Below are 112123 nucleotides of genomic sequence, written 5' to 3'. Positions count from 1 at the left end.
CTCTTCTTTCCATGCATCTCTGTGCTCATTCTTGCATAGGAACCACCAGGGGCTTTGGCACGTGTTTTAGCAACTTTCTGTCTGATAGATGAAGTTGTCTCTCTTTGCTCTTACTTTCAAACCTGAGAGCTATTTGGGGATTTTATTCTTCTATATCAATTTTACATTATATTTTTAAATTCCTTATTCTGCCCAGAGCTAGATACTATTATATCCTTGATATACAGCTGCCCTAACACTAAGTACCAAAATTACAAATGAAGGTTCCATTTCTAAAACCTCATTTCATAAAAACTCAAAATTTATCTTGCAAATAGACAGATTAAAGCAAATATTTGTGAAGTGATTGTGAATCTCTCTTCACAAGTTCAGATGTGCAAGGAAGAACACCTTTTCTAATTTCTCAAAACCGAATTGAATTTACTTTTCGAGTCTGTAGTCTGTTGGGTTATCAGAAACTTAACTTCAATTAATTTGGGGACTCTTCCCACTTTCTCTGGTGTGATATGAGTTCCAAAAGACTTACAGAGAACCAAGGCTTCAAGGGGGATGGAGCTGGGAATCTATTAAACCCTCAATATCATTGAAACAGGTAAGTATCATTAGATGACCATTGTCCCATCTAGTCCTCAGACGATGGTCCCCAAGGGTCTCTCCCTACTTCTGTTTCTCTCTTGGGCTTCTGGTAATCATATTGTGGTTGCATAAAGGGGATTGAGAAATACTGTGAGACCCCATCTGCTTAGCTGCTCCATGCACCCATTAGTTCTCAGTGTGTGTGTATGTATGTATGTATGCATGCATGTGTGTACGTATGTATGTATTATAAAGAATTGGCTCACATAATTATGGAGGCTGGCAAGTCCGAAATCTGCTGAGTGGGCCAGCTGGTTGGAGACCCAAGATAGCTGATGTTCCAGGTTCGGTCTGAAGGCAGTCTGCTATAGAACCAGGGAGAGGTGTTACAGATGAAATCCTAAGGCAATCTACTGGAGAATTCTCTCTTGCTTGGAGAGACTGCTCTTTTTATTGTAGTCGGGTCTTCAATTGATTGGATGAAACCTATTCACATTATGGAGGGTGATCTGCTTTACTCACAGTACACCAATTTAAAAGTTCAGCGCTTCCAAAACACCCTCACAGGAACACTCAGAAAAATGTCTGACAAAATATCTGGGCACTGTGGCCCAGCCAAGCTGACACATAAAATTAATCACCACTCTCTCCTTGATTAATGCTTTATCAATCAGGACCCAGTCAAATAATTCAACATTAATGAGGTATAATTCACATATCATTAAATTCACCCTTTTAAAGTGTACAATTCAGCGGTTTTTTGAATATGCACAAGGTGGTCCAACCATCACTGCCATCTAATTCCCGAACATTTTCATCACCCTATAAAGAAAACTCATCCCCATTAGTCAACAAGGAGATTTAATACAAGGAATTGGCCAGACAGGTATCAAAGGATTGAAAAGGCAGAAAAGGAACACTAATGTTATACAAACGTGTAATTACAGAAAACAGCTGACCTCCTAGGACTGGGAGAGCAAAGAGAAGAAGCTGGGGTTATCAGAATCCAGGAGCCTGGAGGAAGGGTCTCACAGAGGTGGGATTCAGATCTCTGAGGAGGGGGCAAGAGCTAAATGCTATTCTACCACAGGCGCTCGAAAGAAAGGTCTCTCCAAGCTCCCCTGATAGGGTGTGATGGGCTAGTGGATTGTGAGAACATAAAGAAATTCTGCTGGCAGAATAACACTTATAGCACCAGCAGGCACACAGAAGGAGTATGTCCCTTCTTCATCCTCTAGTCTCCTTTTAACACTCCCTATAAGCAGGACCTCACAGGAAACTACTGGCAACTAGGAAATTCAGTTGCAAAGTTACAGCCTCACCATCGTGGGGCAGAGTATAGAAGAGTTATTAGAAGCTGAAAGATGATAGCTTTATAACACCACATCTCCCAGCCCAGGGGAAAATTTTTTTATCTGGAGGTTGGAGGACAGGGGTAGTAGAAGTCTTTCTTTTTCCCATGCATGATGTTTCTTTTAACTTAATTTGTCTCTGTTGCAAGTATTTTTGTAGTATGCCCTCTACCTGGCCCTAGGGTGATTCCCAGAGACAACTGGGCATGGAGACTGGGCTGTTGCGGGGAGGTAAAGGAAGCAAAAGAGGACTGTGTTTGTGCTTCAGTGGACTTAATCGCACTGCACGCTCTTCGTTGCCGCAATATATATTGTGCAACCCTGAGACTGACTAGGGCCTCTGGCTCAGATGAGGTGGTCCCTGGGGCATAATCACACTCACCTACCTGCGAAACTGCACCAGTGTTAAACCCAGAAGTACCTTCCTTGAATGAGTAGATAAAGACCACAGCAACAGGCTTAGTAGATAGGACTACACTCATCTTCAGTATATAATGCTGGCATGGATGAGGGCAGTAAAGCTATAAAAGGGTCTATTCGTCAATTGTGTGGGCACCTTACCTGTCCCAAATAGTGTTGCTCGTCTCTCTGCCCCGTATCCTAACTGTATAACCTCCTTCTGCTTACTTTAGGTAAGTAAAAAGTTTCTGCTTTACCCAAATAATGTCTGTCTGGGTTTTCCTTTAATCCAAGTCCAATATTGACATTTGTCTGTATAGTATAGTGGTCATGCAGTTTTCCATTACCTAAAGGACTTAAATTTAGAAATGAGAAAGCCAGGGGAGGTGGAGGGGGGGTGGTAATGCTTCTGCTCTCTAGGAAGTATCAGCACAGAATGGCCTAGTTGCTCCAAAGTAGAAGGTGGAGTGTGAAGAGAGATGTATCACAGCTGCTTTTTTCAATAAACATTTTGAATTTGTAATATTACATACATTTAGTTCACAAAACAAAGATGTGCAGCTACAAAGTGAGAATCTGTGTAGCCACAACCCAGGGCAAGAAATAGAATGTTGCCAGTTCTTCAGAAGTCTCCATGTGACTTGCCATGTCACTAACATCGACCTGCCCTGCAAATGTCACCACTCTGCTGACTGTGGGGTTTACACTGTTTCAACTTAGCTGAGCCAGAATTAGGCTTCCCAGGTTCTCTGAGTTACATGTAGAGTAATTCAGAGTTGTCTCCCTCCCTTTCGTTATTTTTTTCTTGTGCCAAATTTGGAAGGCAAAAGTAAAACAGAAAAGCAATGACTTTTTGAAGGTCTTCACAGTTGTGATGGCAGACAGATGCAGAGGTCCCTGTGCACCCAAACTTGTTGTTACTTCCCCTGTCTGCTGAACCAACAGCGACCCCGGCTCACAATCAGACATTCGGCTGCACACTCAGACATGGCAGCTGTTCGGAGACTCCTTCGACAGACTTCTTCCCCCCACCAGCCCCAGTCCAGCAGCTGGCCTGGTTTCTGGATCTCCTGGAAAGCTCTTAATGTCCACCCTGTGCCAAACGGCACTTCGTGAGTTTGGTTAGTGGCTTTTCTGTCTCCTTCAACTTCCCTTTCTGAACCTCTACTCCTCCAGCTTCTCTAATAACTACATAAACTGTAATTCCTCTAGTTCACCCCGCATTCCACAATATTCATAGGGTTCCACTTCCCTGATGGAATGCTGACTGACACACAGGTTTCCATGGTATCACTTTCTTACTTTTCTTTATAGAGTTTAGAATTATTATCAACTAAGTATGCATCTCTAACCATTAGTTTAGTTTTGCCTGTTTTCTTTTAAAAATATATGAGTGAAATCATTCAGTGTTCTATTTCGTGTTCAGCTTTATTTACTCACCATTGTGTCTGCAAGATTCACCCACGTTGTTGTGTCAAGCTATAGCTTATTCGTTTTCTTTGCTGTGATAATTTCTTTGTCTGAATAGCCAACACTTAATTTATTTATTCTATTGTTGATGAGCATTTGGATTGCCCATTTTGACTATTCGCTTTTTTTTTTTTTTTTTTTTTTTTTTTTTTTTTTTTAGTGCACATGTGTATGCATTTTTGTTGTATACATACTATGGACAGAACTGCTAAGCCACTAAGTGTGTGTGTCCTCAATTTTAGTAAATAAAATCAAATTGTTTTTTCAAAGTGGTTTTGCCAGTTTACATTCCCATCCACATCACAATTAGTATTATCAATCTTTTCATTTTAGGCATTCTGTGGATGCACAGGGGAAGCTCATTTGGGATTTAGGTTACATTGTCCTGATAATGAGGTTGAACACATATGTATATATTTGTTAGCCATTTTCTAAGTGTCTATTCTAGTCTCCCGCTCATTTTTCCATTAGGGATTTTTTGGTTTATTTTTGTTGTTGTTGATTTGTAAGGATTTTTATGGTTTTTGAATATAAGAACCATTTAAAGTATACAGTGAGTGTTGACTTGTACATACACCAATTGTTGAAAAGACTACCTTTTCTCTATTATCTTGGTAGCTTTGTTAAAAATAACTATTTATATATGAATGGGTATATTTTTGGACTCTTTTCTGTTCCACTAATCTTGTTTTTTTACAGCTTCATAGTAAGTTTTTAAAACAGATAGCTTGTCCTTCAACTTTTCCCTTCTTTTACAATTATATTTGCTATTAATGATTCCCTGAAATTTCAAATTTGACAAGTCAATTTTTCAATTTCCAGTTTTTAAAAGACTGCTAGAATTTAGATTGGTCTAGAAATTTAAAATCCCAACTCGGAGTGAATTGATATTTTAGCAATGTTGAGCCATATGATCTATGAACATGGTAGATATGTCTATTAATTAGATGTTTAATCTCAGCAATATTATTTAATTCTCAGTATATATGTTTTTTATTATATTTAATACTGTTTTTTGTTTTTGACATTATATTAAATAAAATTTTATGTTTTATTTTCCAATAACTTGCTGCTAGCACCTAAAATTACAATACATTTTTATATATTATAATCTACAACTTTCCTAGATTCACTTTTTAGTTCTAGTAGCTCTTTTGTATATTCCTTGGAATTTTCATTTATTTTTTTAATTAAGTTTATTAGGGCGATCTTGGCTACTAACATTATATAAACTTCAAGTGTACAATTCTATCATACATCCTTTGTACATTGCATTATGTCCTCACCACCCAAAGCCTAGTCTCCCTCCATCAGCATAAATTTGACCCCCTTTTCCCTCTTCATCCTCCTGCCACCCCGCATGCCCTCTGGTGACTACCATTCTGGTGTCTGTGTCCTTGAGTTTGTTTGTTTGTTTTTGTTTGTTCATTTGTTGCTTTATGTTTTATTTCCCACATATAAGTGAAATCATATGGTTCTTGTCCTTTCCTGTCTGACTTGTTTCACTTAGCATGATATTCTCAAGATTTATTCATACTCTTGCAAATGGCAGTATTTCATTCTTTCTTATGGCTGAGTAGTATTCCACTGAAGATATGTACTACTTCTTCTTTATCCAGTCACCCATGAAAGAATACTTAGGTGTGTCCATATCTTGGCTATTGTGTATAATGCTGCAATCAACATAGGGGTACATTTGTCCTTAAGAATAAAAGTTATCAAATTTTGAGGGTAGATACCCAGAAGAAGGATCGCTGAGTCATATAGTAGCTCTATTCTTAAATTTTTGAGGAACCTCCATACTGTTTTCCATAGTGCCTTCACCAATTTGCATTCCACCAGCAGTGTATGTAAATTCTTTTGCTCCACATCCTGTCCAACACTAGCCATTTCTTGTCTTGTTGATAACAGCCATTCTAACAGGTGCAAAGTGGTATCTCATTGTGGTTTTGATTTTCATTTTCCTTGTAGCTAGTGACTTTGAGCATTTTTTCATATAACCATTGGCTATTTGTATGTCTTCTTGGGAAAAGTTTCCATTTTGTCTGATGTAAGTGTGGCTACACCCATTTGTCAAAGTATGATTTACCCCTTTACTTTGTATCTATGTTTACTTTTGCAGCTGAGATGTGTCTCCTAAGTGCAACATATAGTTGAGTTTTGTTTTTTGATCCATCCCACTACTCTGTGCCTTTTAATTGGTGAGTTCAGCCGTTTACATTTGGGGTAATTTTTGATATGTGAGAATTTCCTATAGCCATTTTATCTTTTGTTTTCTGGTAGCTGTGTCTTTTTTATTTCTTTACCCTTATGTTTCTGTTTGTCATTTTAGTTTGATGGTATTCTGTGATTTCCCCCTAGAAATCTAGTGTGTCTCAATTCTAGATTTTTTTGTGTATGTGGTTACCATTAGGTTTATGCAAAAGAAAGTTTCATATGTACAATAGTCCTTTTTCTTACGATTGCCTCTGATCTGCATTCACCTGTACAAGTTCAGTCTTTTTCCTCCTCTTTTATGTTTTTATTGTCAAAAATTATCTTTTTTATGCTGAGTTTATTTCTAAATTGCAGTAGCTATTGTCTTCTCTTTTAAAAAAAGTTTTATCTCCTTTAACTTTTATGTTATATTTAAATGTTTGATGCACTGTTCTGGACAAGGTTAAAATTCCTGCTTCTGTCTATCTGTTACTCATCTTATAACAGTTTTGTATCCTTTTTATATATTTTTTTTCAGGTAGAAATGCACCTTTGAGCATTTCTTATAATGCAAGCCTTGTGGCAGTAAATTCCCTCAGCTTTTGTATGTCTGGAAAAGGCTTTATTTTTTCCTTCATATCTAAAGGTTAACTTTGCTGGATGTATTATTCTTGACTGGTGATTTCTCTCATTCAATAATGTAAACATTTTATTGTACTCCCTCTTAGCTTCTATGATTTCTGCTGAAAAGTCTGATGATAGTCTAATGGGGTTTCCTGTGTAGGGTACTGTCTTCTTTACCCTGGCTGCCTTAATAATTCTTTCTTTGTCATTAACTTTTGACATTTTTAACATGATGTGCCTTGGGGAAAGCCTTTTCGAATTGAGCTAATTAGGTGTTCTGTTAGCATCTTGGATTCAAGGGTCCAGTTGTTTCCATAGGTTTGAGAAGTTCTTGTTAATTATTTGTTTGAATAAGGCTGTTTCCACCTCTCATTCTTCTCCTTCTGGTATACCCATTATTCTTATATCACTCTTTCTAATGGAGTTAATAGTTCTCATAGAGTTCTTTCTCTTTTTTTTCCTTTTACTTTCAATTTTCTCTCTTATTTTACCTGAGTCATTTTTAGATTTCTATTTTCAATATCACTAATTCTTTCTTCCATCTGGCCTGCTCTACTTTCTAACATCACTTGTTCATTTTTTACCTCATTTATTAAATTTTTTAGCTCCAGAATTTCTATTTGTTTTTTTTTTTCAAAGTTTCAATATCTTTGATGAAGTACTACTTTTGTTTATTGATTTTATTTCTCAACTTGTTGAACTGCTTGTTTGAGCTTTCTTATATCTTGTTGAATTTTTTTCAGAATTGTAATCTTGAATTCTCTGCCATTTAAATCATGATCTCCCATGTCTTTAAGTTTATTTTCTGGAGTCCTTTTATTTTTTTTCTAAATTCCTTTGTTACCTTAATTATTCATTGTGTTTGATGGATTGTTTTTCTGGGCATTTGTGGAAATGAAATCTTCTCCTCTTCCCTCTTCCTCCCTCCGCCTCTCCCTCTGACCCTCCCCTCCCCCTTCTCCACTTCCTCTTCCTCCTCCTCTTCCTCCTCTTCTTCTTTCTTTTTTTTTTTTTAAGGTATTTGACACTTTACTGTATAGTAATTTGATTAATATAGGTCTTTCTTTTGTTTTCCAATAGGTAGCCCTGAGTGCAAGTTTTTATTTCTCTTACTTGCAGTGGTGAAGCTTTTAGGATCACTGTGGGGCCATGTTACCATGGCCATGAAAAATGCCTCCTATTCCCTGAGGAGGTGGGCATCCTCTTTACGACATGGTTGTCCTCAGTCTTGGGGCACCACTTCTGTGGCTCGGAAGTGGTGGGCTATTGGTCTCTTGCTCTGTGTGTTCCTGGCACTGCCCTTGTGTAGCCAGAAGTTGCCAGTAGAGCCACTCTGTCTGAGTTGACCCGGCCGCTTCTACCAGGCTGTGCCATGATGGATGGATGAGGGGTGTACAGGGAGGAATGAGTTCATGAGTCCACAACTCTTCTCTCTAGTGGGTTTAACTGCAATGAGAACAGACAACTTATACTGAAAAGTTTTTTTCAGCCCTTTTGTGATCTGCCGAGTGAGGAGGATTTTTTTGCTGGGTGGGCCACAGGAGGATGAGGCAGGCAGGTTCCCACATCTGCAGGACCTTTGTATAGTGCTGGTAAAATGTGGAATGCTGGGACCCTTTGTACCACTTCTCTGTCTTTGATCTGGGGCCAGCCTCGATGTGGGCCAGCCACCCAGGCCTAATTGCTATCTCTGACCTGGCAGTTTGCCCAGTGGGGGTTGCCCCACACACACCCTTCACCTCTATCCTGTCCTCTGGGGCTTAGCTGAATGCCAGATTCTACATGCTTCCGTCTCTGTCCTTCCCTCCCATCCCATCTCCCCTGTTCACTCTGCTATACCCACCTTCAGATGCTTCAATGTCCAGATCTCTCAGACATGTTTGTGTGTCGAGCAGGGAACCCTTTATTGAATTATAGCTGTTCGACTTGTTGTAACTTTAAGGATAAAGACTCGGAGGTCCTCTCATGCTCCCACGCTGCTGACATCTGTCCATTTATTCTTGATATTGGTCATTTGTCTCTTGGCTATGTTTTCAACATCAATCTAGATAAGAATTTGCCAATTCTGTTTATCTTTTTAAGGAAATAACTTTTGGCCTTGTTAATTTCTGTATTATTTGATCTTTTCTATATTTATTTGTGTTTTTATATTTCTTTTTTTCATTTACTTATTTTGGGTTTGCTTTGCTCTTTCCTTCTGTTTGTTTTTGTTTGTTTGTTTGTTTCCCCCTAGATTTTTAAAAGGTTACCTTGGGCATTAGTTTTAGATCTTTCATCTTTTCTAATGTTAAGCATTGAAAGTTATATATTTCCCTCTAAACACTGGTTTAGGTAAATCCACAGATTTAGATGTATTTTTATATCATAGAGTCTGAAACATTTTAAATTTTCTTAGGACTTCTTTGACTCATAGACTATATAGAACTAAATTGTTTATTTTCAAATACATAGACTTTTCTTGATGCTTTATCATTATTGATTTCTAATTTAATTCATTTTTGGCCAGAGAACATACTCTAAAAGCCCCAAATTCTGAATTTACATCTCTAGATTTCTGTTCTACCCCAATCCTCTTCACCATCATATTAGCTGACTAGAGTCTTCAAGAAGTTTTTGAAATAATATTTTGTATTTCTTTTCTTTTTTTTTCTACTGTGATAAGTAGAAGAGCTAATCCAAATTGCCTAGTTCTTCATTACCAGGTGTCACTATAGTTGTTTTTACAAACATTCAGACAAAGTTAATCATTTAGCATAAAAGCTACGCCATCAATTCTCTTGGTGAAAGTTTTCTGCATGATACACACTGGTCCATCTCTTTTTATTTGTTCGTTTTTTAACAAAGAAGAACAAACAGTTTACTAACTCATACAGCATATACCACACAGGAGAAAAGTAACTTGAAATAGTTGTTGCTTAGAATTTCAGTTTCTATAGCATTAACAACAACAACAGCAACAACAAAACAATAAATTTGTAGAGAAATGACAGGAAAAAAGGAAAGCAATTTTAGGCTTCGAAGAGTGGAAATCTGGGAAGGTAGATGTGTGTGTGGGGGGGGGGGGGGCGCAGACTAACAAAGTTAGGTTTGTTTGCAGACTTCTCTGGTGCCCTTTCTGGGCTGGTGAAGGTTGTCTCCATCAAAAGGAAAATTTGTCCTGCCTTTAGGCAGAAAGGTGGGAGCTCTTGAAACATGTGTCAAACAAAGTTTAGGTCAAAGTATTTTCTTCTCCTAGTACAACTTTGAGAATTGAGCCTAGGCCAATTCTCCTTTATTTTATTTTGAAATAATATTTTGTCTTCCAAGAGGAGCTTAAAATCAGTATCTTCTGTTTCAACTGTTTTTCAGTTTACAAGAATGTCTTTAATATTTATTAAGTCATAATTTCTGAAGAAGGAGAAATTTCACTTTTTATTCTTCTTCTATTCCTCAGTCTCTGTTATATCAACCTAAGAGACTCATTTTGGACTGCCTTCCTCTTTAAAATATAATATTTTCTAGAAAATTCTACAATGCTTTAGCGAGTCTTACAGTTTTCTTCAAACCTCAGTGTTATTATTAGGAGGGGAAGCTTATTCCCCATTCATGTCTCGTTCTACATGGAGGGGAAAATTCTTTGTAATACTTTTGTCCTCACTCAAATTGGTGAGTTAGAAAAGAGAAAAGAAAAACTAGGCATGCACAGTTCAGTTTCGTCTGCCCTTTCCAGGTTGTCCTAAGGAAGCACACCTTCTGTCGCACTCTTCCAAGAACACAAGTCCCCAAGCCAGTGTTTCTGGATGGGAACATCTATCAAGATCTGAAGTTCAGGATTAAAAATACCAAACATCAAGTTTACTGTTAATAAAGGAGCTATTTTGGTGATTATCCGCCTTATTCTTGTGCCTTATTTCTCAGTACATTCAGAAACTAGGGTAGAATAAGAGGGTGCTACTTCCTAGGCTCCCTTGAGTCCAGTAGATATGCAAGCCAATTCTCTTCCTAACACGATTTATCTATCCTTTGTTTAAAAAGAAAACATTCTTGTATTCTCATACACTCCATAAATTAATCTTAACTAAGAAAGTCTTAATTGTGATAAGAAAGGTCAAAAGTGTGGAGGCAGCAGTGAAACTGTGGGTAAGTTGAGAGCATCTCTAAAGAGAAAAGCATTGGTTAGGAGTCTCCAGTGTGATATGAAAGACAGAACTGAGGCCAGATTCCAGCTCTGCGACTTTGAGCAGATACTTGGTCTCTCTGAGCCCCAATTCCCTCCCTTGTGAAAACAGACAAATGACATTCATATTAAAGGCTGTTTAGGAAGCTAACACATTGGAAAGCCTAAAATATAGTAAGTACTCAATAATGTTTTTTTTTCTTTTTCCTTCTGGAAAAAAAAAAAAAAACACAACTGGCCAAAAATTTCTTAATTATTTTAGGACGTGTTGGTAAAAATTCTCAATAATACTGAAAACCAGAGAGATAGGAAGGTTGGCAAACAAACAAGCAAGCAAACAACCTCCCAAACAACAGAGTTTATAAAGGGAACGGTTCAGTAAAGCATCCTGTGTTTGTACAACTTAATGCTTTGCCAAAGGCCTGGCTCCCTCAACTGTTATTTGACTTGAGCCTCATAGTCACAATAGGTCTATGAAATTGATGCGGTAGATTCTACTGGGTCCATTTGAAACATGAGGAACTGAAGTTAAGAAATCGTATATGATTGCTCATGGCACATCAGTGTCCAATCTAGTATATCTGTCCCAGTGTGCTCTTGACATGTTACAGTTACTCTCAAATAATGACCATAATGATGCCACCAACGTGCATATATGGTACTTTTTGGTGTGCAAATGTTGCATTCATTTTCTCATTTATTTTTCACAACAAGGATTTCTGGATATTTCACAGATGAGGAGCCCGATACTTCACTGAGGGCAGCCAGCCCAGCCAATATTACACAGCTAATGCAGAGGCCAAACCCAGGCCTTATGACAAGTCCAGGGCTCCTGTGCTCATGGATTTTAATCACACTAAAGATATCAAGGGCAGTGGAGAGGTGGATCCATGTCCGGGGTGATAGCAGGGCTTGCGTTCTTCGGCCCTGGAAGAGTGCTATCTACGAGTGGTCCTGGCCCTTGTGGTCAGAGTGAATGGTGAGCCAGTACTCTGCCCAGGTTATTTAGTATAATCTGCAGCAACTGTGTGATTTATTGAAGGCTTTTATTCCCCACTGGGATGGCATGAAAATAATCAGATGAATAACGAGCTTGTGAAGATGAAGCACTTTGCGCCAGCTCTCACAGAAGGGAATTATTTGCTGGGATTCTGCCTGGAGCAGCACAGGACGATGGATGTCTCTGCGGAAGGCTGGGCCTCATTTGCTCCTTTGGCAGCGAGTCTTTTCTCTCTACAGACATGGGCTTACGGAGTAATAGTGCTGGCATCTCCCTGTTCCAGGAGTAGAGATGAGATGAGCATTGATGGGCTCAGGGAGGACAAAACAGAACCTCATCCTGGGAAAACAAGAGCTGAATTTAACCCCATGGTAGCTGGCAGGAAGGTCACCCCCTCCAAGGTTTTCCAATGTATGGGTAGCAACTCTGCTGGATCACAAGGCATGACATTTCCTGGTGGTGTAGTCATGCTGTTTCACTTATCTATTGCTGAATCACAAACTACCCAAAAAAGAGAGGCTTAAAACAATAATTATTTTATTACCCACAATTCTATGGGACAGAATTTGGATGGCTCAGTGGAGAAAGCTTATCTCTGCTCTACATTGTATTGGTTGGGGTGGTCTGACTGGGGTTGAAGCATCCAAGGTATCTTCACTCATGTGTCTGGTGCCATGGTGCTGGCTGTTGGCTAGGCACCTCATTTCTCCCCCATACAGCCTTCTTCTGGCGGTACAGCCTGGACATGATTTCATGGAAGATGGGTTCTGTGGGCAAAAGTAAAACTGCAAGTCCATTTGGGCCCGGACTCAGAAGTCCCAGAAAATCATTCCTACACATTCTTTTGGTAAAAGGAAGATAAAAATGAGGCCAGCTCAGGTTCAAAGGGTGGGGAGCCAGACCTCACCGCTGCATGTCACTGCAAAAGGGTGGGAACACAAGGATGTGATTCGTTTGGGGGCTACCAGGAAGCAGACTCTCAATAAATTTTATTGAGCGGGAAATGTATTAAGGAGACTAGACACCAGTGGGAGAGCGGGGAAGATAGCAGGAGAAGGCAGAGGGAGATGCTGAGCTGTTATCAGGTTGAAAAAGAGCCTCAGCCTACGCCGCAGGAGTGTTGAAGCTCGAATGGCTCTTTAGAGATGTCCTGAGGTGGGCCAAGATGCCCAGGACTTCAGACACTTGAAGGGACTGACTCCTGGAGGCCGCTTGTCCACAGCGCTCCCTGTAGCTAGTAATAGGCCTTCACAGAAAGGGGATCTGTGTGCCTCTCACAATGCCCACCGATGTTTTATCATGCTTGCCTTCCCCAAGAATCTAGTTTCCTCCCATGCTTCCCATCACTGAGGAGACAAAGCAAGATGCCAGGATACCTCTTTCTCCCAGTGTACCTCCTCACCATTCCCCAACTTGTCTGTCCAGCCTCTCTCTCCCTCCCCAACCCTAGCGCAGCTCTCACCTGGATGACCAACATAGCCTCCTGACCAGATTTCCTCCTTTTAACCCTTTCCATCTGAAAACCAGCATGTCCACAGCAGCCACAGCTCTCTTTCTAAAACAGAAATCTGCCTATGAGACTCTCCTGCTTAATGCTCTTCCCTGATCCCCGTCATCTCAAAACCAACCCCCACCCTCTCGACATAGCTTCCCAGGCCGAGCACAGCTTTGCCCCAGCACATGGCCTGGCCGCTTATCCCTTCACTTTTCCCCCTGGCCCTTGGCAGCTTCATGTGCTCTCTTGCCTCTGGGCTGCCATACAAGCTATTCCACCTGCTTGTACACTCTACCCTGTAGATCTCCCTGTCCTGCCTCTCTCATTTCCCTCTACTCACTATTCAGCTAATGATTTGCTCCTGGAGCCTTCCAGAGCCCCAGAGCCCACCCCGAGTGTGTCAGGCGTCTCCCTCACATCCCTATGGCCCCTCTGCTCCCCCATCCCAGCACTCTGCACACAGGTATAGGTGTCTGTCTCCTACTGGTCCAGGCCCGTGTCCACTGCACCTAGTGAGGAGAACACAGCATCACACAGAGCCACACACTCAGTACGTCACAGTGACTCAGTCACGTGTTCTCTGAGCTACGTTGCTAGACTGACAGCTGGAGGGATGACAAGAAGAAGGAAAAAGAGGGCTGCAGCCTGAGATCTCGAATGAGACAAGCTTCAGGAAAGAAGTGCCCTCAAGGGGAAGGGAGAGCTGCTCTGGAAAATGGGTCTGGACTACAGACCGCGCAGCCGCAGCCCAGTGTGGCTAGTGCCCTGTCTCAAGCGTGTGGTCAATCCAGGGCCATGGAAGCCTGGAGGACACCCAGCAGGAGTGGATGGGTGGCGGAAGGCACCACTTCCCTTTAGGACGATCTCTAGAGCTCTGGTCTCCACTGGGCCCCTTCACATTGGCAGAGCCTCGACTTTCCAGCCATAGTCTGGAATATTCCGCCCCAGAAAAACATAGCCAACCCACAGAGAAAGAGAACTGCCCATCATTCTTGAGTTTGTACTATGAGCCAAGCGCTGCTCAATGCGCTCTCTGAGGATTCGCATCTTTGTTTCTCAGGTTAGATAACAAGGGACAGAGATGTTAAGTGGCTCGCCCAAGGCCCCCACAGTTAGTATATGTCAAATCTGGGATTTGAAACCAAGCTCCTCTGCTGCGAGCACCTCAAAGAGACTTTGCAGGAGACCCAAGCAGGGCACCGGGAAGAGCCAGAGCTAATGCCTGCGGAGGCGGCTCACAACCACCTAAGGGCGGGGGCTTGGTGAACAGACCACCAAGGTTAGAAGTTTCATTTTCTAACCTCTAATTCTCGCTGCCTGATACAAACACAGGACTGAAAGGAAATTTGGAGACTACCTCATCTAACTATGTCCATTTGTATTTAATTTTATTCTGTGGGTCCTCAAGGCTATGGTTTTAAGATCCACTCATGTTTCTAAGTGAATATCCGGTCCCAAGCTCTTAAAGGCTTCTCATGCTGCATCCACTCTGGTTACTGCCCACCACTGCCGGAATGGACGTCCAGGTTACAACTCCTGCCACACTACACTGCTATCACCCATAGTCATTGCTCTGTTTTCAAAGGTGTGAAAACAAGGGTCGAAGAGTGAGGAGAGGCTGGCAACCACATTCATCCATCATAGCCATCTCTAGTTATCTCTCAGCAACCCTGGATGGGGGGTGGAAAGGTGTTTTTCCCTCTCCAAATTTCTGCATGTGCTTATTCAGGAAAGAACTGAGTAGCCGTGCTTGGGTGTTCACACCTGGAACTAATCCCTGGGGCTGAGTGTTCTGATAGGCTGAGCCCAGTCATGTGACCGCCTTGTTTCAGGGTGGGTAGAGCCATTTTTCACCTCCCTACAGGGGACAGATGGAATGGGAAAGGGACACTTCATTCTACAAAGAAGAGTCTTTGCAAAGAAAACAGCAGGTGTCCACAAAGGGCCTCAGAGTCATCCCAGGCTGGGACACCAGCCCTGGTCATGGGGACATGACCCTTGTTGGGGGTGGGGCACAGTGCAACTCCTTCTAATAAGGGGAGGTGAGTGCAGGTGGAACCACCCATCTGGAAGTGTGTTTTCCTGCAGTGTGCTTCCGTGCAGGGCAAAGGAGCCCGAAAGCCTCTTGGTCTCTCTAAAGTGTGAGGAGCAGGGAGCAGCTGGACTCCTACATTTACCACATACCTTTCTCCCCCCTAGCTCGGAGGGAAGAAATGATGAGACTTTGCTAACTAACGTCACCACATGTGCACAGAAGCAAGCGCAGGGCCAGTGAGAACCCCCGAACATCCAAGGGAGCTCTGTTCTCCATGCCCCTAATGCTGAGTCCGACCCTTGTCGACAAGTTAATCAGTCAGAGAGTGGAGGCAGGAGAACGACTGCTTCCGCAGACGTAACTCTGGTCAACAAAGAAATGGCTGTTGAAGTGGAGGAGATAGGAGAGTAAGAACATGATCATAAAATCAGAATATGGATATGGACTAGCTGTGCACCCATATCCCCTCTCTCCTGTGAGCTCCAGAGACTGCGCAAGGCCCCCAGAGAGGCAGAGTGAATGCCTCCAGAAGCACCCACACCACCGAGGATGGGGACTTGGCGAATCACACCCAGCTGTATGTGGTGTGCTCGCCAGGGCCTCCTGGCTCCCTTCCAAGATTCATCTCTTGTTGCCCATAGTCCCTGAGCTTCCTTCCTTTCTCGCTTCACTTCTTCCCTCCCCTACAATGTTTCCTGGGTCACTTTCCAAAAAAAAAAAAACTCAGCTTACACTCAATTCCTTTTCCCAGGTTTTGTGTCTGGAGAGACTTAAACTAAGATAATGTGATAACCAAAGAAGCAAATCTAAAACCACAGTAGTAGGGTGACTAATCCTACAGGCTTTGGAGTCAGTCTGTGTTTGAATATGCCTCTACCGGTATATAAATATTTAATATTAAAAGGAGTGTTATTTATAGTTCGGAAGTAGATTTCAAGACACGGAGAGCTGGGAACTCTAGGAAGAGGAAGATGGCTCAAGAAGGATGGGAGGATTTTAAAAATTCTGAGAAAATACAAACAATTCATTCCTCAGAAACAACTACAGAAACACAGTGACTTCCCAGGATGCACTCTGAGGGAGGGGGAGGGAAACAGATGTTTAAAAGGACAGGAGCAGAAGGAGTAGCTGTGGCAAGGCAGAGAACAAAGGCTCCCACCTCCTCCAGCAGCCTTAAGACAGGTGTTGAGAGGCCAAACCCCAGAAGGAGCTGCAGCTTGTGAATATCCCAGAGACAAAAGGAGAGACTTAGTTAATAAAATGGAGAAGGTGGAATGGACAAGCCAGTGTTTGTGGCAGAGTGGGCTGTTCACCAGTGACAGGGAGAAAGCAGAACCACTTTACTTCTCTTCCCTGTCAAGATAATGTTTTAGAACACAAAAGGTGAAAACAAATAGAGTTAAGAGACAACACCACCCAGCTAAAGCACTGGTTGGCTTTGGGGCTTGACAGGATTATCAGGCTGGTGGACGCCCGCGAACCAGAGAGTCTGCGCCTGCGCCGTGTGGCCGACTAGCAATCTCAGTCTTGAGAGCAGCTTAGACATTAGTAGTAACTAGGAGTGTGCTGCAGGGCTTTGTCCTTGGTCCCAACGTGTTTTCCAAGAAAGATAATGGAGATCCTAAGTACAGAGCAGGCTCTAAATCAGTGGTTCTCACCCCAGAACATTTGGCAAGGTCGGGAGGCCGTTTTTGGTTATCCGAGTTGGGGTATGTGTGTGTATGCCGCTGATATGTAGTAGGTTGCGGCTGAGGGTGCTGCTTAACTTCCTACAATGCACGGAACATCCCCCCACGACAGAGGACTTTTGTGTTCCAACATGTCTGTAGTGCCAAGGCTGAGAAACCGGGCTCTAACTGGATGACTGTTGAGTAAATGAGTGAGCTATTGCGCTCTCACCGTGTGCCCTGGGATTGCACAGATAAAAAACACACAGTCTCTTCGCTTGAGCGCTCACACTGCAGTGTGAGAGACAGAGACCAGTGGCCACATTAGTATGAAACGTGATCTAATGGAGGAGGTACGAGAACAGAGATAAGAAGAACCACCAGTCCCACTAAGTCATGTGAGCTGGGCTTTGAAAGATGAATGGATGTTCGGCCAGGACACAAGGTAGAGATGAAGGGTGAATAGAGGCATTAAATGTTCCTCTGTGCTGAGGACACCACAAGCAACCCAGTGCGATGGGAGCGCAGGGTTCTTAAAAAGGAACAGCTGGAGACAGGGTGGGGCGGGCACTTGGATGCCATGGAAAGGCCCCTTGGCTCTGTCATTAGACACAGAGTTCAAGAAAGTTGTTAAACAGACAGTAACATGATCAGATCAATCTTTTAAAAATAAGAACATATTATCTCTTTGGTTAAAAAATTCTTCCCTCATGTAAAGTATTAATATAAGATTAATCTCATTCAAAAGTCCACCGTAATTACCTCACACCAAAAGATAGTGGAATATATTGGAACCTTCTGGAGCACACTGAAACATTCTCATGACTAGACTCAACAACCACTCCCTTCGCCTTATATATGTGCCACATTTTTTAAGTATGCAATGCAATGATTTTTAGTAAATTTACAGAGTTGTGTAACTGTTATCATCATCCAGTTTTAGAACGTTTCTATCATTCCAAAGCATCCCACGTGTGCATCTGTAGTCAATCTCCATTCCTGCCACCAGCCCCCGGCAAACACTATTCTGCTTTCTGTCTCCATGTAGTTGCCATTTCTAGACATTTCATATAAATGGTATCATACAATATGTGGTCTTTTTGCTTCCAGCTTCTCTCAGTCAGCATTGCATTTTGAGGTTCATCATATGGAAGCATGAGTCAGCAGTTTGTTCCTTTTAATTGATGAATATTCTAGTCAGAGGTCTATTTAAAAGATGATGCTGGTTTCTAGGATGAAAGATGGGTAGGAGGAGAAAGAAATTAGAATGTAGGGGACCAGCCAGGAAACCACGATTGTTTAGGCCAGAGATGAAGGCCGGAGCTGGTGAAGTGGCATCGAGCAATGGAGAGAGGGAAGGCGTTGGAGGTCACAGGGCCTGGAGGCAATTTGCTTACATGGGCTGCTGGAAGGTGAGAAGCCTGGGGCAGGTCTGGATTCCCACGGGGCTAAGGAAGGTGAGGTAAGCTGATAGCACCTCAGGTTCATGCCTTGCTGATCCCATGGAGTGTCCACTGATCCATCAGCTCTGAGGCCCCTCCTGGTAGCCTGCTCTTTGGGAGACTGGGATGAAGACACTAGGAACCTCTGTCAACTGTGCCAATGACACAAAGCTGTGAGGGATAACAAACTCAGGATTGACAAAATTCAAAAACTCTTGGGAGGCTCAAAATGATGAGCCATGAGAGTATCTGGGCGGTTCTATGGTGGTAGGCCTAAAAACACCAGTAAAAACACCTAAAAACACTGTGATTTTCTGGATACTTGTCCATCTTCCTGGGATGCTGTGAGCTTTTTGAGAAGAACAGTGTCTGCAGGGTAAAAGGAGAATTACAAGGGGTGGCTCCATAGTGTAGTGGTTAGTATGTCTGTTTTACACACAGAAGGTCCTGGGTTCGCACCCCAGGTGGAGCCACGGACCGGACTGTGCACCAGGCCCCGGCCCGTGTGCACATCCCGAGCATGTGGGAGGAGACACCCCGCCTTCAGAGATCCAGTTCTTAAGGGGGAAACGGCAACATCCATAGGTCAGGGATGGAAGTGAGAGTGGGGGGAATTAAAGAGGTGGGGAAAACAAGCAGAATCATGAGAAAACCACCCCAGTAGCTTGCTCTGGGTTGTTGGGGCCTCCTATTCACAGCTTCTTATGGAACCAGGAGCTGCTCTCCTCAGCAAGGGAGTCTGTGCCTGCCTGAGACTCCCACAAGCACCTTGGATTCCTACAGGTAAGGTGACTGCTTTCCTGGACCACTCTTCTAGCCTCTCTCCATTGGAAAAAAAAGTCCAGTATATGTCTCCGCATGGAATGTTGAAAAGATGGAGGCCTCATGTCTTTTCTTGCTGATCTTCATCTTGCATGTTTCTTTCAATAAAGTCTACTCTTTAACCCTTACTGTATGCTGTGCAGAAATTTATCCTGAGCCCTGGGACACAACAGGGGGCCATCATAAAAGTAACAACAGCACAACATCCACCCACGCCGCCAGAGTGCCTGGCCCATGCTAAGTGTTTGACAAACAGCTGAAGGACAAATGAATGCACAAACCACGTGGATACCTGCCTTAAAAGGAGTCAGTTCAGATTTCCAAGAATTAAGCAAGGATCCTGTCACTGTGTTCCCTTCACTGTGGCCTAGTTCTCGGAAACTGGAATTCTGAAAACAGTTACTGTAATTTCTAATTGTAGAGGTAGCATATGTTCTGCAAGGCAGATTTGGAGACTATAAGCAATGTTAACTTTTTGGCTAATTTCTTTTTCTTTCAATACAGAATGTATGCTCAGAGCATCCATTCACACACATACATAGCACACATACACATACAGAACAGATCTTTACTACATAATTGGGACCAATGGCAGGATTTTCAGTTTTAACTTAAAAACATTTTTCTGACATTAAAACTCTTTGCAAACACCCTTTGTCTTCGAGGTAGAATATCTCCTCGCACGTAGGTTACATGATTTATTTGCCCACTCCACTCTCCCCAGCCCCTTAGGTCTGAGACTGGCTGTGGTGATACCTAAGTCTGCATTTCCCACCTGGGGCTCAGGAGTCCTTCCCTACCAGCCTGATTTTGTTTCCCCTGCAGCCCATCTGTGCTCAGTACCTGCACACTCTCCTCTTCTGAATAGCTTTTTCCGGGTTTATGTGCAACCTCGCCCTCTCCCCGCTCCCCGCCCCAAGGGCCAGTTCTGCCCCAGTTCCCTGTTTTGTCCCCACCAAGCTAGTTTCCAGGACTCCACAGTTCTGGGGGCCACGGTGGTAACTCCCAGCTCTTTCCTGCCATCTCCTGCCTACTTGCCACACCTCTAGCAACCTGGCTTAACTCTTACAATGCTGGGACAAATTGGGAAAGGACAGGCCAAAACCAATGTCACGATATTTAATAGGTTTACTAATAAAGTATCATACTTCGTTCTCAGTTATCTGCCTATTAACACTATGAGAGGCCTGATTTAATTGCATCTGAAAACAGTCCTAGAGGCTCTACCTGGTAATAAACCCAATAAGAATCAATAATGAAATGTGGCTGTCAAAGAAAAAGTAATGAATGCCATTTCCAGCCACCTATATTTTAGGCTCAGGATCAATAAGGGGAAGTCACAGGAAGGCTGATTTCAGGTCAAAATAAAGAGCTTTCTTTGTACCAGGAGCTGTCCTCCAATGAACAGACTGGGAGTGAGTTGCCCACCACTGGCAACACTCAAAAAAGATGGGATCTCTTGGGCCTCCGAGATTCTATTGCTGCCCATACAAACCTGTTACGTTATTACTCACATTTCTTATGACTGCAGAGAGAGAACACTTACGCCATCCATGGGAAGTGTGAATCATCATTATGCAGCTCATTCCCTAGAAGCCGTCAAAGGCCAAGTGACTTTGTGGTTGCTCCCTGAGGTGGGTCCTGAACAGGCCTCAAGGCAGGCCTTTGATTAGCAGCTGGGCTTGGCAGAGTGAGGTAGCCTCCCCTCTCATTCAATTACAGTGTCCTCCACTCTCCATGACCCCACGGGCAGAGACCCCACCCTGCCTCCTCTTTGGCCCTGCCTCCTCTTTGGCTCCATGACGCTTTGCTGCTGTCACTGCACTGTCTGCATTCAAATAAGACACAGTAACTACAACAGACACTTGCCTGTTATTCATTCAACACACATTTTTTTTTTTTCCTCTTAGGCCTGTTATACAGGATGGTCTGTAAGAGCAACATGTGAGTACCTAAGAGAAAAGCTCCATTTCCTTTGGGGAAAGGGGACAAGAGACAAAGCCTTAAAGGGCCAAGGCAGAGGACACGTGAAAAGCTATGTCTGCAGACAAAAAAAGATCACGTGCAAAAAGCATGGGAGGTGGAGGGGTTTGGGCAGGGGCTTGGGGAAGAAAGTGCTCAGTATGGTGAGTAGCTTAGTCTGATTGGGGCTGAGGTGCTATAGGAAAGAGTTGGCGGGACATAAAGCTGGAGAGGCAGATGGGGCTCCAAACAAGAACAGCCAGACCAAGGAATTTGGTTTTCAAGCAGAAGGTCATGGGAGCCACTGTCAGAGAATAGTATGGAAAGTCTGACTAGTTCAAGGACTGGGCAGGTGGTTCCTTCTAAGGGCAACAATCAGCTGGAAGAAAGAGAGAAAAGCTCTGATCTCTAAATTCTTGATCTCATGGTGTCAACTCGCCAGCAGCAACTCACCTGAGACTTTGTACAGTACCAACCATAGAGGTGGTACTCTGTTCTCACTGAAACACATCGGATTTGCTTTCTGCTCTTGTGACGCTTCTGCCAACATGACTCTTTGCGGACTCACCTTCTACACAGACTTGGTATCAAAGATAACCTTGCATCTAAGGAACTCGTTGTTCTGCAATATTAGAAAATTGGTTGATGGTCTTCACTCATTAGTTTTATCATGTACCAATGTACAAAACCCTAAGAGGCAGCTGGCCTTCAGAAGGGCATAATCGCCTATTGAAAACTTAAGTTACAGCACCACTGGAAAGATAACATCTTTGATGTTACAGTGCCGACCGACCTATCGCATACAACATATGCCTCAAACCAGCAACCAAAGCATTTGCCAGGAACCAAGCAGCGGACGTGGAAGTGCTTGCTCCTCGTCATACTCACATTTTACTCTCCCATCCCTACAACCCAAGGTTCTTTTGGTTTAAAGATTTTAGCCTTGAGAGAAGAATTCTTTCATCAGCAGATAAAGCAATGGCTTTAAATACTTGGCCATTTCAAAAACTTGGCCATGTTCCCTCTTCATGCTACCGTGGTGCCATAACATGGCTACTATATAATATAGGAAGAGAAGAAAACAGAGGGAACCTAAAAAAATCCTCTGGGACTTCTCTTGACACTGCAATGATCAGTAGTAAAAGATAAATGGAGACTGTAGCTGGTGGTACTCGATTGTAGTGTTTGCTGATTTCCTTAGCGTAAAAACTCCTGCAGTGGTCAATTTCAAGCTATCAGTGCGACATTACTGCATATGGACATGATATTTCTACCGTATATTTTAAAGATATAAATAATTTCAAAAATAGTCAAATAATTAGAAAGTGATGAGTTTGGGGTATTTATTACATTGTTTTTAATATAATTTATTTAATTATGAGTTTATATAATTTGATTTTTAATAATGGCTGTTTTAAACAAATGGCCCAAAGCATTGCTGAAAATTTACTAATCTTTCCCCACAAGCCAGTACAAGACAGATCCAGCACACCACTGAGAAACAACTCCATAGAAAAAACGGTCATTGAGGGCTCAGATACCTCAAAATTTAGGTTTGGGTCACGTTTCCTGGTTAAATAATCTGGGTGAGGTTATGACTGAGGCAAAGGAGATCTTCAGTACTGTGGAAGATAAAAGTCACAAATACCAATTCTGGCCTTGGATCTGGTTGCAAAATCTAAGACTAGAGGAACTACCCACACTTTCTTTCATTCTATGTATATATTTAAAGGCTTTGACTAATTTTCCTCATCTTTCTTGTCATCGTCCCTCATTCTTGTGGTAGTTAACTTTACAGTTTAATCTCTAGGCCCGATCAGAGAATTGTGACGAAGAATGTGACAGACCTGAAGGAGAAGGACACCTCAGAGGAGACCCTGGACCTGGACCTGGTTATCGCTTTTAAGTACACTGGGTTGTCTCCCTTTGAGAAATGGGTGAATGCATTTTTTATTATATGATGGTTAGGACAGAGGGAGTTACATTTTAATTTGTTTTTGAAGCAAAAATGTGGAAAGAAGGAATATTATTGTTATGGTAAAATCCCACACACAATAACATATTACCTCATAATACAAACCTAGATATAGCACAATTAGTAATCGCCTCTGTCCTCTGCCAAAGCTCTGTTCTCAAATGGAGGGAGGCTTAATTTATCTTCTGCTTCTGAAGCAGGGTCGAGGAATATGGAAGGTGGATGAAGCTGAGCAGGGAAACAGAAGGCAACACCTTATTGCAGAGAAATGGAGGGTTTACTCCAGATGAGGAAAATGAAATGGGAACTAACCACATAGAACTTTAGAATCACTGCAACTGTTCCGAAATCCCTTCCCACACAGAAACCAGAATCAGTCCCTTGATATTTCAGCTGGAGCTGACAGCTGTCCTAAATGGCACCATAATGCAGCTGGGACCTGGACACAAATGAGGCCTGCAGTGGGACTCTCAGAACTGCCATCCTGCTAGCTGTGACGTCTCACCCAGTTATTTAATTTGTTTCACAACAATACATTCACATAGTACAAGACTTGAATTTTTGGAGGAACTTATTTATAGCATTACAAGAGTTGTATGGTATTGGACATCAAAGGGAAGTTAGTGGACAAGTATATTTTTTTTGTTTGATTTTTGGCTTTGAATTCGAGTCCATTTCTATCATTGGGAAATTTCCCCTTTATGAGTCTCAGTATAGGCAGTGCTGGTGATGCCCATTACTCACTTTCCCAGCCTCCATCACGGGTAGCGAGATTAGGTGCAGCCAGGATGCAAACCCTCCTAGGATCTTGCACTAGGTGACAATAACATGGAACCTCCATGGGGTCGGTTCTGCCAAACGGTTTGGCTACACAGCCCTTCAAACTTTGTCTTTCCATCTTTCCAGTGATTCCATGAGCTTCCTAATATTTTTTTCATTAAGCTACTTTTCTTCTTAAATCAGACAACTCTTCTTGTAGTTAAAATTTTTGGTCGATATTACATAAATAATATCTAAAGGGAAATAGCAGAGTCTCTTTCTACCTTTTGGACTAGTGCTCCAGGAAGTAGGACCACCCACTACGAATTATGGGCACACAGTGGGTTGAAATGAAATGGTGAGTCACTTTGAACAACTATGAAATCCTTTTGAATGAATCCACTTCCAGCATCAATTTGCTACGTTTTTGGTGAGCTCTTTGAATTCTCTGCCTTTAATCTCTTCTTTCACATGGCTTGTCTTCCAGCCACTATCGTAGAGGCAGGAGACAAGCTCTTATATCCACAGTGTCTTGATTCTCCCTTATATTTCTTCCTAGCTATGTTAACACACTAAGCAAGGACTGACTGCATCACACCAGAGGTGCAGAGGTCATGGACATGCAGGCAAGTACACGTACATCTCAACCAAACTTAATGTCAGAAAAAGCAACCCCAAAATTCCTAATGGAGAGTAAACAGTAAGAACATGATTGATCCAAATGCCAACAACAAACCAATAATCATTCCAGGAATAGAACCTCATAAAACTTTTGGGCTAGTAATTTTGTAATAATCAAAGCATCTCTCTTCCTACTCAGGTCTAGACACTGAGGTTATTTATCTGAGGTCGCACCAATCATCAGGACCAAATCTTGCTCATAGCTGTACATCTCACAAAACTTTATAAATTCTCATCATTAAATATGTCTGAGAGAGTTCATAGATAGTATCTAATGCCATTACACACACGCGCGGGTGCGCGCGCACACTCACACACTGCCCAGTAAGACAAGGAGGCTTTCTACAGAAAGGCAAGTCCCAGCTTCTAACTGAATGCACTAATCACTAAAAGACACTCCCTCTCACTTGACTTAAAGTTAATTTCCGCCCCACTCACACCCCAAGACACTAATCTCTTCTGCACAGTGCCATTTCGGAAGGATCTCAGCGAGCTTTGCACTTTGGAAATTCACTGCGTTAGTTTTTCCACCATGGGTCCTGGCTTTTCCTGCTGACCACATAGCCAAGGCATAAATTGGGCAGACCAAGCTCTCGCATGCACCCAAACACACGCTCAGAAGAGAGAGGATTGATGTGGGCTGCTGCTCAATGTTTTCATTGTCACATAAAATAACGGAAAAAGCTCTCTGATCTACTCAGATTCTGAAGGTGCTATCTTCTGGATTAGAGAAGTAGCTCAGAGGGAAACATAGAAACCTTAACGGAATCATGTTTTCTTTGGCCTTTAGAAAGCTCAGAGCCAACTTTGCAACCTAAGGTTAATTATAATATGAGGCCTTTACTCCAGTTTTATCTTAACCCTCAATTTTCTAAAATAATTACTGTTACCTTGTATATATATTTCTGTAAGTCATTCCTTATTTTTCTGAACAAGGTGAATTTATTTTTATCATTTTTAAATTTTGAAATACTTATATAGAGTCACTGAAAATTCTGAAGATACTACAGAGGTCCTTCATACTGTTTACCTAGTTTCCTCCAATTGTTATACTTTATATAAATAGGAAATTATTAAAATCAAGAACTTGATATTGACACGATGTGTGTGTACAGTGCTCGGTCATGTTATCACATGTGCATATTCATGTAAACACGTAACCTCCACTGCAATCGAGACACAGAACTATTCCATCACCATAAAGACCTCTTTTGTGCTATTCCCTCTTAGTTACACCCTCTCCCTTCCCTCCACTACTCTTAACCCCTGGCAGCCACAAATCCGTTCTCAATCATTCTGTCATTTTAAGAATATTATATATAATTTTTTTTAACTTAAAATAATTTTTTTTTCAATTAGAGTTGACTTTTTCTATACATTAGTTTCAGGTGTACAGCATAGTGATTAGACATTTATACAATTCACGAACTGATTCCCCTGATTAGTCTAGTTCCCACTTGGCACTATATACGGTTATCAGACTACTTTGAATCTCTCCCTCAGTGGCTATCCCAGCCCAGAGACTCCATGTGAATAGGTAAATGTGTGAACAAAACATCAAATGAAAATATCTAGAGTCAAAGAGATGACTGAATTGATAAAGAGTTCAAAAATATATTCACCATCACATGCTGCATGAACCCATTTCCATTACTTGTGGAAAATAAAAGACAATCTTAGATAAATAGGCAGGGATTGGGGGAGCCTGTAAGTTGTGGATTGTCATTATGAAAACTCTGTTCTTAAATGTGGGCAGGGAATGGAGTGTTCTGGTGTATGCAGATTTCTTATAAATAAGCACATGTATTGAAGTTAATTTACTTTGCCTTTGAAAATTCACAAGTCCTGTCAAGACCTTTTATTACTTGGGGATTCTCAGCAACATCACAAACTCTAACTGTTATCATGCTGTAGATGTGCTGATGTGCTTATTAACAGAGCCTGAGTAGAATATTGGATAAAATAGAGGTAACCATATTTTTCTTCCTGGTTGCTAGGAGTGAGGTGAGTGTTTGGGGCCTTGGAGACAGTTGACAGTTGATAAGCTGCTAAGTCAGACAGAAATGATGCCTCCGTTTATCGTAAATTATCTTCTCCCCTTAAAATATGAGATTTCCTTTAATTTTTTTATTCTCCCTAAGATTCTCTGCTGATTAATAATTAGAAGATTAAATATGCTTTTTTAAAATAAAAATTTATTCATAATCGTTCACATTTATAATTTACAACTGGTGTGAATTAATTTGGTCAACTGCTTTTTAATTCCTGCTTCAGAATGCCGCGCCATTTCCTATCCTGGATTGAGGGTGAGGGAGATGAGGGAAAACAGGAATACGCTGCAGGCCTGCATAAGGGGGTGCAAAAATGGGAGATTTGGGGGTAGCGTAGGAGGCCCGAAGGGACACAGGAAACAAACGCAAAAAGAGAAAGGAACTATCTGTGAACTATCTGTGGACCAAGAATAAAGAGGTAAAAAAGAATTCTTCCTCATGAACCCAAATGGATCCAAAATGTGAACTATTATTACTCTGGTCAATCATCTCGTAGGCTACAAATTAGTCTGAAATAAAAAAAAATGTTATTTAAAAAATAACAAGTTTTTTACCATCAAGACCCCCAGAAGCACTTAGCAAGATACACCCTGTTCATGTCATGACGTGTGCTCTGTAGAGTGCACACGCCAGTGTAAGAAGTGTACCAACGGATACGCTGGATGCACAGGGAAGGGCCGGCCAGCATCAGACCCGGGAGTAACCGTGCTCTTCCTAATAATGGTTGCCGTCCCTCACGTATTAGTTGTCGAATTGAGGTCAGCTGTAGAAAAATAAGCAGGAGATTATGGTGCTCACAGCATGTTTTCTGCACCCCAAGTTGCTGCTTGTTTTTCCTGTCCTTTAAGTATTTACCTTCCCCCTTTTTCTCGCTAGTATTAAGGAAAAAATTAAAGCCTACCTTAAAACCCTTGTTGCAACGAGGTAGGGCAAAAATACTAAATATGCATATTGACATTTGCTTGGGAACCTAGAATGTAAATTCAAGGCACGAGCTCTTTATTCTCGTTAGATGTCACATCAGAATGAAATCTTGCTCAAATTCTCTGTTGTCCTGGTAACTGCTCCCTACTTAGACAACACAGAGGGCGAGATCGCCCAAAAGGGTCTAGAAGGAGAGCAAGAGCTTATTAAGGAAGTCTTTCTGATGTTCACAATCACACGACAGGCTGTGCCAGCACAGTAGCATGAAGTTGGGAAAAAACCCTCCTCAGGTCATCCCCATTGCTGTGATGTATTTGGGCTTTGCTGCCATTAAGAGGCTATGTACATTTTAATAACAAGACTGGCTATGGCACACCGAAAATATTGATCATGAATAGTATTTTGGATAATCACAGACTGCAAATCCTCTTAAACGCTTTTGACTCTAACAGATATATTTAGACCTAGACGAACAGTAGCTGGTGGGATTTCTTAAAGTGTCAATTGGTGTGAATGAATAAAGATGGTTTTAAAGGAGCTATATTGCTTAGGGATTAAGGCCAACTGGAACAATTCACTTTGAAAAAATAAAAAAGTCTCAGAGCTCAAGGGAGCAGCTCCCCTTTGATTGAGGCAGATACAGTTCAATTCTCAAGACTTGTGCTAGCAGCCGCGAATCATCTCTCCATTTGTATAAAGAAGAGTTTAAAATTGTGCATATATGGGAACGTGCAACTCCTGTAAGTGAGACAGTGTTTGTAGCAACAACAAAAAGTTTGAGCATCAGTCATTTTTATTTTGGCTCAACAGATTTTTAGCAGATATGAACTGGCTTCATTTTTAAATCCTGAGAATTTCTGAAGCAGCCCATAAGGTGCCACTTTAGTCAGAGGCAATTAAAAAAAGCCTAGAATAGCAAGAAAGAAAACCACAAAATTTCTTTGGACATTGTAGAGAAAAAAGTTACAAATTACATTAACTCCATTCTTTCCCACATGCTCCCTGAATCTATTTGCTTTCATACTGTGTAAAACATTGTCCTCAAATTTTGGAGGTAGGAATGGGACAGGGGACATGGTGTAAGTAGTTAAGAAAAGTTTCTATAAATTAAGATGTTGCTTGTCATCTTTTAACAGCAACAACATAAAGTGTGTTACAAACACTTAATAAACAGAATGGTACAGACCCTTCCAGTCCTTCCTTGATCATGGGGGTATCACTAGAAATAAATACACACTCATCAGAAGTAGCTTCTCCTCTCTAGGTCTTCCCCCACCCAGTCTTTAAGGAGCCCTGGTGAAGGCATTTTCAAATGCAAATTCTTTACAATATAGAGCAATCTGCAAACTATTGGAAAAGTGGTTTCTCAAAATGCCAGCAGAGGGTATCCGGCTACTTAGATTTCCTGCAGGTACAACTTCTAAAGTGGCCTCCGCCATATTCTTCCAGCCTGTAAGAAACCTACTTAATGATACATAAAACTAATTATTATAAAATAAGATTGAATCTGTAGGGTAGCTGCTCACAATGTGGAAAATCACACTTTTTCATGGCCTATTTTCTTTTAAAATGTATGCCCTTTTCGCACCCTTAATGCATTCTGCATATGTAAAATAAATACTCTTTCGCAGCAGGACCTGGGCTTGGAGGCCTTAAAACCCAATAAAAGAGTCCTGTAGTTTAATGGTCCTTAAATGCTTGACATCTTTTTCACTTAATGTAAAATCCATCTGATCTAATGGCCGTGACTGAATTATAGAGATATAATTTTTTTCTATTAAATGTTAATCTTCTGACTTGGCAGAGCGATAGAAGCTCTAAATTATTAAGAAGGTAATAACCTCTCTAAACTCTTTCCTGAATTCAGAATATTCCCAGGACTACTACCTCCAAACACCTTGCAAACCCGTTTAAAATATAATATAAAAATCAGGCCCGTTAAGCACAATTTGATGCAAATATCAGTTATAAGGGGCATTATTTTTATCGATGACTTCTATTTCACTGAATGGAATACATATGTATGTATCTGTAGATACACACACACACACACACACACACACACACAAAATTGAGTAAGCAACGCTCACGAGTCTTAGCTCTTTTCATTTACATATGACATTTTTGTAACCTTACCTCTTTGGTTGAATTCATTCATCATCAATGTTTGTTCATGCAGGCATAAATAATGAAAACGCCCCGCAATGCATAAGTGATGCCACGTGCCCCATTATGCTAAAGGCACAGTGCTTTCACTGCCCGGGGAGTCTTACTGGAATGCCATCTCAGTAAAGCTTCATTTTTTTTTTTTTTAATCTCTGCATTCATGACTCTTTTGAGCCAAAGGCCCCTATATGCAATAGGAAACAGAAGCCATGCTAAGAAACAGGTAAATATATACCTGGAGAGGCTGGTCACAGCCTTGTTTCAAATAGCCAAGGCCAAAAATATGGAAAAAGATTTCCAACAAGAAAGTCACAGATCCACTTTAGCCAGGGACATCATTGACTGAAATGAGAGCGGGGTTGCCTATTTTCCATTTGTATTTTGCACATGACATATTTTATGGTGCCACTTTTTTTTCTTTCTGAAAATTATTCACAACATTTAGCAGCCAGGGAAAAGGTCCAGGTTCTTTTTCTCTGCCAGACGTGTGCAACCATACTTTGCATGCTCATCATAGGCAATCCTCTTTTAATCTTTATCTTGGTGCCAGAGGTACTGCTATTACTTTGATGCACAGAACATGCAAGAGGAAAAAAGATCACCACAAGGTTGCGGAATCCAGTGATAAGGAAAACAAAAAGGCAGTATGAAGTCATTTTCTTCCACCCTGGTGGAGCAGACTTCAAGAGAAGCTTGTAACCACTGCTTGCTAATGTTCCGCATGAGCGTAAGCGGACAATGATACATCTAGTCATTGTGGAGAACAACAATTCATTTGAAACTCTTCCCGTTTTACTCTGAAACAAGTGACTGGAGAGACCACGAACCACTCAGGGAGGTAAGAAGCATGTGAAGAACAGGTTTCAGGTCTTTGCTAGAGGACAGCTGGGGCAACACTGGGTGGGTGTGTAAGTGGGAAGGTGGTCACGTTCTAATGCTGCACGAGTTTTTAAGCATCAGGGATCCAATGTATTAAGAATAACAAAAATTTAAGCTGTGTATCATTTGGCTGGGATCAAGAGAAAAGTTTTAAATAAAAAACACCCCCTAAGAAAGAGCAGCTAAATTCATTTGGAATTTTAGAAGAGCACAAGTATAGTGAGTGATTAGTCACTGCGATATGAAACTTTAAGATGTTTACTGTATGAATATTTGATTTTATGGTTTTAGTTCTTTATAATGCTGACCTGTCGAAAGGAATGAGCGTTTCTCATGAAATAGGAGTGATAAGAAAAGACTAAACAATGGAATAGTGATAAAGCTTTCAACAACACACTGCTCTCCAAGAGGAGCTCAGTGATTCTTCCTTCCTCTTGGCCAGAAGTTCAGACCTCATCGTCTTTCTGAACGCATGACAGCAAAGAGACCGGCATCACCCATTATTTATGTTCTGCCAGTCTGCTACCTAAAAAGCTTTAGCCTTCAGTGTTGTAAATGTAGTCTCTGGCTTTGATCTCAAAGGGTGAGTGAAGGAGACAATGGGATGAGTTCGAGGTTTCTTGATACTGCACTCTACATAGTAACTGAAGATGGATGTCGCCATCTGTACTTTGGATCCCAGGGTTCTTTACACCAAATTCTCCAAAGATAACAAATGGATGAGTTTACCTTGTATATCTTTTACAAGGATGTTCAAAGCAATATTCCACAGAAAACATTTTATTGATGGTTGAAGACAAAATAAAATACACATAAGGTTCCCTTCCCACCCAAATATGGGAAATACAGCACTGAAATGTGAGTATTCAGTTAAGAACTTTCTCTACTCCAGAGCTTTTGTAGGTGACCTAAAATACCCATGAAACAGAGAACTCATGCTATAGAAGAACATTAAACATAAATATTCAAGAATTCAAATATTGCTTCTGTAAACTGTATATATCTACCAAAAGAATTGAGAATAAATCCAATTCTGACTTTTCACTGTTTATACACTGAAAGAATTCGATGGCTTCTTTCTTGGTGGGAAAAGCTATTCTGATGGCCCTGCATCCTTGTTATTATACTGAAATGGGATCAAAAGTCTGGTTCAGGATGCGCAAAGATTATTGCTAAGGCACATTTAGCAATTAAGAAAAACTTAGCGGAAATGGGTCATTTGTTCAATTTATTTGCTAACGGTCAAATAAGTAATTGTCGACCTAAATGGCAAAAAAAAATTAATAAAAATAATAAAACATATAAACTTTCCTTAATGAGATGTAGTTAATAAAAAGTTGGTTACGATAAAGTATTTACTAGAAACATGTCCAATTTTATTATTTCTTGCTACCTATATTCTTAGTTTACTATATTATTGCACTTTTATCTAAAACCTTAAAGACCTATTTTCTAAAACCAATTCCCTCTTGCTAATTTTACAAGAAAATTGCATTTCACATTATTAATCTCATTAGTGCAATTTGCCTATAAATAAATACAAAACATTTGGAGGATGCATGTATAATGAATGCTTGGTTACTGTAGTAGCAAATGTCAAAGTAATTGCTAAAAAGTCTGAAACTTTTGACACTTTAAAAAATCTGTTATACCATTTATCATCATACATCTCTAAATACTGTAGCAAGAAGTTACCGCCAATGAAAATTAAGATACTGTTGTAGAGATGATGAGGCGATTTTGTTATAAATTCCTGATAAATTCCACACTGGCCTGTTCTTAATCTAAATGTAATTTAGCACTGCAAACCATTATGAAAAGAAATTTACTTAAAAAGGCATAAAAGTTACTAACGTAAGAAGAAAAAAAATCTGTACCTCCAAAAGAAGTCGAAGGCACTCATTAAGTCACTTCAATAAAAACGAAACTTGGCCAGCCAAGTTATAGCGCATTCCTTGAAACCGCATCAGGTCTCATGGCTCAGACTGAAGATCTGAAAGATCTTTTGATCCACTTAAAAGTGGCCACCAACCAAATTAATTTCTCTGAAAAAAATCTTTAAACAATTTTTTCAGCTTAACCCCTCTTCAACCCCACTCAGATGGCTCATGTTTTATTAGGGACTCAATGGTTTAAAAATATATAAAAAATCCGAGGCAAAGTGTCATGCTGTTTGCCTAACTGTAAAATTAACATACATAGACTGTAAGATTTGAAGAGATATTGAAAAACTCAGAAACATACTCATCTAATTTTAAAAACCTACTGATGGAACAAATATATTTTGTTTCAATTACACTAGCATGGTAAGGCCCAGAAAGGCCAAGCGGTTTCAAAAGAATGCTCAGCACCGGCAGGTAAAACAGACATTGGCCAGTCAGCACTGACCATTAACACACAAGCCCCTGTCGCATTTGTATGATCTGGAGTAAGGCTGCCTGTACATCTTCATCCATGTGACCCTTGAGACAAAGAAGAAATATTTTATGTCATCTTCATTTATACAAGAATTCTAAAGACAAAGTCTTCATAATATGGTCTAACTACTAAACCCTCACCATCTTGGTTATATTTTAAAGGATTTATTGGAAAATGGAATAGAGCTCTATCACAGAAATAAAGAAAGCCAGTTTAAAAGTCGTGCAGACCAGTTGCTCTTAACATCTATTATCAGAAAACAGATGGACAAACTTCTTTGTCTTCCGGTTACAACAGCTCAGATGATAAGGAACAACATAAGTTATAAATGAGTAAAGTAATCTACAATGATTTTTTTTTTGCTCCTGCTGAGAGGGTTTTTTAATTATAAAAACAATTAATGAAAAATCCCCATATTTATATATTTTACATAAATAGAATTACATATATTATTTTGCAAGTTGCCTTGTCAGCTAGTGTCATAGAAATTTTTTCCAAGTTGTTTCCCTAACTATTTTAAATTACTGTATAATATCCCCACTGTATGGATGCATCATAATTTCTTTACCCAGTCCCCCAATGATAGTCATTTTAAGTTTTTTCCAATCTTTATGAGCAGATTCCTAGAAAAGAAATTGCTAGGTCAAAAAAGCAGTCTCAATTTTTAATTTTGCTAAGTACTATAAAATTTCCCTCTATTGAGATTATAACAATTTATACTCCCACCAACAGGGTATAACTGCCTATTCTCACGATGCCTTGGGCAATTTATAGACTACCACCTTGTTTAATATTTGCCAATCCTGTAAATGAAAAATGGCACCTCCTTGTTTATTTGCATTCCCCCCTTACGAATGTTAGCCATTTATATTTCGAAACACTTTAAACTTAAAAAGATGACAAGGGGTTGACTAAATGCACATCAATATTACAGCACACCCCATTCCTCTTTTTCTTTGCTGCAGCACTTAAATAGGTTTCAGCATAACATTTCCCATTAATAGAAAAAGTTTTGCTTCTAAAATGTTTCTATAACAGTAGGATGTTTAAATTTCAAACATTAGCCATAGTTGACTAAACTGAATTTCTTAGTTAACTTTATGATATCAGAAGGCAAGACTATTTCAGATGCCAATTGCTTTTGTTATATTTCATTAGGAGTCAGTAGAACATAATTTCAATTTCAGAAGTGTACATTATATGAAGCTGAACGGCTTGTTAGTTTGCAGTATCTTTTGGTGAGAGCACGCTCTTCCTCCCTTGGCTAATATCAGATCTGAGTGAGTTCTTCTATCTACTACATATCTATACTTTTCTACTGTTTCCCCTCCTAAACTTCTCATTCTGCTGTCCCTCAACAGTCTTCTCTAATAATTGCAATATACTTTTAAGTCCTGACTTATCTTTTACCTCAAAAAAAAAGTAGCCAAAGATACTTTCTTTTATCATACTATTCATTCTTTTCCATTGGTTTCCCCTTCATCTCTTATAGAACAGGCAGGCTTTTTATTTTAAGAATTCAATGTCATAAAGTTTCTTCCCTTTTGTTATTTTACCTAGTTCTTTTTAAAAATGACCTTTCTTTGAAGTTTTCTCTCAACATCTATGGTTTGTTTTGTTTTTTAACCACGTAATTCGATACACTTCAAATTTTAAACAATCCTATTATATCTCACCTGCCATTCTAACTTTGTCTCTTTTAGTACATCTTCCTGAAAAATCTATTCTGAGAATTTTGGAGATGCTGATCATAAAGTTTCTACAGAGCATTAAGTATAGTATCCTTCATATGTTAAACATATTCTTGATGTGACTGATTTTAAAAAATAGCTTTCTCATTACACCAAAGAAGGGGACTCTTAAACTTATGCTTCACTGAGTCATAAGGCTCAATAAATAAATATTATGGATACTCTCCTAACAGGACTAAATTTTTTCCTTAAATTATTATAGTTCTATGCACACCTGGTTATTTTCATACTTTTACAGTATTTTCTACATTTCAAAGAAATACTCCTGAGCTACCCAAGGAACAGTGAAGTCTTTTCCACTCTCTTCTTTTAGCTGACAGCCACGTGTAGCTGTCAAGGCGTTATCTCTAGCTAGCAATACTATTAACGTGTGCCGCCATCACATGTTGCCAAACTGTCTATAAAATGAGTGACAAGCAGATGGAGATAACACTACATTTAAGATATTGTGTTGCCATATAGCTTTGTAAATTTCTCTGGGGAGATATGCAAGCCATGATTAAAAGAAACACAATTATTTTTAAATAAGCATATGGGGTACAAGTACTTTAAACATGACTTTAACATAAATTTACTTGAACATGAAAAATTATTTCCTCTAAAACAACATCATTCCCAAAGGAGAAACAGTTCTTCACCTGTGCAGCACTAAGAAGGTGTGTCCGATAAATTGCAATTACTTCTTGGTGCTGTCTGTCAGCATCCTGGAAATGTGGAAAGATGGACAGATCAGAATATCAGCATTCATGTTTTCAAACACATGGAGGCTTATGACGAGCTGTCCTTCGGCTTGAGGCTACAGAACAGCAGTATTATTAAAGTGCTCCTCCTGCTGCTGCTCCTTGTAACAAACTACCTTGAACCCACCAGATGCAAAACTCATAGCACAACAATAGCATGAACTCATGACCGTGTGGGGACATTCATAGTGAAAGCAATTCTACTTATCTTGGGTCAAATGAAAGGATTGCCTTAGTTCCCATTCTAAAGCTATGAAATTATCCAGACACTTACCAACTTAAGCTTTGGATTATTGCAAAAGCTCCCCATCTTTCCCCATCTCCAGACTTCATTCCTTATCACGTTCCTGCGGTTGAGACAGCCCTTTCCTCATATCGGTTTTGGCTTAAAAGCCTTGGGTGATACTTTGTTGCACATAAGAGAGAATCCAAACTCATAGTTTGGTTCTCAACAGCTTCCACAATTTGGCTGCAAATACAGCTCCCACCACTAGCCAGGCAGATTGGCCTTTTACTGCCCCGGGGGCACACCACTTGCATTCCACCTCCATGCCTTGCTCCACAGATTGCCTCTGCCTGGAAGATTCTCTATTTTCCTTTCACTTATCAAAACAGCATCTATCTTACAAATTCAGGCCAGGTATTCCCTTCCTCTTTGAAATTAGCTCCTACCACACCAGTAATCTTTCCTTCCCGGGAATTAATATCACTTAGAATTGGGGACTATATTTGCAATTTTATATTTGGTATTTTTGAGTTGTTATTTTACTTTTGATGGATCTATACTCTGCCTCTTTAACTACCCAGAACTCCTTGGGGACAAGAACTGTATACTCTCTTTGTCCCTGACAGCACAGTGTCATGAACATAATAAACAAATATTTCTGCTTATTTAAGGGACTGCCATATTTTTTTGATAAGATCCAAATCAGCAATTTGTCATCATTAATCTATAGGCCAATAGTAAACACTTAAAAAAAAAAAATAACTTTCTTCTATTCAAAAGCTCATAAGCAATTCTTATAGAGTAAGAGAATATTAGCAACAATTTACATTTTATCGGGCTTGTTTTATTTAGCATGTCCATGTTTGTTATATTGGCTCACTCAATTAAAAAAAAAAAAAACAAAGTAATCAGTTCTTATCATCCTATTTTATGGATGAAAAAGCCAAGTGTTAAGGGGAATGTTTTGTGTAACTTGCTTTTAAGTGGCAGGACTTAGAAGTGAGCGCCCATCTTCAGCTTCTAAATCCAGATGCTTTCTTTAATATATAAAGGATCTCCACATAGGTATTTATATGGATAGAGGTACCTATAGGTATCTATATATATCCAGATGTTTTCTTTTAATATATAATATAAGGTATAAAACCAAAGGAATGCCTATCTTTATGAGTAAAGATAAAAGATTATTTAAAAAACTTTCTTTAGTTAAGTGGATCAATATTTTAGAGCATGTGCTGCAGTTGGAAAGATACCAGGTTTGGAGTCAGCCAGCCCCAGAAATAGATCCTAGCTCTCTGACCCCAGGCATCAAGTATTTTCATCTTTGTTTCCTTAACATGGAATGTTAAATTGGGTTTGGAATAAAAACCTTATAGGACTGTGATGAAGATAAAGCTTAAAGTATGTAAAACATTTAGTGTAGTGTCTGGCATATATTATACTACCAGTGTAAGTAACTTTTAGCAAAATATCCTTGGATCTGAACACAGCCACAAATCTATTTGATTTCTAAACAAGCTTTTATAAACAAACAAGTTAATGTGACCCTGCACATATCAGCACAAAGCCCTGCAGGTCCAGGATACTCACAGCCAGCTGCTGCTGCAGGGACTTCACTTGGTGCTGCAGAGTGTCAACCAGTTGGCTCTGTCTCTTGCTGGGACTCCCGCTTGTGTAGGTGAGTTGTGAAAGGCCATTAAGAGCCTGTTTTAGTCTTTCTACATCATTAAGCAGTTCAGTTATCTTATAAAAAAAGAAAAAAGTTATGGGAGAAACATATTACTTATTTATTTACAATGAACATCTTTACACAATATATACAATATATGTAATTTCTTGAATTAAATTCCTCAGTAAATTCCTTACAAAAGCATTACCAATTTAAGAATGAATATGGTGTACATCCTAAGATTTGAGTGTGACTCCAATCTTCTTATTTTTAGATAATACGTAAGTGTCTATGGAATTATTCAGACTATCTTCCAGGTAGCAGGGATTCTCTCCAACAAAGTCTGAGAAGTGAAAGAGCACAGCTCCTGTACATCTAGAATTAACTTATGTGCCTGTTCCTCTCAAGAATGTATGATTTTACACTATTTTGTCTAAAAGGGGGAAAAAATCGGGAGGCTGTTTAGAGTAGTAAAAAGAGCAAGGTTTTAAATTAGATAGAGCTGACGTTTTTTATCTGTGTGAGCTTGCTTGATTTCCTTTCTTTTTCTAAGCCTTAATTTCATTATCAGTTTAAGGGGAAAAATCTTTCATAGTTAAGAAAATCTAATGCAATTACAAAAATATGCCTGGTAATAAGTATATGCTCAATTAATGGCAACAACTGTAAGTAGATATTAATAACTTGCTATTATAAGGATATATTATTAGATGTACAACCACCTTCCAAACAAGCTAAGAGCATTTAAATTCTGGGTCATCCGAGCAGAAGTGTCCGGTTTGCACTTGGACCTCTATACTAAGGAGGGCTGAGTCTGTGTCTATTTTTACTCGTTGCTGTATCCCCAGCACCGACCATAGTACCTGGTATGTCAGGCATTCAACAATTATTTGTTGGGTTTATAAAACTGCACTTAATCTCACTGATTTCTCATATTCATGAGATATACACTTTATGAAACTCCCATTTCCAAAAATAATGCTGAGCACCTATTCTGTAAGTTGATGATAAGAAGAAAATGTTACGATTTTTCTCTTAAAAACTGGTTGGGAAGATCATCCACATTAATTCTGACACCGTAATACATGTATTTTAAATGGATGGCAAAGCCAAAATAAAACATACATTTTGGAAGAGGAACTTCTTACTGTGGGCTAGATTGGACAAAGAAGGCTTCAGGAAAGAGGACAAGTTTTGAAGTGGGCGTTAAGGAATGTATAGGATTTAACTCAGTAGAAAGCAGAGGCAGGACATTCTGAGAGAGAGGACCAGTCTGTCAGTCTGTAGAAAGACACGTGGACAGAATGTACAGTGAACTGAAGGGTTTGTTGTGCTAGTGTGTCTGAGTGCCAAGATCAAGTCTGGGGTGCTCCCCAGCGTCCTTGGTTTCCTGCAGCCCAGAAACATAGCTTTATCCCTCCCCTCCCTCGCCATTCTTCAGGTACCCTAAAACCCACTGGATTTGGACCATTCCCTTATAAGGTAAGCGAACCTGCGTCTCCGTGTCTTTTCTCAATTTTTAGCTGTACCAGCTGAGGAAACAAAACACAAAATGCTTTTGATTTTTGCGTGACTATTCTTTTTTTGAATTTCAAAAATTTTTGAATTTTTTCCCGTATACCAGTAGTCAAATGGAAAGGTGGCATTTAAGGGTCACTTTGTAAACAAGTCTATAGGATGCTACGAGGAAGAGCCCTGTTCTGCTGTGTAGTTTCTGATGCAAAGCCACGTGGACCACAGGGCCTACCTTATTATCTTTTGCTTCGATTTGCTTAGCAGATTCCTGTATCCTTCTCTGTAACTCTGTGATTGTTGATAAGGACTTATCGCATCGCTCCTGCTGATCCTTGATTTCTTGTTCAATGCTGAAATGTAGTAGTTCCTTCTCATCTTTTGCAGACAGTTCCTTCTTTTTGGCATGTAAAACCTCCTCACATACTTCTTCATACTTTCTATTCAGAGTGGCCAATTTTTCATTTAAGTTGGAAATCTGTGTCTCCAAATCACTCTTAGTTGCTTTATATTTAGACAAATCAACTACCTCTCTCGTCTCTAATTTTTTTAATGCTTGTTTACTATTCTGAACCTCTGACTGGAGTTTGGAGACTTCTTCAGTTTTGTTTTGGCTTTCTTCTTCCTTTGCTTTCAAGCTGGCTTTTATGATTCCAACTTCTTTTGCAAATGCTTCCTTCATCTGCAAATGCTCTGCCAGGGGCACGGAAGAATTCTTTTGGTTCTCTATCGTCTGATGGAGTCTGGCCACTGTCTGCTGCTCTTTCTCATAACACCTTTGCTTATTCTTCAGTTCTTCCTTTAGATTCTCAATTGTGCCATTAAGAGATTTTTTCAGGGCCTCTACCTGTTCCGATGGAACATACTGCTTTTGCAAGAGTGTTTGTGCCGTGAGGATGTCAGAAGTCTGTTTGGCGTTTTCTTCTACGAGCTTCTCCTTCTCATTCTTTACTTCTGTGTATTTCTGTAACAGGTCTTTTAACTGTCTGTTCAGCTCTTCTGTTTTTCTGCTTAATGCTCTTTCCACTTCATGAGAATTCTCAATGACAACATTCTTATCCTTTAAATCCTTCTGAAGAGTGAAAATCTCCTTCTTTAACTTGTCATTCTCTTGTTTGCACTTCTTGGCTTCCTCTTCCCTGACATTATACTTTTGTGCCTGCTCTGATAACTGTTCTTTTAGTTCTTTCTCTACTGCTTTAAATTTTCTCTCACACTCTTCTAAGCTGACAATTGGAGCATATTTTAGTTTAATGCATTCTTGTATTGTGTCGAGTTCCTTTTTCTGGGCTTCAATTTCAGCATGTAGTGTCACAATCTCTTCTTGGCCTTTCTTGTAGTTAGCCAACATTTCAGCACTATTATCTTGTACCTTTCTCATGCTCTCACTAACAGCACTCATCTTTTCCTCGTGCTCTCTCAGGCTGATGTAGTCAGCTTTTATTTGGTTCTCAGTGTTTTCTAGGTTTCTTTTTAATATGTCATTCTCATCTTTTATTTTTACAAGTTCCTGATTTACATCTTCAAATTTTTTCTTCACATCTACTAATTCTCTATTAGTTTTGTCTAATGTGCTACTCAGGGCAGTTTTAATGTCTTCATGGGTTTTAATTGGCACATACTGGTTACTAATAGTCTTTTTCAAGTTAGTGTTTTCAGACGTGAGTGAATATATTTTTTCTTGGTCTTCGCCACATTTTTTATTAAGTTCAGAAAGCTGTTTCTTAAGTTCAACAATACTGGATTTCAGAGCCATTATCTCTTTTTCATGTTTCTCAGGAGGTATGAAGACAGTTTCCAAACGACTAACATTCTTACTTAAATTGTCATTTTCCATCAGCAATTTCTCCGTTTCCAACTTCTTTTCTGTATATTTTTGTGTTATATCTAAAACCTTTTTATTCAAATCATCGACAATTACACCATGTGACTTCTTCATTTCTTCACTTACTTTTAAAGGTACGTAATGATTTTTCATTTCAGTTGTTAAGTTATGTACTTGCTGCTTGAGGAGTTTATTATCCAGACAAACCTTTTCAATTTCCTTTTGTAATGTCTGATTTTTCGAAGTTAACTCAGTGATCTTCTTCCCAAGTTCTCCTGATTTTTGCTCTAATCTGCTCTTGAGCTGCTCATGTTCCTCTGGTTTGATATGCTGAGCAAGCTTAGCCTTAAAATTCTCAAGTTCTCTCTTTAACTGTCTGATTTCACTAAGTGATTTTTCATATTCTCTTTCCATCTCGACTAATTTTTTTGCCTTCTCATTTACTTCATTTGATAATAAGCTCTTCATGTTTTCAAATTTTTCTGCTGGAATGGAAAGGGCTAACTTTGCTAACAATTCTTTTAACTGGCCTTCCATCTCTGTGGCCTTTCTCCCATTCTTCTCTCGCTCCATTTCACACATACTGAATTCCTTCTGTAGTCGCTTATTTTCTTCTATCATCTTGCCTTCGTCCCGCTTAAACTCTTCTACTAATATTTCATTTTGTTTAATTTGGTTTCTTAATTTTCCCACTTCTGCTGAAGCGCCTTCATATTTTGCTTTCATGTCTTTCAACTGATCCTTCAGTTCCTCTGTTAGTCTGTGATTCCCTGTAGCTGCTTCACTTGTTAGATGCTCTTTAAGGGCAAGAAAATGTGTCTGCATTTGTTTAACTTTGCCTTCTGACTCATACATTCTCTTCTGCACATCTTTTAATGCATCTTCTAATTGCTTTATCTGTTCATCTGAATCCTCCTTGACCCTTTCACATTCTAATGCTAACGCTTTGCATTCTGCCACCTTGTGAGCCAGTTCATTCTGGAGCTTAAGTCGGTCTTGTTTTGCTGACTCGCAGAAAGTTCTCATTGCTTCTAACTCTTTCTTTAAAATTTCACTTTCAGAATATGAGGTTTGATTGGGTATGGATAGCTCCAGTGGTCTTAACATAGATCTGCTTTGCATATGAGCTGGCATACCTGTGGGAGTACACTGAAAAGGGGAGGAAAAAAATATCAATCGCAAAAGCCTGAAGAAGACACATACGTATTTGCTAAACTTATAAAGTTTCCACATCATCAGCAGTCGAAGGATTCTCAGACTAGTAGTCTGGAAAAAAGAGAGTCCTGATTTTTGAAGTAAGGAAAACAGTTCTGAGTATGATTCCCTCAGTACACACTTAAGCAGTGAAATTTCGAAAGTCTGTTCATAAGTGTATTTCTGGCAGAACAAAAAAAATAGTTGTGGCCTCTGGAGACTATTTTCTCTTTCTTTCCCCATTCACAATACCTACCCCACACAAGAATAGCAACACAATCATTTATTAGTTCTATGTTTTCAGCACATAATGTGCTTAGAACTTCAAATTCTGAAGCCATTAGAACCCATTAGAAAAAAGTATTACAATTTAAAATCTGCAAATAGTTCCACAGAATGATATATTATTTAATTTCTAACAAAATACGTGACTTCTGAGTACCTTCATTGTTAACGCCAATATAATATTCCTTAACTCATAAAAATACCACCAGGATAAACCCAGCTAGTATGAGAGCAGTCAAGAGAATGATGTTAATCATATTGCAAAAAAAAAAAAAAAAAAAAAAAAAGAGTTTTCTCAAATAAAACGATGAATTAGAATTTAGCATATATATAATCTTACTACAAAATTTGACTGACATCTTGTTCCCTCTATTAAATGATGAAAAAGGAAGTATAATTAAACTCAATGAAATAGTTCATAAATATCAGAACATGTAATCAAGAAAGACTAAATTTAACTCTATTTTTCCTCATACAGTCTATTACAGTAAGGGTCTTTAGAAGTACTAATTCATTGATAAAAGCCATTGCTATGAACATCTCATTATTTTAATAGGCAGGTTTTAATATTGTTCAGTTAAATCTACACTGCCTTACCCTGAATCAAAAAGAAAAAAATTAACAGTGAGTAATTTCCCAGCCCAGTATGTTTCTATTATCTTTCAACTTACCAATTATCTTTAGACTACGACAACTATAATTTACCAACAAATTACTTACATGGCTTCACAATTTCCATACTTGTTTTATTTTGAGCAAATATTTATCTAATCTTCTTAAATATTATTCAGTTGATTGCTATCCATTCTCTCAGCTTAGAATTTCAGAAATTTCCAGCTTAAAGTGATCTTATATATCATGTACACTAATTCGCTCTGCCTACAGATAAAGGTATGTAAAAAGGCCTTTAAAGCCCAAATATTTATCAGTTCTGCAGTCCATAGGCAGTACCAGAAATGTATACTTTGTTCCTGCTAACTAAAAGTAAGGAGAAGATAACATTGCCTCTTGGAAGCTTTCTTTATTTTGAGGTGAATTTCTAAAACACAGACTATATATTTGAAAACAAGGAAAAATATATTTCAAAGCGAAAACAAATAGCTTTTTAATTATTCATACCTGCCTTCACCTTTTTATGGGCAAATATGAAGAGCTGGCCATATGCTGTAATAGAAGCTTACTATAAAAACCATATAATTGTAATTCAAATCTCTTATTTAAGCCACTGTCATCAAAAACACTCTAGGGGGCACCAGAAACAGCAATATCTGCTTTTATTTAACTCAAGAATAAAAGACCAACTTTTCTTTGATAAAAACCATATTCGATATACACATATTCTTGATGAGTACAAATGTTTTTTATACAATTTGTTATTAAAAAATCTTATTACCTGATTGTCTGTCATGTACATTTGACCTTGTTTAAGAAGCGTATCTTCTTTTCCTAAATAAATTCAAACAAATGATATCAACTTAAATATCCATACCAAAGTAGGTTAAGCATTAATTTGGTGTTATTCTCTCTCTTTTATTATTCCAACAAAACAAAAGTATGAGTTATAATATAAAATTATCCCTGCTCTAAAATATCCATAGTATCCTTATTATTTCTATATACATAAGGGAAGTATCTATATTCTTCTAAATAGATATAAGTTCATTTTTAGAAATAAGACTGTTAGACTAAATAAGCTACACGATTATTATAAAATATGTATCTTACAACCAGTCAAAATAAAAATGACGTTCTTTACCATTTACAGGATAAATATTACTATTGTACTTAACTAGAGAATAATTTAGTATTCAATGAGAAGCAAAAATATAAGATTTTCTAGGAGAACTATTTAAAAATGGAGAAAATGAAGAGTGAATATTAATTATATGTAATCTTAAAATAAGTAATTGCTTATGGAACTTCTAATTTTAAAATGCTTACCTGCATTGAGACTATATGCAAAGATTTCTCCAAATCAGAAAACAATTTTTATGTTTCTTTCCACAAAAAACAAGCTCCAAATACCACAGGATGATGTCTACTAACCAACAAGGCAAACTTGGCAATTCATCCAATGTACAATTTAAAAAACAGATGCTAAGAAAAATCAGAGCCTTGGTGAATACCACATTTTATGTTAGAGACTACAGTGGTCAACTTCTTAGTTCCATGTGTTGAGGTATAACACACAAGTAATAGGGTGAAGTTTAGCAACAGGACTATCATATACAGTTAGATAAAACAAACAGGCATAAACATTCTTTGCTTAAACTGGGTGAACTATAATGATAATCTATATCTTTATACTTACGGTTACTGAAATGACTTCCTGGTCCTAAATGATCACTCTGAAATTAGAAGTATAAATTAAAACATTTTAGGTGTCTCCTGCTTCATTTTGTTATATTCTGTATTTATTTTAGCTCTAAATCATCCAGTCATTAAAACCACATTTTCAATATTCTTTGTCTCTTCTGAGTATTAATTATTCTACTTGAACCCATAAAAAGACACAGCACCAGAAACAATTAGAGAGATCAGTTGGAAATAAACTACTTCACTAGGCTTTTTTATAAAAACAGCCAAGAGTTTCCAAGAAAAACTTTATTGCTAAAAAGAAAAAACAGTGAGCTCCAAATGAACCGAAATACCTTTCAATGCATACTCTTTGCTGCTTCTTTTCCTCAAAGGGAAAGAAATGCCACATTCTCATCATTCTATTTTACGTCTGTTGAGAGCAGAGACCCTATCTTACTGACTATGGAATATTAGCATGACATTTTATTTCAGAATTTACAGAATACCCATTATTTTTTAGGGCAAAAGGAGACAGAGAGTAGAAAATGAAACTGAGGCAAAGGCTTATACTCAGTAATAAACTCATTAATATATCAGTTAGGAAAAGGAGAAAAACAAAAACTTTATTCTGAATCAAAATATATTTGAATTGCTCCTTTTTCCAAGTAAGCCAAATATAAAGAACCTAAAATACAAATTAAAATCTCATACCTTCAAGAGTAAAAATATGCAGATGTAGTTCATGTTTGTATATCTGTGTATACAAGTACTAAAAGCAATGTGTCAAACTTGGATATGGGTGACCACGATACAAATGGTCCGTGGTTCTATAATCAATTTAATGCCACCTCCACTAATCCTTACTGCTCCAAAAGTATGGAAAAATGTCTGTAAACCTAGTTAAGCTCTTTGTTCTATTTAATACTAGAGTTTGCAATAGCATTAAATGAACTTATATACGTATGGGTGGGAGAGAGGCCTGTGCACAGATGAGTTTCAAAAAACTTAGTGGGGGGAAAAATGACGTAAATGATAGAGGCTCTGTTCATCCCTCTGGCGACCAAATCAAAGTTGTGACAGAAATAAAGAGCAAACAGCAAGGAAAATCGCCTGGGATCTAGATGAACAGGCCATACAACTAGGGAGAAATCCAAGAGATCACCTTGCAGTGGTAAAAAGTAGGTCGGGGCGAGGACACGAGGCTACCTAGTGCCAAGTGGCTGAGTGGGACAGAGGCCATAGCAGCAGTAGCTGCAGACGCCTTTCAAAGAGGCCGTGTCCGCAAGCGGACTTTCATAGTGTCGAACCTGCTCTCTCTGAGCACCAGTGCCAGTTGCCTGTGCAGGGGCACCAGGGACTTACAGGGAGACACTGAGTTGTTGGAGTGAGAGCCAAGGCCAGAACCGCTCAGTACAGAAGTGCCTGAGGTATCCATTATTCCTCTGTTGAGCCCTCCCCCTCCCAATGTGCAAACTCAGCAATGCCATAACTAAGACATCATCAGACTGAATAATAGAGGTCACTCCGCCCAGAGGATTCCCTAAAACTCCACCTCCTCCAACTCATGGTCCCAACCAAGCCACATCCAAAGGTATCCTTGGCGAGTCAGGTGCCCCTTGCTGAGTAGCGCCTAGACTCACACTGGTGGCAGCTGGCCTCAGTTTCTGATGTGGCCTTTTTGAGGCAACCGTAAGCACAGCATCAGTGGATTGCTTGCTGAATTTTATAAGGTGGCCCCGGAGGGGTACAGGCTGGGGCTAAACTTGGCCTGCAGTTGAATCCCCCCTCAGGACTGTGCCACTGGTCACCTGCTTCACAAAGCCGCCTTAATAAAACTGGGAGACTTAAGAGCTTTGCTTAGTACACAGAAACGGACACAGAAAGACAGCAAAAATGGGAAGACAAAGAAGCAGAAACCATAGGAGAAAACAGAACAGAGATCCAGGAATAATGGAGTCAAGCAATCTAACAGATGTAGAGTTTAAAACATTGGTTATAAAGATGCTCAATGAACTTAGGGGAACTGTAGATGAATTCAGTGAGAACTTTAATGAGATAAAAAATATACAAATTCAAATGGAAATTATAAAAAGGAACCAGTCAGAAATGAAGAACACTTTACCTGAGATGAAAAGCATATTAAATGGAATAAGAATGAATAAAGAAGAGGATCTAATGACCTACAGAGAAGACGGGAAAGCCAAGGACATTCAACTAGAATAGCAAGAAAAAAGAAGCCAAGACTATAATAATAATTTAAGAAGCCTATGGGATACTATTAAATATAAAATATCTGTGTCATAGGGGTATTGGGGAAAAAAAAAAAAAAAGACGTTGAAGAGCTATTTGAAGAAATAATGATGGAAAACTTCCCTAACCTGGTGAAGGAAAGAGACATATAACCCCAGGAAGCTCAGTCTCAAAAAAGAGGAACCCAAAGAGGCCCACATCAAGACACATTATAATTAAAATGCCAAGTTAAATACAAAGAGAGAATCTTAAAAGCAGCAAGAGAAAAGCAGTTACCTACAAGGGAGAACCCATAAGACTGGCAGCTGATTTCTCAAAAGAAACTATGCAGGACAGAAGCGCTTGGCACAAAATATTTTATGTGATAAAAACCCAGGATCTACAACCAAGAAGCCTTTATCTAGCAAAGCTATCATTTGGAGTCAAAGAACAGATAAAGCGTTTCCCAGACAAAAATAAGCTAAAGGAATTTATCAACATCGAGCCAGTATTACAGGAAAGGTTGTAGGGACTTCTTTAAGAAGAAAAAACATGTATCAAAAACAGGAAAAAAGAATGGTAATAACTACATTCCTATCAACAAAAGTTCCTCAAATAGAAAATAATTAAGTGCTCTAACCAAAAGATAGAGTGGCTGAATGGATAAGGAAACAAGACCCTACATATGTCGCCTACAAGAGACACACTTCAGATTGAAAGACACACAGGGACAAAAAGGAAGGGGATAGAAAAAGATATTGCCTTGATGGACCTACAGGATATTGTGTGAAATGAAATAGGTCAGATAGAGAAAGACAAGTATTGCATGATTTCACGTACATATGGAATCTAAAAAACAAAATCAACAACAACAAAAGCGGAAATAAACTCACACAGAGAATATTTTGAGGGCTACTACATGGGAGGGGGATTGGGGGATGAAAAAAAAAAGGCAAAGGGATTAAAAGGTGCAAAGGGATAGTTGGGGAATAGACTTGGAGATATAGAGTGTAGCATAGGGAAGATGGTTAATAATGTAGTAATAAATATGTAAAGGGGAAGAAGGTTACTAGTTTAGCGGGGTGATCACTTTGTGAGTTACGTGGATCTCTGATCACTATGCTATACAACTGAAACTGGTATATTATTGTATGCCAACTATAACTGAAAAAAAAAACCTCATTGAAGTGGACAATGCAAAAAGAAAAAAAACTTAGTTTGGGCTTATTACCTTTCCTCGATTACAGAAATGAAAACAAATACTTTAGTTATAATAAAATAATTGGCCTCGTGCTAAAGTATCTAAATTTTCCCATATTTTTTCTATAAATACAAGTGATATGCCTATATATGAAGTAGTACACATTACACAGCAAGCAATTCTGTTGGCAGTTTATGACATTCTTAAGCATATGAGACAATACAATTGTGAATATTCAACATTTGTAAATGATAAATTTTTAGTTTTTAATGGATGCTTTCATAAATATTGGGTCACATATAAAGTAGGTCCTATAATTTTCTTTTTAGAAGTAAAAAATCATTTCTAGTATAAAAATTCATCATAATGAATATGTACCACCTGGGCAAAAAGAACCCATTATATTGAGTGAAAAAGCTACAAAACAGGATGTACAATATTCCCACCTGTTGAATGTGTATGTAACACAAGTCATGCACAAAGAAAAGGTCTGAAAGGTGCTAAGAGTGCTGTGATTACAAGTATGCTTAATTTCTGCTTTTAGTTTAACTATATTTTCTAATTTTCCTAAAATAAATGTATATTGCTTTTATAAAAAAAAGTTATTTTTCTACAGTTTATTAAAACCTCATTAAAAGTTACAGACTTGACTCTAAGTTTGTCTAACGCTACAGAAAAACATTTTAACCTTAAGACACCAGAGTCTACTATTAGAAGAAAGGTAATACATAAATAGTATCCAATTATAGGTGTAAAACTTTGAAGAATACTTCAAAGGGCCCATATACATGTCCGCATTTTCTCATTCGAGCTATTCTGAGGGTAAAACTAGTATTGTAGTTAAGAGCACAAAGGAGCCAGACTGTCTGGGTCAAGCTCTGGCTCTGCCACTTATTATTTATAAACCCCTCATAGGTCAACCACTCTGCCTCAGTCTCTTCACTTACAAAGTGGAAATAATAATACCACCTACCATTGTGGAGATGATGTGTTTATTAAATGCATGTAAAATGCACAGCATGGTTTCTGGCACATGCAGGTACTATGAAAATGTTAGCTAATACTAAGTTCACTACTAACCCTAAAACGTCTTCAGCTGAGAAAATTATAAAAGCCATCGCACTACATCATTTTTTAGCTTATAAAACTGCTTCTGAATAATCTTCAGAATTCGATCATATAAATCACAACTTTCATTTTATTCTTTTAAAGGTATTGAGGCATAAGTCACCTGCAATAAAGTACACAAATACTAAGTGTACAGTGCAATGAACTTTTGCATATGTATACCCTGCATGACCACAATCCAGATCAAGATATACATTTCCAGCACCATCGGAAGTTTCTTCTGCCCCATCCTAGTCAGCAGTCCCTCACCAAAGGGTGGCCTCTATTCTGACCTCCATTACCATAGATGAATTCTATCTGATTCTGAACTTTATAAAAACTGAAATCATACAGTATATACTTTTTGTGTCTGATTTCTTTCATGCAACATTATATTTGTGAGATTCAGCCATGTCTTTACACTCCTTTTCATAGCCACATATATTTTTTCTTTATTTACAAAGAAGAAATTTACTTTTGTTGTATACTCTGAAGTTATATTCCCCAATAAAAATGAAAGATTCATGCTGAATAAGCCAAACTTTTCAATGATCCTCAGTGATGAACATTTGTAAAATGTATATCATGGCCTTGCAAAATAAATCTATCAGTTAAAAGTCAGGAGAGTGGTCACCCTTGGTGTGGAGTGGGTACTGACAGGAAGCAAGTATGAGGAGGCTTCTAGGTACTGATAATGTTGTTTCTTGATCTGAGTATGTTCAATTTGTGAAAATTCTTCAACTTATACACTTTAGCGGGTGTACTTTTTAATGTATATTGTATATCGATAAAAATATTTTTTTAAAAAAAATATGGCCTTGAGAAAACTAAAAGCTAATTGGTCCAATCAAAGATGAGTATATAATCTGAGCCTTATTAACTCACAACTCTTGATCATATATGCCCAAAATTCTTTCTGAGATAATTCTAGCAATACTTCTATTCATTGGTAACATGCTTTGCTATTGCTGCCATCATAATCATTGCAAATTTATGGTAAAAAAAATATAAAGTTTTAAAAAGGTAAGAATGGACAAAGAGAAAGGTTGAGAAGGAGAAACTGAAACTAAACTAAATGTCAGTTACATGCTTGTCAATTGCATGATCTCATTTAACTTTTACAACAATTCTGTCAGTCATTCCAATTTTACCAAAAAATGCAACAAGCTGAGAAATTTTAAATAAACAGCCTAAGGTCAGTTTATTTAAACTATGAAGGAGAGAGTGATAATAACAAATTATTATTTGTTATAATGTAGCCCTTCACCACCATTCATTACGAGTTGCATGAAATACTTTAGTTAAGTTTTCCATACCTCAAAATATTTATATCTATTCTTTAGAGCCTCAATAGTTCTTAAGCTTTCTTCATGTTGCTTTTCTTTAGCTGCCAAAAGAGACTTCAGCTTTTCTTTCTGAAATGGAAAGAAATACAGAACAAAATCACGCTGAGCTTGAAATTGGGTTAAAAATGTATATTAGAAAATGTGACTTAGAATTACTTTGAGGACTACAGTTAAAGAATTATCTAGACTGGTGGATTTTTAACTATTAGTAGAATTGAAAATTTCTACATATACACAAATAAAATTTATTATAAAACAATATTGTGAAAAATTCGAATTTTGTTTTAAATCATAGTTTTCAGATATTCTCTTTATGATGTTTAGAATTTTACATTTTTTCATGAAAAGCTTCACAGAAAATGAGACATTTGGATGCAATAAAAACAAAATGCCTCTCATAACCCATACCACTATACTCAAACATAATTTACAGTCACATGTAGGTTTTGTTTTTCCCTTTGAGCGATAACCAGAAATAGAATCCTGGTCTCCATCTCAATTCAGGACTTAAACCTCTACTGCAATGTCATCTTCAATCTATACAACATTTTACAGCTTTAAAGTAAAATTTGTCATCCTACCTCACTTTCCAGATCATCGGCAACCATTACTTCCTAAATTTAAAAGAAGAAATATATTTTCACTTCTGAAAGTTTATTTTAAAAGACCTGAGCTAGGCAAGTATCTTTTAAAAAGACTCACACGTGCCATTAAGATTGGGGACCAGGATATGAGCAGAAAATGTCTATGTCCCACTACTGATTCTGTTGTCCGAGTTGTCATTCATACCTCTCCCCAGGTTCAGAAGCACTTTTGATTCATCTGAGAACCTATCGATAGTAACTTCTACTCGCTATTCCTCCTTATATCTTTTGTCTACTCCTTCCTCTCCAATCTCATAGTCCCAACTACAGTTCAGTCCTTCCTTATTACCACATACCAACAGTATTCTCTCTTCTTACATCACACATTAGGAGTTTCATGTAAAGGTCCCACTAAGATAGAACTCTCCCCTGGGGCAATGACCTGATCACCTTAAGGCCATGACTTGAAGTGACAGGTGACTATTAACGATTTGTTATTAATGGTGATTACTGGTAGTAAAATGGTTAAAAAAAATTTTTTTTTTTTTACTATGATGATTTACCTCATTTAGCTGTAGTTGTAAACCATTGACTTTATCCAATAATATTCTCTGTTCTTGCTGAATTTTTCTCAACCTCTCTTTCAAATCTTCATTTTCAACCTCCAGATCCTTAAATAGTAAAGACAACAGGTGCTAGGCCAACCTTAAAAGAGCAATTCTTATGGAAGAAAATTTAAAAAGCAGTTTGCTATCACATACGGATAAATACATACATAAAAGAGCCTTAAATACAAAGATGCAATAATTTCAACAACATTCAAATGATTTAAATTCACAGGTGAAAAATAATATAGAAAATTGTAGTCTTATGATATCTAATGAATACACTTATATATATACAAGACAGCAAACCACCACAATTCTAATAAAAAGTAAAAGCATCATCTGGAAATAGAAAATAGCAGAAGAATGCCAATTTAAATTTTGCTTACAACTTCTCAAGTTTGAGACTATTCTAATGCTTTTATTAAACGAATCATCATTTCAGTGCTCTGAAAAAAAAACATTTAAGGATCCAATTTAAGGCTAGGTAGTTCACTTTTTTACTACTATATAATAAATTATGAAGACCCAAATAAAATAATTTTGTTTTAACATATGGAAACAGCTATACAATTTACATTTTAATGGTATTTCAGTCAGAAGATAAGCCCTATAATTATGAGATCTTCCTCCAACATAATCCACATTATAATTATTTTTTCAATACTTTGATGAACATAAAAGGTAAAAAGTACTATGTGATTAACAAAATTATTTCTTTATCAAAATAAAAAATACTTTGAGAAAAATATTTCAGATTTTATTTACATTAATGACCATCATTTTATCACTATAATTAATTGTCTAAAATGAACAGAAATTTATGATTTACAGCCCGAAACAAACACATTTAAATCAACGGAAAGTTTATATAAAGTCAAATTATTTGCTTCCTAATACATATTAAAAAAAATACTTTCTGTAAGATAATACTGACCCAAACACTCATATCAAAAGGCAATTCTTTTAGAAGGAATTAGACAAGAAAATAGAATCACAAAACATAAGTCACTCCTCCTTCTCCCCACTCACTTCCCCGGCTCCCGTTTTGTTCCTTCTCTTTCTCCTACACCTCACTACAAATAACACTAGAATTCTTTGCAAAGGAAGATATCAATTTTTTTTCTTTTTACCTGAATGTTTTGATGCTCCCTCTGATTTGACTTCACATTTACTTCATCTAGCATGTGTGTCAAATTGCGCTTTGAGAAAACAAAAGAGAATACATGTTAGCAAGTATGAGAATATAGAAACATACATTTTCCTCAATAGGCAATAAACCCAATTAGTGATTTTCAGCTTACCCAACATTGAATTTTGCTGTACATAACACCAGGTGGCAGTGTTTCCACTTAAAACTCCAAATGGGAAGCATCTTTAAGGATACAGGTTTTAAATAAATCAAGTATAATTTATTTTAAATACTAAAAAAAAAAAAAAAAAACCCACAATTTAAAATCCTTGTTGTTAAGGATTTATTTTAACCAAAGTCATGAAATTTTGAAAAAGAGACTCTGTATTTAGACGCAAAACTAAAATTGTGCTATAAAGCATCATCCATCATCCACAAAGGAAGAATTTACTCTTTAAAAATAGGAAGGGGGATTATATTAACGCCGAAAGAAAACATGGGAATTATGGAAATAATATGGAAAATGTGGAAAAAATATGGAAATTTCTTTCTCTGAGCACTGATGAAATAAAATATCAAGGTGTGTGATAAGTAAGACACACACAAGACCTCTGATCAGAGCTATATATATAAAAAAATCTCTAAATGACTTGGTTGGGTACATGTTCTGTTTTTATACACTTACTGCTTTGAAATCCTATTCTGGCTTAGAGATTTGTTTCAATATAAAGACAGTTATTAAACAAGAGAGCCGATAACCTCCTTTCTAATCCAAATTGAGCTTTAAATCTATACAATAGTTTAGAAAACTATATCTTCCTTTTTGAGAGCTAAAACAATGTTTTAATTTTCCAAGATAATTTATCTATGTTTTGTATTATTTGTTGAGTTTTGCTTAATCAACTGTTCAAACTATCATTCTAATGAATTTGGATTTAGAATTAGAGGGACAAGTTCTCATTAACAAAATACTCTCTATCTACAATTTGGTCCAAGCTATGTTTCTAGCCTCACTCTTTCTACCTAAGGACTGTTCTTCACATGGAAACTGACCAATCTCATCATACCACTTTTATTCCCCACCTTCCCTTCATTGGGTCCTTCATAACTTGACACCTGGTTACTTGCCCAACGCTTCTCCTGCTCCATTATGTGTGCATCGTTCCTGTCACTCTGGCCTTCTATTGCTCTAAGAACATGTGGAACATGCTCCCTCACAGGAGCTTGGTACTTGCCCGTCCCTCTTCTGCAGAGCTACCTGGCTCCTTCTTCATTTCCTCTTCTACTCAAATGTCACTTCCTCGGAGAGGTCTTTGCTGATAGGACAATCTAAAACAACTTTCCACTCTCTCCTTCATCTTCTAATCCTGTTCTGTTGCTCTTCAAAGCATCTGTTATGATACTAAATACTCATTTGCCTATTGGTCATCTGTCTCACTAGGTTGAAGGTTAGTTCCACGAGTGAAAAACTTTGAGCACTATGATATTCCCAGCGCTTAGAACAGTGACTGGCATTTGGTAGATGCTCTACAGCTATCTCTCTTAAGCAAATTATTTTTAAAAATTATACTGTACTCTTCTCAATAACAGGAATTCTATGTCCCTTAGTAGTAAAAAAAAAAATCCTTTTATAGAATATATTTTAATGTATTTGATAAATAATGGAAACAAATGAGTTTTATTGTTCCTAGCACAATATTAACTCCATGTAGTCTTTTAGATAACTTCCAGGATACTAAGAAGAATATCATTCCTAAATTCATAACCAATAATTCTTTAAATATCTGTATATTTCAGAAATCATTTATCTCTGCCTCTACGTGAGATGACTGGTATAGACCTAACAGCGTACATTTTATTTCGCTCTACCGCCACTTAGGTTATCTGAGGAAGAGGAGAGAAGGTTGAAACAGTTGCTCCAGATGGAAAAGAAAAGTGACAGCAGACGTGTGACCCATGCATGAATGTATTACTTAATTCTGATGGGTTAAAAAGGAACACATGCTTTAATATAGCTTTTAGATTCAGGTGAAAGGTGGAAAAATGATGCAGAATGATGATCAGAATTGCTCAGAAGGTACCTGATTACTTTCTCTTCAGGGTTTGGAAGTGCTCAGGTTCCTGAAAAGCTGAAAGCCTGGAAGGAAACAGCCAGCAGAAGAGGAAAGCTGCCTACACTAGCTTTTGAGCAAAATGGGTAGAGTGCCGTAAACCAACCCCAATTAACTTGAACTCGAAGAGACTGGGGAAAATGATTAGACATTAACTGAAAAACGGACACAAAACCAGGTTTAAATAGCAATTTGATAATAAAATTAATGCAATGTACGAATTATTTCATGTATTTTTTTTTTAAGAAAACTCCTCATGAAATAAACGCGGAGCAAAAAAAATATCAAAATGTTAACAGTGGTGTTGAAATAACAATATATAATGTTTTTAATTGTTTTCTTCATTTCTTATTGCATTGGAAGAATTTTCCCATGATAGTAAATATTTGGCTCTGTTATTGAGGCAGAATAGGAGAAAAAACGATCTGTGATCTGCCAGGCTAAAATTCATCAGTTAAGCATCTCAACTAGGTGCGATATCTCGTTCTTGAAAGGGTTGAGTAGCCGGCACTCAGGAGGCTATTTATTTTCCACTGGATACATTTATTGTAATTAAGATCTATTGTCCCAAGCTGAGTGACAGTATCTAGATAAAGCCTCAGGATCTTTATATTAGGTTCTACACTGGCATTATTAACAGAAGACAAAGAAGAGCATACATTTAAACTCAAAACAGTTATGTATAATCTTTAATCACTTTTACTAAGCACCATTTTAAAAGACTTCTACTTTATTTAAATTGCATAATATCTCATTTTTTAATTAAAATTAAGATCTACCTGTTGTAAAGATGGTCCTTTCTTCCAAAGTTCTCTCCCTGAAGATTAAAGAGAGGATATACAGGAACAGTGAAATAGCAAGTTAACTTGGGTGGATGAATTCCCTAACTATATAACTGAGTCAATTTAAAAAAAATAAATCTTAAAGTTTCTTTTAAAGCTTACTATTTTACAATTAAAACAACAGTGAAATACTATTTTTGCCTATCAAATTTGCAAAATTTTTTTTTTTTGCTATGACATCATCTAGGTAGATAATATTCAATGTTAGGGAGCGGAGACAGGTGAAAAATGCAATGTTTTAAAACTCTTAAATTGGAAAGAAATTTGTCAATATGTATCAAAAGCTTAAAGAAATGTGAACACCCTGAAACCCCAAGATTCAATTTTAGGAATTGATCCAAAGGGTATAATAAAAATATGCTGAAATATTTATACATTAGGACAATCACTAAATTGTTATTTCTTTTAGCAAAAACTACAAACTTAAATGACACCTACAGAAAATTGTTTATTTAAATAGACAGAATTTTATGCATCAACAAAAATAATACCATAGAAAAAATATTTATGAGAAAAAACTCTTCAGAAGATAATAAACAAAAAGTAATCTACAGCTCACTCCAGGTAAGCTCAATTTTTATGCAAAAGAAGAGTGGAAGGATATTCCTCAAAATGTTAACAGAGGCTCCTCAGTAGTAGGATCAGTGACTAGTTTTATTTGTTGTGCTTTTCTGTATTTTTCAATTTCTCTTTAATAAACATGGAAAAATATCTAGCTCATGTATTCAATAAATATTGGTTAAATATTTTATATATGGGTTTGAACAATGATTCTTTCTTTAAAACTATAAGTATAAAAGTTAAAAGCTTCATCCCTCCTCATCAAAAACAATATGTATTAGTAAAACACCTGATTTGACTCTTTCTCCTCAGTTCTTAAATCACTCCGCAGTATCATAGGGTTTACTGAGAAACTAGACAACATATGCAAAACACACTGCCTCAAAACAAGTGACTACAATGTAAATATGCAAAGCCATGGTATAGAGGGAGATGAATCAACACTATTTCTCAATAAGGGAATGTTGTGCTTCTTACAAATTGTAGTTCTACCATCTAAATCTTAAAAAGCAGCTCCTTATTAATGTGAACTTTCCTAGTTAAAAAACTGCTGGTACCTTTGCTGGTATTTTCCGATGCAGTCTTCAATAAGGTTAGAATGTCCAAATTGTCACCAATTCTTGCATAGTAAGAACTATCATGGCCAAGGGCATCCAGCAAGCTTACATCAGCACCATTTTTAATTAAGACTTCTACAGCATCTTTGCAACCGTACTCACAACCTAGCATGAGAGCGGTTCTAAAAGGGAAGGGGTTAGAATAAAAGACCTTGAGAAACATCAAAGAAAATACTTCAGAAATCTTCCAGAGCCCCTGTTTTTAGAGAGCAAATATTACTTTAAAAAGTCATACTTGTTACAAATTCAGATTTTACTCTATATTTTTATCTTATATTTTAACTTTGCCACATTTATAAAAACACTTGCTTTGTGTCATACTCTGCAGAGCTAAACATTTATATATTACATACGTTTGCTACTTCTACTACAGCTTCCTTTACTCCAGTCCTACTATGTCCTACAAGTAAATACCACAAAAATCTTCCAAAACTGACACTGTCACCCGATCTGCTCAAAACGTGCAACAATAAACCCAATCCCTCCATGAACTGAACTACATCATACAATCTCCCCAATCAATCCCTTTTACTCCAAACAAAACAAGAAACAGATTCCTAATGCCAATTTCTCTTCTTAGAAGAGCCTTGCTTCATCGTACTGGAGACCTTTTCATCTTCACACTTCATTTTAAAACGTGCCTCTTCAAAACATGATTCCTCAATAAATGCCATTATCAGGGACCACTGGTTTATTCTGCCATGATAGAATCACCAGCACTTAAACATTTAACGGTATATGGGCAAATTGTAATAATACGACAAAACAATTAAGTCATCACAGAAATTTAGAAGGATCTTGGAAATTATGTTGTTCACGTCTCAATTTTTATTGCTGAGGAAATCAACACCAATTGTGAATTTTAGATTTCATAAGGAAACTGATTTTTGCCTTTGCTATGTATGTTCTATTTCTTTTTTATGCTCTCCAGTAGTTGCCAGTATACAATTTTATATACAATGGGCATTACCAATGTTTTTGTTATTAGGGGAAAAAATGCTAAAGATAGGACAAAAAAAAAAAAAAAAACTTGAATACGGAGTGTCAGATCCTAAGATTTTTATTTTTAAAACCATCTGCTACCTAGTCTATATAATCCACATTGCCATACCTCATTGGGGTGTGTGTGTGTGTGTGTGTGTGTGTGTGTGTGTGTGTGAAGTTCCAATGAAAAACAAAGACAAACATGCTTGGAAAACATAAAATCTATTTAAAAAAATAAGGCGTTATATGTAGATCAACTAGATCATCCCTCTCTGATAATAAAATTTATTTTTAAATCAAATTCTCTTAGTTATGCTTAGAATCAGATTATAATATTTTCAAAAACAAAGTAATACCAAAAAAGCTACTTTCTTAATAATCACATCAATGATTTAATTACTTAAGACTTTCCTTCTCTGAGATGCCTGAACAATAAAAACAATTAGAGCTATAAAATCTGACATCTAAAGATTATTTTATTATGCTTCTCTACTTCTGATGAACTACAAACAATAGGATACATGCTTAGAAAAATAAAATTAAGTCAAAAGAAACCAACAATTTCACTCATAATCATCTATAAAATCCAAGAGACTTGTTATAAATTATTTTAATGCTTCAATAGTGGAGGGGATATATTTCAGATATTTTGTTGTCAGAAACTTTGTGACCATAAACATCAGAATTATAATATAGCGAACACTGTGATACACTAGACCAAGAAAAGGGGAAAGGGAGAATTACAAATAGAAATCATTACTGTCCATCGACTAAAATAACATCAAATACAGAAGCAAAAATAAACTAAGAATCTTAGGGTTGAGAATGAACCAGTTTCAGAGAAAGAGGAGGCACTGTGCACAGGCAGGGTTAAGAGAAAACACCTTGAGAAAATCTGTACTGAAAGATGCCAAGCCCCAGGACACCCAAGAACCACTTTACTCTCAAAAGCCTCACTAAGGAAGAAGTGGACTGTACATGTGATTTTTTATTCTTCCCCCTTATATCTTATTTGAGCCCATTTCATTAAATACTTTTTAAAGCTTAAAATAACTGGGATGTAATTCCTCTTTCTTCAGTTCTTTGACTCAGATACGGGCCCTAATCCTGCTTGTATTCTGTATTTTCCCTGTGATTTTCTCCCTATGTCCCTCTCCTTCTTTCTGTAGCAGACTCTGAAAAAAATAACTCCAAGGAAGAAGAGAACCAAAACAGATAGAAAGGCCAAGTCACAGCAGCAGAGTTTCAGAATCACTGTGCATCCAGCTGGTGTATGGGGAGCTGTGATAAAAGAATTACCTGTTTTGCTTGTCTCTGGAATTAATATCCGCTCCTCTATCTATCAGCAGTTGACATATTGTTGGCCTACACATCTGAGTAGCCAGAACAAGCGGTGTACGCCCATCCTAAGCAACAAGAAAAATAAAACAGCATTAAGACAACAAATCTTCCAAAACATAAAAGTCAGAACATATGAGTTGAAATGATAATGACTATAAACTGACTTACTACATCTTTGGCGTTCACTGAGGCCCCATGATCACAAAGCAGCTGTATGCTTGAAGGACAGTCTGCCATCGCTTTGAGGAACAAAGGAAAATGATAAATGGTGAACATCTGTTGGTAAGACATGTGGTGTTTTGCTAGGTCCATATAAGGCCTAAGTTCTTCAGTTTCTAAACTGCCAAGCTTCACATCCTTCACTCTTAGTTTAGCATAATAAGCATCAATTTTCTATCTGAAAATGGATTAGACAAGATTGTTTTATATATTTTGCATAATTTCTTAGAACCAACAAATATTATCATTCTGTAGAAAACAAAAATAGATTGCTATTCTAAGAGTAAACACAAATAATAAGAATAAAACTTAAATTTTCTACTTATAGTATGTTTTTAAATATGGCCAGAACTGACTGGATCCTTGAAGTGTTAGCTCAGGTTTTTTTTTTTTTTTTTTTTTTAAATCAAGTTCACTTTTTAAATAGAAGAGCCACAGTAAATGAAATATGACTTATATAATTCATATTTCCTTTTAAAAGCAATGATTGCAATGTCTGCCCTTGATGAAAAACATGGTCATTTTGCTAAAACGTATAAAATCTCACAATGCTTCTTCTCTGACCAACACTAGAGTTCATATTTGTATTAAGAAAAAAATTATTGTTAAATTCATAAAATAGGTTTGTGTTTAGACTCCTTGTAATTTTTTTTTTAAGCTTAAGAGTTAGTACTAAATTATCAGCACAAAAAAAGTACTGACAAAGTCAGCATTCTTTTTTTGTGTATGAAATTCAATAGAATGAAACCAAACACACATTAGAAAATCAAGTAAATGTTCATTTCTGATGTCTTTAATCCAGCAAGTCTTTTATATAAAATACATAATCAATCTTTAAAAAAAAAAAAAAAGATAAACTGAATTCATTAATTCAGAAACTATAAAATTAACAACCATTCAGGCCCGATTAAAAATAAGCGTGAAAAAATATAAAGCATAATAAATTCCAGAGTGTTGATATACTGAACAAATATGTCACTATTAAAGGTGCTATGATGGAATGTCAGCTGTTCACCAAACTCTGATTGCTTTTTTCCATGGCAGTAAAGTTGTGCTAGGCACATGGTAGCTCACCTAGAGACCACAGTTCCCAGTGACCCTGACATGTGGGCATGACCACGTGAGTTAGATCATGCCAATGGAATCTCTACCTTCTGAGTCTAAGTCTTAAAAGAGTGGTTATACATTGCTGCACAATCTGTTCCCTGTTACCAGAAAAACACAGGTGCCTGCTATCAGCTTCAGCCTTAAAGATGAGGACATGCCCTAGGCAGTGGTAGAACTGCAAAATGGAAAAAATCTGGATGCCTGAATGACCATATGGAGCAGAGGCACAAGCCAATCTGAACATCAGGGGTGTGATATGAAAGAAATAAATGCTGTGGGGTTTTTTTTAAAGCCAATGTTATTTTATGGTGTCTTTGTCACAGGAGCCTAGCCTATCCCTAACTAAGACAAATATTGCTATCAGGATTCAGGTGCTGCTATCACGAATACCTAAATTATATGACACTGATTTAGTTGTTGGTTACTAGGTGGTAAGTAAACATTTTTCAGGCCAGAAATCTTGTTGTTTTTCTCATGCTATGGAAAAACATTTGATAGAGCTATCTCATTTGTCATAACTTAGAAGGTACCCCATGTGACTATGGAGCCTTTCTAGTGAAACAATAGAAAAGAGCCAAAATTTTAGTGCATTTGGCAGCTGCTTACTATTTTTAGTACAGTATTATAAAATAGAGATCAGGACAAGGAAGAATTAGTGAATTTATGAACACAGATGGAAGGAAATAGAGAATGTCTAGATATTTGTGACGTCACAAATATCTAGGTGTGGAGAGGCCGATTGTTTATATCAAATAGCAAGCTATAAGACTATTGCTAGTCACAACTTTTCTCAAACATCTCCCAATAAAGAGAGAGAGAAAAAAAGATCTAAACATCAGATTAAGAATATCATATTTCCACTCAAGACTGTTATTTCAGATGGCTTTGAGGTAGCAACCATTAAATGAGGTAGAGAATCACGAGTCTAAAATAAAGACAAGAGATAAAGGAGGGTTTAAGAACTCTATGTCTAGAAAATAACTTTGGAAATGGTTCCTGCCATATGCAAGTGGCTAGCAACAGAGACCAAAATTCTACCAAGGTTTGGTTGGAATTGTACCATCCGAAAGTCCAGTAGGCTAATACTAATGAGTGTTCCAGCCCTTAAGCTGTCTCCACAGAGGGCACACTCTCCAACATCCAATTTATCTGTGACCTTGGAGGACAAGTAAGAATCTCCCAGAAGGCAGAGCTAGGGCCCACAGAGAACAATGTGTAAGGAATTTCTCCCAGAAAACAGAACAAGAGAGCCATTTAGAGGAGCTAACCAAGAAATTTAATCCAAGACCTCCAGAGGAAGTCTTTGTAAGTTTTTCTCAGTAGCATTTTATACCTAGTGACTAATAACTGCTGTGTGTTTCCCAGTTCTCTCTTTTCACTTATCCTGTTCTTGCTCTATCACCATATATTGTGAGGAGCAGATCTCTTCTCTTTGAGTTTATAGAATTCTGGACCATGACATGAAGAGCTGTATCAGAGTTAAAACTAGAAAACTACATATCACCCTGGAAATCTAGATTTTGGGCAAGCTGCAATAACTGGGCTGTCTTATATTATCTTCTTCCTTGGGGCGGTGGGGGTAACAGGTTCTACGTGTGGGAAGTAGAGGCTGCAGGAATACCTGGAACTCCAGAGGGATGAACTGTAGCAGAAAATGCAACTTGTTATCAAAATCTGTCTTTTCTTTCTACAGTGTAGCAGCCTGACCATGACTAGTCACCTAGAGACTACATTTCTGAGCCTCCCTTACAGATAAATACAGCCAATTGACTTTGCTTTTGTAGGTAGACTAGAGGTACAGGACTATCTAACACTTCCAGATCTGCTCTCTTTCCCCTTCCTGCTAGCTGGATATGACTACAATCCTGCTTCAACCATGTAGTTGACAAAGATACTCAGAGGCAAGTTGAAAAGAATTCAGTTCATGAATGACCTTGAGTCACCTGCCAACCTCTACCACTCAACAATTTTTTTATAAGCAGCTGATTTTGGAGTTCTTTTACCACATCAACTTAGTCTTATTCTAACTTCGCCCATACACTTACTGAACAAATATTAAAATTTCAATTAATTAAGTTGTGCCAGCTTTAAATATAGGGATAATAAAATCGATAGCAGACTAAAAAATGCACGTTTAATGTATACATCTTGATGATTTTGCACACAGGCATACACTGTGATACCATCACCACAATCAAGGTACTAAACGTGTATGTGTATGTGTGCGTGTTTGGTTGTTTTTTTCTGCGTGGTAAAATACTTAACTTGAAATCTATCCTCTTATTATATTTTATATGTATTATATTATATATTTTAAAGTCAACACTAATTATGTATTAATTATGTGAAATTTTTGTATATAATTATACCTCAAAAAAGCATAAATAAAAAAATGGGAAAATTGCACATAGACTAGACAAGTGCATTAATTGTAATAATGGTATTATACTTAGGTTACAAAATAGAATTATTATCTTTTAGAGATAAAAACTGAATTGTTTATGAATAAAATTCTATGATGTCTTGGATTCGATTTAAATTATGCCAGTGGAGTGGGAGAGTAATGGGCGCTAGTACAAATGAATCAAAATTGGCCATCTGCTGACAATTGTCTTAGCTGGGTGAAAGGCACAGGTGTTTTAATATACTATTCTAACTTCATGTATGTTTGAAATTTTCCATAATAGTTAAAAATAATTCTTAAAAAGTGATTATTAATAACATTGGATGAATTTTTTTAAAAAAACTAGAAAAAGATAGTAGAACAAAACCATCATGAGACACATTCATACTTCAGTAAGCAGCAAAATAATTTTTAAAATTCCATCAAGCACAGCAAATTATCATTATAAATATAAACTCTATTTTTTTAATGATCTTAAATTTAATTTGAAAATTTGCCTTGATGATTCCATAACCGCACACTTGATAAGTACATCACTTATGAATGTGCACTTATGTTTTTATTTAATTAGTAATACAAAATTATCATGAAAAATAAAATCTATAGTAACTCACAGGGGTCACTGTGAGGCTCAAATGATAATGTGAAAATGCTTTCCAAATAATATCATTCTACACAATAATTTAAAAAATGCACTGTGTAAAAATTAAATTATTATAAAAGCACATGAAATGTAAAAAGAAAAACAAAAAAAATTAAGGTATAAAAGTTTAAAGGAAATTTGAAGTATAACGCGTTTTTAACTCATACTACTTTAATCTACTGCAGAAATTCCATATATGTGAAAAGAGAAGGCTAATATTTTTTCTTTCCTCTGGCCTTCTAGTAAAAGGTGGGAACATCTGAAGAGTCGGGCTAGAGGTCAGACTATGTTACGTTTCACAAATACTTAATATCTAACTCTTCTCTAAGTATTTTAAGATACCTAAATAATAATACAGATAAATTTAGATACAGAAGTATGAATAACAAAATTTACGAAATTATTATTATAGATTTTTTAAAAATATAGCACATTACAGTGATATGAAATTCAGCATTGATACCTCTAAACCAGCTATCTCTTCCCTTAATTAAGAACTTACTACTACATGCTAGGCACTATTTATGATTTAATTATAAACATGAGTAGTATTAACTTCATTTTGAAAATGAGAAAAATGAGATTGAGACATGTTAATTAGATAAGTGTAGTTTTCAAGAAAGAGAAAAGTCTTTCTCCCATTTCTCCTGCCAATTCCCTCTGCCTCTCCCTCCTTTCTCCTCTCCCCCTCCTTTTCCCTCATGCTTAAGAGCTTCTTGAGAGCAGGATTGTGGTTTATTCACCTTTTGACTTTATTATCTAGCAAACTGGTTGGTAAATATTGGCTGAATAAATCTTTTAAAACTGTAAGATCTAAAAAATTTCAAATTTGAGTAAAAAAAATTGTAATATTCTTTCTCCATGAATTATACAAATATATGCATACTAAACTTCGATATTAATTTAAATATCTAGCCATTTTAACAAATATCTGTTTATGTCCAAGTGAAACTTTTGCTTACCAGCATCATGAAGTGCGGTTCTTCCTTGTTGGTCTGCATGTTCAGTGGGACAATTGTACTGTTAAAACAAAGAAACTTAGTTATCTAGAATAGTTTTATTTTTAAATTAAACATCTAAATTCAAATGAACAGCTGTTACTTAATCTTAAAATATTCCATTTATTAAAAAAAAAACAAAGGATACTAGACAAGCCACTAAATATTTTGACATGAAACAAATATAATAATGTTACACTGCAAATTTAATAATATTTCACCAAACAGGAAAACATATGGTACTATTACAATAGAGTGGGATATAGAAAATATGTTATTGTTTGACTTTTTTTTTTCCCCCAGCAGGAGTGAAATCTTGAACAACTGAATCAGAAAAACAAATGAGTTCTGCTGTTAAACTTAATGGAAAAATGTTTATGGAAATGCATGACTGGACCCTTTAACGGAAAAGTCAGCTCACTTGTTCATAGAATTTTGTGGCTGCCTGATTACACGTTTAACTAATGGTTAATATTACATAGTGTAAGTTACTGATGTTTATATAGAAATACATAGATTCTATGTTTGTATCACTTTATCTTATCTTATGTCCTATACCAGACAACAGAAAATTCCAAACTCCAGCTAATGTCAACAGGAAGGTCATGTCTTTGTTATTTATTTTTAATACACTGAGTTATGCAACTCACTTCCCTCAGAGTTTTTGCTCTTTATTGTTCACATTCTTTTACAAATGATGGAAAAAATATTATGTAAGCTAATAGTCAAAGTTAACCTATTTTCTTTGATCTCAAATTCCAAAAACACATTAAAAACACATGTGTTGTTTGCAGTCAAAGTAATAGAATCAAAATATTAACTACTTTACTACCTGTAGAAGTTTTTGTAGGCACAATGCATGTCCATATTTTGCAGCCAGGTGAAGAGGATTTCTTCCTATAAAAGAAATAATTTAAAATAGACATGAATTTTCCATAGAATTTTCCATAGAAATGTCATTCATTTTTTCAGAATTAGTTGACACTTAATTAGTAAGCATGCTTTCAGTTTTGAAGACGTTTTACCCAGGTTGATATTTTAATAACATAATATACACACCAAAACAGTGAAGGTGGGAAGAAAAGTTAAACATACAAATGCATGAAGAGCAGGAACTCTGTCTTATTTGCCCTGTATTCTCAATACTTAGAGCAGTGCCTGAAACACAGTAAGTAATTAAATACTGGCATAGCAAAGAAGGGACGGAGGGAGAGAAAGAGACAAAGAATGGGGAAAGGGAAAGATACACAGAGTTCTCATAACACTTCCAAACAGGCAGTGTGAATACTAAAATGGAGGAAATTAAGAGATATAAGTAAAAGAAAGGGCACTCTCTAATTAATTTCTATGCTTCAACTAAAATTCAAAGCTCACGAAGAGGTTGTGTCTCTGAAAATTAGACTTGTTCAACTATGTACATTAAAATGTGTAATTGTAAAGGAAATGACAAGGAGAAGGGCAGGGAAGAGGGCACCCGATAATCTGAAAGGTTAACTCTGAATACTGAGAACATAAATTTGTAGAGAACATTCTACCTCTAAACATTATTTCTCCTAATTATATATTTTCACACATATATCTCTCTTGGTTGGTGAAGATGTTTAGAATTTCACCAGGCTATTCCAGCTTCCAATCGCTTCCAATCTTCAGTGTTTTCAATTTCTCTTTAACTTCATAAACTTCTTAAAAAATAGAATTTGACTTCACAAGTTGACCTTTTTGCTAGAAAAGAAGTCATTTATGTTCTATTCATCTTGGATGAATGAATAAATCGACTTTCAACTCTCATTCAAGTTTTATATGAGTTCAGATAAGTGGGTAAGTTTTCCTAGGTCTGATCACTTTTGTGTAGCTGAATAACTAAGTTCCAGAACAAAAAGCAGCAAGTCCATGTCTTTAAACAGGGAAAGATACAAGATCTTCATCCATATTTAAAATCTTATTACAAGAAATCAGAGCGATAATTTTGAATTTCAACTTGCTACTGTTCATGGAAAAGTTTCCTACAAACATTTTACATTGTGAAAAGTGCCTAGAATAACTCACGTGCATGGGAAATAAGAGAGTGTGAAGTAGGTTGATGGGAATAGGCACAGTGGTGACAGTCCCTGGTATTCAACAAAAGGCCATAGGAACCTGGTCACAAAAAATGTCAGGTCAGGTATTTCCTAAGCCAGATTAAAAACCAGCCACCTGAGACAGGGCAGTAAAAAATCAAGGAAACATCAGATCTAAATCTTACCACCGTGAATTATAACGAAGGTGCATACCTGGTAAGACCTAGGTCACGAATACCTCAAAATCACACTAACTTGAAATCTGGCTATTTTCAATATACTTTCATATTGCTAGCACCTAAAGGAATTATGATAAAAAACACATAAACTTTTTTTTATCAAATTTTTATCAAATGTCCACATCTAGATTATAACAGACAATATAACAACAAATGAGAGAAGGTCCTTGTCCTTAGAAGAGGACAAACAATAAAACAAAGCAAATAAAAGTATGACCAAACAACAGCAAAAAAATGACAAGGTTAAATAAGCAGGCTATGTTGGAATGCAGCATATGAAATGTCTGCTGAGCTTGGAAAGTATTTGAGCTTGATCTGCACTGAAGGAGGGAGGGCAAAAGTCACTAGATTGGCCACTAAGCAAAAATGTCTAGAGTAGAAAGAACACACAGAAAGAACGATACTAGTTTGAATTAGAATCAGCACAATAAATTTAAAAAGGCTCTGAAGAGTTCGAAACAGATATGTCCAAATTTTCTAAAAATAAACATTCTTCCACATCGATGAATGTATATATAAGTAACAGCACATTCTTTTGTTCCCGGGCAGATAGTTCGGTCTTCAATTTAGAATACAATATATCTTTAGGTAAAAACTGTCCTCATCAACTCGATTTTGATCTCTCTCTCCCTCTCTTTCCCTTCAACTTCTAAACATAGCATTTGTTAACAGTAATGTATTTGTTTGTCCACACATGGAGTCAGAGGATAAAATATTAAAGTTGTTTAAAAAAATTCTCTATTCTTGGTCGCCTTCTATTTGACTGAGTAACAAAGTGGAACCACAGAGAAATAAGCTGTCAAGAGTCCCAGAGAACTGAGAATGGTTAACCTGATGAATAGAAAGCTAACATACTCTAGCTATATTCAAATACTTAAAGGTTTATCTTGCAATATGCACACAAACTTATGCTGTAAGACTTTAAAAGACATATAGGTATGACTAAGTTTAAGCAGAAAACGTGGTAAGAGATTGACTTAAACTGTCCACAAGAAATAATTTTTTATAAATATACTTAACTGACGCAGGACACATTTCCTTGTGAGACATAATGGTTAAGAACACACACGGACCACGATTCATCTACTGAAGGACCCTTGATGAGCTACTTAACTGCTCAGTGTCTCACAGTCTCATTGCGTTGATGCAAGGATAAAAGGATTAAGTATACGTAGAGCACTTACATGTTATGTGTCAGCTATTTTTATAATCTTTATTGGTAATATAGTCATGAGGCAGTTAGTTCCCCATTACAAAAAAATGTCTAACCTAATGTCGAATGATCTCACAACATAGACATTCACATACTGAGTAGTATATAAGTATAAACTAAACGGCCTCTAATCGTTCTTCAAAATCCGAGAATTTAGGATCCTATAACACTGCGAAGACCAGCACTAGACTTCAGGTATCCAACTGCTGGTTAGTTCAGTAATCCTTTCTACTAAGTTTCTAGAACTTGACCTCTCCCCGACGATACCTCAGAAGTAAAACTTTCTCAGCTACTTAATAACAGAAAATAAAGGACTTCTCTTTTTAAATCCCATTTGGGTCTGATGAAAAACTTTAGCAGTGGACAAGGCTTGTATCTTCCTTCTGTTTTGTAATCGACTATGGAGGCAAACGTACCTGCAGTGTCACTGGTTGTAATATCGACACCATGTATAAGGATGGCATTCAAACACTCAAGATTCCCCTTTGATGCCACAACATGGAAGCTAAATAAAAAGAAAACATTTGTTATGCCATGGAAACTACCAAATGTTACCCTAATGTTATCCTTTATTCAACAGACACACATACACATGTCTTAAAGGCTGGAGCACCCATATATTTATAGAAGAATGTATATTTAATATAAGAATGTATCCCATACGACTGGTAAACTCATTTTAACCTAAATGTACATAAGGGGCCAATATTTTCTAGAAATATCTTCTTAGAACCAATGGAATATTCCCATATTCAATAATCTTAATAATAGGAAATTTATACTATGATATCATTAACTCTATAGTTTATTGTTTCAATAGCAAAGACACTGGTTTTTGGAGCTTAAAATACACTGAAAATTTTCTAGCAGCCGTTGATATAAAGAATATCTATTTTGCTTAGTTTCAAATATACTGAAACTGTCAAAGCAAAATTACAGCAGAATGCTAAGGTCAAAGACAGATCAAAACACTCTTACTCTTTAGAATTATCAAATTAAATCTGGCATAAAAAAGCCTTCAAGACAACAAACTAAGCTACACATGAAAGCCATAGAGGAACTGGCATCATCTCCTTCCCCAAAAGTACCAATGACCATCACCTAATTCTTCCTTTTGCTCATAAACCTGTAGACTGGTTGAAGTTTCACTTAAATAGGCATCATTGAACAAATATCCTAATAAGGTGAGTAAAGCCCACTTAAACTTTAAGCATCAAGTATTCCAAATTCAAGATAAAATATCCCACTGTTTCTTTGATCATCTAACACTTTATTAATCAACAAATATTTACAAAAATATTTTGTGTGCAATAAGAACTGACAGTGACTATACTCAACCAAATCCAAACTAGTACATAAATATAAGTGACCAAGTTGAACTCAGGTTGAAATAGAACCAAGGCCCTAAAGAAATACAAGTACGATAACCACTGTGAAGGTGCCAGGGCATAAAGGATGTGCTCTGCAAGATGCCTAGATACAGGCACACTCTCCTCTCTTCCCTGACCATACCATTTAAACATTTTATGTTTCTCTATTCCCTGAAATGTTAGTACTCCTAGTTCCCTCATCCCTACCTTTATTATTCTATGTAGAACTATTATAAATTAAGGGTTTATTTTCTTTATAGTCTATCAATCTCTTCCTACCCGACTATAAATACCATGAAAACAAGGATTTTTGTCTGTTTTGTTTCCTATTATATTTGCAGAACCAATTTAAGTTCTGGACCCTCAAATATTTGAATAACTGAATGCTTAGAGATGAAATCCAGAAATAGCTTACATATTCATTTCTAGATACTATAACCCTCAGTCATGCATCTCTATTAGTATTAGAAATGATATAAATGAAAACTAGAGACCAAGAACTACTAAGCAAAGCAAAGCAGATTTGTGTGCAATTTGAATTAGAAAGAGATGTTTCTGATAAAAGAAATATAGTATGCTTCAGAGTCAGATAAGTTCTCCTTATAGTAAATTGCTCTAAGTCTCAGGGTATCAATCTCTCCGCAACACTGAAGTGGGTAATTATACTATGCAATGTACCACTAGAACCTTTTGAGGAATGATAATTTCCTCAGGCAAAAGTATTTCGTCTCCCCTAAACCTCGAAGATACCATATTTTGTTTGCTTGTTTTCATTTCGTAGCTCACAAAATCTGGACGACCTCTTTCTCCAAAACGAATCAAATTACATCAATGATGAATTAAAAAGCAGATGTCACAACAAATCTACAATGCATTATTAATGCTGGTGTGCCATAAATAGATATACTTCAGAAAAAAGATGTATCAACTACTGAACTATATGCCAAGAGTTCTAAAGGAAATTTGAAAAACTTCTATATAGAAATGCTCTTTTGCATTAAAAAAAAAGTCAATAGGTTTTCTTTTTTTAAACAAGACAAGTATTTCTACTCCCATAACAGGAAATTCAGGTAAACTGGACAATCTCTACCTCTGAGGACAACTAGAAAAGCTACATAGAATATAAGACATATATTTGAAGACATCAGAAAGCTAACTAGATGGTGAAAAATTAAGAGGCCAGGATGCAGGGAAGGACAGATAAGGTGAGCTTAGTGTTTGTGTCCATTTTGGGCTAGGAGCAATGGCTGATTCCAGAGATAACAACTGGGAGGCTGAACAGCACTTCTGATAGCCTGAGGAGATGGGGAGACAGGAATTGGGATGTACAACTCTCTAGGCGACAGGGGGGTTTCTTGATAAATCTGCTCCATTTTGCATTGGCAAAGGACTACACCCTAGGAGAGAGGTGGACAGGAAGAAAACATATCCTTGCTGTGACTATGGCCAGGCTTCAAATATTTCATTTTCAAATGTGGATTGAGCTCAAGAAGCACATATTACTTCTGTCTTAACTTTCAAAATTACCCGCCCCCCACCAAAAATCACCTAAAATAATTTTCATAATTACAGATAATACAAAAAATATATTTGTAACATGTCATATATTTGACTAAATAGAAGATGCTTTAACTAAGGAAGAATACAGTTTGTATATGAGTAACAAAAGGAAAATATTTTATCTTATAAATTCTAGAAAGAATTCTACTTCCTACAGTGAAAACCATGAAGACTCAAATACTACTCAAATATTTTACAAACTAAGTTCATAGTTCATCAAATTACACTAGATTTTTATAACTCTGACTACTAATACAATTAATTTCACTCAAAATTAAACTTTCTATTTAGAAAATCTAAACAAAAACTCAAGCAAACATTCAGTCAAAACATTAAAAGTGTGGATGGGCAGAACTGAATAAAAAAGGTTTCACTGAAGATTTTCATCCCAAAGAAGACTCTCTTCATCTTTTAATATCTTGGTGTTTGGGAAAAAAGAAACATGAAAAAAACAAACACTTATAGATTTTAAATGTTCACTATTTATAGTGTGAGCCCAATACATGGCTTAAAATTTAGCCAGGAGCAGGACTCAAAATAATCAATGTTTCTGTAGCTATCAAATTGCATACCTGATAAAATCGAAACAGTATGTAGAAACTGGAACTTTTCAAACTTACTGTTCTTAACAACTACTGAATTTTTAAGTCATGCTTTGCTATGTTTACTATTCTTAATATCTAAGCATTCTAAGGTAGTGACCTACATTAAACATTAACTATTCACTTCTTAATATTCATCTCTATATTTAATATCTGGTTTTAGCTATGATATTCTAAATAAACTCATACAAGCATAAGACGGAGGAATTTTAGGAAATGAGACTTTTCACCTCGAACTTTGGAATGTTTCCCAGATATGGTTTTAACTGCTGTATTTATAGATGACAGTAACAGGACCTAGATCTTACCCTTTTAATACACTGCTCCCCACCATGAACAGGAAGACTGAGGAGGGGTAGGAGAAAAGACAGCTTGTAAACAAGACAGTAGTCCTCAGTAACACAAAAGCAAAAGGGAAGGATCACTATCTGTGTTTCCTTAAGCCACATAAGTTGTTCTGTACCCCTTTTAGCTCTTAACATTGTCATTTAAACTAAATTTAATTTTCATTTACCCAAATATACAAATGGCTTGGGGGTTGAGAGGAAAACAAAGTATAATTTACAGAACTCTTCTAAGACAGAAAACTTGGGTTCGCATCCCAGCTCTGTGATATTTCATGACATTTGGCCAAGTTATTTAATGTCTGTAAACCTTTTTTCCTACTTCTTTTAGAGGGCCACTGTAAGGACTAAATATAAGGAATATGAAAAAGCTTATAAATGAAATGCACTAAATAACACTGGCTGTGGTTTGCCACAGGGCCTAAAAGAACTGGACCACTAGTAGTACTTCAGTATTTTCTCTAGCTTGGAAATCTTTCAAATTGAAAGTGATTCTATAGTGTGAGTTTTGATAAAGACTCTTTAAATTAAAAAGTTGATAACCACAATTCACAAACATCATTTGTATTCCAAGGGTCTACCCAAATTCCCTTTAGGTAATTATCAGTAATACTTACGCAGATCTGCCTTCCACATCTAGTTTGCCTGGATTTACCCCCTTTTTAGCAAGGATTGAAGACACTTTTTCTACATCTCCCCTTTCTGCTGCTTTCATCAATCGGTCATCATATTTGTTCCAATCTGCTGCATGCTACAAAAATGAAAAAAAGAAATGAATATGTATACTATATACACTATACTAGTAAGACTTTCTAAAGAAGGAAAAGCAGTACGCATAAGAGATCACTCGGTTTTCAACTGCATCCCAAATTTCCTTCTCCCTGCTGTGCTAACTTGCCAAAAAGAACCTTTTCAAAACACATGATACACAAAAAAATATTTTAAATCATACTTTTGAGAAAAAGCATGTTTCTCATGTTCTCTGCTGTTTACTTCAGAAATGAGGGAAATGAGTAATTGCTGAACACTTACCATGTGCCAGGCATGAATTACTCAAACAACCCTAGTAAACTAAAATTATCATCTCTATTTAACAGATGAGAAAAGTCAAAGCTCCAGGAACATTAATTGACTTAAGCGGCCAAGCCCAACCATGACTTCTCATGCTTTCCAAAATCACTGTACTTTTCCTATTTTCTAACTCATGCTTTCAGATTTGGCTCTGATCACCTATCTCCATCTCCCAAAAACCTCAGATGTAGTAGAATTCCGTACATATCTTTAAAACCCTTCCTTGACTTATTTAAAAGGTATTGTTGAAGATTTTTATGGAAACTACACACACACACACACACACACACACACACACACACACACACACACACAAATTCAGACACTCAATAGAGAAAGCAATCCATCATTATGCTTATTAGTAGGATAAAAAGAAACTTCTACATAGAAAAAACTTTAAAAAGACTCCAGTAGTAACTGCTTAAAAATTCTAAGATAATGGGATTACAGGTGACTTTCACTTTTTTTTTTTACGTTCAATTTATATTGCTTTTGCTAAAAAAAGATTTTTAATTTTAGCAAAAATTCAGTGCAGGTGTATTTAAAAGAGCAAAGGCAATTTTAAAAATAAGTTTTAATTGTATCAAGGTTATCTTTAGCTTTGAATGGAGGAAATATATTAGAGGAAATATTTTGTGTAGCCAATAACTTGTATCCTTTAATAAGCACAAATGTAGAACCCAGAACTAAAATATATATTATTTAAACAAGTAAGGTTTTGGACTTTTAAAATATTATACGGTAAGCTTATTGCTAAATTATACATTAAGCCCAGTATTATTTCTAGAACAACAAAAAAGATGTAACTCCACAAACACCATAACAAATCTCTGGGGAGAAAAAAATGAATCACTTATATGAAGCATATCATTTAAATGTTAGATCAATATAATTATTTTATATCCACTATATATAAAGCAAAAAAAAAAAGTCACCAATTTTTCCAGCTAAATAAGCAATATATTCATTAAATAGCTGAAGTGAAAAATATGAAAATTAAATATGAAAAAAGATAAATACATTAAAATTTTAACCCACTCCTGAACTGTAGTATTTCACTGGTATCTGGTTCCAGTACCTACCTACACAGAGTTCAGAATTGTCTCTAAATTCATCAAATTTAGAGATGAACTCACTTCCTTCTGCCTTTAAAGTTCAAACTGACAACTATGAGCTGAGATAGACCTATTTATTGACTCAGAGTCTAAACTACATTTTAGGCATCCCCTTTCTTTAGCTTTAAAACAAAACTGTTTACTGACTCTAAATTGGAGAGTGGTAGATGCAGACTCAAGAGACTGTGTTTTCAAATGCCTAAGGGATTAAGTCATGTTTAGCACACAAATACTTGCTCTAAATTGATTAATTTATCTTTGCAGTTAAAACAATCTCAACTTTATTTCTAAGTAAACTTACTAGTGGAGAAAGGAGCTATTCAAAACACTAAAAATGATAAAATCTGAAAGTAAGGCTTTTAAAAAGATAATTAAAGGTGATTAAAGTCTCAGATCATGTGATTTTCACCTCTACTTTACCAGTCTGGGGGTTCCATTTTGCTACACTGTCAGTTAACAGAAATACTGCTCAGTTATTAAGATTCTATTATGTTGTTTTTAAACCTGGAAAAAGAAACAAGAACTTTGTTTTTACCCTAAACCCATTAACTATTAACCAGATAAGTCAGAAAGAACCTAATAAGACAAAGAACCCCAAAATGAATAAAACAGTAGTACATTTTAAGAATACAGTTCAGAAAGCCTAACACAATCTTTTGTTACACTGGTCGACAAGGATACCTACTCCGTTCTTAGGAGCACAAGAAAACCAACAGTTCATCATAAACAGGATTTAGTTTCTTGTTGCTAACAGCAAACTATTCCGCATTAAGTTACAAATCTCTTTAGCTCACAAAGCAAGCCCACAAAGCAAGCTCGCAAACTCCTAACCAGGGACTCTGTCCCTCTCTTTACAACTCTTCCTGTTCTACAATCCTCATGCTGTGCTACACTTAGCTCGGATCTCTAACGATATTTTCTTCGTCTTCGGGATCCTTCTCCGCCTTCATAACGCTTGAAAATTATCTTCTTTGCCGTGCAGAACTTGATTAACAGCAGCCCCAAGTCAGGTACTGTAACTCCTCCTATTTCTTATTCTTTAGAAGCTCTTTCAAAGCTATCCCTTGCATGGACTCCTGTGGAAAACTGGAACTGCACTCTGCATCCTGCTGCCTCAACACTGCAACACAGACACTGCAGTGTATGATAAAACTGGCTACCTCTAAATCATCCGTAAACAGTGTGGAGGCTGTCTCTCATTGGTCGGGTTCTATTTTAGATTCCATAGGACTTGACAGCTGAGTGATAGAAAGCAGCAGCTAAGAATATACTGTAAATGCATGCTTCCCCTCTGAGTAATAAATTTCAGGTCTACTGGGGACCAACGACTTAAACTTATTGTAAAATATGCTTATTATATCAAAACGACCTGCATGACATGATGATGATTTTGTTAAGAGACAGATTTGGTTATTTCACAAAACAATATTTAAAACTAGTTTCAGTCTTAGGATCATCCATCATGACCTTATAATAGTCTTGATAAACAGAATATAAAATTCTTTTTTAAGCAAATGTGTCATACTTTAATTTAAGGAAACACACACAGACAGTAACACTTTCAAATTTTCTCCATTTTCCCCTATCGTCTCCTTCTGCACACAACCAGGTTTCAGTTTACAACTGCTGCCAGTCTGTCTCCTAACATGTTAAATGAGAAGAGCCAGAGGCACTGCCAAGACATTAAATAGACTGCATTATGATGAATACTTTTCAACAAATTTTAAATTTAACTCAGTACTCTTAATTTCCAAGTTTAGCACCCTGCCTGATATGACAAGTCAATATTTTATCAGTGGAAAAACATATTATCAGGATTGAGGGATTTTTAAAAAAAAACTGATTAAATACTAAAGGAGGCAAATGTGTATTAAACAGTGAGCTAGACTATAAATAAAACTCCATTTGGGGGCACAGCAGACAACTTTTCCATATTCCCTACGGTATCAATGTTCTTTACATTATCAAGGAAAGTAACAAACATCTGCAAGCTCCAGGATGTTTTTTATTTTCCAGTTACCACAACAACATTACAGTAACTTACACTTCCTCTCAAGACAGATTTGGGAAAAATGTTTTATGTGTATGCAAAACACTCCAACATAAGTGTTTTTAGGAAGGAGATAACTGCTATACTATAGATCATGCTGCCAGTTAAAAATTGTTAGGAACTTCATCAAGAAACCCATTTCCTACCATTTAAATTTAAATGTTAGGCACGTATTCTAATTATAAAATATATAAGGTAAAGCCTTCTAATGGATACAAGCTTCACCAGTCATCCAGTATTGCTACATTTCTATGGACTAGAACTAAGCAATAATTCAAGTGTTAAATTGTGAATGAGATTCGTATTGGAAAGTTAGGCCTTCTCACTAGTTTGGATAATGCTTCATTGTTTTATTTTGTTTTGTTGTTAATGAGAGTTGGTTTATTTTGATGATATGTAATGGAAGGAGTATAGACATAGAACTGGAAATGGTTTGGTCAATACAACTCTTTATATCTTGACTGGTAGGTGTTCATGGTATATGTAAAATTTTGACCAATTTCTGTAAATCAGATAGATGATATCTTGTTTCTCTAAATTACTCTAATTCCAATGCGCTTCCTTTATCAAAAGAAAGATCCTTTTCCTAACCAAATCTTGATTTCTATAATAAAATATTCACGTTTTAAAAAATAATGAAATAAAATAATAAAATAAAATAAAATATATACGGTTATACACCATAATGTATTATTTCTGAAACAATCCCCCCCCCCCCCAAATCACATTAAACATCATAGTAGATTCTTGGCTGGACCCAGAGACTTCACCCACTACTATATTTTATCCTTCTTTAGAGGAAATCTGGGATAGAACTTAGGCTCTGTCCTTCGGTTAACAAAGTAAGCACATTCTTTCTAGAAATAGGACAGCAAAGGCAAAGGAAATACAAAGAAAAGGGGAAATCTGTAATGGGTACTAAAAGCCATATAAGGAGCTATTTGTATTAACTATGGCTCAGGAGTCAGGATTTACGTGCTCTCTTACACTGCGGATGTCCTGAGCCTCCCTAGCCTCTGTGACTTAAGCTCCTATTCCTGCTCTCATATCTTCCTTTTCAGGTATTTCCCAAGAGTTCTAGGTAACTCCCCGCTTTCACTGTCTCCTATATCTGTAAGCTTCTTCCCTTCCCTTCACTCAGATTCTTCTCAAATGTCACTTCTTCAGAAACCTTCTTAAACCTCTGTATCTAGACAGCCCAGCCTCACTCTTTGTCTTCCTGTGGTTTTACTTTTCTTCAAAATACTTATCAGTATCTGCCAATGTATCACATGTTTACCTGTTTGTTAGCTTTACTGCCTGTCTGATATTTGCTTCAAAATAATGAATTCAACAGCACATTAAAAGCATTATACATCATGACCAAGTGGGATTTACTCTTGGAATGCAGGGATGGCTCAACATATAAAAATCGCAATGTAATATACCACATTAATGAATTAGGAACAAAAATCATATGATCATTTCAACTGATACAGAAAAAGCATTATACAAGATTGAACATCTTTCATGATAAAAACACTCAACAAACTAGAAATAGAAGAAAACCACCTCAACATAATAAAGGCCATATATGAAAAACACACAGGTAAAGTCATATTCAATAGCGAAAGACTCAAAGCTTTTTGTCAAAAAATTATGAACAAGATCAGGATGCCCACTTTAGCCATTTTTATTCAACATAATAAGTCCTAGCCAGAGCAGTTAGGCAAGAAAAAGAAATAAAAGGCATCCAAATTGAAAAGGAAATAAAATTATCTCTTTGCAGATAACCTGATCTTATATGTAGAAAACCCTAAAAATTCCACAAGACAAAAAAAAAAAAAACCCAAAAACTGTTAAAATAAATTCAGCAAAGTTGTAGGATATAAAATCAACAAACAAAAATTGTTTCTATATGCTAAGAATGAATGATCCAAAACAAAAGAAAAAAATTTCACTTACAGAAGCATCAAAAGTAATGCAATAATTAGGTATTAACCTAACCAAGGAGGTGAAAGACATACAATGAAAGCTACAAACCACTGCCTAAGGAAATTATAGAAGACACAAATAAAGGAACAGACATCTTGTGTTTAAGGAGTATAGGACTTAATATTGTCAAGATGTCAATATTACCCAAAGAAATCTACAGATTCAACATATTCTCTATCAAAATTCCATTTTTCATTTTTTGCAGAAATAAAAAAATCCATCCTAAAATTCATATTGAATCTCAAGGGAACCCAAATAGCCAAATAATCTTGAAATGGAAAAACAAAGTAGGTGGTCTCACACTTTCTGATTTCAAGATAGTACAGAGCAACAGTAATCAAGTCAGTGTGGTGCTGGCATAAAGACAGATACATAGATGAAACAAAATAAAGAGCACAGAGATAAAACAATCAAATATATGGTCAAATGATGTTTGACAAAAGTGCTAAGACCACTCAATAGAGAAAGGACAGTCTGTTCAACATTGGTGCTGGAGAAACTGGATATCCACGTGCAGAAGAGTGAAGTTATCTTACACCATATACAAAAATCAATTCAAAATGATTAAAGATCAAATTTAAGACCTAATTATAAAATTATTAAATCGAAATACAGGGAAGAGTTTCATGACATTGGATTTGATAATGATTTCTTAGATATGATATCAAAATCAAAGGCAGCAAAAGCAAAAATAGACACATGGTACAACATCGAACTTAAAAATCTGTATGCACTAAAGGCTACAGTTAACAGGGTAAAAAGGCAAACTATGGAATGGGAGAAAATACTTGCAAATTATATACCTGATAAAAGGGTAATGTGCAGACTATATAAAGAACTCTTATAACTCAGTAACAATGAAACAAATAACCCAATTAAAAAAAATGGTCAAAGGACTTGAATAGACTTTTCTCCAAAGACAACATCCAAATATCAAACAAGCATATAAAAAAATGCTCAACATTATTAATCATTAGAGAAATGCAAATCAAAATCATAATGAAATGCCACTTCATACCCATTGGCTACTCTAAAAAACAGAAAATAATAAGTGTTGGCAAGAATATAGAGAAATCAGAACACTAATGAACTTTTGGTAGGAATGAAAAATGGTGCAACCACTGTGGAAAACAGGATGGTGGTTTCTCGAAAATAAAAAATAAAAGTACCATATTACGCAGCAATCCGTCTTTTGGGTATGTATCTGAAAGAACTGAAAGCAGGGTCTGAAAGAGATATTTGCGTACTCATGCTCAGAGCAGCATTTTCACAAAAGCCAAGAAGTGAAAGCAATCCAAATATCCATGGGTGGATGAATGGATAAACAAAAATGTGGTATATAGAAGAACTAGAAGGAATATTATTCAGCCATAAAAAAGAAAGGAAATTCCATCACATGTTACGTTATGGATACATATTGAGGACATTATACAAAGTGAAGTAAACCAGTCCCAAACAAATATTGCCTGATTCTACTTACATGAGGTATCTAAAAAAGTCAAATTCGTAGAAACAAAAAGTAGAATAGTAGTTACCAGGGGCTGGGAAGAGAGGGAAACGGGAAGTTGTTGTTTAATGCATGCAGCATTTCAGATTTGTAATATGGAAAAATTCTGGTTATCTGTTGCCATCAATCTGAACATAGTTAACACTACTGAACTGTACACTTAAAAATGGTTAAGATGGTAAATTGTATATATTTTTACAATTAAAAATTTTTAAAATAATGAAACAATAGAGATGCAATCTCTCAGAGTATCGACAGCATCCTTATTTTATTAACAATTTTTTAAAAACGCAATCAAGTAAGTGAGGGTATAAATGAAATAAGATTAGCCTTATGTTAATAACTGTTAAATCTGAATTACAGGTTCATCAGGGTTCGGTATACTAAACGATTCTCCCATCTTCTGTATATTTCATGCACTTTTGATACATGGTCCAATAAACCTGGTTGATGTATAAAATTTTAAACTACACTTACATGCTTATCACCAAGGCCCTTCACTGACTCAATATGACAGGAAACACAGCACATCCTTTCTACTCTATTCTCTCTGGATTAAAATGAAGCTATTAACATTTCAACATATCTTGGTGAGTCCACAATCATATACTTGCAAGATAAGCTTTGTGATATCAAGTAAAAGCATTTTAGAAGAAGTAGTTAAGTTTTTTAAAGAGCATTAATGCTTACCATATAATAAATACATTTTTATACTCGAGCACTGTACTGGTTTTAAAAAGAGATATTCAAGCAAATTCAGAATGCAATCAGCTGAAGTACCTTTGGTAAAAGTCAAAAGACAGCTGTTTCTAGTGAAAAAATGTAACATTCTAACACAAAACAGTTATTTCACTAGGTAGACTTAACTGGATGATAACACTGAACTCTAAACCAACATAAAGAAAATCACTTTAAAGTTTTAACAATAACGCTCTCATATTAATGTCCATTGCAAATGTATAACTTTTTCAGAAATAAAATTAAAAAAATTCTTAAAGTAATGTATGTTCAGTATAGAAAAATTGTAATTCAGTTTACACAGGAAAATCGAGATGGCCTACAATTCCGCCATGTAGAAAAGCTCATTATTAAAAACTTTGTATATTAACCTCTAATCTCTTTTCGGTTAAAAGGTTTAATCAAGATTTTTAAAAATCTAAACGAATCCAATAATTGCTTAATTTATTAAATGTTTGGAATAGAAGGTCTCCCAAGAGGAAATTTACAGATGCAAATTAACAAGTAGACTTTAAAAGATATGCAAATCCATATAACATACTTATATTTAAGGGGTGGACTCAACGGATTATAGCTACAGTGATTTGATGACCAGTTTTAGCCCAAAGGCAATTTTTGATACATTATCCAAAAGAGAAATATAAAAGATAGCAAATTTTTATAGAAAACTGTTTAAAAGCAAGAAAACTCATGCTGAACAAAAGTATCTAATTCATACATATCTTAATAATTTAGGTGTCATGGACCCTTTTAAGAATCTGATGAAAGCGATAGACACTTTTAAAAATTATATGAGCAGATATTCAGACAATTACATGTATATTCAGGGGGTTCACTGATCCTTCTACAAATACCGAGACTGTGAATGAACTCCAAGATAAAAGAACCCTAATATAAAAAACATCAACAGAGTTTTGTCTTTTATGTTTACAAAATGAGTACTGAATAACTGCCAAATGATTAGATAATTTATTTGTTCAATAAAAATTTACTGAGCATCTATGTGCTCAAATATGTATGCTCCTTTGATAGGTGCCATGCCACATGTTGCGTGCTGGACATAACACAGAAAACAAAGCAGATTTGAGACCTGACCTCAGGCAGTTCACAGGAATAAAACCCAGTCACTTTCTTCAACTGATCTCACAATATAAAAAGATGGATATATATAAACATGCACATAATCGTAATACACTATAATAATAATTACATATAAGATATAAAAGTAGTTCAAAAGAGGGCAACTCAGAAAAGCTTTGTAGAAAAAAATGACCAAAGCCTCTACTAAAAGATGAGTAGAAACTCACCAGGTTTGAAATAGCATCACAAATTAGGAAACTATAAATGCTACTTATAGCTCTTTATGGTTTACAAAGCACTTAATGTTCATGGCCATGTCAGTTAAAATCTATACACAAATGACTCAAGCACATCTGCAACTAAGGCTTCTCTAAGCTCCAGGCCCACGTATTCAATTATTTTGACAATTCTTCAGTGTCTTAAAAGTATTTCCATATCCCAAACTAAAAACATGTCCTTCCTCCTGAAATCCAAACCTATTCCAAGTTTCATTAACACATCAAATGATACTATGATCCATCTAGTTGTATAAGACAGAAACCCAGAAATCAGTCTTTCCTCTCCTTGGTCCTCCATCACTAATTCCTGGTGATTTCACCTCCAATTATTACTCAAATCCACCTGTTCGGCTTCATGTCTACCAGCACCATCTCTCACCAGGATGGCTACAATAATCTCCTAAAGGGTGTATTCATATTTATTTCAGCCCCTTCCCTGGTGCTCACTACACTGCAGCCAGAGTTGATTTTTCCACAATGGAAACTTAATCACACCACTACCACTCCCTTCTATATACCCTGTCCCACCTCGTTTAAAATCCTTCTGTAGTTTTCTATTCTTGTAAAATAAAGACAAATTCCTTAACAGAGTCCGGAATCCCTGAACAGTGCTGCCCCTACTGCTTCCTCAGCCTAGTCACATGAAATGTTAACGCTATTTCTCATGTTACATATGCAGAAATTGAGTCACTGGGATATTATGAAATTTTGTCCACAAAAAGGCAATTGTAATTAGCTGTAGAATGATTAGAGAATCCTATTATTATGACTTCTTGTCTAGAACTTTCCACTAATTAACCTGTTTCCATATCTCTAATCATCTGAAAACAAATCTTTAATGTAAAAATGCAAGTTATCTTAAAAAAAATTAACACAGTGTTAGCATACATATGCCTTAATATTAAAGGGTACAGCTGAAACTTACTGGATTTCATTAACCAATGTCACCATAAAAAATTTTTTTTTAATTAAGAAAAAAAAAAAAGCTCTGACCTCTAAAATTGACTATAAACATACTGGTGGCAAACTTGATGTTTAAAAAATAATGATAAAAAAAAAAAAAACATGATAAACTTAGATGTCCTTTACAACCAAAAAAAATAAAGGGTGGAAACTTCCACTTTTGCATATGCAAACTTTTGTGAAACTCTTACCAGATGTCATGTATGACACTGAGGACATAGCAGTAAATAAGACAGCCAAAGTCTTTTTTTTAACCATTTTATTATGATTGACATGTAAAAAGCTATACATATTTAATGTATACAACTCGCTGAGTTTGGGGATAAGTAAAACTATCACCACTATCAAGGCCCAAAAATCCATCAAAGTCTCTTTTTTAATGGAATTTGATGTTCTAATGGGAAAAGACAGGGTAAATAAATAAGGAAAAGAAGAATCTATCAGATGAGAATAGGGAAGGAGATGTGGTGGGAATGCTGGAGACAGACTATTAGGTTAGGTAACCCAGAAAGTTCTTAGAAGGTGATATTGGTGATGGAATTTGAATAAAAAGAGCTGGCCTGTGAGAATTTATAGTTCAGAAAGAATAACTAGTGAAAGGAGCTTGGCATGTTTGAAAAAAGGCCAGTATAGCTGACGCATGAGGACAAGGGATCACAGAATGAGATGAGGGTGTAGGGGAAGGCAGGCACTGAAATGTCAGAAACACTTTTCATAAAGGACGGTAGGGACAAAGGCAATTCTTAATTCTTCTTCGTAAGTTCTTTTGGCCACTTTAGAATCAAGTGTAAAAAAATAATTCATCCTAACATACTATCTTTTCACTTTCAAAAATTTATATTGAACAATAACCAACTGAATCTTAACTTGCCTTAAAGTGTTTATAAGATTAATTATCTTAACATTATAGATACCACAACCTCTGTCACCTATCTCATATCTAGAAACCTAAACAAACTTTGCAATACATTTAAAAATCAACCACAAAAAAAAGTAGCACCCTCCAAAATAGAATTTCATAATTACAGCCTCAGGATAAGGCTCTGAACCCAAGGCAAGCTCTATCACACTGAAAACTAGCAAACTGCAGAAAGCAAAGCCCATGAAGCATAAACATTCCTTGAAGATTACGCTACACAATTAAGAACTGTTTAACAATTCACTGGATCGATCGTAATTAGAAATATTTCCTCCATTCCATTTAGTCCAAAGGTTATTTAGTTCTCCCCTTTATATAAGAAAATAAAATGAGTTTACATAACAGAAAAAGAAAAGGTTAAAATAAATCAAGAAATTCAAAGTTGTACACCTTTCTCCCTGACCCCCGACTCTTCCCTTTTTAATTTTTCCTTATCCTTATTTAATTATCTCCGTCCACTTCTCTTATACTCTCAAGCCTTTCACTCTATGCTCTGAAAGTATATAGTTAGGATTCAATAAAACGCAAAGACGAAAGAGAAAATTTTAGCCTATCATTTTTCTGACCAAGACAATAACAGGCTTACTCTTGCTTTATTGTATTTCTCTATATAAAAATGTCAAGGTCAAAAAGATAATAATGACTATTATTATTATTTAAATAATAAATCTAACATTTTCATGACTGAAGCTGTCTATGGAATCTGAAAAAAAACCTTTAAAGAACTGGAGTCGGAAAGACTCAGAAATAACTATTTTGATAAGACTTCCTAACTACCCAGTTTGATTCTATTCTAGTCTGTTGTATAAATACCAGACTGTCTACTCCTCCCTAGAGCAGGTATTTGTTCCTTTATTAGAACTGTCTAGACGCCCAAAAGAGACTATTAAAAATATAGACAGGAAATTGTCTCTCCAATTTTAATAAGTGTCTCTCCAATTTTAATAATATTACTTATTTTCACCCTTCCTTACTAGAAGAAGCATTGAATTCCAAAGTAAATATATACATGGATCTTAAACACAACAAATTATAATCAAATTATAATGTATATCATAGAAGAAAAGAGCTCTCCGGCTGGATAAGTAAGATTTTTGTTTACTATCCCCTACAAAATGTTAAATAATTGGTTATTTAAGAAAAGTAAATACGAACTTTGTCCTCAGAAAATTTTATAGAAAAATGTATTTGAATTAGAGTTCTTTAAATGCCTAAATGTCATGAGTAAAATTTTTAAAATATAAAGGTAAGAACGAAGGAGGGTCTATTATGCTTCTCATCCCACCCTACACCCACCAATGAGCAGAATATCTCTGCTGAGTTTTAGCAAACATTTAGCAAACCATGTCTGCTATACATTTATCTCAAAACAGGACGGATTTAGGAAGGATTCTATGATCCTGACAAAGCAAAACATACACACTTACCAAAGAGTCTCCGATGGAGTTTGATCACAATGAAAAATAAGAGACATTTTTGTTCCTTTGGCTTTCTATTTTTTCTTGGCTTTGAGAAAGAACATCAGCTAAACAAAAATGTTTGTTAGAACTCAAAGGACTCTTCGAAAATTAAACTAATAACAAACCTTACACTACAAGCCAATATTTTATAAATCTGAAATGAGAAACAGGTATATATATAAAAACAGGGTTTTGAGAAAATGTATGTTTTTGTAAACACATCAGAAGTTAACTGCTTTTCTTTTTATTAAATTAATAATAGTTCTACACAAATTATAACTCTTCCCACAGATATTTTACACAAGATTTTCTTCCAGTGGGTCTTAACATATGTTTTCCATTTAAAAATGAGATAGAATTCATACTCTCATGATATTTATGGCTATAATAAAAAAACATAGCAATTTAATTAGGATGCAATTTCAGAATTAAGAAATACTTCTAAGTGTTTTATATGGATAATTGCTAAACTTTAAGAACTCTTCAAGGCATACTGTTATTTTTACTTTCCAAATGGGGCATAAAGAAACTAAGCATTTACCATGGTGGACTGTATGGCTTCCAATAATTCCTTTCACTCCTGGAAGCACATCCCTTTGCAATGTGACTTTGCCATGCTTCCTATAAAGAGATGGCATCTATTTCCTCATCCCTTAATGTGGCAGAAGTGACCTTATAGGACACGAAGCTAGGTCTCAAGACCTTACGGCTTCCTCTCTTGGGAAGCTGCTGGCAGAGAGTGAACAAGCTAGCTTCCTAGGGCATGAAAGATCATTAGAAAGAACCCAGCCACCCAGTAGTGCCAGCTACCATAAAGTGCCAGATATATCAGTGTGGCCATTTTAAAGGAGCTACCAGATGACGACAGCCACCCAAGTAACCCAAGACAAGACCAGCATAACAACCAAGCAGCAGAACCCAGCCCAAATTACTGACTCATGGAGTTAGCGGCAAATAAAACAGCTGTTGTTTTAAGCCACTAAATTTAGACCTAGGACTGTCTGAATCCATAGCCTAGACTCTCTCCACTATTTAAAGCTGTAATATACTCTTTGGTTTGGAAACAAATACATTTTGTAGTCTAATTCAATTTCATAGATATTATCCAAAAACAATCAAGTTGAGAAATAGTTTATGTTTTTTATCCATTATCTTAAAAAAATATCCTTTGACTTCCTTAAAAGAAAATAGACACATACATAGAAATATGTAATTGTAATAATCCGAAGCTGATAACATTTCCTAGAAAAAGTACTTTCTCTTCATTCCCAAAGATAGGCAAGTGTTCATTTAAAAACTTATAACATTCATATATATTTCATCCACAAAAACAAAACTCACCTTGGGATCTAAATGAAAATCTGAATGGCTGTACAATAAAAAATTAAGAAATTATTAATGTTTATGAATCTAATAAAATGTGTGGCTTTAAAACAATAAAACATTGTTATTGTAATGTTTAACAAGTATACATTCATATTTGAATGGAAACACTGAACTAGGAGTGAAGGAACCATGACAGAGCAAGAACCACAAGCGTCTTTTGTTTTCCTTAAGGGTTGGCAACATTTTTCTATAAAGGACTAGATAGTAAATATTTTAGGATCTGCAGGTTGTGCCGTCTCTGTCCTAACCACTCAGCTCTGCCACTATGGAATGAAAACAGCCATAAATAATATATAATAAGTATATAATCCTTATTTATAAAAAAAATCCTTATTTATAAAAACAGGCAGTGGGCCATAGTTTGCCAACCTTTGTTTTAGGTGCTCCATTATCTTCAGCCAAAATACACCTAGTTTACTAGCTGTGATCAAGTAAATTTGTTTGCTACCTTAATATGAGAGCTATTAGAAAGTACTCTCTGTCCTCATATTCTACTATCTGCAAAATAATACTATGTATATGTGATAGTAAATTTTATGTGTCAACTTGACTCAGCTATGGTGCCCAAATGTTTAGTCAAACATGAATTTAGATGTTGCTATGAAGACATGATTAATATCTAAAAATCAACTCACTTGTAGTAAAAGGAGATTACCATTGATAATGTGGGTAGGCTTCATTCAATTATTTGTATACCTTAGGAGCAAAAACTGAAGATTCCCAGAGAAGAAACGATTCTGCCGCATGACAGTAACAATTTGCCTTAACAAATTTCAGATTTTCCAGACACCAAAATCACATAAGCCAATTCCTTATATCTCTCTCATTAAGTATGGATATATAGATATATTAATGTCATTTAATGTAATATGCCTTTAAATTTTAAAAAAGATATGCTCTGATTTTTTGTGCACATCCAAAACTATGTGAGAAAGTTCTTTTAGTCAATATTATTACTTGACATTATTCCCTCCCCTGCTTCCTTGCAAGATAACTGTGTGTATATGTGTGTGTGTGTGTGTGTGTGTGTGTATACACACACACATACATGTGAGCTGTGCATGTCTCATAGGGAAAGAATAGACATCCCCAGGTTATAGATTTTGAAGTCACTCATGCAATATGTTTTGGCCAACAGAGTGTGAACAAATGTGATGTACATCACATCTAAGCAAAAACTTGAAACAGCAAACCAAGTTTGGACTAGCCTTCTTGCTTTGTATTTATCGAGAGATTCGCATATCTCATATAAGGGCTGTTTCTCCTGGAGCAGATTCACAGATGACTCACAGTCTACAATATAAAGATAGTAGGAAATACAACTTTGCTATTTTGAGAAGCCACTGAAATTCAGAGGTAATTACTACAACAAAGCTGAACACTACAGAAACTGGTACCAGTGAGGTGCTACCTAAACTACCTAAATTTTGTTATGTACGCTTTGGAGCTGGGTGGCAGAGAGCAAGGAAACTGTTATTGGAGATTGTAAAAATGGAAAACTACAAAATGTAGTCATAAATAAAACTGTTATGTGTAAAAAATTAGGTAACTTGGTGAGAAGACGGGACTTGTAGTTGGGGTCCTAAGTGGAAGAGGGGCAGCCTGTGGGACCGAGGTCCTAACCTGTGGGGGCTGAGCTAACTCTAGGCAGTGTCAGAATTGAGTTAAATCATAGAACACCAAGTCAGTGCCCACAGAAAACTGAATAATTGCTTAGTGTCAGCTTCAAGCTGATCGAGAAGGAAAGGTTTCGGTGGTAAGATGCCCAGTTGGAAGAACGCAGGAGGGACAGACATGAGAATGAGAAAGCAGGCACCAACTTTAATGCGGAGAGCGCAGCTCTGTTGCGGGGGGAGTGGTTCTATTGTGGGGAATACGCTTCTGCCCTAGGAGACTGCATGGGCTCCACATATATCAGAGTACAATAGTGTCACACGTGAAACAATAAGCTGAATCATGCTTACATGAGTTAGGTGCAGGCAGGCGCTCTACTACATTAATGTAACATTCTAAATCCAGGGTTCTATTCCTAGCCACAAGCCTGGATCACAGCCAGATGTGGGACCAGCCAGGCCTGGGACTCACACTTGTTATGGAAAAAGCCACATATACTTGGAGTACGAAAGTATTCAGTAAGGAGTGAGCAAAGGAAACAAGTGTTTTCACCCAGAAAACTCGTTCAGGTGGAACAAAATGACTTGGAGGGGACGCCCCACAGGAAGAGACCAAGGATATGGTCCCACAGAAGTCCAATAAGCTTAAGAAAACTGTACAGACGTCTAGAGAAAAGGCACACGTCAAACAACTGAGAATGTACTGATCAGTATGTGCGTAAGTCTGACTTATATCAAACAGATAAAAAGACAAAAAACTTCCAAAACCACCCTCAGCCTGAGTTAAGGGTCTGTTAGTCTTCTAAATCATCTTTGGGCCACCGGATTTCTATGGACAAGAAGTAGCCTGGGAAAGCTGCTCAACTCTTACCTCATTCTACAGCCAAGAAGGGCAATACCTCCAATACTCTGTTCAAATACAGACAAGGATGATATACTAAAGGTAGCAGCCCACACGGAGCACAGCCAGCAGCATTGGAAAACAACAGACTGGGAAGCTACACATAGCTCCCAAAATCAGGGTCTAGGCAAGGAACATCTCCTAGTGCCAAGAAAAGGAGCCCTCATTACATTTACCTAGCAGGATTTTTACAATTGCTAGGGACCAGTGACTGCTGTGTGCCTCCATTAGTCCCCTTTCTTAACAGGAATGTATACTACGGATATCCTATCCCGTTCCATTACTGTATGTTGGAGAAATGGCAGGAAGAAGGTACTGGTATGTGGATCAAGAAAATCTACATGTGAAAATGATGCAGAAAATCTAACAAGGTTCTAGGCTTCTAGAATAATGTGATTAAAAGAAATTTTGAGATAATTTCCTTGAGGAAATTACATTTTGTATGCAGAAGGAAAGAAAGTTAATATTTGTGATAAGAGGGCAGTTTGTAGTAGATTGCATTATTATTCACTATTTACCACCTCCAACCTTGGAAGAGGCTTACACGTCTCTGCCCGTTGATTTATAACTTGCCTGTACCTCCAGAGGGAAGAAACTTTGATCCTAGCCATGTGACATGATTTGGCAGTCATCCAGCACTCCACACCTGAGCAGAAGCTTTAAGAGGTATCACAAGTTTCAGCCAGCTCTCTGAGTTCTCACTACCATGCAAATGGTAGGTCCAGATAGAGGCTGCTCCTTCAGTTTGGGTCTTAATATGAAAACATGTGGGATAGAGCCGCTCTGTATAGGCAGTTCCACATGTAATAGAATATAAGCCGCCAAGATCTGGGGGTTGTTTGTTTCTGCAGCACAGTTGATTACTACAGAAATCAAATGAAAAAAAAAGGTAAAAATGGAAGGAATTATGTGATGCATAGCTATTATTTTGGTTGCTGAATATAGTGGGAAATGCCAATGGCTGTAGATGAGTATAGTTAATGAAGGATCTACGTGACTATGGCTAAGGGTAAATACAGATTCCACAGAGGATAAGTCAGGTCAGTTTAGTTGTTGGAAGTGATGTTTTGGCAAGAATAAAACTAAGGTCCAAAATGGTATTTTAACTTTTATTGTTAATAATAAACACTTCATACAGACTTCACATAGTCCTCAACTGTAATAAAAAATAAAAACTTTTATTACTATCTTTATTTGCCATACAAAAAGACACTTAGAAAAGTTCAGTAACTTGCCAACATTAAAGAGTTACCAAATGACAGAATTAAAATTCAAGATTAATTTTAAACTTTTTTCCTAAACCATGTTCTCAAAAAAAGGTACAAATTATTTAGTAATCACTGCATAAAAGTGATAACTTAATTTTATACCATTTACCAATTCTATATGATAGATGCAAGAAAAACCTGATTCCATGAACTGAGTTCTACGTATGGATCCCATTAAATACTTTATTCACAAAGAATTTTTTCTTTCAAACTCTAAAATGTTCTTATTAATGTGACAACCAAGAATCTAAAAGAATATATCTTTTATTTCTAATCAATAAATTTTCTTACATTTAAACTACAGTAAATCAGAATTTTGAAGATTTAGGTGATAGCTAAAATTACCTTTCAATATGAAAAATATTTCCCAAGCAAATTAACAACACATTAAAATAATGGGTGATACATTTTAAACACTTTGTAAACCATTTAATATCCCTTACATTGCCCATGTAAACTATAAATGGTAGAAAAATTAGAAAAAACTAAAATGTATTCCAAAAACAGGAGAAAAAGAGGAAAAGAAAACCTAGAACCACCATTAAGAGATAAAAAATTAACTTTATATTGTTATACGTCTTTCCAGACTTCTTTACAATATCTACATACACATTTACTTTTAAATCAAAATTAGATTATATGCACAATTCATATAAATGATTATTAATATGATCTCAACAGAATTGCTTATGAATGAATATTCCTAACTTGGAGAATGCCAAAACTTATTAAAATAATCTTTCTGGCTCCCTCTGCTGGCAACTAAGAGAAGCTTTTTAATTCATTTCCATTTGAAAAATCAAAGTCAGCGAACCACTAATTAGCTATTTATTAAAAACATCTTTAAGAACCTGTCCAGGAAGTATACAGAGGACAATTTTTAATGAATTCCTATTAGCCAGCAGGGATTTGGCATCAGAAAAACCTGGAATAAATTCCCAGCTTGATCACTTATTACCACTAAGATGGGGAGTTGTATGGTTAGATAGCATAACCACTAAAGAATTATTATGTAGCTATCAAATTCAAATAGATTAACTTTTACAACATAAACTTACTGTACTTGTACTCTTAATAACTCACTATTGCTCTCAAGATCAAAATCCTTAACATAAGCTCTAGGATTCTTCACAGTCTGGCCACTACTGACCTCTGAAGTGTAATCTTGAAGTTGGATACTCTCTCCTACCCTCCAATCTCTCCTCATAGTGAAGTTCTTCAAAAGTACCAAGTTCTCTCACAGGGTAACTTGGCACAGCCTTCTTTCTTCTGTGTTACTTAACAATAATAGCTCATTTATTTAGATCTCAGCTCAACTTTTTCAGGGAAACTTTCTCTGATTTCCCAGACCAAGTCAGGCCTTCCCCTGGTATAGGTCTCCTTCACACAGCTTATTTATTACATAGAACTGCAGCTTTATCTTTAAATGTGTTAGCATGGTGATACTAACATTTGTCTCCCCAATTTGTCTGTCTACAAATTCCTTGAGAGCAGGCAGGGAGTACTCTATATCCTTACAATCTAGCCACTTGACCTCATAGAGTAGAAACTTAAGTATCCGTTGAGTGACTGAACAAACTGAAATTAACAAATACTGAAATTAAAGAATTATTTTTAAAACTGACTACTTCAGATAAAAGGTGGCTATATAAGTGTAAAATAACATTACAAATATTTTGCTTTGTATTGCTTCTCAGGCTAGCTGGTGTTCATAATGTCTGACAGAAAATCAAACAGAAATATCTTTAACACATATACTCACAGAAAGAGTTGTATCCATCAAAGAGAAGAATCTTTAAGAAAACAGAAACCTAAATATATGATAGTCCTTTTAACACTCCTGATTTAAATTTTTAAAGTTTTTAATGTGTGTATAATTTGTTTTTCTAACAAATATTCAACTGGATATTTGACTGAAGCTTAGTATTTTATACTGTAGTACAGAGTTTTATTTTTCAAGGAAGTCAATGGTAAATGAATTAGTAGAGTTAACAATAACCAGCTATAAAGGTATGCTTCATGGTTTCTTTGGAGAAGGAAGTACGCATATCTCGTTATTTTAATCGTAGGCATACCTACGATTTCCTTAAAGAGTGTGAACTTTTTATAGATTAAATTCATTCCTTACATAGTAACCATTCCCAAATGTGTAGTAAATTTTGGCTCCACATGGCTTTTCATTTAAACCACAAAAAAAGGAGATCTGGGAAGCCCCAACCAAAAAAAGCAACAAGGTTTGCAATATATAGATTCAGATCCCTGATAGAATTTGATAGATTTATCTTTGATAAATTTTTAGCAAAGTCCATGACTCCAAAACTGCAACTGTCACTTTTTTCCCCACAAGCTACATTATGATGTATAAAAAAACTAAAAATTAATTTCTCCCTTAATCATGTTAAAGAAAATTAAGTTTTAAAACATATCTCATATATAATAGAATCAAGCCCTTCAGGGATCATCCAGTCCAGGAATGGTATATACTTAGCATTATATGTGGCCACTCCCATGATAAATATGGGTAAATAAATCTTAGCACTTTCCTTTTGACCAAGAAGAATGTCCACAGACCGAGCTCCAGGTACCCGAGGATAAAACAATAGTCAATCCAAGGAAGATGACTTATCAGAGGAAACACAATGGCTTTAAACATTTGAATCGTATCATCCATTCCCACTGATGCTAGTGGGAATCAAGCAAGCTTCATCAAGCAAGCTTCTGATAAATTTGCTTCGCTATAGAGACTGGACAAAGTATCCAGCCCACTAGTCAGCTATTTAGTTCTCATTATACATTAATAAGATGATATTAAATACCTCAGTGAACTTTCAGTGTAACTCAGCATCTTCTAATCCAATCGAGATTGAGTTTTATCTGAAACGAGCCTGAGGTGAATTTATCAAGGTGACAAAAGGCATTCCCCTGGCAACAGAGAACTGGGTCTCCTCTAATAAAACTTTTAATTCTAACTTTTATCAGAGGAAACTGTAAAAACTGTGAACATCATTGATTTTCTCATTAGCTTAGAAGCACGTTCTTTGCTGTTCTTTTCATGACACTAAATCTCCTTAAAATTCATGTTTTAAAAGTACATTGTTTCTCCACTAAATGGTGTCTCAAATTTTCTCATTTCGATTAGCTTTAAATTTTACCTGAACTAGAAATACAATCACAGAAACTCAATATACTGAAAAGACATGCAAATATTAATCAAGGTTTTAAGAAATAAAATTCAGAAAAATAATGGAAGAAAATATCAGTTAACAGCTATGGAATGTGGGATTTAAAAAGACTTGAATTCTTCGTATTTTCCATGTTTTTCTAAATTTTCTACAACAAATATTGTTCTGTTCAGACTTCTTTACTTGCAAGAAACAAATACCCATTCAGTTTCCTTCAGAAAAACAGGATTTGTCAAAAAGATATCTGAAAGGCTATATGGGAAATCTAACAGGAAACAATGGGGACCACAACTGAATTGAGCCCCACAAAGTCTAGAGATAGAGGGTGACCAATGAGTCAATTGTGTTCTAGGAACCTCATGAAGAGAGTATGAGTTGCTCAAACATGCTATGCCAAATACACTGCTCAACTCTAGTCCATGTACATTTTTCCACTCTCAAAGCCCGCTGCGAAGAATCTTTCTTCACTTTCATCTTAAACTCCAAATCTGTTTCATTTTAAGTATAAGGCTGTGCTTGAGGTACAAAAAGGTTAGGAAAACAGGGACCGAATTTTACTTTTGTTCAGGGACTGAATTTTACTTTTAAGATTCTGAATTGAATACATATCATGGTTTTAGAAAGACCCAACAGTATAGAGAAAGATATATAAAAAGGAAGTCTCTCTCCTCTTCCCTGGCATTATTTGGTGGGGCGGGCAGGGGGGCGGGTAGTAATCTATGAGAGAAAAATTTACACTTAATTTATGTTTCTAAAATTCATAAATATATTACTTAACAAACCACAATATAAAGTTTCCCCATTTGATTACTAAATAATTGTATAACAACCAGAAAAATGTACATAATCAAAACAAATAGGTTACTTTAAAATTATGTGATATCATATCACACAGAAATAATAAGAAATACTAATTGGTTAGTTCAATTTTAAGTTGATATTTTTCTGAACTTTACTGTCCGAAGAGCAGATAAAATTAGACTGTAACCTATTTATAAACTGTATGAAATATTCCATCATAGTAGAAATTTTTTAATTCAATTTATATTAGTCAATGGCAAAAAGAACTATTATAGTTTATGTATTTTCCTGTTTCTGCATCCCTAAGTATGCTATTTGATCTCCCTGGTTCTACCCTTGTCCCTCTGCTACAGTTTACTCTCCACACAGTAGTCAGAATATTTTTTTAAAAACACAAGTCAGATCAGGTCATTCCTTTGCTTAAAACTCTAACTAAAATAGTTGGTGTTCTTGCCATGATAATTAGGAAGCAATCAAACAAACCCAAATTGTGGGATGTTCTGTAAAAAAACAAAAACAACAAAAAACTGGCCTGTTGAACTCTTTAGAGGAAAAAGCAGGTATGTCCATTTCCTATTGCTGCAAAACCAAAACACGGTGACTTAAAACAGCTACTGTTTATTATTGCTCATGAGTCTACAGGTCAACTGGGCAGTTCTGTTATGCTGGGCCGGACTGAGTAATCTCAGCTTTAGCCCATGCACAGGCAATGGCCAAGTTGGTTGAGGTCCGGCTGGTCTAGAATGGCTTCTTTCCCATGTCTGGTGATTGGTTAGCTGTCAGTTGGGGCAACAGGGGCAACTGGTAATCAGCAGGCTTGTTCATAAGACAGAAGAGAAGCATGAAAGATCTTTAAAGACCTAGGCTGAACAACATTTCCAACGCATTCTATTGTCCAAAGCAAAGCACAACACAATCTACATTCGAGAAGCTGAAAAATGAAGTCACATTGCAAAGACTATGGATACAAGGAAGGGTAGAGAATGGGACCATTTTTATAATCAATCTACCTTATAACATGGCAAAAGCACTATTTTAAACTGCTGGTTCTCCTGAGATGAGAGATTATGAAAAATAGAAAGGTTGACATCAACTATACTTTGTTATGAATCCTATAACACAGGGTTTCTCAACCTTGGCACTATTGACATTTTGGGCCAGATAATATTTGTCGTGGAAGGGCTGACCTGTGCACTAAAGGATATAGGTGCCAGTAGTACCTCCCAAGTTGTGACAACCAAAACTGTCTCCAGACATTGCCAAATGTCTTTTATGGAACAAAATCACCCACAGTTGAGAACCTCTGCTATAAAGGAAGGAATTATGGTAAAGACAACTTGGTCTTCTTCCTGCTACTATTAACTAATTTTACTTTAAAAGTATGTTCAAATGATTCTAAAATGGAAACATTACTTATAGATATGTAAGATGTATATCAAACTCTTGCCATATTAAAAATTCAAAGTTTCAAGACATAGATTCATGCTAATTTATAAAATTTTTAATGAATCAACAATATATATTCAATAAAATGTTTTTAGTTTTTTCTTTTCACCCATCCCCCCACCCTCTCCTCTTTGGCAACCAACAGCTTATTCTCTATATCTATGCATCTGTTTCTGTTTATTTCATTCAGTTGTTTTGGTTTTTTAGATTCTGCATATAAGGGAAATAATTCAGTACTTGTCTCTCTCTGTCTTAGTTCACTTACAGAATACCTTCTAGGTCCATCCATCATATCTTCTTTATCCATTTATCTATCAATGAACACCTAGGTTGCTTCCTAAATATATAATTACATATTTAATCAAAATATTACCACATTTTGAAGTCAATATAAACCCCAGATTGGTCCATTTTTCAATAAATAAATAAATAAATAAATAAATAAATAAATAAATAAATAAATCTGTAATGTTTCTCTCACAACCTCCAAATATAAAACTCTGTCTCAAAAGTATAGTTCACATCCAATCATTGTGTCTTCCCATTTCATGACAATGGCAATTTACCTTCCAATTCTACCTCTCACTCTAACACCAATTATAAATGTGAAACATACCATAGAAAGCCACTATAATAAATTACATAAGTAGAAGGCATTAATTTTAAAACATCGGAATATTATCTGGGCAATTGGTAATTAAAAAAATAGGAAACATATTGGAAAACCTAGCAGTCAGTCATGAAATAGATTGATTTAAAGTGTTTTCCCAATACTTATGTTACCAGAAATCCTATATATAAATCAAACCACTTCAAAAAAATAGGAAATCTTGTGAATCTTTATAAACTAAATATTCTCTAGCTTACACTGAGGTACAAATCTGTGATAGCATTGGCCAAGTGAAGTCATATATACAAGAACCCACTTAAAGGCCCTTATTCTGGATTCTCTTAGTGAAAAATAATAGTTTTTCCTTCAGAGAAAAGAAAATGGGGTAATTTGCTAACCCTGTGATGTATCAACGAGCAGAGCTTGGACCAAGATCAGAGGAGTGAAGGGCTTAGGGCACCAAATTTAAGGAAGGACTCATTCTCAAGGCCAGGCAGTGAGCCAAAAATATGAGGCAAGAATCATTTGTTTTAATCCCAATCCCACTTCCAGTCCCGCAAGAATTGTACTTCACATCAGAAAACAGCACCCAGATATTTGCATCCCCAAGGTCTGTCCTATACTACACTTCAGTACTTATACCTTAGTCATCATTATCTCTGTGTCCCCTCAAAGAACCACAAGGCCTGCCTAGCCTACTAGAGTGATGTAGCGAATGTGGAATGGGGAACCCAGCAGAATGGGTCATTATACGTATACATTTAGACCACTTAAAAGTTTTTAAATTGTGAAAGTGGAAAAGAAGGGCATTCTGGGACTCCAAAACTCTGCCCTTTATAAAGTTGGCTTCGTGTTTAAAAGTGGTTTATAATTTTTTAATGTGTGTATTAACACTTTCAATGAAAATGTTATATTTTAGTCAATCTTTCCAATTAATGGTATTTAAACTGAATCAATGTTATCACCCAGGAACACTGAAAAGTAATAAAATACTATATGGTTAGAACTGTTAGTTCTAACAATTAAGTAACTATAGAATAGGGTTTCACCTTCACCATGCAATACTATTCCTTTCCTACTTTTGGTCTTTTTTAAGAAGTACCTTCAATGCTAAGCAGTCAGGAGCAGGCACAGGAAAAGTTTATTCTATTGGTAAGAACAAACAACAAAAAAATCCTACATGATAGCCTCATTGCATTAAATGAGACACTTCTTTTGTCTTAAGAATATACCCAAACACACTACCACACCCCAAGTGTTTTCAATGTGTCCTAAGTGTAGTTCCTTCCTTCTTTGTGACTCACCCTTTCCTACACAAAACAGTTCAACAGCAGGAATGCAATTAGCTCTAAGCAATTAAGAAATCTGTTGTTCTATTTCCTCAATGGGTGTACAAAAAAGCTCTAATTAATAAAGCTTAACTTATAGGACCCCTTGCAATAAAACTCTTTAAGAAGGGTAAATTACTTTTAGTGTTTTGAAGACAATAATAAGAACAAGTCCTTTGATATCTTTAAAGGTCATGTGAGCAACTTTAAATCTATCTTTCCAACGGCCGCTCCTAGACACAGAATCTCTTTTCAAAAAATGTACAGGCCTGTGCATTCTTCTCAGATCTGAGAGCAAAAGCTATTTCCTCAGCAAATTAGTGAATTGGTGAATGTTAAGGAATGTAGGGTTTTTGATTTGTTACCTATAGGTTCTTGATAGCAATTATCTTAACATATATTCAGTAATTAAGCAATTTCAGAAAAACATTCATAAGTTTTTCATGTGTAAAACTTGCCAACAGTCTTAGGACTATGAATAAGTATGCTCCCAGTAATAAATTCCCAAATAAATTTAAGTTCTTAGTTTTACATAAATAAGTTTATTATAAATTATATTAATATAAATTTATTTTAATTATAAAAATAAAGAAATGGAAAATAAATATTTCATAATTCATAACTATGACCATCTTTGTATATCTCCTACTGGTCTTTTACCATGTGAATGTTTTATATAACTATTAACAGGTTATACCTAGATTTTTCATTTTGATTTTTTCACTAATAAGATTTCCATTTCTTCCACAGAATTTCTTCATACAGTTACAAAATAGTCTTATGTTGTAGTGTTTTATTACTGTAAAAAAATTACTGTAAACTTAAGACGCTTAGAAACAACACTTAGTTCACAGTTCTATAGGTCAGAGATCCAGGTCCAGTGGACTGGGTTCTTCGCTTAGGTTCTCTTAGGCCAAAATCAAGGTGTTAGCCAGGCTGGGCTCTTGTGTGGGGAAGAATTCACTTCCAGGCTCATTCAGGTGGTTGACAGACTTCAGTTGCCTGCAGCTGTAGGACTGAGGTGCGAGCCAGAGTTAAATCTGTTTTCAATGGGTTCCGGTGATTAGAGTAAGTCCACCTGGACAATCTCCCCTTTGGCTAACTCAAGTGATTTGTGACCTTAATTACATCCACAAAATCTCATTTACCATGTAACATAACACAATCATGGGCATGTTACCTCATCATACTCAAAATCCTAGCGATTAGGGAGGGAAATCATGGGAGGGAGCTTTTTTGGAATTCTGCCTATCACACATCTGCATCACAGTGGAAATGTATTACTAACTGTGGATTGTACTCAGAAAGTTTAAAGGTCATCTAGCCACTAGACTAGAAAACTTTAAGGTCCTTTCCACCCTAACATGCTAAAAATCTAACATTTAAACATGTAAAGAAGTGAAATGTAAGGTTATTTTAAACTCTGAAAGAGTATAAATTATATGAATTTAAAAATTAATTTAAAAGGGAGCTGAACTTTTTCCTAGTTTAAAAAAAAACAAAACTGTCACCTTTTGGGGGCAATTTTCTAGTCACATCCTCTCATTGTGAAAAGAAAGTGTCAAGGAATTAAAGGAAAAGGAATTAAGAAAAATAAACTTCAAGGTACCAAATAAATATCTCTTAAATTAATTAAATATTTAACTAAAATATTATATACCATAAATATGTTTGTTAGCCTTTAGGAACTTCATCCGCTTAGAGAACTCTTTCTAAACCTCAGCTACCAATGGGCTAAAAATTACCAACAACCTGTCAATAGGCTGGCACTGGATCCAAGGTGGGGCAGTCTACAAGGAGGATGGATAACAGTTCTTAGAGTGACCAAAGAAAATGAGGGCAGGCAACAGAAGTGTTGAGACAAAAAAAAAAAAAAAAAAAGTCTGTCAATGATTAATGGAATTGAATTTTGCTGAAATTTTTAGTCTCAAAGTAATTACAACGTATACAATGGCAAATATACAAGTAGATAAGGTGTCCTTCAAAAGAACTCCAAAGACTTGTTCCCAGGAAAATAAGCCAAGATTCAGCCTATTGATATTTACTAGTAGAAAGAGCACATTGATGGCTATGAATGATACCATGGAATGAGAAGCTCATAGCAGCCATAAATATAAAATACTAACAATAGCTTCAACTCTTTATCAAAAGCGTAATGTTTTCCATCGCTTGCAAAACACTCATTCATTGCTCTCTTTTATGATGAAAATTTAGTGAGAAAAAATATGTTATTTTGTTAGCTGAATAAAACACATTCGGGATGGAAAAATTTTTTGTAATTTCAGGTGATTTTTAAGTTTAGAGAAAAGGAATTAAGAAAAATAAACTTCAAATAATATTGAATATACACTGAAATTTGTTTGCATTCCCTAGGCAACACAGTGCCTGGCAAGCAGTACTAAAAGACTATGTGCTAATAATTAAGAACTTCAATAAATTATAATTCTTAGCTATAAAACAAAGTTTTAAAAAGTCAATCCACAAAAATAAGGTATTTACTTAGTAAGAGAATACTGAAATTAAGCATCTCTCAGAGTGTGGGCCATATAACACCTTGCAGATGTATAGACCTCACCAGCACAAAGACAAATGCAGGTGGCACAGTCTATTGGCAGCTCCTTCTAAGGTTCCAGATCATGTAATATCAGCTTGCAACAGGGATATGTGCAGCAATGGGGGCCTGGAACATGGAGTGACAAATAAAAGAAAAATATCCAATAGGAGTTCCAAAGCCTGGTCCCTGGCTCAACCTAGTGACAAAACCAGCAGAGTCCAAGTACTCACATACAGCCTGCAGCCACATGCCTGGCTCACCAACCTCTTTCTGCCACCTGCCTCGACCCCTAAACTACTGTTCCTTCCTTAGATATGTTCATTATAAAGATAATTTCTGCAGCTCAGAACCCACTAAGATCCCCTTTTCTTCCTGTTCTTCATACAGTCTCCTTTCTAAATAAATATATTCCTATTTAAATGTTTTAAAGTCATTTAAAAAGGATATTAACAGTGTTCCATGGATGTGACAAAAATCAGCATAGTAATACAGTATTACCGAAATTTAAGAGATAATATTATCATGTACAATGTAAGATACAGCCATCTGAGGAACTGAAAAACATTATTTCTTCCAAATCTGTTTCATCCTCATAAGTTATATAACGCTTCAGTTTCCCCACCTATAAAGTTACAGTTTAAAATATCGCTATTATTTTATAGACAAGAAGATGTCTTATTCTTAAGTGATAAAAGCTATTGTATTGAAAGGTAAAATGTAACGTCTGCAACTTACTTTCAAAAGATCCAGAGAACATGTGTGTATACTTACATATGTATACACACATACACATATCTAGAGCAAATATAGCAGAATGTTAACTTTTGAATCTAAGTAATGAGCAGGTAGATCCCAATTCACTGCACTATGCTTTCTCATTCTATGTATGTTTCCATTTTTTATAATAAAAAGTTGGAGAAAATAAATTAATTACCTGCTAAAAATCTGTGATTATAATGCTGATTAGCACAGTAAATTAAACTTTCAAAAGTATTTTCAACCACCATCATCAGAACATTGAGCTATTCCTCCAAATCAATTTTAATACCCTTTAAAACAACACTAGGCTGCTAGCACACTGGAAGATGGAGACGGTGTTCTCCCTCTCACTTAGAACGGAATTACCTGCAGTCAGGAACTGCACTTTTCTTCACACTACACAGAGCCCAGGGGGCTTAGTGGGAATCACTCAAGGACAGCAGGCAAAGGCTCTGACAACTTATCTGTTAACAATGAGTGTCTTCAGCAAGTCACAACTTCTCTGGGTCTCAGGTGACCCATGTTTCTCTTAACATGTGCTCTCCTCTCCACCATCCCATCATTGTAATGATTCAGGCCCTCACTAATTTTTACCTCTACTATTGCAGCGGCCTCATAAACCATCTACTCGCCTCCAGGCCAGACCCCCTCAAATCCATCCTGAACAAAGCTACCACACTAATCCATCTAATAAAACACATTTGATCATGTGAGTCTCCATTTCTGAAACATAGGACAAAGTCCGACACTCTTAAAACATGGCAGATTTTTAAGCCATCTCAAGATTTAGCCCCAACCTCCCATGCTGCCTGTCTCCCATTCAATCCCCTTGCCCGTTATATATGATCCATTGGAGCTGAGTTGACTATCCAACTGCCCCCTCTCCCAACTCTGTGACATTTCTCAGCTGCATGCCTTTGTTCTTGCTGTTCCTTCGGAAAGGAACTTTATCCTTTCTTGGATCACAACTACCCACTTCTTTTTAGCCTCAGATTAAGAACTCATCCTACAGATTGTTGGTTGCCAGGGGTTAGGGAAAGGAAGCTAGAAAGCAACTGCTTAATGGGTAGAGTTTCCTTTTGGGGTGATGAATTGCTCACTTTAAAATGGTCAATTTTATGTTATATGAATCCCACCTAAATTTTAACATAAAGCAGCATCAGTAGTTCATCTTGCAAAAACGCCTTCACTGATTCCTCAGCCAGAATGAATCAGCAACTTGTACATTCCTCTATCACAGCAGTGATTACATTGTTTACAGAGCTCCCCCCACAATATTTGGAGACTCTCATTTTCCTCATCCTCTCATCCCTCAGTGCTTAGCCTAGACCTCAAGAAATATATATATTTTTAAATAAACGGAAAATAGTGATACCACCTACCTCCCTTGGAGCAGGAGGCTACAGTAGATGATCTTTTGAAGAGAGGTTAAATAAACACCCAGGAGGGAATGTATTAATTGGAAAGGGAAAGATTAGGCAAGATTGCTTGCTATTCATCTAGTTATAAAGGACAAAAATGAAATGACTTCTAGAGAGGTTTTTCAGTGAGTAACAATAACATTTGAGTTAACTATTTCCCCATTTACCAAATGGAGAAACAAGTATATTTAAGTAACTTGCCCAAGGTCACAAAGCTGGTTATTGGAGCAGCAAGATTCAAACCCAAGTCACCTAAACTGCAGAGCTTGACCCTGTAACCCTAAGATATTACCCAGACCCTTTTTACTGCTCCAAGAGCTATGAACGGACATTCTTTGGCCCACAGTTCGCCTTTTCTAAGGTTGAGAAAACACTCTTCTTTCCACTTTTGTCCACTTATCCATTGACATGTATGTTGTTTATATATCATAAAATACTTTAAAATAAAAAATGTTAATTTTTGAAAGATTTGAATCATAAAAAATATCTCTCATTAAAAAAATCCTCTCATTAAAAAGATCTCCCATTAAAATAACTAAATCAGCAAGTGTTTGTGGTCTATTCCTCATATACACAGCGGAAAAGATCACCAGAACCTCACGCACAAGGCTTCCCCACTGGAGACTCATTTTCATAGTACCCCCACCTCTGCACAGCATAAGTGCCCTGCAGATGAGAAAACCATGGAATAACAAAAAGAAGCTGGAAGAATTATTACACACTCGCTTTTTTAGTTTAGGAAGCATGATGTATATGTCCTTCCCCCTCTTTTTTCTCTCTCCAATAATGTCATAATCTGGTAAGAAGAAAAAAATTAAACAAAAGTCTCTGAGATTAAAAATATATATAGATTTGGGCACCTGAAAGGGAAAACCTTACTACAAAGGTTGTGTCAAATACTGACAACATATCAATAAGTTCAATATTAAAAAAATTATCATCTGTCCCCTAAAAAAGTATATACCCTTTTAGAAGCACACACACATGCACATACACACATATCCCTCCAGATAGTAAAGCAATAATTTGGAATTCAGATTCTCTGGACTTACTTCACCTAAACATCCTCCTAAATATCTAAAACCAAAGATGATAGGATAATATACTGGATGAATTGACACATATACACAAAGCAAAAAGGCAAAAGGGATATAATATGACAAAAAAAAAGTACAACTCAAGACAAAAGTTATAATGGGACAAATCAGAGACTTTTATAGCACTAGTTACACTCTACAGTGAATATAAAACAGCCATGAACCTAAATGCGTCCTTATTACAAATTAAGAACATCACACAAAACTGTTTGAAATATAAGGGAGGTGGCAGAAACACTACTATAGTGAGAGACACACACTACTCTCTAATCTATAAATGACCAAGTAGCAAAAATAAAGATGCAAAGCTCTTCAATGAACAAGAAAGAATCAACAGAAACAATAAAAGACCTTACTTCCCCACAAACACAGCTCCCTCCAATTTTTTTGATACATAGCTTAAAGTTCAAATACTACAGCTTTAAATTTTAAATTATATCAGTTCACAATGATTAATGAAATGGGTTCCAAGCCAGACTACCTGGCTCTCCATTAATCACCTTGGACAGGTAAATTATTTAACTTTATCTGTAAAATGATGGCAATAGTATCCACTTCTTAGGGTTGCTGTGAAGACCAAGTTAATGCGAAGAACTTAAACTGATGTCTGGAACATATATATTCAATAAATATTGGCTATTGGCACTCGAGTTTCTTGTAAGTAAGTTCCTTTTAAGTAACTTACTACCATTTACTGCATATTCCTGATGGGACATTTGAATCTGCTCAAATCTCTTCAAATTACTTATGATTTTAAAAACAAAGACTATTGCGACCAAATATGATTCAAAAAATTATATATATATCATTTCCTGTGGGCAGTACAGAATCTTAAAAAAGAGTATAACCAGCAGTTTATGGCATGGGAAATAGTATTAAGGGTCACTTGTTTGAGTCTTTATCTTCAACTATATTTTGTTTCCTGCAATGAACTTTTATGGAGGGAAACGGCTTTGAAACAATAGACAGCTATTTATCTTAACTGGTTCAGTCATACAGCTACTCTCTCTCAAGAGTACATCAGACTTGCTAAGTCTGATTCGATTATATAATTAGAGCTCATCACATCCCATCCTTTGCCAGAGCTTTAGTCACTAGACGATCAGTTCTTCTTTTGCACATCACTTTGGAGACTATACCATTTCAAAATAAATTGGTAACTGTCAATAACATTCAGGGTTCCTGATAAAAATAGTCCAACAGATAAAACTATTTTATGACTATAAACATGAATTTATTCTTGTTTTTTTTTTTTTTGCTGTATTTTTAAGCCTAGAAGAGAAAATATGATTTAAGAAAATGAGGTAATATGCATATACAATCCTATCATTCTATTTCTAATTTCAGGAAGTACCATTTCAACTACTTATTTTTAGGCATATTCCCTATAGAAATCCATTTGACTTCTCTTGCATAAATAAGATCATGAAGGTAGAAATTTTCAACAATTTCCTATATCCCATGGTGTCAGGACAGACAAATGTTTGCATAATCTGTGACAAGACCTGACAGGAGATGAAAGAGCAAATATATGAGTTATGATGTTTAAATCTAATATACTTGAATCAAGATTTCTTCACCAAGGATACAAGTGCAAGTTAAACAGGGCTGAGAGAACAACAGTTGCTGGCTATTAACTAATTATGGTAGGAAAGGGAAAAGAAGGATAAACTTGTTAACTCACAGGATAATTTCTGATGAAACTTCAGTTTCAGTCACAGATCTCTCTAAACAATGGTTTAAACTTGTCAAGGAATTCAAAATTTTAATTTACATTAAAAAAACAAAAAAGAAATAGAAACCTTCCTTTGACTATATCCTCCAAGTTACCACCCTTTAACTCCTTACTTGCACCTGCCTACACCTCATCTGCGCCATCCCCCACCGTAACGCCCCAGTTTATTTCCAGACATAGTGCTCTCTCGGTGGGCTATGTAATTTCATGGCTCCACACCATTGCATTCGCTATGATTTTGCTTGGAAAGCCCTGAAAACTGTCCTTCTGGCCCAGGCTCAAGCTATGCTTTTTTACCTCTTTCACTGACCCCACCCTCCATGCTCCCATGGCAATTTATATACAACTCTATTATGGCTCTTAACATATTTTATTATTGTTATTTTATTTCTAGTACTCTTAAAGTTTTTTTTTTAATTAAAACCTGATTTGCTGATGTGATGGATATTAACTAATCTTAAAAGTATTGAAGCCTATAGCTTGATCTTTTAAAAATTTTAGAACATATACAAAATCAGAAATATCACAAAAGTAAATGCAGAAGTATCATGACCCAACCAGCTACAATTACTAAGTGATGACCAATCCTATATCTCAACGACACTTCCCACTTACTTCTCCCACCTACCCACTCAGATTACTCTGAAGCAAATCCCAGACTTCCTATCATTTCTCCTGTAAATAGTGTACTTCTAAATTTTTCTCTGAAAGATAAAAACTCTTTGTAAAACATGTCCACATTACTATTATTGTCACATTTAAATCTTTTAAAATAATAATTCCCATGTATGGGCCATGCCACCCTGAACAAGCCCAATCCCATCTCCTCTTGGAAGCTAAGCAGGGTTGGGCCTGGTTAGTACTTGGATGGGAGACTGCCTAGGAAGACTGGGTGCTGTGAGTGTAAATAATAATAATTATTATTATTATTATTATTCTGTAATATCACCATGTATCCGGTTAATGTTTACATTTCCCCAATTGTCTTATAAACTTATTTTTTAGTTATATTATCAGGTTCTAAACGAAGTCTACCATTGCAATTGGTTAATATGTCTCCCAAATCTCTTGTAATCTCTAGATTTATCTTACATTTTTTTCTCCTTCTTATAATACACCTTCGAAGAAACCAGGCCATTGTTTCTATATTTTCCCACGAATAGAGTTTTGCTGATTGCATCCTCACATTCCTCCATCCCCTATGTTTTCTGTTAAATGGTTAGATCTAGAGGCCTCCTTTTCAGGTTTGGTTATTTTGTCAAGACTATTAATGGTAATAAATATTTCCATCAGGAGATAAATTCGATCTGGTTGACTTTCTTTTTGGAACTGATAATCACTGTCTAGACTCCAGATCTATGAAGTCAAAGTTGCAAAACTGTGATATACTAATTCTATCATCCCATCTTCACCTATTAGCTAGGATAAAACAGCTTTTATAACAGACAAACTTTCCCTTACCAAATATTTGATTACCCCAAGAAAAAACATGATGCTTCATTTTTCCTCTTGATTTTCAAGACCTTTAAAGAATACATCAGTTCCCTAACAAGTTTCTTATTTTTTGTTTTGTTTTCATAATCATTATTATGAACTCATAAATTTAAAGATGTCTGTCTACTGCCATATTATCCTTACTGGTGATAACACTGTCCTATCATTGGCCAAGTTGGCTCCCAAGTTCTTGTCTTTGAGAGTCTTCTTGCTTTCTAGCCTAACAATGGATTCCAGGCTCATCTTGCACGTTTTCTGCTCCCAATTTAGCATTATCCAATTCTTCAATGATGACCTTGTTATTAATTCATTCTTAAGCTTCGCTTATGTGTTCCCTAAATGTTTTCCAAACTAAATAAGGTGACTGCTGAGCAAATTTAAAATTGAATAACTTTAAATTTGAAAATTATATATATGCGCAATAAATAAAGACATAGAATTATTGCTCCACTCTTATTAAAAGAATTAAAATCCTTAGCTACTCATTATTTAAATAACAGGACTCATTATACACCAAAAGACATTATAATATTATAATAAAATTCAACAATTCAAATTGGCACGAAGACCTGAGCAAAACTGAGGCTGGGTTGACATCCAAAAGTATAAAATGAGGGCCTCTTCACTGTGATCTTCCTTCAAGAACCACCAAGAAATACAATGCAAGGATAATCCTAGAAAACTGTCTGAATAAGTTTTAATTAAAGTGAGCATTTTTAATTAAAGGTTGGCATCTTTAATGAAAATGGGTCAACAGTGCTCAATTAAGTACCAGGAGCTTAAATTAAATATAACAATTTATGACCTTAATTATCATTACCCCAAATCATTGTTAAAATAACACTGCTATCTTTTCAAATAAACCCAAATCTCTGAGTGGAAAACACAAAGCCCTCATTCATAAAACCACAACTAAAACAATATCATATTTAATCTCTTATACTTTCTAAACATCTCAAACTTCTGTTCAAAGAAGTTTTTGAAGATTTCAGTTGCTATATCCATAACTCTAAATTCTTTCAGAAATATCAATATTTTTTCAGAGTACTGAGATAATAAGATGCTTTAGAACACATTTTATCACTGATTTGTAAAATTCATTGCCACATTTTAAGAGTAGCCTAAAGAAAGGGCAGCAAAAATGATCACTACAGAACATCCCAGGTCAGAGATTACTTTAAAGCAAGAATTTACTAAGCTCAGCTACAAATGTTGACCATAAGTACAATTTAAAGGGGAACTCCCTTCCAAAATGTCTACTTATAATATTGCAGTACTTACAAAGTTTGCAGACTACTACCAGTTGTAGAATTACAGTCCCTTAATTTTAATTACTCAAATTTCCTAATCTGAAGTAGGTGAAACTGGAACAAGCCTATTATTCTCACTGTATTTATAATTATACATATAACTGTATATGGAACTGACTGTACATATGTAATTGGCTAGATCAAAAACAGTATTTAGTCATTTAATTATCTTTCAGAAATATGAAGCCCCAATTTAGTAATTAAAAATAAATCTAACAACAAAAATTGTCTTATTTTATGATTAAAAGATGCAGCTATCTCCAGACTTAATTAGTAAAGAACTTTCAAATGTATTTTACCCATAATTTGTAATTGTGAACTATTTATTTATATGCATATAAACATACATCCACTTAGTAAACTCTAAACTCACTGGCATATTTACAACCATGGTATTATTCAAAATACTTTAAATAACTTTTTCTGCACATAATCTGCATATAATTACAATTTAGCATATTAAGCTAATATGCTAAATTATTTCACATACTATATGCTAATATTTCACATACTATAATATCATAAAATATTTACATACCTTAGTCTATTTCTAATGTGTCTCCAGATAAAAAGCTTAAATAAATACATGAAAATATTTACAAAATAGGTATTTTAATTTTTTTTCTCAAATCAAAGCCGTGCAGAACAAATTGTGATCATTGCCATGAAAACTAAATGAATGCTTTAAGATTCAAATTAGGTAGCCATGGGGAGAAAATGGGCAGAAAAAAGAAAGCAAGATGTATACCTCTTACTTTACACCAGAATAATTCTACATGGATCAAAGATTTAAATGTAAAGAAAAAAATAAAGGGGAAAAAAAAGAGACCTTGTTTTTTGTTTGTTTGTTTGTTTTTTTGGTTTAATATTACAGAGTGGAAAGGCCAAAATATAACATAAACCTAAAAGTCACAAAATAAAAGGTTGATAAATCAATTGTATGGTGGCATAGCAAAAGCCACCATAAACGAAGTCATAAGACAAATAACCATTTAAGAAAAAACATTAATACTAAAAGGGCTAATTTTTCTGACATAAAGTATATACAAATGAATAGGAAAAAATCAACAACCCGATAAATAAAGAGAAAGATAAATTGTTCACAAAAAAGAACATGCGAAGGACTCTTAAAACTATGAAAAGATGCTCAACTTCAGTCACAATAAGACAAATACAAATTTAAACTATCCTAAGATACCACATTTACCTGTCAGGCTCAAAAAGATCAAAAACTCTATACGAACAAAAGCAGAAAAAAATAATTTCTCACACACTGGGTACAAGATACATGGAAGGAATTTAACTCTACTAAATTACAAATGCATGTATCCTTTAACCCAGCAATTCCATTCTTAGGAACTGATCCTGCATGCGTTCACATACACACCTGAAATATATACAGGCTTATTCATCACAGTATTTATTGTATGTTATAGTAAAAGATTAGAATGGTGATGCTCCGAATAGGTATAGGTATTTACAGTTAAAAAAAAAGATATGGAACAGTAAGTACAGTATGCAACCATTTCTACAAAGAATATACAGAAATATTTAGATTTGCTTGTATTTGCTAAACTTTCCCTGAAGGAACACACAAGCAACTGAAAACACCAGTGGCCTCTAAGAAAAAGAGACAGTAGCTAAAGTATTCTGGTGGAGGACTATTTGCTGTAAATATTTTTGTTTCTTTCAAATATTAACCCATGTGCTATATTATCTATTCAAAAGCAAACAAAATTTTAAATATTTTTGAAGGCAGAAAGAAAAAAAGAAGCTTAAACTTAATAACATACACATATGACCAAATGTGACATCAGGAATTATGGTTTATACATTAAAAAACAGAAGGAAACTTTTTCTTCTGTACGTTTATTTTATTCTGTCAATGCTTAGTTTGGTTTTATTAGACATCACACTCATTTATTTTCATTTACTACTTTATAAAACATTATAATATTTAACTTAAACTGAGAGATGTTCACTTTTCTAAGCAGATGGGTTCTACTTTTTATACTATTTCTCTTTATTTTTATGCCATTATTTTAGGAAAAATAATAAAATGCTCAGTTTAGCACATGTTAAAGATTTAAGCTCAGAGAGATGCACTTCATGTTTTAAATGTATAAAATGCAAATTGGCAAGCTGATAATACCAGTAACAACTACTCTGCGTTTCTAGGGGAAAAAAAATTAAAATTAAGGTGTATTAACCTCCAAATGGGATGTGAATCCTTAGTGTAAACCAAACAGGAAAATATTGTGAAGAAATCTAGAAAAGTATAACTTTAAAGCTGAAAACACAGCCTGTACTACAAAGTAGAATCTTTAACTCAACTATAGTGACCTTTGATATCAGTAAATGACATTTCTTCCAATTATTATTTTAAAAAATAATGTGAAACAAAGTAATCTTTCCTTCTATGTTCTTACAAAACAACTTCATGGTTTAGTAAACAATATCAAATTATCAAATATGCCATCTGACGCTATCCCTTTTTTAAATTGGGAATTGAAGAGCCTAGTTTCACCAGAATTTCCCTTAGATCCAAGAAAACCGTCCTAGAAATAGGAAGAAAGACACAATTCTGAGTAAACTCAAAAGCAAAAGCAGATTAGTTTTTTTATAAAAAGCATATAATCATTTGGTAAAATCTATGTAAAAGTATAAAGGTCCATTTTAATTACTTCAAATGGGCAACTGGACAGTTGGAGCATTACATCTCCTTTACCTTTCTGACTCAAGACTGTTTAAGTAACGTTTATTCCGATAATATAGAATTTTGATGATATGGCCATTTTTCTAACTTGCCAAATTATCTAAATTCCAACATATGCAGTCAGGCTGTTTCTCAAGATTTCTATTTTCCTGCCAACTAAAGAGAGGCCCTGAGTATTTAGCGTGCACACTGAAGACGGGCTGCACATCAACACAGAACAGAGGTCTTTCCCCCCCCTTCCCCGGGTGAGACTTGATCCTGTGATACGGCTTTGTCGTACAGGTGAGCTTACATGGCCCAGCAGGGCAACTATCTTCCCAATTTCACCACTTCCAAGGCTACCACCCAGTGGGGCTCTGTCCTTCCTACTATGCCCGCGTCCATCTGCCTCACTGAGAAATCAAACTTTCCCAGTGACAGACAGACAGCGGCCAGTAGAAGACGTCTACCCAGGCCGGTACCGCTCAATGCTCCGAGTCTCGGATTCACAGAAGGTCCAGAGTCCCCGACCTGGACGCGGGGCGCGAACTTCCAGCCCCACCCGCAGCCCGGGGGACGGAGGGACGCACGCCACGGCCCCCGCGGAGCCAGGCCGGGACAGAACATTCGTGGGGAGCGGGACAAGCCCCGGAGTTTGCTGGGAAGGTGCTGGGGCACAACCGAGGCACATCGGATTGAGGAAGGAGCGATTTGATCTCCGAACCAGGCGCTCCGAGGCCCGGAGGAAAGGGGCGTGGCAGGGGTCCCGCGAGGCCCGGAGGCGGTGGAGGGGAGGGTCCCCAGGGTCTCCATGCAAACGCGGAGCCCCGGCCCGAGGGAGGAGGAGTCGCCGCGGCCGCGGAGCCCGGCGCGCTGAGAAGCCAAGGAAGGAGCGCGCGCTTCCGAGCAGAGGGAGACTCCGCGGGAAGGGAGCGCAGGGAGCCGGGACGCGCACGGGCCGCGGGACTCACCGCGCTTGCGGCGGCGGCAGCGCCGGACGACGTGGGGCCGGGTGCATCCTGCCTCCTCAGGCGGGATTTGAGGCTCTTCATGGCCAAGTCAGGGCAGTCCCGCTCCCGGCGGGTGCGACGCGCCTGCCCTGCGCGCGAACCTTAAAGTCTGGGCTGGCTGCGCCGGCGGAGGAGCACACAGCGGTGCCGGCGATCTCGGCCCCACCTGCCACCTGGCGGCCCCCGGCGACCGCCGGCTGCCAGTCTCAGTAGGGCCCCCGCCCCCGCCAGCCAATCCGTCCGCGGCTCTGGCGGGGGTGGGGTCGGTCTCGACCAATCGGAACCCTGGAAGGAGGAGGGACTTCCCTTTCTAACTTAATAACACCCTTCCTCTCCCTGCTGTAGGAAAAGTTTGGAACTTCAGTTGGAAGAGCGATTGAGGTGGGCGGCCTG

General features: G+C 36.4%; 1 protein-coding gene and 1 pseudogene across 6 annotated transcripts; one reads left to right on the top strand and one right to left on the bottom strand.

Moving 5' to 3' along the window:
• Positions 1-31395: 31395 nt before the first annotated feature.
• UACA (uveal autoantigen with coiled-coil domains and ankyrin repeats) lies at positions 31396-111922 on the bottom strand. Of its 6 annotated transcripts, none has more exons than XM_016126894.2 (19): positions 111692-111922; positions 72583-72716; positions 68506-68594; positions 65413-65477; positions 64545-64602; positions 59378-59448; positions 59168-59274; positions 56825-57006; positions 55644-55681; positions 52755-52823; positions 51580-51687; positions 51014-51046; positions 50403-50501; positions 44563-44599; positions 43645-43697; positions 39183-41921; positions 37357-37509; positions 35439-35504; positions 31396-33093 (listed from the first exon to the last, which is right to left on the bottom strand). In XM_016126894.2, exons 1-19 carry the CDS (start codon positions 111770-111772, stop codon positions 33022-33024), a joined length of 4254 nt encoding a protein of 1417 aa, XP_015982380.2. In that variant the 5' UTR covers positions 111773-111922; the 3' UTR covers positions 31396-33021. The 6 variants fall into 6 exon arrangements, with proteins under 6 accessions (XP_015982380.2, XP_015982382.2, XP_015982378.2 ...); XM_016126896.2 differs by lacking the exon at positions 111692-111922 and adding an exon at positions 74837-74999; XM_016126892.2 differs by having other exon boundaries at positions 31396-35504.
• LOC118600889 lies at positions 106006-106125 on the top strand (annotated as a pseudogene).
• Positions 111923-112123: the final 201 nt, after the last annotated feature.

This window comes from Rousettus aegyptiacus, unplaced genomic scaffold (genome assembly GCF_014176215.1).
Source record: "Rousettus aegyptiacus isolate mRouAeg1 unplaced genomic scaffold, mRouAeg1.p scaffold_m13_p_3, whole genome shotgun sequence".
Classification (NCBI taxonomy): domain Eukaryota; kingdom Metazoa; phylum Chordata; class Mammalia; order Chiroptera; family Pteropodidae; genus Rousettus; species Rousettus aegyptiacus.
Note: the sequence above shows the minus strand (reverse complement) of the source record. Positions and strands in the feature narration are given on the sequence as shown.

Coding starts and splice junctions, on each gene's coding strand:
- UACA (XM_016126892.2), bottom strand. CDS start 111,772: ATGAAGAGCCTCAAATCCCGCCTGAGGAGGCAGGATGCACCCGGCCCC. Junction 55,682..56,824: donor ATCGGAAAATACCAGCAAAG/GTACCAGCAGTT, acceptor TTTAATCTTCAG/GGAGAGAACTTTGGAAGAAA. Junction 41,922..43,644: donor TGTACATGACAGACAATCAG/GTAATAAGATTT, acceptor TCCCCTTTTCAG/TGTACTCCCACAGGTATGCC.